At 41.0% G+C, this 119871-nt stretch overlaps 1 protein-coding gene across 4 annotated transcripts; it reads right to left on the reverse strand.

Annotated features, from left to right (window-relative positions):
• Nucleotides 1–16911: 16911 nt before the first annotated feature.
• Nucleotides 16912–108886, reverse strand: agbl1 (AGBL carboxypeptidase 1). Of its 4 annotated transcripts, none has more exons than XM_026174779.1 (27): nt 108640–108886; nt 98693–98766; nt 85081–85144; nt 83102–83248; nt 82019–82150; nt 81622–81715; nt 78654–78691; nt 56070–56278; nt 52432–52594; nt 51647–51714; nt 51317–51433; nt 48644–48812; nt 47470–47560; nt 46620–46886; nt 45939–46022; nt 42911–42991; nt 42541–42689; nt 36156–36243; nt 35187–35319; nt 31461–31614; nt 27708–27888; nt 25901–26030; nt 25320–25451; nt 25094–25156; nt 24584–24697; nt 20806–20960; nt 16912–20279 (listed from the first exon to the last, which is right to left on the reverse strand). In XM_026174779.1, the coding sequence occupies exons 1-27, from the start codon at nt 108719–108721 to the stop codon at nt 19994–19996; spliced, it is 3465 nt and encodes a 1154-aa protein (XP_026030564.1). In that variant the 5' UTR covers nt 108722–108886; the 3' UTR covers nt 16912–19993. The 4 variants fall into 4 exon arrangements, with proteins under 4 accessions (XP_026030564.1, XP_026030565.1, XP_026030566.1 ...); XM_026174780.1 differs by lacking the exon at nt 78654–78691 and adding an exon at nt 81445–81476; XM_026174781.1 differs by lacking the exon at nt 45939–46022.
• Between the last annotated feature and the right edge of the window lie 10985 nt (nt 108887–119871).

Below are 119871 nucleotides of genomic sequence, written 5' to 3' on the forward strand. Positions count from 1 at the left end.
ATGGCTGAGTTTTGTTTGTGTGTGTGTGTGTGTGTGTGTGTGTGTGTGTGTGTGTGTGTGTGTGTGTGTGTGTGTGTGTGTGTGAGCTTCAACCTTAAGAGTTTTGTGTGTATCTGGAGGAATCCAGGAAGATAAGAAGTGTGTCAAACTGAGAGCTGGTTCCACATAAGAGAGGTCTGAAAGCTGAAGGCTCTGCCTCCCATTCTACTTTTAAATAACCTAAAAATCACAAGTAAGCCTGCAGTCTGAGAGAGAAGTAATCTATTGGGGTGATACAGTACTATGAGGTCTGATTAGTCTGTGCTTTGGGGCGTAGCCAGGCAAGCTTAAAGAATTATAAATAAATACATGTACATATGAACATACCCTGTACATATGGAAAACTGTCCCTCGGTCCTCATTGGTCAACTCACCATTTTTTATGTCTCTCTCTCTCTCTCTCTCTCTCTCCTTCTTTCTCTCTCCTTTTCTCTCTTTACTCTGTTGTGTGTGTGTTCTGGTTTTGGTGCAGAAGTGGGACTTTCGGGGTTCCTGGCCTAATCACTCACCTGCTTCTGATTACCTCTTTGTACCTTCTTCCTACCTGTGCAGATGCTCTACGGGCTAAGGAAGGCCAATTCTTCTGCATCTTAACCATGGGGACAAAGGACCTCAGGCCTCAGCTAGAGACTTTTCACAGGCGTAACTTAAAAGTCCTCCAAGCATTATTGCCTTCCAACTGGAGAATTCCCTGCTACAGAATGGTCAGCTATGTTTGGATTGAAAGACATTCGCCAAATAGTTTAAAAACTGTGGACAGCCATACTAGAGTCTCTGATTTTTATTGGAGATTATGTATCGGAATTTCAGGAGCGTATGAGAGCATGAGGGTGGGAATGGATGTTTGTGTCTGTGTGTGCCTGTATGTCTGTGTCTATATGTCAGGTTGGGTATCAGACGCCACCTCTCTGGGGACACCTCAGGCCCTCCAAGGTTTGGAGGCCTATCTCCACCCACCACCACTTCCCCTGCCGGTGGCGGACTCCCTCAGGTGTCGGTGTGTTGGTGGTTCTTTGTGTCTGGGGGTGGGCGTCCGGGTACACACCGGCTCACTCCTTGGCGGCCGCTTGTCGGGGCCTGGGGCTCGCTCGGGCCTCTCGGCCTGGGGCTCGGTCACTCAGGCACAGCTGGGGGCCGGCGGAGCTCACGGGCGCGTCACTGCAACTCCCCCTGACTTCTGCTCCGCGGCTGCTGGGCGAGCCCTCATCTGGGACTCTCCTCAGCTCTTACTGGAACAGTGGCGCGGCTGCCCCTCTGTTGGTCTTCCATGGTCTCTTGTGTTCTGGGGGCCTCTGGATGTCTGGAGTTTTGATCTCCTCCATACCCGCTTCACACCCTGGAGGACGGGGCTGTGGCCCCCCCACACTCCCTAGCAGATCATTACATGGAGAAACCTTTGGAATGCAAGCATGCTGATCCACACAGGTATGCACACATGGGTATTCACAGACGCGGACTAAAGCTTTCTTGGCTGCTGCCTCAAAGCACACTGTGCGCTGTCTATCTTGCGTGCTGCACAATATCGTTTATTATTTAGTAAATATTGATATCTATGACTAGCTAGTTTATTGTGATGGTGCTTTGTTTTCTCTATTATTATGTTACTCTTTGTTGTTTGCTGTCTCCTCTGTTTGTTTTTTTTGTTTGTTTGTTTTTTTTTCTCCATACAGGTGACCCAGGAGTTCTTTTTTTTTTTTCCCTCTCTTCCCCCCCCTTCTCACCGTCTCTTCTCCCCTTTGGTTTCCTTTCTTTCTCTCCCCCTCTTTCTCTCATTCATTCCCCCTGTCCTATTTATTAAAAAAAAAAAAAAAAATGACAAAGGATGAACTGAAGCTCTGCCATCACGTAATGTCGCATACTGCTGTTTCTGATGTCATTTAAAAAAAAAAAAAAAAAAAAAAAAAAAAGGAATTTCAGGAGCGGGACCACGCCTCCAAACACGCTCCTTCCAGTTGTCATCTGTATAGGTTCCCCCAGTTCTGCAAGCTGTTCATTCTAGTTTACGTGCCCCACCCTCCCTTCCTCCCTCCTTGTTCTCAGTTCTTTAACTTCTTCATTTCTGTTTAGTGCACGGGGATCTGCCAGGCCCGGGAGCCATTGCCAGTCCCCTTCGATGCCTTCCCCAAACAGCAGCTCAATTCATGTCAAAGCATTTACTTTTACCTACTAAAACGCTGTCAAACCTAAAATGAGGACGTGGGCCCAGCTAGTGAATTAGCACACTAAACTTTGACTTGGAACTCCACGTGAATCCAATTTGTGTCCATACCTTGACAGAATGATCCGATGGACCCAGCCGGCTCGGGTCAAGTGAGTTGCGCCCTTGCAAACCAACAAGAACAGCTGGGCTGGCACGAAGAAATGCTGCAGCACATCTCAGGAGAAATGAACACAATCACCCTTCACTTGGGTGAAGTGAAAGGTATGATGCAAACACATGTAACTGAATTTCTGGTTAACCTACCTGTTCGTCACAGCCCCGCACCACCTGTTGTTCTGCAGCCATCGCCGCCACCCAATTTTCTGAAAAGGCCTTTACCTACGCCTGAGTTAGTTAGAGAAAGATGGTGAGTTAGAGAAACATGGGGGTTTTCCATACCAAAAGTTGTGCCCACCAATAACAATGGGGTTATTGGCGGGCAAAGTCTCTAGTGTTTCATGTTTGCTGGAAACATGCCAAGACTCATGCTTCTAGCTAAAATCTCAGTCAGCGGTCAAACGTACTTCCTCAAAGCTTTAATTGATTCCGGAGTCAAATAGTATTGATCACTCTCTTGCTGCTCATTCATATTTATCTCCCGTTCCGCTTCCTGAACCTTTCTCCCTGTCTGCTGGACACAACACATAGAACTCAGGCCATAACTCAGACTAATTTCCTTGACATCATTACTGGAGTAAGTCACTGCCAAACTGCCAAGCACTGGGTCCATCTATGGGTCTTTTGGTTGGGACTTGTTCTTTGTAGAAAAGAAAGATAAATCGCTCCATCCTTGACTTTCATGGCCTAAATAAAGTCATGGTAAAATATCCACTTTCCCTACTCTAATTCCTCCAAGGTGCTACTATGTTCACAAAAACTGGACCTCCATAATACCTACCATTTCGTTAGGATAAAGGAAGGAGATGAAAGAAAACACATTTATGTAACTTTGAATATCTGGTTATGCCCTTCAGTCTAACAAGCACTCCAGCAGTCAAAAGTTTGAACACACCTTCAAATTTAATGGTTTTTCTTTATTTACATTGTAGATTCTCACTGAAGGCATCAAAACTATGAATTAACACACGTGGAATTATGTAGTAAACCAAAAGTGCAAAATAACTCAAAACATGTTTTATATTTTAGATTCTTCAAATTAGCCCTCCTTTGCTTTGATTGCTGCTTTGCACACTCTTGGCATTCTCTTGATGAGCTTCATGAGGTTGTCACCTGAAAAGGTTTTCCAAAAGTCTTGAAGGAGTTTCCAGAGATGTTGAGCACTTGTTGGCCCTTTTGCCTTCATCTCATCCCAAACCATTTCAATTGGGTTTAGGTCAGGTGACTGTGGCCATCTGGCGCAGCACTCCATCACCCTCCTTCCGGGTCAAATAGCCCTTACGCAGCTTTGAGGTGTGCTTGGGGTCATTGTCCTGTTGAAAAATAAATGATGGTCCAACTAAAAGCAAACCGGATAGGATGGCATGTTGCTGCAGGATGCTGTGGTAACCATGTTGGTTCAGCGTGCCTTCAATTTTCAATAAATCCCCAACAGTGTTACCAGCAAAGCATTTCAGGTGACTACATCATGAAGCACATTGAGAGAAGGCCAAGGGTTTAAAGCGCTGTCAATAAAGCAAAGGGTAGCTACTTTGAGGAATCTAAAATATAAGGCAATGCATGTGTTATTGAGTTATTTATCAATTTTTTCTTTGCTACAAGATTCCATATATCTTGCTTCATATATCTGATGTCTTCAGTATGTGTCTACAGCTGGGGTGGGCAACTCCAGGCCTCGAGGGCCGGTGTCCTGCAGGTTTTTGCTATTACCCTGGGTCAACACACCTGAATTTAACCATTTGAATCAGCTGTGTTGGATCAAGGAAACATCTAAAACCTGCAGGACACTGGCCCTCAAGGCCAGTAGTTGCCCACCCCTGGTCTACAGTGTAGAAAGTAGTCAAAATAAAGAAAAACCATTAAATGACAAGTTATGTCCAAACTTTTGACTGGCAATGCACCTTGATGACGTACTCATTTTTATTTTACATAAACACAGGCAGGGCTCTAAATCAAACTTGTGTCCAAACCTTGAAATATCTAACAGTGTGAACAGATAGAATCAAGGTTTCAATATCACAGTAAGTCTCAAGCAGGGAACTTTCAAACATCTTCAAGCACCTTGCCTAGTGACTCCAAGAAGTTTGGGTACACTGAACTGTTATTTGTCACATAAGCATAAACAACAGTCTTGACCTTTTCCCCAAGCCAAGGGCGTGGAGAAGCAAATCTCTAATACACCAGGGAAAACAGATTCAGTTGTTGAATTGAGGTACAGATACAACTCTACCCAACCTTGTCATCTGCATCTCAGCAACTCCAGATTGGTCCAGCCCCTCTCCACCACCTGGTTCCAGAGCTCAACCTGTGCATTTAGACAAGCCCAACTTTATCTATATGTATCTAACTAGAGGTTGCCAGCTACATTTTACACCTTATTACTGTAGGGTCTTTACATTACAATAAGCACTTTGAGGTGACCATTACTGTGATTTGGCGTGATTCAGCACTGGTCTTTTTGACAGCTGTGCCAACTGTGATAGGATTTATGTATTACAAGGGGGACACATTATATTATCATTTTAATTTTCATTAGGTTTTTTATCTAGATTGTCAACCATGAAATTTGATCCTCAGAAGGGACATGAGCCAAGTCACACACAGACACAGCAAATCCATATCATTTGTTAACTGAAGCTGGAATCCTTACTGCATAGCACACACCACACACAGGCTTGTACTGCTCTTTGTGACCTTTAAGTATAGAGTTGCATGGTAAATGCTTGCCTATCAGCCTCCACATGGTCTGGAGTGAATTTATCAGCAATAATAAGGGAGTAGTCTTTTGGTGCCAATGAATTTTTAAAGGAGACATGATACAACTGACTGACCACATACTACAGACTGCTGCTCTCTTCTTAATGTTTTTTTAGAGGCATATTTACTGCAGCTCATGAAAGCAGCTTGCTACTATAATAGTAGTGGGTTAGGTTGTGCTATTGTATGTGTGTGTATTTTATTAAAAGAAATCACAAATTATATTAATTCTTGTGTTTAGATATAATTTTTAGAATACAGGAAAGCAGAACTACATCATGCTGTTGGACCTCGGTTGGATATTTGCACAAGGACACTTTTTAAAAAATTCTTTTGGACTATTTTGGAAAAACAATTTGGTTTGAGATGTCAGTCAGTGTACTGAACATATACATTGTGCCTGTTGACAGAATAAACATTTCATTGACACTCTTCATGGACCCACATGAATACACCTTTACAAATCATGTTTGATCAGCTTCCAAACTACAGTGATTTCCATGTCTCCTTAAGGCCATGGGGCAGTAAGCTTTGATGTTTAATTGGATCCAGTTGAAAGCTATCATTTGTAGCCATCACATTAGGAATAAACAGCAGCATTAAAAGAATCAGCTCCCATTAAGATTTACTAAGCGTTACTACTCTGTCTGCTAAATTCGTTCAATATATGTATATCAGCTCAAATAACAAAATCAAATCTGACATCTTACCAGCACCCCTCTTAGATCACAGACCCACAGACGTTTCTTGAGATAAATGTCTCAAATATATATATATATATATATATATATATATATATATATATATATATATATATATATATATATATATAGATAGATATATATATATATATAAAAACACCCAGCACGCCCCTGCGGGCGGTTTATCCTTCAAGCTCGGGTCCTCTACCAGAGGCCTGGGAGCTTGAGGGTCCTGCGCAGTATCTTAGCTGTTCCCAGGACTGCGCTCTTCTGGACAGAGATCTCCGATGTTGTTCCCGGGATCTGCTGGAGCCACTCGCCTAGCTTGGGAGTCACCGCACCTAGTGCTCCGATTACCACGGGGACCACCGTTACCTTCACCCTCCACATCCTCTTGAGCTCTTCTCTGAGCCCTTGGTATTTCTCCAGCTTCTCGTGTTCCTTAACAGCTGGATAGCGTAGTGGTTAGACTACACGCCTTTGGAACAGAGGATCGCAAGTTCGATTCCTGCCTGGGGCGTCTGTATCCAGTAAGGGTCCTAAGGCTAGACCCCCTATGCTAAGCGAGCCTACCGCAGACATGCGCGAGACAAATAATGCCGGCTCGGACGTCGCCCGGATCAACAAGGTCCGCGTCAGGTGTTGAGGAACCAGGGCACCCTGACGAAAAGTGGGCTACTGGAACAAGAAGGCATCGGTGGGCAAGAGACGAAAACAGGGCGTTGTTGGAATGCAAACAGCTGCATGTATATATACACTATCCAGGCAGGGTACACCCTGGATAGGTTGGCAGTCTAACATAGTGATAACACAGAGAGACACACAACCATTCACAGTCACATCTATGGGCAATTTAGAATCACCAGTTAACCTAAGCAAACATGTCTTTAGGTTTTGGGAAGAAGCTGGAATACCCACAGAGAACCTACACAAACACGAGAAGATGCAAACTCCACACAGAAAGGCTCTGAGCAGATGGTGGAGTCCAACTCTGGACCTTCTGGCTGTGAGGCAGCAGTGCTAACCACCATGCCACTGTACTGTAATGCATGTAACATGCAATAAAAATACAATTCTTTAAACGAGTAAGTGACCTGAACAAGAACTATTGGGGTATTGTTATTCACAAACTCATGGACCAATGTTAAAACTGGGATCTGAATGTTCAGAAAATTCAATCTATTGTTATGCATGAACTGAAATTCTTTTCAATTAGTTTCACTCTACTTAAGTCAAGTATTTGTCTTTGTTTCCCACACTCACCCCATATTTGTATGCTCCTTCCATTTACTGCATTTATCGCTCCATCTCCTGCTCTGTCTTCTCTTTCTACTCTACATGTGTGTAAGTGTGTCTGTGCTTCTGAGTGCCTTGTCAGTATTTTAATCAAATTTTCTCTCTTTTATCACATCATCCCACGGGAGTCTCTTTGCCTAAGTGACACACAATCTGCCATTACTTAGACCACCTCTCCTGCACACACACACACACACACACACACACACACACACACACACACACACACACACACACGCACAAATCCAGCTTTCCAACATATTGCCTTTCTTGTTTTGTACTGTGCCGAGACATTTATCTCAAGAAACGTCTGTGGGTCTGTGATCTAAGAGGGGTGCTGGTAAGATGTCAGATTTGATTTTGTTATTTGAGCTGATATTAACCAGAACTTCTTCATAATTGGGTCAGGCGTGTGGTAAACAGCCCTATATTGTTATTATTATAGATTAAAAATAGCAAAAAAAATAAAAGTGATGTAATAGCAAAAACGCTAATTAAACTTAGTAAATAGAACAGAATGCCCTTTATTGTCATTGTACATGTACAACGAAATTTTGGGAGCTCCATATCAGCTGTGCAGGAATGAAATATATATAGAAAGACAGCAGGTATAAATAACAAACATGAAAAATATATACAAAATAAGAAAAAGACAAACAATAGAAAAGGCACATTAAAGAACAGGTTGCAGAGTGCTTGGAAGTAGTGCAAGGGACTCAGTCTGAGTAGCGTCCATATGTGAGTGGTGTGAGTGATGAGGGTTACGAAGGTTGTCTCAGATTGGTGGGTGGGTGGCCCAGGGGTAGTGTGTGTGTGTGTGTGTGTGTGTGTGTGTGTGTGTGTGTGTGTGTGTGTGTGTGTGTGTGTGTGTGTGTGTGTGTGTGTGTGTGTGTGTGTGTGTCCAGGGTTGGGTGGGACCGGTGTGCAGGGTGCAAGGGGTAACTTTTGTTGGCCCTAGTTTTCCTGAGACAGGAGCAGCTGGCAATGGAGGCCACCCCTGGTAGAGCCAATGAATTTTTGGGCAGTGTTAATTACCCTCTTCACAGCCTTCCTGTTCAGCCTCTGCTGCACTTCATCTTTACCAGGGCATTGGTGACCAGTGTTGGTCAAGTTACTTGAAAAAAGTAATCAGTAACTAATTACTGATTACTTCCCCCAAAAAGTAATCCCATTACTTTACTGATTACTTATTTTCAAAAGTAATTAATTACTTAGTTACTTAGTTTCTTTTTAAAAACACGATTTACACCCTGAATAGGTGATAAAGCGATAGACCAGGGGTGTCAAACTCAAATACACAGTGGGCCAAAATTCAAAACTGGAACAAAGTCGCGGGCTAACGTTAATATTTATTGAAAAAAAAATCTTCCTCTAGATATAAGAATGAATCTTTTCTTATGGACTCAAACAAGTTTTGCTGAAAAACTGAATATGGAAACAACAAGCAAAGCTTAATACTAAACAATATATATATTAGCTGTATAATACCAGTAGGCCAGCTCTAACAATAATTTGGTATGGCTTCGCGGGCCAAATATAATTAGGCTGCGGGCCAAATTTGGCCCGCGGGCCAGAGTTTGACACCTATGCGATAGATCTTTCAGCCCAATTCTACTTTTTCTGCATAATCCATCATACAAAATGTAATCAAATGGAAAAGTCTCTTTTCAAAACTTGTTTTATTAGTTTCAATAAAGTATTCTGATTCTGATTCTGATTCTGATTTAATCTTTTAACTTTATGCATCAAGCAAAAATTTAATTATATGCAACATTCTCTGAGTTGAATAAATTAGTTTAACATTGAAACCTATTTTCTGCACATTCCAGCACATAAAATAAAATATTTTTTGTGTTTACACTCACTCTTTCAAATAGATGCAAGTAAAACACAGCAGAACATAAATAAAGTCAAAGACTCAGCGGTCCTGTTGCTCTATTTTCACCTATTAAGCAGCACTGCGGTAGGCGGAGGTTTAACCTGGTGCAGGTGTGCTGCGGTCAGTGGAAGAATCCGCGAGTTTCTCTGTGAGTTTCCCATTATGTTGTTGCGCACTCGGTACTTGCTTGGAAGTTTAGGGGGTTTTTTCGCTGTAAAAAGAAGTTTTCTTCCCACGCACAACGGACACTAGGGCTGCCACAAACGATTATTTTGATAGTCGACTAGTCACCGATTATTTTTGCGATTAGTCGACTAATCAGATCATCATCCATTGGACGTAAAACGTACAGCTTATTGCACCAGCAGCATCTGCTCTTATATAACTATCATTAGCTTACAGCTTTAAGTGTTTAAGGTCTGTGCTAACTAAAAATAAAGACAAGATGATAGTTTATTAAACTTCACCGAAACAATCTGCAAATTTCATTAAAATTTAATAAACTCCTTGCTATCTAAAATATAACAGGACACCGGAGTAAACTCTCGAGCATCTCACACTTCTGATAATCAGCTGTCTGCTTGAAGTTTATTCAGCTGTGTAAAAACTATAACTTTAATCTCAGCCAAACCGATTTACTCAGGAACTAATAAAATACTACAAAAGCCAAGCAATAAAATTTTTAAGTTATCTAAGTGACTTATATATCATGTTTAACCTGAGTAGCGAAAGACAGCGGTGGGTTTGAAAACGATTTGCCAGGAGTCCGGTGTTCTCACGGCTCTAGCGAGCCTAGCCCCCGGCTAGCTATCGAGCTAGTGGGTAACAGACGTCTCCGAAAACGTCGGAGCGCTTTTGAAAACATGTGGTGTCTTGATAAACTGAGCAGATATTTGAGGTTTACACAGCTACATTCTCGCCTGAAAATATGTTAAACGTTTATTTTGTGACCCAGAAAGAATAATAAGAGTAATATCAAAACTAACTAGCTGCCGCCATTGTTGGAAACTGAGCTGGGCTGCGCTATGAATTCTGGGACACAGCTTCTTCTTCTTCGGGGTTTAACGGCAGCTGGCATCCTTGTACATGCAGTGCTGCCATCTTCTGTTTCAGTCCGTTATTACACTCTTAAATCCTACTACTTATTCCTGCGTCTTTTGTGATTTTACAAAGCTTCAAACGACGCGTCGACTATTAAATCAGTCGACGACGATTTTGATAGTCGACGTAATCGTGACTAGTCGACAAATCGTGGCAGCCCTAACGGACACTAATGTTTTTGTCACTTTTTATGGAATCAAACTCAAAGTAAGGTCAGTACTTCCACGCTTTAAACGCTGCACGCTCATACTCTCTCCCACAATCGATATATGATCCATTGTTGATCTGCACACAGCTGTTGTCACTAACGGCGCACTCGCTTACGTCACTGTCATGAGACATTCTTGCAAAAAATCACGGTTTTAGTAACGCAGTGTTCCTACGGGAAAGTAACAGTAATCTAATTACCGTTTTTGCAATAGTAATCCCTTACTTTACTCATTACTCGAAAAAAGCAATCAGATTACAGTAACGCGTTACAAGTAACGCGTCACTGCCCATCTCTGTTGGTGACCCACAACACCAATGGGTGCCCAGAAACCTAAAGCTGGAGACAGATTCCACCCATTCTCCATTTATGATGAGGGCAGTGCTGTTTGAGTCTATAATAAGTTCAGTAGGAGGCTTTGCATAAGGAATAGTGTCCAGTATAAAAATCTCTTAAATCTATGCAGAGCTACTGTTGTAGTAAACCCTTGTGTGAATAAGGGAGCAACCAAAAGTAGTTTACAACCAGTGGAATATAATGAACAAGTGCATTTAAGAATGAAAATAAAACTTTATCACTGAAATGATAATATAATATTGCAACAGGTTAGAACCTTGCAATAGCCAAATAATGTTTCTGAAAACTTTGTGTCATTTAGGAAAGAGGAAGGGATTAAGATTGGCTCTAGGGTGGGGAAGAGTTACCAGATGACTGGGAAAGGACTGCTGAAGTGATGAGAGAAAGTGCCAAGAAGGTATTTGGTGTATCCTCTGGACAGAGGAAAGACGATAAGGAGACGTGGTGATGGAATGAGGAAGTACAGGAAAGTATTCAAAGGAAGAGGTTAGAAAAGAAAAAGTGGGATACCCAGGAAATATACACTAGTAATTGAAGTTAAGATGTACAACAAAGAGAGATGTGGCAAAGGGTTATAGTGAGTTTGAGTGATTTTGAAAGGATGTGCAGCAGGTTAGGGTGATTAAGGGTAGAAATAGAAATGTGCTAAGAAGATAGGACTACTCTGAGAAGCTCATGAAAGAAGAAAATAAGAGAGAGAGACGAAGATGCCCAGAAGTATATGGTTTGTGCGACAGCTGCCACGTTATTTTTTTATTTTTTTATTTTTTTATTTAATGTTTATTTAACCAGAAATAAATAAAACTCTGCTTGCTCATAGGGGGTCATCTGATTGTTGGGGTTTCTGTCTAATATTGGAAGGTCTTTGCCTAACAAGATTACGTCCCTTGGGGCGTCTGTTGTTGTGTTTTTGCACTATATAAATAAAATTGAAATAAATTGAATTCTAACCATTCAAACAGCATGCTGAAGTATCCTGGGGCATGATACTGTTCTCAAAGTTGCACCAGATGCATCTATCAAAGTGTGAGTGTGTGCATGTTAGGCTGAAAGCACTTAGCCATAGAAAGAAAATGCGTTGGAAATGGGTGAATGAGGCTTCCAGTAAGACAGCCCTGTGAATGCTCAAATTAAGTAGAAAAGCATTATATAAGTACCAGCACATTTACCAGTTAGCTTTGAGGGATGGTTAGAATGGTGTCTTTGCCACGATTTTTATATCTTTTTCAAAACCTTCCTATTCACTTGCCACTTAAACTTTTTTAAGCAGCTTGATTCATTGATTCACTCATTCATTTGGGCAGGAAAACCCCCTCGGATATCCATGGCTCATCTTCAAAAAAAAACACTTCCTGCGGGGGGTTAGGTCTCCCTGTGTTTAGACATTATTATTGGGCAGCAAATTCAAGAGCTCTATTGCACTGGCAGTGGGGTTTGCCTATTGATTATTGTCATGACAAGCTTCCGATCTGGCTCCAGGTAGAGGCAGCAACAGTATCTGAAGCCTCATTACCGGTCTTATTGTTTTCTAACACGGGTTCTTTTAACAATTCGCTCAGTCGTAATTTTGTTGTTAAACACTCCTTAAAGATATTAAGTCAAATTAGGAAATCTCTCAAACTACCTGATTTTTCAGTAGGAATGCCAATAATACATAACTACTTGTTTAAACCAGGTAAAATGGATAGGGTGTTTTTAGAATGGGGGGAAAAGGGATTGAAATACATTGAGGACTTATATACAGATGACAAATTTATGTCCTTCCTTCAACTTCAAGAAAAGTTTCAATTACCTCAATCACATTTTTTTCGTTATCTTCAAATAAGGAATTTTGTTCAACAAAACTTTTCAGACTTTCCACTGAAGCCACGAAGTTATACTTACTTTGATATAATTCGGAAAGCAGATTTTAAACATTTGATATCTCAGTTTGTTAAGTGCTTTACAATCCCAGTTGATTCCGACCGAATTAAGAAAACATGGGCTGAAGACCTCGGGGTCCCTCTGTCTGAAGACCAATGGTCAAATTGTTTGTCCAATATTCAGAAAGGCTCAATAAATGCCAGATATAAACTAATCCAGTTTAAAGTCATTCATAGACTACACTTTTCTAAACTTAAACTTAACCGGATCTATAATTCTGTATCAGTCGAATCTTTTTCCTTTTCACAAAAACAGATAATTACAATGGGTATGCTGGCTGCAAAGAAACTTATTCTTTTACAGTGGCGGTCTTCTTCGGCCCCGTGTTTTAACAGGTGGCTTAATGAGATGGTGTCTGTGGCCAGGGTGGAGCAGATAAGATTTGATAGAGAGGGGAAACTGGCGAGTTTTTGTATGATTTGGCAACCATTTCTAGAATTCTTAAAAAAATAACTGATCATAATTCATGCCTCACACTCCGCGTGAATTATTTTGTTTGTTTGTTTTTGTTTTTTTGTTTTTTTCTTCCTCTTCTTTTTCTTCTTTTTTCCTTTCTTTTTTTTTCCTTTCATGCTTATAAGTTCACAAATGTTAAAAACAGTAATTGTTCTTGGTTGATTTTGTATAAGCATGTTATGTTTAATTTAAATGCAAAAATAAAATTTAAGAAGCTTTGAGGGATGGTATGAAGTATTGCACACACACATTGCATCTGTATATAATGAGTTTTGCCAAATTATGTTTTTTCATATCATGAAACGTGAAAGAAAGCATATCAAGTTTGTGTTATTCAAATCTTGCATGAAAATACTTTGTAGTCTTGTGCATGATAAACATGTTAGATTATCGTACTGTAGTGAATTTATAGTTGTGTTGGACATTTGAACACTGGCTGTGAGGCTCATGGTCAGTGTTTGGTTACATCAAGTGTTACAGAATAATTTGCATTTTAAGCTGATGACGCTTAATTATTTCACCGAATTCCACCTTTATACTAACTGTATTGGTCTAGTATAAAGTGTATAGGAAGTATACTGTCAGTGTAGGAAATGGAAATCACCCAAGGTAGCTGTGACATGTCCTCCTGTTTCTTGCCTGTATGCAATAACATCCTGGAGTCTTCTCATCACCATGAGTTTCAGAGGAACATAGTGCAGATATAAACCTGTAGAGTAATTCTCAGTCAGTGTCTCTGTCACTGGTATTAGGCAGTATTACATATACATGACTCACAACCCCCCTTGGCAATAGGTCTTACCGTAGTTAGAGGGGCTTTCAGACTGATAAATAATTTACTACTCAGAAATCATAGAACAGATTTCACTCCCCATGCTCCAGTTTCATATTTTGATATGTTAAAAACCTGATATAGTAGATGATGGTCCTCTGAGGAGCAGCCTCCTATATCTCTTTCCTTACTCTCTTTTGTTCTTCTGACTCGCTTTTTCCACCTCACACGTTTTCCCTGCAGTCACACATTTTAGATGTATTTTCTAACTGAATAATAATATATGAATAGCAGTACAGCGTATAATGTTTACGTGTCAGTGAGTGAAGCTGTTGTGGGACAGTCCTCTGATTTTACACATTATATAATAACTGATTTAAAAGACAAATGATCAGCTAATTTATTGTGATAATGTTTAAATTTAGCTTTATTACTGCAATGTTTTATTTTGTTTATGCATGCGACAACTAAGTTTGTTGGCTCTGCATGCTGAGCTATATTTTTAAAAAATAATCCATTATTTAAGAAACGATGACTTCAGAGGACTGAAATGAAATAAAATAAAATTTAGCCTAAAAAAAAACAGTTTCCAATGCCAGCGAACATACCAGTTATTTGTTATTTATGTGTAAATAATTTAAAAAATTTCAGCAAGTTAACAGAAATCCATTTATTTTTCCAAGAGTGAGACCTGTCTTCTACCATCTTACTGATCAATGGCAAAATCCAAAAATCCAAGAAGTATTAACCCAAAGTAACTAAAACATGGCCTTTGTTAACAGTTTATCTGCTCCGTGTTTACAGCACTGTGAAAAATTATTTTAAAAAGCATTCAGTATTTACTCAGGTTATGTAAAAAATAAAGAGGCCCAAATACTTTTTCAGAGCACTGTACCTTTGTCAGAAGCTGGTTTGTGAACTGAAAGGATCTTTAGGCTTTAAAGTTGAAGTTCTTTTTCTTGATACAAACATTTTTTTATGGCAAACAAAAATCTTGTCTCTTACTGAAAACTTGGAAGGACGGTGGAAGTAATGCATGCTGTGATTTGAGATCTAAATATTCAGTGCATAAATTATGTATACAGCTTTAAATCATTACCATTGTCCATAAGGCTTTAAATGGGTTAAAACAGGTTTAGTTTAGGCTGGATTTAGGTTGCTTGGATGAATAAAGCTTGCAGTAAAAAGTGCTTAATGCAAAGTTAGAGTAAATCGTATTCGCCAGTCCAGTCCATGTATTCATAATTATAACTTAGACATCAACAACAACTCTGTGCAAAAATAAGAGCAGTGAGGCAGAACATTAGTAGCTTAAAGGCATGAGACTATTTGTTGTATAGGCTTACTCTTACAAACACAGACACACTGCCAAACACTCTCTCACACACTACCTGTAACACTAGCTGTGTTGAATGGGCCTGTGGGATTGCAGAGTTAAATGACCAATTAACTGAGCCAATCAATACAGCTCCCACTTCACCAGCCTAATTAACTGTTATTGTATCAAGAGAGCTATTATAGCCCTGTGTATTGTTTATTGTGTTTCAGAGACAGTCGTATCACGCTCTGTGATAACACATCTCCTCCTGTAATTGTAGCCACACAGTCAAGCCACACAGTAGCACATAATAATGTCACGCTATTAAGCTTTAACAAGGTATTAGCAAGTGCTTAAGACATCATTTATATGGCATTACCTCTCCTTAGTTTGTAATTTACGACATGTTTATCCATCTGTTACTGTTATGTACTTAATATGCACAGTTAGACAGTTGTTGCCTTGTACGAAAAATAGCCCCTTATTTTACAGTTAGGCTCACCTTAGTGCTTTATCTCTCTCTCTGTCAAAAAGCGTAGAAGTGTGTGTGTGTGTGTGTGTGTGTGTGTGTGTGTGTGTGTGTGTGTGTGTGTGTGTGTGTGTGTGTGTATAGATAGATAGAAACGTGTATTATACTATGCATGCTGCATTGTAGAGTTCCATGTCCTTGCCTGTGCGCGCACGCGCGCACACACACACAGACATAGTGTAGAGCAATAGAAAGATACTTAATTCAGAGCATTAATAATTAAAATGTCTGTCCACCATTATTGATGTCTGTGGGTGCAAGATGATTCCCTGAACCACAGTCTCATGTGTATGTTCATCTGTATGCCTCCATTGTGCCTGTAAATGTATTTTCAGTGTTTGTGTGTCTTTTTTTGTCACAGTGATTGATCACTGTTAGAACATTGTTGGCAATAATAACACAAATTTTCACAAAATCTGCTTTCTGAAATAGGGTCCATGGGTTTGTCATTTAAGTTGCACACTGTAAACCTTGTTTGCAGCCTGAAATCTTGTTTTTACATACAGTCCTCTTCAAAATGGATCTAAAAGTGGACCAAGATAAATTTCTATGTTCACATTGTGAGGTGAAAGATAACCAAGTTCACTTGCTTTTTATTTATGCTCCAGTGGTTCCTCAGACCTTTTTGTTCATGCTGTTGTTGTACTCTCACACTTCTGCTCTTTTAGATTTAGACATTAGAATTTCTCATTATTTTCAATCAGTCTGTTACCTGGGAAATTAATCAGCAAATTAATCCACTGTGATTTGGCGCTAAATACCGGTAGATAAAATTGAATTGAACTCATATGAATTTTAAGCTTATAAAAACCTTCAGCTCAGCCTTAAGGTCAGAGGTCAAGTTTTCTGACAATCTCGTGAACGTGATAGTTCGAGAACAAAGTGACAGGATTTTCAAATTCATACCATATGTGTATCTACTAAAAATCTTGAACGAGATCAAATTTCAGTGACCTTGAGCCTTTAAAGGCAGCGGCAAGAAAAAAAACATGAAAACATTTTTTCACTGTATTTTTTCCTCATTTGGGGCCACAGTAAATATAATCTTTATTCTTTTGTTCAAACAACCCCGTCTTTTTTTTTTTAGATAGAGGTCTCTACCAAATGGTTGAGTCACCAATTTATGGTAAAACTCAGAATACCTAACTATATTAGAGACAATCAAATAAAATTCTTGGACTCTCTTAAATCTCCAATGCAAAAGTCATAAACCTTCCTAAAATGTTTGTTAGTTCAACAAAATCAAGTGTCCCAGCCAGTTTGGGGGCATTAAAATCCCTTTATTTCTGATGGTATTTTGCAAATCAAGGAACATGCTTTGGACATAGCACAATTGCAGCCTGTCACATTGAAATAGCAGATGTTTGTACTTGTGCTAACACACATCTGGTAGTCGTTTTGAGGGTCTTGGGATGTAGATATGATGGATATATTCAAACAGGGATGTATCTTGACTATGCCGGAGTCTTGAACATGTGTAAGAGCATGTCAGAAAAATCAGTACATCCTACAGTCCCGATCAATGGCAAAAAATCCTATTTTGGGAGTGAGACAAAACAGTCTTTTGAGCATGTAATTTATTGAAAATAATGCTTAAACTGAAACAGGCTGTTTTACAGCTGATCAAAAATTTAGAACCACATTGTCAATTTCTGTCACACTGTCATGACGTTTTGATGGCAAAGGCACAAAAACGTTCCCTTTTTGAACGTGGTCGGGTTGTTGAACTGCATAAGCTTGCAGCACGCCATCGCTGCTGAGGTGGGACGCAGTGTGACAGTCATTTGGAATTTCTTAAATGTTCCTGAGGGTTATGGAACAAAAACGTCAAGTGGAAGACCCCAGAAAAATTCATCAGCACTGAGCCGGAGGATCCAATTGGCCGTCTGTCAAGACACTGGACGATCCTCAACCCAAATTAAGGCCGTTACTGATGCTGACTGCAGTCCCATAACCGTCAGACGGCATCTGAGACTGAAGGGCTTCAAAAACAAAAAAACGTCTTCAGCACCACATGACAAAGGAGTCTACCACAGCCCACTACTCTGGCTCATCACCTCCACTGATGCAACCAACCACTGCAGAGTGGAGAGACATCCGCCCACATTACTATTAGCTCAACATCTTCTCCCCTATCCAGAAGAGTCGGGCTGATGGCTCCAATATCATGCAAAACCATAATCAGAACACAAGCCTCCTCTTTGCCCATCAAAAATACAGAACCTTTTGAAAAAAAAGTTGGCAACTTTTGCTCTTTGCACTGGAGATAGGGACAGTGGGCAATGAGATGCCCTGTCTCATGGCAGAAAAAGAATTCACAGCTGGGAGGAGGAATGGGATTTAGGTGTGATAAAAGCTTCTTCTACTTCTCCCACCTAACTTTGCCCATAACCAATAATTAAATTAAAAATCTCCCTGTAAACTTTTTGACCACTTCTGGCATTGCTGCTTATTCATCTCCTGCAAGCGCAGTTTTGACCACTTGTATTTTGCATCAGCAATTTCAAACTTGAGCTCAAATGGATGGATATCAACTGATTTGACTTCCTGCGGGTGATCCTCTTTTCACAATAAAATTCTAAAGTTCAAATTGTTTCTTCAAAGTGGAAAAGATCCAGTGTGATTTAAAGGTGCAAAATGACTGGAGGCAGTCAAAATGGAGTTAAAAGAGTTAAAAATAGCAGGAGTACTCACAGCAGTACAACATGTGCAGTATATACAGTACAATGTAAACAAAGAGACCTTGTATGTTCTTTCTATTTTACCTTGTTCTGACTTCCAAGCTTCTCATCTATAATCTTTGGAGTATTTTTAGATTTTGCCTTTCCCTAGCTTTGCTGAATTTATTTGCTTGTTTGCTTTTACTTGGATGTCTACTTTTGGATTTAAGATTTGGATTTGGGGCTTTATTGTGTTCCCTGTGTGCTCTGTGTTCGGATCCTCCATCCATGGAATCCCCAAACTGTATAAATGTATAAACTATATCATTTATCGTACACTTGCACAAATTTAGGCTAAAAGGCTAACCTACTGGGTAAAAAAAACCTCATGTACTTTCAGAAATTTTAGATTCCATCAGCATAGGCTTGTTTAAGCAAAAAATGTTGGGAAAAAAATTCTTTCTGGAAAATGTTAACATTTATAATTTCATACATGACGCTTGAGAGCAGCATTGTGCCTTTGTGGATTACAAAACAAACTACAACTGCTGTAAAGGCAGCGTAGTTGCAGTTCTGTGATGATATTACAGTCAATATTAATGTTCTTCTGAATAAATGCACCATCAGTCATCAGAGTTTCTTTGACCTTTTATGAGATTTGTTTGTAATGAAACTTGAAAAGATAAAACATGGAGTTGTGTACAGGATGTGTTCTTGGCAGGATATTAATTGTAAAGTAAATCGCTGATATTTACTCAGAAGCCAAATACCACCCCTTGCCTTACAGTTTACACATTTTAAGTCTATAACATACAGCATAACATTTGAACTTGACATTTTGGTGAGAACATTTTGGGAAACATGCCGAATTCTTTCCTCCAAGCAGGTTAAACCTATTCACCTGTTTTTGTTTTTGTTCTTTCTGCAAAGATACAGAAGAGGAAAGATAAGTACCAGTCCCCAGTATTTCATGTAATTAATACAACTAAGTTGATTTAAAAGTTTTACACAGCAACAATCAAGTTTGTTTCAGTTTGCTAATTACCTACTAATAATCAAAGTAGTGCCTGCAGTAGTACAGACAGAAAAAAGCCAGTCACAATAAGATGCTGGAACACTAAACTGATGTTGTAGATATTAACTAAAAAGGCTAACACGAAATTATTTTCACCCAATGACAAAGACAGACAAAATGCAGATCACTGTTATAGTTGCATTTTTCATTCGTTATAGCATGCATTTTTGTTCACTGGTGATGTTATCAGTATCATTAAGACTATGCTGATGACCTTTTACATACATAAATATTCAATAAGAACTGGTTTTAATCCATCATTCATTGAAACTATTGTCATTTCATCTCATAACTGGTGGAGTTATGAGATTCCTTTCCTGAAAATTTAGGTCTAAGTAAAACAGCCAGTCTTTAAGTCATGGCTGTACTTGGCTATACATGTTTATGTTAAAGTCTGTTATGAAGTATTGATCACATGCCTGGTATTTTCAGTCTTTAGTAATACATTCTAGTTAAGCTGGTTTTGAATTACAAACCCAAGTATTATTATTTTCATCCAGAACAGTCTGCTGTGTTTAAAGGACTACAGCTCATATTAGCTGATGCTCTCTTACTATCGTTAAGAAAGTAAATTATTAAAAAAAACCCTTTAAACTTGTGAGTTATCATTTTGAAATCCTCAAACCATTACGCAAGTCTCTTCTCTCACTAGGTGTATCAACGGATGGCTGCCGGGTTTGTGGAGGAAACAGGTGGTTCTTTATGCTTGACTGCTGAGACTGACTGATGCTGTCTTGCTGATGTTTTTGAGCACTGTGCTCTTTGTCATCATCATCAACATGGGCCATGTTGCTGTCAATGTCTGAATCCAAATCACTGCCTTTAAGTGTGGGACAGCCACCAGAGTACTCGATCTCCTCAGCACACGGAGGCTCATCGTCTTCAAAACAGCTGCATGAAAGAAGAAAGAATTGCCATGTTAAGTCTTGTTCACCAAAAACAACAAACTAAGTTTTATGTAAAACACACTGTGTAAACACACAGCTTGCTTGCTTGCAGCAGTGGCATCAGGTGTGTTTTGCATCAGCAGCTGTTCAAATTCAAATTCAAAATTCAAATTTTTATTTGTCACGTACACAGTCATACACAGTACGATATGCAGTGAAATGCTTAGACAACTGCTCGTGACCTAAAGAAAAAAAGAAAAGGCTATGAATAAGATAGGAAATAAATATGAAAATTAAAAAGGGTAAATTTAACTAGGAAGGAATAAAATAAAATATAAAAATTAAAGTTAAAAATGAAATAACTGTACAACACAAATTAGAATGAAGGGCAAATTTAACTGGGAAAGACTTCATCACCTCTTCCCATAAATACCTGAATTCCACTCGAACTGCCCTGGTTTAAGCACTGTCCTCCCTGCTGCCACATGGAAAACCCACATATGATAAGCCGCCCTAGAACGGTAGCTTACTTGTGAGACTTGTGGTCCAGCATGTTGTGGTCCAGGTCAATATGGTTGATGAGTTTCCTGCTGTATAGAATCCTTGTGTCTTTGGTTACAGACAACAGACTGTGGCAGAACTTCATCCCCATTTCCTGGTGCTCCTGGGTTCCTGTCTGCAGCCCCTGTAACAACACACAGGCACACACACAGACACGCTCCCCTCCTGAGCCAAGTTAAGTATATTATACATCCTGAAAATTTGTGCACACTGCCCAATGAGAGACATTTGTTAGGAACACGCTACTGGATTTTTTACAAACCCAATCCAAATAAAAGCTACGATGCTGTGTCAAATGAAAACAAAAAGAGATCTGCAAATCTCATAAAAGCATATTTTATTCACAATAGAGCATAGAGAATATCGTAAATGCTTAAACTGAGACATTTTACTATTTAATTAAAAATACTAATCTTTTTTTTTTAATTTGATGGACCAACATGACTCAAAAGTGCCCTTCTGAGGCACAGCAGAAGGAACAGTTTACATCAAATTGGAACAACTGACAAGATGTCAGTAACATAATAGGGCATGAAAAGAGCATCTTAGTCAGGAAAAGATTCTCTGAAGCAAAGCTTATGCAAAAGTTCAATAAGGAAGATCTGTAATCACTCATCTCCCTGCTATCCTGGGTTTGCAGCTACTAGCTATTCTTTACTTTACATTCGTTTTATCATGCTGCCAAACTCAATTCTTACATCACTGCTCTAGCCCAGTCATGTTTTGCCCACCTTTTCCAAGAAAATCAGCTTCGTCTATGCACATTTTTATATCTCAGTGCTCTTCTGTGGATGTGTGGGGTGGGTGCTGTCCCATCACTGGTGGGATTCTGTTCTGCTATGATGGGTCATTTGAGTCTAATCACCAAATAGTTGAAGAGAATTGTACAACTTGCATATCTGGAAAGGCTCCAGAAGATTAGCAACAGATGCTTTTTCGGGGAAGTCCTTGCATGACTCAGCAAGACAATGCTAAACCTCATACTGTGACAACAGCATTGCTCACTAACAGCAGATGACCTGGACTAGCCTGCCTGCAGTCCAGACTGGCTTTATCCATTTGAAAACATTTGAAGCATCATACAGGGAGTGCAGAATTATTAGGCAAGTTGTATTTTTGAGGGATAATTTTATTATTGAACAACAACCATGTGCTCAATGAACCCAAAAAACTCATTAATATCAAAGCTGAATGTTTTTGGAAGTAGTTTTTAGTTTGTTTTTAGTTTTAGCTATTTTAGGGGGATATCTGTGTGTGCAGGTGACTATTACTGTGCATAATTATTAGGCAACTTAACAAAAAACAAATATATACCCATTTCAATTATTTATTTTTACCAGTAAAACCAATATAACATCTCCACATTCACAAATATAAATTTCTGACATTCAAAAACAAAAACAAATCAGCGACCAATATAGCCACCTTTCTTTGCAAGGACACTCAAAAGCCTGCCATCCATGGATTCTGTCAGTGTTTTGATCTGTTCACCATCAACATTGCGTGCAGCACCAACCACAGCCTCCCAGACACTGTTCAGAGAGGTGTACTGTTTTCCCTCCTTGTAAATCTCACATTTGATGATGGACCACAGGTTCTCAATGGGGTTCAGATCAGGTGAACAAGGAGGCCATGTCATTAGTTTTTCTTCTTTTATACCCTTTCTTGCCAGCCACGCTGTGGAGTACTTGGACGCGTGTGATGGAGCATTGTCCTGCATGAAGATCATGTTTTTCTTGAAGGATGCAGACTTCTTCCTGTACCACTGCTTGAAGAAGGTGTCTTCCAGAAACTGGCAGTAGGACTGGGAGTTGAGCTTGACTCCATCCTCAACCCGAAAAGGCCCCACAAGCTCATCTTTGATGATACCAGCCCAAACCAGTACTCCACCTCCACCTTGCTGGCGTCTGAGTCGGACTGGAGCTCTCTGCCCTTTACCAATCCAGCCACGGGCCCATCCATCTGGCCCATCAAGACTCACTCTCATTTCATCAGTCCATAAAACCTTAGAAAAACCAGTCTTGAGATATTTCTTGGCCCAGTCTTGACGTTTCAGCTTGTGTGTCTTGTTCAGTGGTGGTCGTCTTTCAGCCTTTCTTACCTTGGCCATGTCTCTGAGTATTGCACACCTTGTGCTTTTGGGCACTCCAGTGATGTTGCAGCTCTGAAATATGGCCAAACTGGTGGCAAGTGGCATCTTGGCAGCTGCACGCTTGACTTTTCTCACTTCATGGGCAGTTATTTTGCGCCTTGGTTTTTCCACACGCTTCTTGCGACCCTGTTGACTATTTTGAATGAAACGCTTGATTGTTCGATGATCACGCTTCAGAAGCTTTGCAATTTTGAGACTGCTGCGTCCCTCTGCAAGATATCTCACTATTTTTGACTTTTCTGAGCCTGTCAAGTCCTTCTTTTGACCCATTTTGCCAAAGGAAAGGACGTTGCCTAATAATTATGCACACCTGATATAGGGTGTTGATGTCATTAGACCACACACCTTCTCATTACAGAGATGCACATCAGCTAATATGCTTAATTGGTAGTAGGCTTTCGAGCCTATACAGCTTAGAGTAAGACAACATGCATGAAGAGGATGATGTGGACAAAATACTCATTTGCCTAATAATTCTGCACTCCCTGTATAATAAAAATAAAAAATCATCTCTCAGACAAGAATGAGGCATCCAAAAGTCCAGCAGCTGCTCATCTCAGTTTATAGACTTTTATGGCCTGTTGTTAAAAGAAGACATCATGCTACCCGGTGCTAAACATCTCAATCTTTGGGAAATGACCATATTTATGAAATTTGCATATCATTACATTCTGTTTTGATTTAGATTTATAAGTGCATAGGCTAAGTGGTCCAGCTCAAAAGGAACTTGTGCTCCAAAAAACAAAAACATCAAGAACAAAACAAAGTTGCATACAAGTGTGAACCAATGACAGTGCTCCCATAAAGACCTGTCAATTAATATGTGCATCCAGCCTTTACATTTTTGCTATCTTGTGGCCGCAGTCAGCTATTGTCCCTGAAAACATATTTCAATCTCATAACAAAGTCTAGTTCTCTCTCTCTCTCTGAGGGTGTGTCCATTACCCCTTAACAATTACTGGAGCTGGGCAAGCTGAGAGATCAGCAGCTTGTTTCTAGTGGTTTGCACAGACGCATTGTGAATAAACCCCTGGTCTGTGTTGGTAAACTGAGAGGAAAGCAGCGTGCGAAGGAAAGTGCCACGGGTTATCTTTGGCTGCTCTGAGATCTGTTACGACCTGGGCTTTATAGAGAAATACACATAGCATTAGCAAGTAGATGAGATTCAGTGATTCAGCATTGCAACAGATTTTCCTTCTGCTAACCACCCTTGTTCAACATGTGTCATGTAGAGAAGATGGTGTTTGGTGGTGTGACAATAAAAAAAGAGGGGCTGGCAGTTCTGACCATGTCTGGTCTAATAAATCAGGCAAGTTGAGCAGAGACACAAAGTATTCTGTGCAGGCTGACAGCGAAACACTTTACCCACTGAGGTATTATTGGCACAGCATGGTCAGGATCTCCTTATCAACACCAACCCTGCCACTCTGGAGCTCTACAGAGCTACAGGTATAAAACTGCTTTAAACTGGTCACATAGTTACTCCCTGTACACATGGCACAAAATGAATGGTAAAAAGTTACAAAGTGCACAGTAGCATTAAGTAATTCTATTAGAGTACCCTAATTCACCCAATTTCTCTCTCATACACACACCTTGTATATTCCCTGGTTGCAGCCATTGTAAGTATTCTCCAAAGTATAACTTCTCAGAACTCCCATTTCCCTCCAGACAACCACTCTGGCTGTAGCAGAGCGAGACTTCTCTACCTGACAGGTTAAAATCAGAATTAAGGGTAGGTAAGAGAATATGGCCCATATAATAAGAAAAATAATGAATGTAACTATTCACACATTAACAAATATAAACACTACTGACAATAACAGTGATAGTGGTGTTGATGAGGTATGATACATGAAGATGGCTGAGATAATGCTTTATTTAACCTGCTGTTCCAGGCAGAGATATTTATTTTATACAACTGACAGTGTTAATAATAAAGAAGTTAACAGTGACAACAAGTACAACTTTGCTTACAATACTGAGAAGGATAACAATATGAATTAATTAGTAGTTGTATTTAGTTGTACTGACAACTACGCTGTGGATTTATTATATGCAGTGATTTTCAAAATGAGAATTATTATTAGTATTGTAACTTTTACCAAAAAGTTGCAGCTGTTGAAAGAAAAGGTCGGTGCGATACGATCCAAGGTCTTTGGAATGGTCTAGAAAGGCGATGAGAATGATAAAGACAGCGAGAGAGAGAGATGGAGAGGAACAAAACATTTTATCTGGTTTCAGAATTTGAAATACTGCTGCTGGTGAACGAGTAGAACAAAAACAGAAACCCCTATGGCCTGCTTGGCTTTGTGTGTGTGCTTTTCTTACCCTATATCCAGGATCCTCTTTCAATCCTACAGTGTCAACTGCAGAGCCAGACTGCCAGAGAGTCTCCTTAATGCTGCAGCCATACAGGAACACATTCTTTTTTCGAGAGTGGCCATGGTAGTCACAGAAAACCTAGTAAATATGAAGAAAGAAAGAGCTTGTGCATTTGGACAATAAAATATTTTGATTTGTGATTTTGCCTATGAAACCAAACAGTGCATTTTAAATCAAACAATTAATGTGTGATTAAAGTACAGACTTGTCATTTTAATTTAACAGGTTCAACTGAAGTGTTCACTGTTTAGATATTACAGCCTAATACTTAAACGACAAATTCAGAATTTCCAAGACAAGAACTGAAAGGCTGCGAATACTTACGCACATCTTTTTTTTGTATGGTACATTTTACAACGCATTTTTGATTAGAATTTTTAATAAAGCTGTGAATAATTTTTGGATCTAATGTATGTAGATTAACTAATGTGTGAAAGTGTGTCAAACATGCAGGACAGATATTTAGCAAAACCAAAGAGCTTAACATTTCAAAAAGAAAACATTGCATAACAGCATGTGTATCTCACCACTGGAGTCCGTCCTATAATGTTGAGGTAGTAGAGAAAGCCTTTGGTGTGGTAGATGGTTGGACTCAGAAGAGGGTCTGGTTTACTCCACTGACGATTCAGATCTTTGCTGTTCAGGTCACAGCGATTTCTGAGGAGACAGACAACAACAAAAACAAATACTTGCACTGTAATTCATTTGTGAGGGGTAAATCTGTGATATATACCAAATACTGTAACGTTACTTGTTGTTTGGCTGAATAATAGTGTCCTTCAGTAGCAAAGTACTGTTTGTTGTTGAGAGGTGGGACAGAGAGACATGGATGTTATGAAGTGCTATAATTGAGTTTATCTAGAGTTGTTTGAAAAAGTGTTTGCCCCTTTCCTGATTTCCTATTTTTAACTCATTTAAATATTAGACAAAGATAACACAAGTAAACACAAAATGAAGTTTCTAAATGAAGATGTTTATGATAGGGGGGGGAGATATCTTCATGGCCCCATGTAAAAAGTGATTGCCCCTAAACGTAATAGCTGGTTGGGCCGCCCTTGGAAGCAACAACTGCAATCAAGCGTTTGCAATATCTGGAAAAGTCTTTTTGGAATTCAGAAATAAGTCTGAAACTTAAAGGGTGTACCTTTAAGACAATTAGTCTTAAAGGTACACCCTGTTTATGTATCTTTAGTAAGCCATACAGACTTGGCGTATCTTCCCTTGGGTATAGCCTGTGGTATGAGGTTCCGTCAGTAGTATTTTCTTGTTCTGACTGCTTCAGACAATCTATCACCCTCTTCCTGTAACCACTTGCTGGGTCTCGTTTCAAGTATTTTTTTCACTGAACCGTGACAAAATGTTCTAATGACAGTCTTTCTGGTTCAGCAAAACCATATATCTGTATGATCAAGACGCTCTGCCAGGCTTCTTGGGAAACTCAGGAAACTGTTGGGTTACTTTGCAGTTTGCTTTGGATCATTATTCATCTGCACTGTGAAGCTTTGTCCCATCAGTGTTGCAGCATTCGTCTGAATGTGAGCAGAGTGCAGTCCCGTAGACTCTTCATCCTGCTGCTTCTATCAGCAGTCAATGAACACCAGTGCCGAGGCTGACTGGCGGCCATACATACCCATCCCATAACATTGCTTCCACCATGTTTGACAGATGATGTGATGTTTTAGATTATTAACTGTTTCTCTCCTCCTCCTTACTTTCTGGCACAAGTTCATCTGGGGTTCTGTTTTGTTTTGTTTTTTTCGTATTTACTTTCATAAATGCATCCCTTGATTGCAGACTTCGTAGCCTGACTGTGATTTGGTTAAGTAAAGGTTAAGTAAAGACGTTATTATTTCTGATAGATTTTTTTTTTTTACCTCCTTCACTCCTTGCTTCATTTCTTTGGTCCTCATTTTGAAATGTGTTTTGCGTCTCTGAAAATTAAAGTTTTTGTATAGAACTTGATATATTTCTTGAACAGTTAATGCCATATTTTTCTTAAATCCTTTCAATTAAAGCTGAAAGTGTGTGCTTTCCAATTGCATCAGAACTGTTTGTACACCACCACAGTGGATTTCAGAGGTAAAATTATGAGAATGTTCAAACTGTCAGTAACTCATAAAGCACAAAAATGACAAAAATTATATCAACAGTGAATGTTATTGTAATATTGTATTGTAGTTACATTAGCATATGCTACCTGCAGCATTTCATTATTAAGAAGCCTAGTGTAAGTGCAGCCAAGGGCATTGTTTCCTTACATGTTTCAAGTAAAGTAAAAGTGTATATTATATCATTTTTTTAACCATTCCAACAATGTTCCTGCTCCTCACTCACGTGCCATTGATGACTCCATCTGGGTTGAGCATGGGGATGATCTTAAAGACGAAGGCCTCCCTGAGACTCTGGGCCACCAGGTCATTGCTGCACAGAAACTCCAAAGTGCCCTTCATCACCCAGCTGGCATTGGACTCACCAGGATGCACACGGCTGGTCAGTACAATATAGGGGCGATTACCTAGGAAAATTATTATTACACAATCATCAGTTTGCCTAATGATATAACATATTGAACAAGGAAGTTAGTTTCTAGACATCAAGCATCTTCCCCTGGGTGTAGCCTGTATGAGGTCTGGCCACTAGCATTGTCTTGTTCTTTCTGCTTCTGGCAATCTATCACCCTCTTTCTGTAACCACTTACTGGGTCTCGTTTCAAGCATTTTTATAAAGTACAACGTATTAAAGCAGATTAGAAAAATGCTATGTAACAAGGCATGTTAATGGCTCACATCTAAAACCAACTAATAATGTCTATCTGGATAACATAGTTATCCAGATCAGATTTTTAGTTTAACAAAATCTTTAGCTTTAGTCAAAGATGGTGAGACCCAGAAGCCGATTACAACGGCTGTGGAACAGTCGTAATTAACATACAGTTAACAAGCTGAGTGTCTGTGACTTTAATGTGAAAGATCTACAAAGAGCAAGCAAACAGATCTGTGAACTAAACAGTACAACTGGTGCTGGAGTCTGGAGGTGAGAGTACGGGCTATAACTGGTAAAGTGAGAAAGGTGGCTGATATGATGGAGTGAAGGTGGAGTCCAACTGTTGGTTGGAAGACAGGAAGAGAAATGGAGTAGTGGTAGGGGTGGGTTTTGATTATTGATTTTCCGATTAAAATCTATTCTAGCTTGAATAACGCAATATTGATTCATTAAAATCCTGAATGGATTTTTACATATAAATGTGTTTTGCCCGAAATACCAGAATCTCAGGTTAAACCTCACAAAATTTCGACAACCACCAAACAGCTAAAACAGTAAATGAGAGCAGGTACACGGATTCTGCACAAAGACATAAACACAAAGCGCTGACCCGCCGCATCAGGATCAGTGAGGTGTCAGCTTTCTCACCCGACGGCACGGACACACCATCAGGGCTGAAAGCTGACAGCTCACAGATGTTATTAAAATTGAGGGAGGATATGTGACATGAGACAGCGGATGGCAGCACAGCACACCCAGCAAAGCCACATCAATGGCCCTACCAACTGTGGCCTATGCTACATCATGCTACAGGGTGATGAAGAGCAGACCTGTGTCAACTGCAACCCAGGGCAATGCCGCACCATAAGCCAGCACCCATCATCACCACCACAAAGGCTAGTCCACCTGGACTGGACATCTAGACGTGGGCCAACCCACCCCATGTGGTGGAACAACCAGGAACCAACCAGAATGGGCATTCCTGGGAACTAGGGCCCCAGTCCCCAGACCTGGACCTGCTCCACATCTCAAGACTGCAAGACAGCAGGTGAGGTGACAATTAGTGAGGAGCATTATGGCACTACAGATGCAATGTTTGCTTTTAGAGTGAAAAGAAGGTCAGAAGCCAGGGGAATTAGAAGTACTGTGCAATCACAATTGTGTTTAGGTCTGTGGAAGCCAGGCGATCTGGTGCAGCACTCCATCACTCTCCTTCTTCTTCAAAAGGCTCTTACACAGCCTGGAGGTGCGTGTTGGGGTCACTGTCCTGAGTCGCTGCAGGATGCTGTGGTTCTGCCACACCATCACACATCCTCCTCTTCCATGATTCACAGTGGGGAACCATGAATGTAGAGACCATCTGTTCACTTTTTTTGCATCACACTGCCAATGGAACCAAAAGATCTCAAATGTGGACTCATCAGACCAAAGCACAGATTCCCACTGGTCTGATGCCCATTTCTTGTGTTTCTTGGCCCAAACAAATCTCTTCTGCTTGTTTCTTTTCCATAGTAGCAGTTTCTTAGCAGTTTTCCAGACTGACTGACCGTCAGTTCTTAAAGTAATGATGGACTGTTGTTTCTCTTTACTTAGCTGACTGGTTCATGCCATAATATGAATTCTAGCAGTTGTCAAATAGGGCTGTCAGCTGTGTACCAACCTGACTTCTGCACAGCACAACTGATGGAGCCAACCCCATTAAGAAGTCAAGAAAATTCCACAAATGAACCCTGACAAGACACACCTGGTGAATTAAAAACCATTTCAGGTGACTACATCATGGAGCTCATTGAGAGAAGAGAAGGGTGTGCAGCTCTGTCAACAAGGCAAAGGGTGGATACTTTGAGGAATCTAACATATCATATTTAGAGCTATTTATCCTTTTTTGTTTGCTACATAATTCCATATATCTTGCTTCATATATTTGATGCCTTCAGTTTGTATCTACAATGTAGAAAGTAGTAAAATAAAGAAAAAACATTAATTGAGAATGTGTGTCCAAACTTTTGGCTAGTAGTGTAGCTTTGTCTATTCATGAAGCCAGATGAGACACATCAATTAAACTGCAGAAATGTCTTAAAGACATAAAGACCTGGATGATACAATACCCTAGGAATATGTGATTTCTAAGGTCTTTCAAAGCAGAATGGGAGGCAGAGCCTTGAGGTTTCGGGCCCCCTTTTTATGTAATCAGCTCCCAGTTTAGATTCAGACACCCTCTCTACTTTCAAGACTAGGCTTAAAACTTTCCTTTGGTTACAGTTCAGTCTAGATCAGGTGAGTGTGAATTCTCCCTTAGTTACACTGCAGTAAGAGTGTTTCTTCTTTACTCACCTCTTTTTACTCCCCATGTCTTCATACATAACTCTGCATTTAATGATTAATTAATCTCTGGCTCTCTTTTACAGTGCTTTTTCTTTCTTTTATTTGTCCTGTCCATCTCCCTTCACTCTCAACTGGTCGTGACAGATGACTGCCCCTTCCTGAGCCTGGTTCTGCTGGAGGTTTCTCACTGTTTAAACAGATTTTTCCTTTCACACTGTTGCCATAGTGCTTTTTCATAGGAGTTAGTCTGACTGTTTGTGCTTTCTCTGTACTATTCTAGGATCTTTACTAGATAAAGTGCCTTGAAGTGACTGTTGTGGTTTGGCGCTAATAAAATAAAATTTATTTGAAGAAGACATTTGGTGATTCTTCTGGCTTCATCGGTAGGTGACCTCCACTGGAGCAGTTTGCAGCAAAGTATGAAGCAGTAGTAATGAGAATTATCACTTATAAGTCTGAGGCAATGACTCTCTGCTGTAAAAAGTTAGAATGCCTACTCTGCACATCTATGGGCAATTTAGAGTCACCAATTAATCCACTAACTGCATGTTTTTGGGAGGAAGGCGGAGTACGTGGAGAGAACCCAGACAGATACAGGGAGAATGTTCAAACTCTGCACAGAGGGCCCAAAGCTGCTCCAATATGTTCTCATGTAGAGAAACATGACAGTATACATATGCATCTTAGAGTCTGAGTCTAACAACTGAAAATAACAATATTTTCCAGTGATAATTATATGTGAAAAAATGTAAACATTTCTCCACGCATATAGGGTTAGTGAGTGAGGTTGACAATTTCATGTGTTCACCATGAAATTGAAGAATCTGTTATGAATGTGTGACTGGGTGAATGACACTTGTAATAGAAAGTTATTTGAGTGCTCAAATTGAATAGAAAGGTCCTTCATAAGTACCAGTCTCTCTACCATTCCAATGTGGCTGTGTAAACACGTAAGTACCCCTGACATGAGTAGTTCCTGGACTACAAAGCACTACTTACGCATCTGGTGCAGGTCTTTCCACCTTCTGCTGACTGGACAGGCAGTGATGGTAACTATTGGACAGGAGTTTCCAGCCAAAGTGCTACAAAGAGTCTGCTGCTTGAAAAACACCTTGGCCGGATCCACTGATTTCTGCAGTATTTTCAAGTGAGCCTGACAAAAATAACAAATATATACTTAGGTCTCTAATTATTTATAAAACAGATATATTTCTCTTGTAATTCTGCCTCTGTACACCACCAGAGCGGAGCTGAAGTCAAACAATCAAGATGTTTTTGAAATTCAGACTTTCAAATTTAATTCAAGGGGTTTAACAAGAGTATTACCTTAACTACTTAAGAATTACAGCTAATTTTGTACAGTGGGGGAAAATAATTATTGGATATTTGATTGGTGATATGTTTTGGTTCATGTCATGCTGAAAGACCCATCCACAACTCCTCTTCAGTGTTCTGGCTGAAGGAAAGGAGGTTCTCGTCTACACTTTTATGATACATGACCTTGGACCCTTAGCAGAAAAACTATTCCAAAGCATAATATTTCCACCATGATTGACTGTGGGGATTGTGTTCTTTGGGTCTGCATTTTGTTCCCTCCAAACACAGCAGCTCAAGTTGGTCATATCCTGCATCAGTTTTGATGGCTCAGGGCATGTCATTCATATCATGCCTGGTGAAAGAACTGTATTTAATGTTTCACGTTTGTTTCCTCCACAGATTGATGATCAGGTTGAGGGTTTGAATAGGATAAAAATACAGTATTGCAAATTTCATTAGTGACATTAAAACCAGTTGCGACCAGTGGTTTGATCCTGTATTGGGTGCCCCGGTCCTTGACAGGATTTTCTCCCTTTGAACTACAGTTCAGGATTTTTGACCTACTTAAAGAAAACTAGGAGAAAGTGCCAAGTCCTAGTAAATATCCAATTCAGCATCTTATGGACTTGAGAGAAAAACTTCACACTTCCGGTAGGGTATGTGAAGATTTGCTGGTGATGGTGGTTTGATGGTTCCCAGCCAAAGTCAGGCTGTGGGAGTTATGTGCCAGTGGGGTGTGACTGCAGGAGGGAAAGGTGTGGTGCCAGCTAGGGAGGATGACACACCTGACATGCATCTGGTGATTAACCTTCCTCACTATATAGCAGCTGTGGAGGGAAAAACACAGAGCAAGTTGTGCAGTATGTTGAAAAGCAACAGAAAGAGTAAGCACTCCACAGCCAGCCATTTAAGAAAATGATGTATAAAAAGATGTACAAAATCTATACTGCATTGTTTTTACATTAGACTTAGACATTGTACTTATTTATTGAGTTACATTTTCCCCCAGAGGTTTAGAGAATAGAGCTAAAATAGTAATTCAGTTGTGGTAGGGAAGACCCAAATGCAGACAAAGTTTTTTAAAAAAGGTTTAAATATAAAAAAGCTGATTTACCATAGCCTGAATAACAAGATGACATAGGAGGGGATGCAAATGAGGGTGAACAAGGGTGCACATAAAAACAGTGATTGCACGTCTGAACTGCTCATAGCTTAAAAAACTCAAAATTCATGTTTGTCGTCTGAGACAAAATAGTCTTTATAAACCAACTTCACATAGAACCTATAAAATTACATTTTCTGCTTCATATTGATCAGTTTTTCCAGAACAAGAGTGTGGTGCAGAACTGTAGTAACTACAGGGGATAAAGCTGTTGGGGGTGGGATTTGGTCAGGGATCTGGTCTGAGCCCCTTCTCGTTTTCAGTCATGATGGACAGGTTGACTTGTGAAATCAGGCAGGAGTGGACTCTGATGTTTGCAGATGACATGGGATCTATAAGGAGCATATGGAGAACCTGGAGAGGTGGAGGTATGTACTGGAGAGAGAACGAATGAAAGACATTAGAAGCCAGAAGACCGAATACATGTGTGTGAATAAGAGGGAGCTGAGCTGAGGTAGTGAACGCCAAATAATTTAAATGAGGTCAATCATCCAAAGTACCGGACAGTACATGAGAGGTGAAGAAGGGAGTCAAGGCAGGGTGGAGTAAGTGGAAATGAGTATCGGAGGTAATTTGTGAAAGAAGCAGCAGCAAGAGAGAAAGGCAAGATTTACAAGAAGGTAGTGAGACCTGCTATGATGTACAGAGAGGCAGAGCTGAAGATGTTAAGACTTTCATTGGGAATGACAAGAAGATATAGCATTTGAAATGATTACATCAGAGGGACAGCTCAGGTGGAGACAAAGTTAGAGAGTAAAGGCTGAGATGATCAGGACATGTGCAGAGGAGAACTAGTAAATATATATACTGGATAAAAGATGCTGAAAATGGAGCTGCCAGACTGAAAGATTCATGGATGTAGTGAAGAATATGCAAGGGGGTTGGTCTGGCAGAGGAGGATACTATGATAGGATGAGATGGGGGCAGATGATCTGCTGTGGTAACCCCTAAAGGGAGCAGCTGAAAGAAGAGATTTTATATTGACTTAGCCTGCTTGTGACATCTCAGATGGCAGCGCATGATCTAAAATATAAAGAAAACAAAAAATAACAATTTTTCTGGTAATAAAAGAGTTCTTAGTAACCATCTTATCTGTCTTTGTAATATAAAATATTATAAAATATGTTCAGGTTATAGTTATGGGGCTTATGGTCGCTGTTAAAATAACAGAGATGGATTCACATTTGAAATTATTTAACTGTGTCATCTGCGTGGCTTGATGCAGCTTTTCCCAACATGTGTATCGATATCTGTACACAAAGATTAGAGTGAGATACATACAGGACTGTATGTATCTCACTCAAGAAGAAAGAAAAAAAAAAAAAAAAAAAAAAGAGATACATACAGTCCAGATAACAATTATCAACAAATTCCACAAGAAAGGTGAGCTACTATCGAGAAGACTGGCAGCTTATCGGCCAAAGGTTGACTGGAGGGGGAAAGTGTGCTGCGAAAGGATGCACAAGCAACAGGGATGACTGCAGCCTTGAACTGTCTATTAACAAGCTTCCCGAGAAGTGGACTGAAGCTGGTGTCAGAGTATCAAGAGCCACCATGAACAGAAATGTTCTGGACAGGGACAGCAGATGTCACAATATCAAGAAACTCTTGAGCCAGAGAAAGAACTCAACTGTTGTCTTTTCAGATGAAAGTAAAACTTGCATTTCATTTAGAAAATCAAGGTCCTAGAGTCTGGAGGGAGCACGGACAGACACAGGATCCAAAACGTTTGAAGTCCAGTGTGAAGTTTCTGCAGTTTAAGGTGATATAAGGTGCCATGTCATCGACTGGTTTTGGTCCTCTGTTTTATTAAGTCATTATAGGAGATCTTAAGGCACTACAAGAGTCCATCAGCTGACAGACTTTATAGATATTCAGGCTTTGAGTGATGTGGGTAATATGCTATAATCATCAAAATCAAACAAACAAAAAAGGTGTTAAGGTATTTCTTTGTGTAATGACTATAATATGTCACTTTTATGATTTAATGTTCATGAACTTAATTAGATTCTTGATTTTTTACACTATATATGTCACACTTTTACATATGCTAGTATATAGAAGTGTGAATTATACTGTATTATTTAACTGAGACTTGTATGATTTGAAACTCATCATAGTTTGTTTACACTTTTACACAGCTTCACAGCTTTATTTGTGATAGGGTTATAAACATTCTACAAAAACATTAAGTTTAAACTCTGACCAAAGTAAATAAACGGGATTATTATATGAAAAAAAAATACCATCAGAGCAGAATATGTGTAGGGATAATGGTAGGCCAGGTAGCAGACATCCTCACTGTGTTTGAAGGTGATGGTAAAGGTCAGGGTGTAAAAGGTAGTTCTCCTTCTGCCCTGTGCTGGACAAAAGTTGTTTCTGTTGGAGAAAATTGAGAAAAAAAAAAGTTTCGTTATATGTAGACTATCTAAATCAGGGGAACTGATACAACATAGTCGAACAGTAGGTAATATTATAGCACACGTACAAAAATACAATGTTTTGGGAGGTTTTTTTCCCAGTCCATCAGATGGTGCTATTGACTGTTTTTCTAGTGAGGTCAGTGTGCCTGAAGCTGGTAAAACAGAGATGGAGGTATGAGAGAAATTCTTCTGTGTTTAAATAAAACATGTGGCCTTATTTTGGATTTTTAACATGACAAGATAAATGTGAGGAATGTATTTTGCACATACTGCTGCTTCCAAGTTAAACTGTACAATGGTGCAGCGATTGGGACTGCTGTGTCAAAGCAAAAATATCCTGGGTTTGAATCCAGTCTTGGGCCTTTCTGTGCAGAGATTGCATCTTTGCTCTGGGCACTCTGGCTTGCTCCCAAAGACATGCATGGTAGGTTAATTGCTGCTTCTAGATTGAGAGTGAATGGTTGTCTCTTTGGATGGATAGGCCTCTGGTAATTGCTACTGCTAACATCTGTTTTGAACAGCTGAAATCAGCTGTCAGTTACAGTTAGTCTCAGTGGGGGGTTTTAATGAATGAACTTCTTCATTTGAAGTATCTATTGGAGAATCACACATAGTTCTGTGCTTGACCTATGACTAATTTACACAAGTTTCAAACCCGTGTGTTTTTTTTGCCCCTAATTAAATGTTTTTCGAGGTCTGACCTGCCTTCAGCAGCCTGCTAAAGCTACTCTCCAACACTTGGATTTCCAACATGTCTCTAATTAATGAAAAATATGTAAAATGTTTTCATACCTGAAATAACAAATTTCCGTTCCAGTACTGATCCAGTGTGGTCTACCTTCCAGGGCTTCTTTTACTGAGTACAGGACCGGCTGCATTCCTGCAGTACACACACACACACACACACACATTTTTTCATATTGTGTAAGGGTACTGATAAATTAGTCCATGTCTGTAGGTGAGCACACACTGAACCTGATGCACAAAGACCAGTGTAACAGACAAAGCTGATAACTGCTGTAAAAAACTCTCTCTGATTGGGGTTTTAGGTTTTATCAAGCCAGCTATTGCAAAAAACAAAACAAAAAAACAACAACAAAAACAAAAACACAGCTAGGTTGAAAGTCTCTGTGGAGACAGACTAGTAAACAAAACCTGTTGTTTCATTCTGTTATTGCTGCGTATGGAATATTCTGATTAGTGTTTTTTATCTAATGGGCTCTTTCTAGTGTGACACAGTGGTCCAGCGGTTAGCACTGCCTGCTCATATCAAGAAGTTCCTGGGTTCAAATACACTGGTCAGTGGGTGACTTTTAGTGTATAGCTTTATGATGTCCCCATGGGTTCTCCCTCAGTGCTCCAGCTTCCTGTTTAAGAACATACAGTGGGGCAAAAAAGTATTTAGTCAGCCACCGATTGTGCAAGTTCCCCCACTTAAAATGATGACAGAGGTCAGTAATTTGCACCAGAGGTACACTTCAACTGTGAGAGACAGAATGTGAAAAAAAAAAATCCATGAATCCACATGCACTGAAAAAAAGGGACTGGCCATCTCTTGGATTTATGTAAGCATCTTGCATGTATTTAACACAATTGCCTCATGTTTTAAAGATAAATGTAACTATATAGTGTAAAAACTACATGATATGCAGAAAGGGTGTATTAAATTGTTCATATCATGTTCAGGTGAAGTAAGTCAATAAGATAGCAACGTTAAATCTCGTGAAACCACGCGTGATTTCATCTCGCGGGCTTTGGATCGTGGTTTAAAAAATGCATCCATCTCAGTCAAGTCAAGCAGCCAACTCTACGTTTTTTGGTATGTCTTGATTTTTTGAATTAATGTTTACCATATTTCAGCCAAATGTAGTTAAACGTCTAAAGTGCCGCCATGTAACATGCTAAAAAAGAGCCGTTAGCTTATTTGCTGTTTTATCTGTTGTCAAAGAATTGGCGCTTTTTCATTTGAATTTGTCTTTGGCACAAGAGCCGTAATATCACATTAAACCTAATTGCGAGGCACTCATAACATAATTTGGTTTTCTGTGTGAATAGATTTGTCAACTGACTCTTCAGTTACATTGTGTATTTACTGCACCGTGGTGTTAGTGAGATTTTGGACATTGAACAGCTTTAGCTAATATCATCAGCGGTATTATGCTAGCTTACATCCCTACCCCTCCTGCCCTCACCTGCTGTCCTTTTGTTTTTGTTTTTGTTTTTGTTGATGCACATTGAGAGACGACCTCTATTCTGCATTTCACCAGGAGTCAGCTGATGGATTGTGGGTTCAAGGTGTTATGGTAAGAAATTATATTCTATTTTCGCTTAAGGTTTCTGTAACTTAATTATAATAGGTTTTTTATAATTATTAGGTGCATGCATACTCAAATAGACCACCCTATTAATACAACTGAGAAATCCAAAATCTGCCATAGGTTTAACTTATACCTGTATGTATTGTCAGAAAGGTGATTACTGGACTCACATTAATGCACACTTGAACTAAAATGAGGTTGTAACTTGTGGGTTCTTGGGTTGCAAATCAGAAATAAACATCTTTGGATTTTTTTAATCCCATAAGATCTGGAAACACAGTTTTTATTCAACAAAACATTACTGATTATTAACCAAGCACAGTGCCTGCTGTTATTTCAAAATAATTTTATGTCATTTCAGATGAAATGCAGCATTCCAGTGCATCCCAACCATGCCTTTACAGTCAAGGTTTCTGACGGAGCTGAGTTTCTCTCTGACAGTCTGCTGAAAGTGTTTGCAAAGTGATCGGGGGAACAGGGCACAAAGCTAAAGGATGTAGCTGCCATAATGACAGTAAGAACTTTAAAATTCTTTAACTACAAAGTGTATATGTATTGCATTAGGTCAGTAAAAGATTTTTATGCTGCATCCATTGAAACAGTCAACTATTACCTGTGAGTACTGATTCCACCGAAAGAATGCCATAATTTTCGTCATGCATTTACTGGCCCACTGAGAAAAATTGATCTTTTTAAAAAAATAAATGTTCTGGAAACTATATATCCATAAAGTTGATGTCAAACAGGAACTTTTGATATTGCTTTGTAGATGCTGGTGTTGCATGTTGACTGGTTTAAGTTTTTGTCTGGGATCATTTTCTTCTGTGCTACTGAAAAGTTCACAAATCTCTGTTTTCTTTGTTATAATACTTTAGGATGACATTAATGCTCGAAGGGAGTCCCTCATCAAAGTGCTCTGCATCTGTGTGAAAGACAATTGCAACATCTTGGTGCAGGAGTTCATGGTGAGTGTTTTATGAGTAGATTGTGGCTTTGCAACATTTAAAAATGCATTTAGTTATCCACTTGATCCTCATTGGACTGGTTAGGACCAGTAGTCCTCTTTAATAATTTGAAGTTCACATGAGGCCTGGTAGTGAACTCGGCCACCGGCCCTTGAGGCCCCACCCCTGTATTAGGGGTCACATCAGTGTGAAAAAACGTTAAATTTGTCATTCTAGTGAACAAAGGAAAATCCCACCAATATTTACATTAGCTTTTGTTTGAAAAAAAAAAAAAGACCAACAGCTAACCAAATTGTGGGGCTGAAAGTCTAAATTCTAACATCTTCTGAGTGACAAAACCTGGATTTCTGATGGGCCGGTGTCTTTCTAACAAAAACTAATGTAAAATTGTGTTTTTCACCCTCTCTTAGAAACTCTGTTAGACCATGAATGGCAGCATGGCAGGCCACTCTTTGGCTATAGCTATTTACTATGTTGCTTGCATTGGTTTAAATTACTCTAACATTAGAACTGGTAGATTCAAAAGAGATGAGTTTAAAAGGGAATCTTAAAAAAATGTTTTGTGTTTAACCAGGACTTGACTGAGGCCACTGCACAGATTGAGAAAACCACAATGAACATCTGTCTCCAGAGGATGCACCAGGCAATGACTTTTCTGATGTTGGCATCATCATCGAGGGTATAGTAGTTCTTCAAGATCTGGATAACGTGACCTTTGCAGTAGCCATGCTGTTTGGACCTTTTTTATTCCTTCAATATGAGTTACCCATCACAACTCTGCTACACTTTTGAGGTGATTCAAAGGGTGGTAATGGAGTTGGAAGCAACTCAGCTCTCAAGAAAAGTTCACAACTAAGACAAAACTGCTCCTGCAACGAAGCTCACTGTTATGCATGTGAGGTGACCAGCTCTAGGTGAGAAGACATTTAAATCTCACACTTGTTCTGCTGCATTTTTGAAGCTCAATTCCAGGAACAGATCGCAGGGTTCATTTTTATATACACTGCAACTGCCATGAGGACGAGCCGTTTTTTTGTTGTTGTTGTTGTTTGTTTTTCCTTTTGCTCTGTACAAGTTCTCTGTTTGGCAGCATTTTTAAATTTCTCTTTGTATTTTTTCTTTCTTTTACTAGTGAAGAGATGTAGCATGAACAGTTATGCAGTCTAAATATCCCATATGGGCCGTGTGAAATGGTATTTTCAGTTTCATTCAGTTGAAGTAAGGAACGTTGAATATTTCTAAGTGTGCTGTTTTGAACCAAGATGTCACAGTATGATCAGTGCTGTAATTTTTGACAGTCACTGTATCAATGTTATTTTTGCATCTCTTGAATAAAGGTTTTGACCTGCAAGTGCTAATTTCTTTAGTTATTGGGGTAAAATGGGTAATGTTAATAGGAAGGTGTTTGCCAATTCAGTAACCTAATTTAATGTTAATGGAAACTAACATTACCTCAAATTGTTTAGTTATAATTGTTGTTTAACTGAATCTTGACGTCAGAGGCCTTAAATAGAATGTTTTGATTTGTTCTTTCCCAACATTTTTCAAAAGAAAGAGTCTAATTTCTTTGCTGTGATTGATTCCAGAGAACACGGAAGAACTGACATTATTTAACTGTTGATTTATGTAGATTCAGTGGAGGAGTAATGTCAGTTTAATTCTTTACCTACTGTCAATGCAGTGAAATTAGACATTTTGTTTTGAAAGGTTACTGGTGGATGCCAGCAACCATCTTGGAAGAGGACAATATAATCTGTTATAAGGCCTCCATTTGAAAATTGTGTATTTGATACTAGAATATAATAGCAAAATGTAATTTGAAGATAACATGTAGTATTTAAGTGACCAAGTAGTATTGGGTAAAAGTTATTGAATGGTGTTGGGATAAAGTGAGAAAATTGTGAAGGATTAAAATATTTCAAGAGCTCAAATTACTTCATCAAAACATGTTTAAGTCACATTTTATCAACACAAATTGCACAAGTTTATTGAACATGAATAAATTGTGTTAATTTAACTCAATTGTTTAAGTTGCTGCCAAAGCAAAACATCTGTGTGCAACAAATGTCCACCATTGAATTAAGTAAATCCAACAACATATTTTTTTCAGTGTGGTAGGATTTGTAAAGAATTTATTCGTAAATCAGGGTGGAAAATAAGTATTTGGTCAATAACAAAAATACAACTCAATACTTTGTAACATAACCTTTGTTGGCAATAACAGAGGTCAAACGTTTACTATAGGTCTTTACCAGGTTTGCACACACAGTAGCTGGTATTTTGGCCCATTCCTCCATGCAGATCTTCTCGAGAGCAGTGATGTTTTGGGGCTGTTGCCGAGCAACACGGACTTTCAACTCCCGCCACAGATTTTCTATGGGGTTGAGGTCTGGAGACTGGCTAGGCCACTCCAGGACTTTCAAATGCTTCTTACGGAGCCACTCCTTTGTTGCCCGGGCGGTGTGTTTTGGATCATTGTCATGTTGGAAGACCCAGCCTCGTTTCATCTTCAAAGTTCTCACTGATGGAAGGAGGTTTTGGCTCAAAATCTCACGATACATGGCCCCATTCATTCTGTCCTTAACACGGATCAGTCGTCCTGTCCCCTTGGCAGAAAAACAGCCCCATAGCATGATGTTTCCACCCCCATGCTTCACAGTAGGTATGGTGTTCTTGGGATGCAACTCAGTATTCTTCTTCCTCCAAACACGACGAGTTGAGTTTATACCAAAAAGTTCTACTTTGGTTTCATCTGACCACATGACATTCTCCCAATCCTCTGCTGTATCATCCATGTGCTCTCTGGCAAACTTCAGACGGGCCTGGACATGCACTGGCTTCAGCAGCGGAACACGTCTGGCACTGCGGGATTTGATTCCCTGCCGTTGTAGTGTGTTACTGATGGTGACCTTTGTTACTTTGGTCCCAGCTCTCTGCAGGTCATTCACCAGGTCCCCCCGTGTGGTTCTGGGATCTTTGCTCACCGTTCTCATGATCATTTTGACCCCACGGGATGGAGCCCCAGATCGAGGGAGATTATCAGTGGTCTTGTATGTCTTCCATTTTCTGATGATTGCTCCCACAGTTGATTTTTTCACACCAAGCTGCTTGCCTATTGTAGATTCACTCTTCCCAGTCTGGTGCAGGTCTACAATACTTTTCCTGGTGTCCTTCGAAAGCTCTTTGGTCTTGGCCATGGCGGAGTTTGGAGTCTGACTGTTTGAGGCTGTGGACAGGTGTCTTTGATACAGATGATGAGTTCAAACAGGTGCCATTCATACAGGTAACGAGTGGGGGACAGAAAAGCTTCTTACAGAAGACGTTACAGGTCTGTGAGAGCCAGAGATTTTCCTTGTTTGAGGTGACCAAATACTTATTTTCCACCCTGATTTACGAATAAATTCTTTACAAATCCTACCATGTGGATTCATGGATTTTTTTTTTTTTCACATTCTGTCTCTCACAGTTGAAGTGTACCTCTGGTGCAAATTACTGACCTCTGTCATCATTTTAGGTGGGGGAACTTGCACAATCGGTGGCTGACTAAATACTTTTTTGCCCCACTGTACATACTGGGTAAAATGGTGATACTAAATCAGTTGTGATTGTGAATGGCTCTCTCTCCAGCATGTTATTCTTTCAGCTTCATGGTTGTATAATCATGCAGTGTGGAAAGTTGCAGTCATGCTTAAATGCAAAGTTTTTTTTCTCGTCACACATGAAATGAAATGATGCCACAGAGTGCTTATTTTCTTCACAAACACTTGCGCGCCTATTTGGAGAGTAAATAAGTACCATGTGACATCACTGATTTATGTATAAAGCAATAATGACAATAGTGACAAATTAAGTTTATAAATGAGGGAACACACACACACACACAAACCACCTCACCATAGTTGAACTGGCTGTTGCTCTTCTCACAGTTGATGACATTAAAACGGTATGGGACATCGGCTGCCATGTTACTAACTTCAAAGTAAAACCACTGGGTATGCTGAGAAGAGTTAACATCTGGATTCAATATGAGGTCATATTCATATCTAGAAGAGAAGAGAAGAGAGGACATTGTTGCTTTGTACTGCATTTAAAATGAAATATGATTTATTTTCTCAGTAATTAGTTATAATGAAATGTAAGCTTAGATCTCCTAAACTGTGTGTGTGTGTGTGTGTGTGTGTGTGTGTGTGTGTGTGTGTGTGTGTGTGTGTGTGTGTGTGTGTGTGTGTGTGTGTGTGTGTGTGTGTGTGTCAACACAACATACCTGCGGACCTGAACAGCCTTTCTCAGATTCCCAGATTCAAACTTGGAAAAAAACCTCAAAGAATCAGAGTGACACTGAAGACTGAAAGACGGAGAAACAAAGAGAGACACAGACGGTCTTTAGGACACACACCACCCTATTCCTACATGAACACACACCTATCTGTCTGTCTCTTGCTGTGATTTTTGCAAAAAAGTAAGCAAGAGGGTTAGGGTTAGGTTATTTAAAATTAATTTCTAGTATCAGCTGTTTGCTGGAGCCACAGCTGTAAAAGCTGCTGCTCATGATATCGGTTTGGAAACTTGAAGGTGATACAAATCATGCATATATACCAACACGACAGTGTACATCAGTGTCACAAGAGCGTTTGTTTTAGTTCAAAGGCTTTATGGTTTTTCCTATAATAGCCTACCTGGTTTTTGTCAGTTCAGCCTTATATATTATGTTTAACCCGAGTGACCACCCGGTCAGCTGGTGGGTAACAGGCATCTCCGAAAACGTTAGAGCACTTATGCAAATATGTGATGTCTTGATAAATCGAGCAAATGTTTTAAGTTTACACAGCACCATTCTCGCATGAAAATATCTTAAAAGTTTATTTTGTGATCCAGAAAGAGTAGTATTCAAACACTCTGTGTTCCTCCGCCACTGCCTCGTTTGAGCTTTGGACAAAATGGATTCTGGGATATTGCATTTCGTCATTTCGAGCTGATTGGAGACCAGAACAGCCAATCAGATATTTTTGCATCCGTTGCAACAGATACAACAGTGTAGAGAAAGAAATGTTGAGAGCGCGAGCAACACATTGCGAGCGAGCGCAAATGCAAAAACTGAGCGAGAGGGGCTGCTATTGTGTGTGTGTGTGTGGATAATAGCAAACACTGAAATAAATTTTTTTCACGCAGCAATGAATTTTCTTCACTCAAATTCAGCTTGTCTTCGCTCAAAATAAATTTCTCCTCAAAATGCAACACTTGCACCTGCAAACTTTTTTTACGTGCGCTCAGAATAGTGGCACAAAAATAACGCCATAGTATTCAGGAAGAAAACCAAACATTGTAGATATTTTTATCGTAACTCTGGTTTTACGTGGCCTATCAACACAATTTAAAAACTGGTATAAAGTCCACACTTTTTCCGTCAATTGTTCAGTCTGTCCTGCTCACATCTCCAATGGTTGTGTACGTTGTCATTAACGTTGCTTCACTCCACATCAGCCACGTTGCTTTGCTAGCTAATGTGAATCGCATCATTGGCTGGACTGTGGGATAAGGTGGCATCGTCAGTGTTGGGGAGTAACGGAATACATGTACCGCCGTTACGTATTTAAAAAACAAAATATGAGTAACTGTATTCCGTTACAGTTACCGTTTAAAAAGGTGGTATTCAGAATACAGTTACTTTGTTGAAATAAATGGATTACACGGCGGTACTTCCCTGTTTCATATTGTCGCGGGTCAGGACTGTTTGGGTTTTGTTTGTTCTGTTGTTCCAGGCAGCAGCGTTACGGTTGCCATGGTTACAGGGTGACGCTCTCTCTGCGACTGTGTTTCCTGGGTGAGAGAGCGCCTTTTTGTTGTTGTTGTGCTAAGCTAACAGGCAGAATGCATAGCACTAAAGAATGTAGCCTCATGGGCAGTGTAGTCCGTGCTGCAGGGAGAATGGACTGCCATACCCGTTATGTGTTTGTGAGCGCGAGGAGGGAGAAAAAGGATGGTAGAAAAGTACGAGTTGACATCGAGCAGAAACGAGAGCTGGAAGCATGTAAATATAATAATCACTGCAGACAAAAAGAGTGCCTGCCGAGCCCAGTTGTAAGTAAGTTATTAAGACTCGACTGTACACCGTGTTCGTGTTTTCCTCCGAAACAGTAAGTTCCGTTGGAGCAGCCTTTCAATGCCTCTCTCTGTCTCTCTCTCGCTAGCAAAGTTGACCCAGGCAACAAAGTAAAGCTATTTTTCGGCTACGAGCCCGACACGGAACCCACCGTATTAGCCAGAGGTCCCTTTACTACGGTTTGGAGCCGTAATAGTAATAAATCACACAGCAATAGGACATTCATGTAGTTGTAAAAAGCATGATAATATATTAAGCAATCCAAAGTATTCAGAATACGTTACTCTCATTGAGTAACGTAACAGAATAAAATGTATTCTGTAATCTGTAGTGGAATACATTTTAAAAATAACCTTCCCAACACTGGGCATCGTTCTAATCCTATACGGGAGCAGCCAGACACTTACTGACTAACACTGCCAAACAGAATTGTTAAAGTATTAATTTTAATTTCAATTCAGGTTAGATTTTTTTTGTGCGCAACGCAGATTTTCTGTGCACAGAGACCGTGCCAGCAGTGTGCAACTGCGCGCACGCGCAGCTTAGTGGGAACATTGGGTGCAACCCCTCCAAAAAAATGTAATTAAGTTAAAATGAATGGTTGCCTTTTCTAGACCCGCCACAGACTGGTAAGCTGTCCAAGCTTGTACCCCGCCTTCCTCCTTCCCCTGACCCTGAATTGAATAAGCAGAAGAAAATGGCTTGATGCATAGATAAAAATAAAGTTTCTTTTAGTCTTTCCCAAGACAAATTGTACTAGATTCAAACATCACTCACACTCTCTTATGAGTGGTGAAGGAATTATTTTGGAACAAAAGCAACAAATACTATAAAACAACACATAAAACTGTATTACTGTCAAATTTAACATTTACAAGTATCAAAAATAGAAGTATTTATTTTCCTGAAAAATGCTCCCCATCAGCATTACATTGATCAGTATTACTGCTGAGGATGTTTATGGTTCGAAAAAACCTTCATATTCAATAAAATCATAGGTTTTGCAGAGGCTGTGCTGTGAGGACCACAACAGCTTTTAATCAGCTCAGAAACACAAGTCTACATGTTGGTTTCAGGTTTAAGGTTTTAATCTTTCAAGCTCAAATCGTCAAGTCCAAGTCCGTCCCGGGAAAACAACCAATTAAAGAAAGAATGGAGATGGGGAGCAGGGGGTGAGGGGAGGGTAACTTACTTGCTATCTTCGAGGTCAAAGACAACATGGTTAATGATGTCATCAGTTTTCAGAAAACGCTGAATATCTTCAAACACTTTCTGTCTGATAAACACACAAGCATAGTCAAGCATCGAATACTCGAATCACAGTCCTTGAAATATGTTTAAAAAACCTATCCTTTATATTTACAGCAGCAGTAAATATCTGAGTCATTATTAAATACTTATTGCTCAAATACTTATATACCTCCTGCTGTGATCGCTATACTTCCTCTTTAGGCTGTAACATCAGTCAGTCATCTGTTCTTTTCTGCTCACAAAAGTTTTTGGTCAATTTATTCAGTCTGTTAGTGTCACCAGCTGTGATGGTATAATGGATAAAGCTGATCAAATACAAAAGCAATCCAGGAGGTTTAAACATTTCCCCTGCTGCCACCTCTTGCTGTGATTGGACATAGGTGTTTCACATCATTACACCAGGTTTCATTATATTACATGCTAATAGTTTGCTATTGTCCAGTACTAAAACCCTGTCATCGCCTCTGTTGCTTTTCTTACCATATTAGGAATACGGTTGGTGGTAAACATGTGGCCCTCTGGAGTGAACGCTCTCCATTCTTTTCACTATAAAAATGCTTAGAGGTCTAACTTTCTACGTACCTGTTACATGAACTACATTATTATTGCATGTATCTAATACCTCTGTATGTTGGGTTTGCGTGGGGCCATGGGTTGATGTCCTGGTGGTGGAAGATGACCCCAGAAATCAGGAAAGGCCAGGATGCTAAAATCTGGAATGGATTTGGTTTTGGAAGCTACAGCACAATATAGCTTGGGATCGTGGTGGGGAATACCGGCTCCGTGCCGCTCCAGTAACCTGTCTATTATTGTATGATGATAAAATTCTTCTGTTCCATCTTCTTCATTATCTTGCTCATCTTCTCTCTGACATGGGGAGGCTTCTCCCCTAGAATTAAAAAGGAATGAGGTCAGACTCCTAAGATGAGAATTCAAAAGCAACAGCAAAGTCAGAAAGATTTAAATTCTTTCAGTGATGCACACGGAGTTAGTCGCCGAACACCAGAAACCAAACAAAACAAAACCAAATAAAAGTTAGGCTGACGGGACTAGGGTGATAGTACTGCTGGAAGAAGAATAACAATGTAGACCATGTCCTCTACTAATTGGAAGGTTGGTCCCTGTCTGCTCCAGTCTACACCCCAAATATCCTCGCGCAAGATACTAACCCCAAGCTGCTCAAGTTGCAATTCCATTCGAGTATGTGAATGTTAAATAGAAAGCACTTCTGTAGACAAAATGAAGGTGTGAATGGATGAATCAGGCAAGTTGGATTTCTGCATCATGTAAATAAATGCCACAGTTCTGGCCTTGAATCTGCCTCATGCCGCTTGTCAGTTTAACAAGCAGTAGATTTAAGTTTTTGACAGTTTGTTTTGCATTGTCAGGATAATTGACATTTCAGTTAAAACAGCTCGACAGAACCTTAGTCCATGCAGTACATGCAGTTAGCATGAAGACTTTGAGCTTACATTGCCCCTCTAACCATGGTCCTGAACCCAGGGCTTGTGCCCAGGATGCTGCTGTGACTGTGGAAATCACACGCTTCTAAATGGGCAGCAGCTGAAGAGTGAGAAAGGGAAAATAATCCATTGAGTTTTTAAATTCCCACAAAAAAAATGAAGGAGCTAATGCAGTGATGTGAAAGAATTTTTGTGAAATTAACTTGTAATTCTTAGAAGAGGTCCCGAGTATTGTTTACTTAGCAGAGCAAATAAAAATCAGTGGAATTAATGAGGATGAAAAGAAATGTGCAATATTTCTTGCAAAAGAAACAAAATAGATTCACGATTGAGTGAAAAAGACAATAATGTGTTATTTTGCAGATATTTGACCAGCAATTAGTTGCTGGCAGAATTGTAAACTTATAATTTATTAGTTTAAGGCATGGTCAGTAATCAACGGTAATCAGGTTACTAACTCAATTCACTAGCTGTGAGGTACTCAAGCAGACATTTTTAGTCTGTTTTAGTTTTAGAATTGGCTCAGTATTTCATAAATGTCAACTTTTAAACTTTTAATTAAAGTGAATAATTTAATCATTAAAAACTGATTTTAAAAATCTGTCAACAACTAACAATAATAAAGAATGAATGTAAATAAGCTGCTTTAATATTTCTGATGAGGTTGTTAAAACCTCATTAGAAGGTTTCTTTGCTGTGTTTTTTACTCTTTGACTGTACTTAACTGGTAACTTTGCATGTTTAGGTGCTATAAATTTATATAACTTATCGTATGCTGTCCTTGGCCAGGACACTCTTGTAAAAGAGATTTTAAATCTCAAGAGTTTTTTCCTAGTTAAATAAAGGTTAACATTTTTAGCTGTTATAAAGCTGTGTTTAAAAACATTGTTATAAACATTCAAATATATTAATGATTTTGCTCTTAAAAGTAGATGGTAAAGAGTGCTACTCATTCTGCTTCTGTTTGTGAGAGGGATAAGCATAAGCTGGAAATATGCATCACTTTCTCTATAGGCTGATGTCATTATCCAGAGCTATCTTTTTGTAATTGATCATAATTTTTTAGTTCAATTCAATTTTTTTACGTAGCACAAAAACACAACAGAAATCTCAATGCAACTTTTCGTAAAGTAGAGACCCTACTTTTGGACCAGTGTTGCTGTGTGTTTAAGCTGGCTCTGACCTGGCATGTCTCTACTGGATATTTCCATCTCTGAGTAAGAACCATCAGAGGTAGAGGAATCTCGACTTGCAGTAGTCTTTGTCCTGTCCTTGTTAAGCAGCACTACCTCATCATCTGATGATGATGATGCTGTTGAGCTATCCCCTGTCTCTGAACTCAGATCCAGCTCCTGAAAAACACAGATATAGTCACGTCTTACTCTGGCAAAACACCAACTGTACATTGCAAGACCTCACAAAAGATGCTTGATTTTTTCTGAAGAGGCTTTGTGTAAACATGTGGGCAGTTGAGAGCTAACCCAGTCAGTAGCCTATGTACAAACATACCTTGGTCTTTTGAAACATGAGCTATGTTCAGTTATAGAGTCAATGCTGCATCATTTATTTCCAAGGTGAGGTGAGTGTGGAACTAGCAAATACATAATAGAGAGCCTTTTGAAAAAACTGTTACCTGGCTATGTGGCATTACAAAGTTTTGATTATATAGAAAATTATGTGGATGATGTGTGCAAAAGTGAAAAAAATTATGTTGAAATCGTGATTGCCAGCGTAATAAGTATGCCATGTTAAACAAGAGTCTACCTATTAGCCTCCTTCTTCCACACCGAGGGTGATGAGATGACATTTCTAGACATCACATTGTTTGCTTCCGGTCCACATAGATCATACTATACATATATACAGGTAAACTGACTCTAAAACCTGAAAATACATGTAGTGGTTAAATATTACAGACAATATTGTTGTCACTCTACAAAATCATTGCGTGGTGACGTCACGGTGACATCAGCTGCCAGTAACAGCATCTATATTGTGTTTTTCTAGTCTAACTGGCCACTCAAAGTCTTTCAGACTACAAGCCACACATAACCACACAGTGCTTTATTTTATATAATTTAAGCACACTATCTACCTCACATCCATGAGCAGTCTTTGGACAGTGGGAGGAACACGAAGTGAGGAAATTCACACAGGCACAAGTGCAGGAAATGCCATATAGAAAGGCCGTGATATCTCAAAGACTTGAATCAGAACTCTTCCTGCTGTGAAGTGACAGTGCTAACCTCAGCGTCACTTTAATATTTTGTCTGATTTTGTTTTTAAATGCAGGTGCATCCCTGCATTGTAACAAGATGATAAAGGTTATCAGTTCATAAGTGATTTTACTGTTGGCTCTTTAGTGTATCATTACAAGATGGAAAAATCTTAATTAGGTGACAACATATTCCATTTCATGCGGTACAGTACAGTCATGACCAATACGAACACGTGTTTTGTTTGTTCTTCACTATATCATAGAAATGTCTGAAATTAACTACAAATTTAAATACAACTTGAAGCTGTCGTGTAGAGGTCAGCCCTGTTGCCTCACAGCAAGAAGATTCTAGGTCTCAATCTGCCAGCTACCTGAAGCATTGCTGTGTGGACTTGGCATATTCTTACTGTGTGATCTCTCCAGTATGCCAGGTTCAAACCACAATCCAAAAGGCATGCATAGAAGGTTCATTGGTGACTTTAAATTGGTCTTAGGCAGGAATGATATTCTGCCTCTGTGTCTTGGCTGTAGGTGTCCACTGATTGGAGTAACTTCGTTTGTGGCTGCTGTGAGCCACACTTGTTTTCCATCTTTCCCCATTTTGTCTTTTAGGTCAACAACTAGAAAAGACTCCAGGGGGATTTCTCTAAATTCATTTTGAGTTCCTGGGGGAGGTGTTACACCCCTCTGCAAGCACTACCTGCCTTTAAAGTGGCACTGCCAATTGACTGGGTTTAATTGCTAATTGTCTGTACTTGACAAAGGGTGGACCTTGTTATGCTCTCCTAACTGATTCCTTTTTGCTGTCATTTTTCAGCTTAAATAAAGTTGTGGTTTCAGTCTCCATTTTATGTTGTGGTTTATGAACCAGGTCATAACACAGCCCTGTAATGGACTGGTGATCTGTAGACAGCTGGCACAGGATCCCTGCATTCCTGAATTGGACAAGTGGTTAAGAAAATATCAAATCTTTTTCATCGATCTGTACCATTTTCTTACTTTCTACTTAATTACTTAGTAACATTTCAGTTTTATGGTTGTGTTTAAAGTTAATCTAGACAAAGGGTTTGGCTTCATACAGAAAAATGTCGGCAGTGTCTTGAGACAAAAAAAAATACAACACACGTATTACTTTTATTGAATTAAACATGAAGCCAACATCTTTTGCCTTTAAAAAAATAAACTTAGCACAAAAGGAAGTTTGTCTTTGGTCAGTTATTTCTTTGTAACAATGTTTCTTGGCAATGAATATTATACTGGTGGAAAGTCTGTTTATTTCACCTTAAATGGTGCTTGAGAAACTTGCTGAATCGTTGTTGCCAATGCCAAACAGTTTATTCTACTACTTTGTTTAGTGTTCTTTATTGAATCGGATGATTGAAGTCCAAAGAAACAACACATTTGCGGAATTTAACAATTTATTCATCTAACAAACAAATGCACACACACAAACACAAGACAGAGAGCGAGAGAGAGGTGTCAGTGCGCCCCAGGGTGGCTGTGGCTACAATGTAGCTTACCATCACCAGTGTGTGAATGTGTGTGAATGGGTGGATGACTGGATATGTAAAGCGCTTTGGGGTCCTTAGGGACTAGAAAAGCGCTATATAAATACAGGCCATTTACCATTTACCATACCTGGAAATCATGTGACAGCTCAGGACAAAAGCAGCTGTACTGTGTAAGCAGCTCTTTAGGTCTGTCAGGGTCAGGAGGAAGACGAAGTTTGTTTAGGTCAGTCTCCAAGTCATCATCCTGGACAAAGATGCACACAAATGCATAATGACTCATGAGTCTTCAATATATACTCACAGCAGCATATATCAAATCCACCGTACTGCAGCTACCTACCTGTGGAAGGTAGCTGCAGTACCCAGAAGGTATGCACAGGCCAAAAACCAGATTTCAAACCATAAACTTTCTTGCAGTGAGGTGACAATCCTAAGCACTCCATCTGCATAGACTCACATAGTCTCTGTTGTTGGCCTCATGGTTATCTTCAGCTTCTTCAGCATCGCTCTCATCACTGCTCTCATCTACAACACATATATACACAACAGAAAACCGATAAGTTAGAGTGACTGTTGACTCCAAAGTAAAATTACAATCATAATGGACATTTAATTTATTTAGCACATTTCATTATACTTAAACTTCAATTAGGTTTAAACTTAAACAAATGCAAAGGACAAAAACGATGTTGAAATGTATTGACACTTTGATGAATAAAAATTAGATTAAAATGTTCTGAAGAGACAAGATCCAATCAGAACACATCAAGTTGTGTAAAGAGGTGGAGTGAGCTTCTAATTGATCCAATCAGAAGTAATCTCCATGTGCAGCGAGGTTGGATGTGCACAATTTGATCTGAAACTGATTATGGAACAGATTATGGAACAGAATTCCGAAAACCCTCTTATGTCTCATCATTTCCTAATTACATTTAATTTTATTAAACGTTGGCCTTGAGGTCAAGGTCACCGGGATTCAGTCTTGTTCATTTTCAGTAGATACACCTATGGTATAAATATCAAAGTGCTACGTTGCCTCATTCTCAAGTTATTAAATCTACAAACGTGGGTGTCCACGCTGCCTGCTCACGCAGTGGGGTGACGAAAATACCCCATTAACCCTTAATGGAATAAAAATGGCCAGTCTCAGACTACATAAGATTAACTAAAGATTTAATTAGTCTGTTTGGGGCTCCTGAGGTCTAAACAGTTTTTGGAGGTCTATGAATCCTGGGACTTTACCTGGTGTCTCACTAACATCCGTGAAAGCAGGTGTACCAGGCAGGAGAAAGCTATATGCAGACTGATCTGATGTGACTGGTAGAGGAATTCTAGGAAGACACTTCCTCATCAGCTGCACGGATGGCTCCACCAAACACTCCAGATTTTTGCTTAATAAACATGTCTGCACAGAAACAAACAAGAAAATTGAAACAACATGAAAACTCCAGAAAAATGTGAGCTAACAGATTAGTTTAATGTTAATGAATGAGCTATATTGTACCAACAGAATGCCGAAACCTACCCTCCCAAACTCACATTTGTCTTTCATTCATTTTGTCTTTTGTATATTACAGTTTATCATTTTTATGTGATTTTCTTTTCTCCATTTTCTTTGGATTTTCTGGTTGATATTCTCCTTTATCTCTATTTATTTTATCTCTACAGCCACAATACACACCCCTCGTCCAAAGGCAGCCTGTCACAACGCGCTCCATCCGGAGATGGACCCCAGAAAAGGAGGATGCTCTGAGGGACTGTTATGACACCACAGACTGGGATGTGCTCCTGAGCCCACATGGTGAGGACATAGAGGGGGCGACACACTGTCTTACAGACTACCTCAACTTTTGTGTGGACACAGTCGCCCCTGCTAAGACGGTACGGTGTTATCCTAATAACAAACCGTGGGTAACACAGGAAGTCAAAGCTGTCCTCAACATGAAGAAGAAGGCTTTCAGGAGCAAAGTGAAGGAGGAGATGAAAGCAGCACAGCGGGAGGTGAAACGCTGCCTGAGGGAAGCAAAGGACACCTACAGGAGGAAGGTGAAGCAGAAGTTGGAGAGGAACAATATGAGGGAGGTCTGGAATGGTGTGAAAACCATCACAGGCCACAACACCAAGAAAAGCACAGCGGGGGGGACTGTGGAGAAGGCAAACGAACTTAACAACTTCTTCAACAGGTTTGACCAGCCCACAACCCCCCCACCCTCACCCTCACCTTCACTACAGAGTCCTCTCCCCACTCTCCTGCCTCCCTCGCTTCCCCCCCTTCCTGACACCATGACACCCCCCTCCTCCAATCCCTCTCTCAGCAGCAAGACATCTCCCCCCCTCCCCTCCTCCCAAACATCTCCCAGTGTCACAGTGGATCAGGTCAGGAGACAACTGAGGAAGCTTCGCCCCAGAAAGGCAGCAGGCCCAGACAAGGTGTGTCCTAGGATGCTAAAGGCGTGTGCTGCTGAACTTGGGGAGCCGCTACAACGAGTCTTCAACCTCAGTCTGCGACTGGGGAGAGTGCCCGCCCTATGGAAGACATCCTGCATCGTCCCGGTCACCAAAAAGAACCGGCCCAATGAGCTGAATGACTTCCGACCGGTGGCACTGACGTCACATCTTATGAAGACTCTAGAGCGGCTCTTCCTCAACCTCCTCCGACCACAGGTACAACATGCCCAGGACCCACTACAGTTTGCATACAAGGCGGGTGTCGGAGTGGAGGATGCCATCCTGTACCTCCTACACAGAGCCCACTCACACCTGGATGGGGGAAAAGGCACGGTCAGGATCCTGTTTCTTGACTTTTCCAGTGCCTTTAATACCATCCGGCCCTGTATGCTTCAGGAAAAACTGAACAGGATGGAGGTGGACCCCTGCCTGGTGGCTTGGATCTCCGACTACCTCACCGACAGGCCACAGTACGTCAGGCTGAAGGACATCACGTCTGACACAGTGGTCAGCAGCACAGGAGCACCACAGGGAACTGTGCTGTCCCCTCTTCTCTTCACCCTGTACACCTCTGACTTCTGCTACAACTCTGAATTATGCCATATTCAGAAGTTTGCAGATGACACGGCCATCATGGGGTGTATCTGGGATGATCAGGAAGAGGAGTACAGAAGTCTGGTGAGGAACTTTGTCGCATGGAGTCACACAAACCACCTGCAACTCAACACCTCAAAGACTAAGGAACTGGTTGTGTACTTCGGGAGGTCCAGAGAAGGTCCACTGCCGGTTCAGATAGAGGGGGAGGAGGTGGAGGTGGTCAACAAGTACAAGTACCTCGTGCTGTGGGTGGACAATAAACTGGACTGGTCATGCAACACAGAGCACCTGTATAAAAAAGCCCAAAGCCGACTGTACTTCCTCAGGAGGCTGAGGTCTTTTAACATCTGCAGGAAGCTCCTGAGGATGTTTTACCAGTCGGTGGTTGCTGGAGTACTTTTCTATGCTGTGGTGTGCTGGGGGAGCAGCACAGCAAAGAGGGACTCATCCAGGCTGGAGAAACTGATCAGGAGGGCTAGCTCTGTGGTCGGCATGAAGCTGGACACTCTGGTGACAGTGGCAGAAAAAAGGACATTAAAGAAACTGCTGGACATTATGAACAATGCTGGGCATCCTCTGCACACGGCCATTAACAACCAGAAGAGTCTGTTCAGTGACAGGTTGCTTCTCCCCAAGACAAGAACTAACAGACTTAAAAACGCCTTTGTCCCACACGCCATCAGACTGTTTAACTCCTCTCTGGAGGGGAGAGGGAGGGGAAACAGGAGGACAAAGGAGGGGGCAACAACTAAGCTGTAGTGCCTCTTCACCTCACTGTACAATACCTTGTGCAATACTTTTTGTAAATAGTCAACAGTGCAATAGACTCAATACTTGAAATGTGCAATTCACTTGTATTTTTATTTATTTTTTATTCCTATTTATTCTATTTATCCCCTTCGTATATTTTATTTATATTTGTCTCTGTATTTATGTGTGTGTGTGTGTGTGTGTGTGTGTGTGTGTGTGTGTGTGTGTGTGTGTGTGTGTGTGTGTGTGTGTGTGTATATATATATATATATATATATATATATATATATATTGTCTGCATTTATATAACTGCAGAGAACATAAGACAAGTAGCAGTAAAATGCAACCTGGTTTTTAAAAGGACAGTATTAATGCAGCAGGAAATTGTTAATCTGTTGATTTAGCACACTGAGTGGTAAAAAAAAAACATTTTAATTGTAGTCATTGACTTGGCTGAATGCACGTTCAGCCCTGCTGTTCTGATATATAAAATAAATATAAAATTACTGGCAGTGGCCAGGGGTACCCCTCAGATGCAAGATTTTCAGAAAATCTTTTTTCGGAAAGGTGACCTCTGACCCCTGACCTTGATGTCTAGGACACAGAGATTCAAACTAGTCCGTGATTTTTAGTAGCTACACCTATGGTATCAAGAAATCCATTAATTTGCTCTTGCATTCACAAACTTGGGTGTCCACATTATCCACCTGCCTGCCTACCTAGCAGGGTGTCAACAATACCCTTTTACAGCCAAGGGTTAAAAAACTTAGTCAACATACAAATTAAATATGAGGATCACATATTGATCCAATCAAAGTGTTGTGTTTATTGCCAATAAAGTTGTATCTCCTGATGCTAAACATCATCGATATTCACTTTGGCACCATGGACACACCCTTCAACAAAAACTTAAAAATCTTTGCAATTTAGCATGATAAATGCATTTAGATTAGGTTGATCAAATACAGCCGAGTCGAGTCGATTTAAGTAGGTACTAATGGAAAAAGGACTATACTGGCACACAGGCATTTGGTTTCTACCTCATGAAGTCAGATTAACTTCACCTAGAAACAATTTGAACTCACCTGTGCAGTTTGATATAGGAGTCTGATACCTCCCTGGGATAGAAAAGCCTGCCTGCCTGCAGTGCTGTCAGTGGCCTTAAGGAGGCAGCACAGGAGCGCATGACGGATTGCTATGGCAACATCTTGGTTATCTTTGCTATGCCAGTCCTCATAAAGCCACAAGAAGCCAGAGATGTATCCTTTAGATACCGCAGAACAAACATTTGCCTCTGTGAAGGAGAAACAGACAAAAAAAAAGCAGGAAAGGACATAAGTACATTAACATTTTGGATCATTTTTTCTTAATATATACTATATTAGTTCAGTAATAACTGACTGGAAGCAGTGCAGAAATGCATCTATGTATTCCAGATAAACTAGAAAAGTGAGAATGCCCTTTGAATAGTCTGAACTATTTCTAATCTCATTAGTGTGTAACTTTGTTCACTTTTAGCAATCAAAACAAACCAACAAACAAGAAAATCCACTTTTCACATAGTGCTGTGTTTTTTGCAGTTCTTACATTGTTTAACAAGACGACTGCATTCCTCAGAAGTAGACATGTAGACCCAAATGATTCAATATTAAGTAAAATATTTCATCTTACAATTTTAACTATTTCAAATATATATATATTAAATGCTGCTGGTGTGAATGCTTCTATACTCTGTTAAATGCTGAAGCACTGAAATACTGTAAACATTAGCCTAAATATTTTGTCTGAACAATTTAGACTTGGAGGAAAACTGTTTGGATTCCGACTGACGAAACCTTCCTTTCACCCTGTGACAGCTGGAATAAGCTACAGCACCCCTGAAGTGGATAAGCAGATAAAATTGGGTGGAAACATGGACATTTTTCTTTATGTAAAATAAATCACACAAAAAAACTGCAAGCCATCAGGGTCTCTGGCAGGGCAGTGACTGTCTAAAAGGTCACTGCTCAAGTTCAGTTAGTTACAGCGACTTACACAGATGCAAACAATGACACTTGCTGAACTGAGGTATTGGCTGATTTCAGTCTCCACACTGTGGGTCCCAATCTGAACCCCAAATCTGACTACTGAACCTGCTTGAAAATCAGGAAAATAAACTTACACAAACTTTAAGCCTTTTAAAAAATATTTATCTGTCAGTGTCATCACAAACCGCACACTTGCATATTTTTGGGTCAGTCATCTAGTAAGTGCATCATTCTCCAGGTTACAAGAAAATCCAGAATATTTAAGATGCCATTCAGAATGTCACTCGGTCCTTCTCTGCATCTTTCTGAAGTGCACATATCACATCTTGACAAACCAAATCCACACACACAGCAGATAAATAAGCATTGCTCCAAATGATATAAAATTAATCCATAAATTTCGTAAATTCAAATGTGTAATAATGAGAAATGACACAGGGAAAAGGTATTGAACACATGATGAAACAAAGGTGCAAAAAGGCATGAAAAGCCATGACACCAGCTGAAATCTATCAGTAATTAAAAAGCAATCCTGCCACCTATTACCAAGGTGTCACACAACAGGGAATTGTGAATTTTGTGGACAAGAGGAAAGGTTTGAACATGTTAGAATGTGGGAAATATAGACAGGAAAGGGAAATACATAAATCTGAATTACAGAAAAATAGAGTTCAATTAAGGATAAAAGAAATATTACAAAGGAATACAAGTAGAGGAATACTCTTAAGGTCTTTAAAACCTTATTGATTGCATTGGTTACAGAACCATTTCTGAACTACTGAAGGTTCCAGTGAGAAACTGTTGGGGCCAAAATCCAGAAGTGGAAAGATCATTTCAACATAAACCGGCCACAGCCAGGTGTTCACCACAGGATGTCAGACAGAGGAGTGAAAAGACTTTTCAGAAAACTTGTCCAAGAGCTACAGCAAGACCTGGATGCAGCAGGTACAATTGTTTCAGAGGAAAAAAAATAAGTAATGCACTCAACCACCATGACCTGTATATACACTCACCATGCAAGACTCCACAGCTGATGAAAAAGGATGCTGCGAACAACCGAACAACATTTAGACAAGCCTGTGAAATACTGGAAGAATATAGTCTGGTCAGATGAGACCAAAATTGAACTGTTTGGATGCCATAAAATGCGCCATGTTTGTAGCTCAAAGGTCAAAAGGCACTGCACATCACCCCAAAAACACCATACCAACAGTGACGTTTGGAGGTGGGAAAATCATGGGGTCATTTTTCAACATACAGCACTGGTTTACTTCGTACAATTGAATGAAGGATGAAAGGAAAAATGTAGGGAGACATTCTTGATTAGAAATCTGCTGCCATCTTCCAGGATGATTAAAATGAAACGAGTGTGGACGTTCCAGCAAGATAATGATCCCAAACACACAAGGAAACTCTCCATTGGTCTCAGGGAAAGGGGAAAGAAAGCTGCTAGAATGGCCCAGCCAATCATCTGACCTGAATCCAGTTGAAAATCTATGCAAAGGATTAAAGCTAAGAATTGGAGTTCATAGAAGGAGCCCACAGAACTTTCAGGATTGGAAGACTCGTTGTTTTGTGTGGAAAAATGTGCCAAAATCACACATGAGAAATGCTTGTTACGAGTTTATCTACACAAGAGATGTCTTGGAATTTTTGCACGAAATATTAAATAGATTTTAAATACTTTTTCTGTGTCATTTCTTTTGTGTGCTTCATTGTGTTTACACTACAGTGGATTTGAAAAAAAGATCAACATGCGATTGAACTGCACACTTCCAGGTTTAATTCTGTGATTTTTAACAGATAGTCCATTAACTGCAAACATTTTGATTAAATATCTGGAATCGTTTACTGTTGAACTTGGAATTAGCAGGCTGGAATTTTCAATGTGAGTCTAACAAGACAAGACAAGAAATTGAAATAGAGTGAATTGCCAACAGACTAAACAGCTCACCAACATAATCCCTGAAAGACAACCAAGGTGAAAGCAACCTTCAGCTGCTCCTTTGCTTCTTAGGCAAATGTGAGTTTTTGGCCTAAAATGGCCTGAAAAATAAAGTAGATCATTACAAATCTTTCATTGATTAAGAGAACACCTTTCACATCATGTTGGAAAACCAAGAACAGTTTTCAGGAGACAGGTACAGTATATCACTGAAAAAGTCTTCAATCAAAAATGCCATCATGAATACAAATGAAGGGCATTTACGACAAGGAAAGAAAAGAGAATATTCTCCAATTGCCAATTTAGTCACTTGAACCGAACAGAGCATACGTTTCAGTTACTGAATATAAAACTGAAGACAGAGGCCCACGAGCAAAGCATCTCAAGAGAGATTTGGTTTCCATGGGTTCTAGACATTAGGTGGCCATTGACTGTAAAACAATACATATATTTAATAACATTTAAGTTTGTCAAATTGCTTTTGCGTCACATTACTGTTGCTGCTAAACCACTTATAAAATATAACGTAATTAAAGTCTAAATTGTGGCCATTTACTTTTTTTGTTTCCTTTTTTTTGTCCCTTTATCGATCCCGCAGATCGATAAAGGCTAGACTAGGAACTGAAAGCTGCAGAAACTAAAAACCTCACTAGGGCTGAGAAACACTGGGGAAGGAAAACAGATGCCTTGACAAAGAAACACTGACATAATATATGATATGCATAGGAGGGTAATTTGGGAAGTGGAAACACGCGGGGAAAATACACTCAGCTAAACTGAATCTAAAGAATGAGACAAGGGAAGCCAATCTGAGCATAATGCACATGAGACGACAGACTATCAAAATAAAACACAAAGTAACAGAACACAGGAACACGGACTTGATATGGTAATGTCTGTCCATAATACTACTGTTAACTAGTATTATAGAAATCATTATTGAAATGTACTTTTCATTAGGTTGAGCTGGTTCAGCTGACATTGACCCCATATACAGGGCATTTGCCCATAAAAAACTCACTGGGTTGTGTGTAAAGGTTCTCAGTCATCCAGGTCATTGTAGTCTAAGGAGCTTGGAAAGAAAAGCGTCTGGATTTCTTTAAGTTTTCTTGAAGACATTTCACCTCTCATCCAAGAAGCTTCTTCAGTTCTAAGTGCAATTGGTGGAAAGTCCCAGATTTTAAGCCCTATGGAAGTGTCCACAAGAGGGTCATGGACTCCCTATTCACCCTCTACCTAATCGCACAAGCCAATGTGTGAAAACAGGTGTGGGTCACAGTCAGCCAAGGTTTTAGGTGGACCCATTGTGAAACCTTGCCCAATCCTATCATGTAATTTACTGAGGTCAAATGGCCCAGGATGTGAGTGGATGTTAGTTCATGCAAAGATTTTGTAAAACCCTTTCAATTAAAGCTGAAAGTCTGCACTTCAATCATGTTGATTTACATCTACTGTGGTGGTTTACAAAGACAAAACTTCAAAACATGTTTTTCTGTCCCAAACATTATCAAGGGCACTGTATATATCACTCCACTGGTTCATTTCTCTGATTAGGCAAAGGGTCTTTGATTGTGTAGAGCCATTATCGTCTTTAGAAAAGCAAGTGCACACTTACTTTATTAACTCTAGTTAACTCTAGTTTTAGGAGAATAATACTTGTTTCCAGTCTGAATTTCAGCAATCAGTGGGACTCACCAGCTGCAAAGCCTCCTACCCTTTTATCAGCCCCTGATGCATTGTCTCAGGGAGGTATTTAGCAAAGATCACCCTTCAGTGCTGTTATGACAATGCCATAGACCTGCAATCTGTTACTATTCTTCTGTCTAGTTTTCATCTTGACTCATTAGATAGAGAAATAAATCAATGACCTGGTTACAGGTATTGTCTGTCTTGGTTTCTGTTTTTATTCACAGATAATAAAACCTTACCTTCTGCAAAGCTTTAAGAGGGCCACATAACATTACCATCAAGAACAAATATGGCTCTACTCTGCTTTCCCACTGAACGCTGGCTGGCACCTGACTGTTACTTTATCAGTACGTGGAGTACTTAAAGCTACATCCACATCAAACTCTCCACCAGATTGTTCTGTCAGCAACAGTAGTCAAATGACTTTAGTCGTAGAAGTGGCAGTCTTTAGCTTCTAGTGACTTATCCTGGCTGAAGTTAAATAAATTAATAAGTTTAATAAGATGTTTTGCCAGAACACTGTTCTAAATTTTCATTCGGATTTAAAAATTAAGGGAATAATACTGTTGATAACTGGATCTAAAGCAGGAGGTACCATCAAGTGTCATAACTGCCAATTAATTTTTCACATCACTGAGAAGGAATTTGGGCCCACTCTTCTTAATTCAGCCACAGTGGAGGGGTTTCAAGCATGAATTGGAAGACTTGTTGTTGTCCAAAATTATTATTATTATTATTATTATTATTGAGTCATTTAGAGGTGGGCTAGTTGGTGTGTTTTAGATTAACGTCTTGCTTCAGGACATGAACTGATGGACTGATGGATTAGAGTTCATAGTTTATCAATTACAGAAAGTCATCCAGGTCCTGAAGCAGCAAAGCAGCTCCAGACCCTCACACTACCACAACCATGTTTCACTGTTGGTACGATATTCTTTTCATGAAATACTGTGATAATTTAATGTCAATGTAACACAGTCAAATCTTTCAAAAAGTTCAGCTTTTATCTCATCAGTGAACAAGAAGTTGAGTAAATTGTATTGAATCTAATCTAAAAATCTTACCGTCTTCCCTCTCTGTCAACTGCAGGTTGAATTTTTTACGGATGTCACCCAAGCCATGGGTCTGGTCTCACTGTAAAACATTTCAGTGTGTATCTTTTAAATAAAAATGTGAAAAAGCCCTTTTTACTTACAAATTGTAAATCAATCAGCGAAATATCCACTTTTATGCTTTTTGTTATTTTAATTTTCTTCATATCAACAACCATTTGACTGTAATGGATTGAACTGGACATAACTTACTTTGAAATGTAAGACATTTAACAAAACTCAATTGTACATCATCATAAATTAAACTGGGCATCAAAAGATTACATCATTAGATTTATTTAACATCAGTAACAGATAACCAGTTTTGGATTTTCTTACAGTAGTAATCTGAATTGTTAATAACTGGGTTAGGGTCAGGGTTCCTTCCTATTCTTTGTCCATTATCTTCAGACTGATCCTCACTTTGTGAATGTGACTGAATGGATTGAACCACATACTCTTACTCCTGTTTCAGCAGTTCCTGTATAGTGTCATCAGTCATGTCAACAAGTGTTTAGCACAAATTCAAGTTCAAAAAAGAGGGAGCCTTCATTTTATGCACAAGAGTGGAAAAATTGTGATGGCTAGTGTTCTTGCCATAAAGACCTTAAAAGTTGGCAAAGTGGCTGAGCAGACCAAAGAGGATAATGAACCGCCAGAGATATAATGTCATTCTGAAGAGTTTCTGTATCCATTGCAAAAGGCAGCAGAAGCTCTTGCTGTTCACTAGTGAGCAAGTTGTCTCATGCCATGTTATTTGTGATCTATTCTATATCCATGTCAATGTGATCGTGTAGAACAGTGGTTCTCAAACTGTGGTACACGGGCTCCCTCTAGTGGTACGTGGGAAGTCTCCAATAAAATTTTTATGATTAAATAATATACCATTTTCTGCTTGAGGGATTTCTGACAAATGAAAACGTACAGCTCTGTTATCACTTCATAAATGGAAACTAAACAGCAGTGACGTTTGTAGGGTTACTGAAGTTGGGCTAGCTGGTATAAAACGATGTCCTGCGTGGTGGCTAGCTACACAGCTATGGTTAGCTTAATATAAGCACATTAGCACAGTGAAGCTTGAGCATGAACACTAACTATTTTCCACTCGATAACAGTTCCCGATGGTTAGGGACAAATGCAATCGCATGTCGGGATGATGTAAACGGACCAAACTTCAGTCAGGAGAACAACTGAGATAATTCATCACAATACGAGGTTAGTCATTAATATACTGCTGCATGGGCTGGGCTGTAGTTACATTGTAAGGTTTTAAAAACTGGGCTTTAAAATAAACAGTGTTAATAAAAACCGTCAGAGGCCGACAGTGAACCCTGGACACGTCTCCGTTAAAGTTTCGGTATGCCGTCCGGACCTGGAGCTGCTAGCTGTTAGCTTGCGGCCATATTATCTACCTCGGGAGTTCAGTCATGTGATCTGTGTGTGTGTTTACATCCCTCCGAGGGCCGGGCCCTGTGCTTCGTACGTCGCTTACTACATCCAAGATCAAATGAAACATCCAAGACCAAATCATCGCGCTAACTCTGAGCTCGCTATTCCGGTTCCCCGAACACACCTGTTGTTGACGATTAGTATAGCTGGATGAAGTAATGTGAGATCACTGGGTGGCCCAACAGGGGCTACGCATCGATAGTAGAAACATTGATCGGCAACCCTTTGATTGGTCGGCGAAAATGTCGAAGGAGCGCGCTCGGTATTTTTCGGCAGCAGAGCAAGAACTCTTGAGTGAGGGATTTCAGGAGTTTCAGAGTTTAATTAAAACGCAAGGGAACACTGCAAAGGCTGCAAAAGCAAGGAGAGAGGGCTGGCAGAAAGTTGCTGACAAATCAAACTCGTAAGTAATTCAATAATAACAATAATAATGGAGTGGATTTATATAGCGCTTTTCAAGGCACCCAAAGCGCTTTACAATGCCACTATTCATTCACTCTCACATTCACACACTGGTGGAGGCAGCTACGGTTGTAGCCACAGCTGCCCTGGGGCAGACTGACAGAAGCCAGGCTGCCATATTGCGCCATCGGCCCCTCTGGCCAACACCAGTAGGCGGTAGGGTAGATTTATCATATCACACCATATTATCCAATATTATATTACATTATATTATATTATAATATGTTATATTATATCCCCTTTCACATTAGAGCCACAACAGGACCCACTAGAACATGGGAACAAGTAAAAGTGAAATATAAGAATATTCTACAGAATGGTAATATTTATCACTTATATTGCTTGTCGTCTCTTGGAAAGAGACCCTGGAATACTCTGTTTGTTTGTTCATAACAGCAACCAAGAAAAGGGCAGAGCAAAAAAAAAGACAGGTGGTGGTCCTGCACCCCCTCGTCAACAAGTTGGTTAAGTGAATAATACCCTCACGGGAAAATCGATATCTCTCTATGAGCACACTGTCGCGCTGAGCTAAAGGATCCTGTCTGTCCCGCAATATACGCTGAATTCTGAGGACTCTCCTTATCAATCTTGCACCTTCCGTAATGGGTTGCTCGCGTAAACGGACAGGATATGACTGCGACAGACTTCCCAAATCCACCTTCGCTTTTATAGCCGTGGTCTCTCATCTTGATTACACGAAGTAATTTACAATTACTACTCTGAAATATGAATTACATCTGTAATAATCACATACATGTAATAGAATGTTAATAGTACATTTCCCTTTTTTAGGGAATGACCTTTATGTATCTGTGTGACATCAATAAAAGGATCAAGTGCTGCATTATCTTTGGTTACAGTGATGTTATTTATTTATGGTGAAACAGTGGTGGAATATCGCTGTTGCTTTCGTATGAATGACGCGGGCATACCTGCGTGGCCGCGATCTAATCCTGTTTACATAAAGTAAACCTGCTCCCCAGCAGGTTTACGCTTACGGCTCTGTTGCTATGACAGCAAGTCCCGGATGGGCTTCGGGGAACCGAACGATCCAGGATCACGCGAAATCGTCAACAATCTAATCCAGCTAACTCACTTAGCGCGGTACGAAGCACAGGCCCCGACGCAACAGCTGCCTGTGAGAAAATACACACAGTCACAGCAAGACTTCAGACACAAAACCCCGAGGCTTTCATTATTATATCTGGAGACTTTAACCATGCCACACTGGACTCTACTCTGGCTGCTTTTCACCAGTTTGTGAATTGTCCCACAAGGAGCAACAGGACAATTGACCTACTGTATGCTAATGTGAGAGATACATACAGAGCCACCCCCCTCCCCCCACTAGGGAAGTCAGACCACAACCTGGTTTACCTACAGCCACAATACACACCCCTCGTCCAAAGGCAGCCGGTCACAACGCGCTCCATCCGGAGATGGACCCCAGAAAAAATTAATAGGAGGATGCTCTGAGGGACTGTTATGACACCTGTAACAGTTGCTATCGTAATGCAGTGTATCACCACATGGCGGCGCCTCCTGTCTCACGACTGGTGTCACTCCCTTTTTTGTTCTTCTTCGCACTCCTCCTGTAATGGATGCTCCCGTGTGTACGCGGACTAGTGTGCTCTTCAGTAATGTGTGGTAGAGGTAGCACTTATTTTTGATATTGTAAATAAATGAGTACTTTTTGGAAAGTCAGAAGCTGTTGCTCATTCGCTATCCACCTGCACACCTCCGCGGCTGGCTTCATCTCCACCGCACGTTACAACTGGCGCCCGAACTTTTTCCCCTTGGACTTCAGACGATTTTTGCATCCCGCCGAGGATTCTTCTCTTCTAGCACGTGAACTGTCTCGGAAATCCCCCAAGTTTTGCGGACGTTTTCTCCAGCCATGGCCGCAGCCTCAGCTCAGGTGGGACCCGACTAATTTCTGGATACCGCGGTGTGCCGCTGCTCTGCTTGGGAGAAAGAAAAAGAGAGAAGCTGACTCCGCGACGCGAATGGACTCCGTGGATTTGTTATTTGGACGTGCTGTTGGTTTCGTCTTCTAAGGATTAATTCTTCTGTGGAGAGCCTGGACATGAACATTTCTGCTGGCTTTCCATTCCCCTTTCCCTCTGCTGAGACTGACTGTAGCACGTGTAAGTGAGAACTTGGCCGACTACAACCGTTGGTGCTGGTCTTCGGCTCAGTATAACGAAACGATTTAAAATTAATCTTTGCATTTTTGTCTTTCTAGTCTGATCTGACTCTTTTACTACTATATCAGTAACTACACTGTGCCCTGGAGCGGCTTAATTTTTTTGAAATCACAATGGCACACTGCCCAGACGACTCTGACTCAGACATGGAACTTACCTCGTTACCTATGTGCCAGATAGTTGAAAATGTGACTCCTAGCCTTAGCCAACAAGTGGTGGAGTTAAGAACTGAGGTGAATAAGCTTAGTGATTGTTTACGTGACTCACTGAACATACAGCAGAGTTTACTAAGGCAGTGGGACCAACTCACAATGGGGAGCTCTCCCCCTCCTGCAGTCCCACAGTCTCCTGTTTTCCCAATGGCCACATCGACACCTCATGTTCCTGCGAGAGACAAAACTGAACCCACCAACAGTACCAATCCGTTCCTGCCCAGCAACCCATTTCAACCTACAAATCCTTTTCTCCCATCTCACTCACTTGAGCTCAGCAGCACTTCCAGAGTGATTGCGGCAGCTTTACATCACGCAAAACTGGAGCCTCCTGTGTATGCTGGGGACGGCAAAGTGCAACCTGAGGACTGGTTAAATGCAGTTGGCACATACAAAGCCTCATTGAACCTAACCGATGGGCAATTGCTAAACGAACTGCCACACTTTCTTGCAAAAGAGCCCGGGAAATGGTTCAAGGCATTGAGCTCCCACATCACATCATGGGCTCAATTCTGTCAACTGTTTAAGACAGTTTTTCTGCCCTCCGACAACCAAGAACGCACCCTGAGAGGAATTTTGGATCGTGTTCAGGCTCAGGACGAACCACTCCCAACCTTTGTTGCCCACATGTTGAGTGAGTTTGACAAACTGAAGAGTCCTCCACCTGAAAAAGACAGAATCGACCTAATTAGTAAACATGCTCTTGAAAAATACAGAGTTGCCCTGTATGGCGCTAATGTCACTTCTGTAATGGACCTGCTGCTACGTGCTCATGAGCTTCACTCAGTGCTTGGACCACAAAGACCACAGCCTGCTTTATGTAGCAAAGACAACTATAAGCCTGAACCTTACTGCTTCAAATGCTCTCAGCCAGGGTTCACCACACGCACCTGCCCAAACTGTAACACCCAACCTCATTTGCCACAACGAGCCTCGAACACCGCTAGGCATGGCCCAGTCCAGCCATTGCCGGCACCTGGCCCCTCTGACCCTGGCCATGAAAAGGTGGAATTAAGCAGCACCACATCCCAGCCACAATACAGGCAGTCGGGAAACTACAGGGGGGGAGGACATTTCAGAGAGGCCAACCTTCCCCCAGTTACTAACGGAGCCTCACACGCCCGATTCACTACAGGGTGGACACAGTCTTGGACACTTGGAAGACAATTTTTCACAAATCCACTGGAATACCCCACTAAGAACGAAAGTGAACTTCAATGCTTCATCTGTGGATGCTACCCTCGACACGGGTGCTTCCCTCTCGGCTGTACGAACAGATCTCATTCAAGTAAATGACTCTCAACCTAGAAACACAAGTGAGTGGAATGGTCCTGCAGTTAACCTTGCCAATAATGCTCCCTGTATCCCTGACGGTGTTATTTGGCTCAATATTGGATTCATGAACAAGAACTTTTACCAGCGTTTTGCAATAATACCAGATTTGTCCTCTCCTTTCATTCTGGGAATGGATTTTATGGCAAGAGCTTCTGTTTCTATTCACATTCCCACTAGAACCGTCTACATTGAGGACATCCCCTGCCCACTCGCAGACGATGAAGAGGACCTTCAAAATGATTACTCACATTCACCTGGAACACTGATGTCTTTGGACTTGGTTCGCTCAGACTTAACAGCCAAACTGTCTGAAGCAAGTCTCTCAGAGAACAACAAGGATGCTTTACTCAATCTGCTCAGCAAGTTTAGCTCCTTGTTTGATGGTCAACTTGGTCGAACGGCTCTCACTGAGCACGCCATAGAGACTGGCAATGCAACACCTGTCAATCTCCCACCCTATCGCACGTCACCTGCTAAGAAACGTGTGATTGAAGAACAAGTACAACAAATGTTGAAGGACAACATCATTGAACCTTCCACAAGCCCTTGGGCAGCTCCTGTAGTCATTGTAAATAGAGCGGCCACGGAACCAAGGTTTTGTGTGGACTTTCGAGGGCTCAACCAAGTTACCCGAAAAGACTCTTATCCCCTGCCTCGTGTAGATGAGTCTTTGGACTTTCTGGCAAGAGGAAAGTTTGTCTCGACATTGGACTTAGCGCGAGGCTATTGGCAGGTTGCTGTAGCAGAGGACTCGAAGCCTAAAACTGCCTTCATCTCTCACTGCGGTCTCTTCCAGTTTTGGGTGCTGCCCTTTGGGCTCTGCAACGCACCTGCAACTTTTCAGAGACTCATGAACTCTGTGCTTGCTGGCCTCATTTACAAAACGTGCGCAGTCTACCTGGATGACATTGTTATCGCCTCACCTACCTTTGAACAGCACTTAGTGGATCTTGAGGAGGTGCTGGGCAGACTCCAGGCTGCTGGCTTGTCATTGAAGCTCAAAAAGTGCCAATTCTGCCTCGATGAATTCACCTTTCTCGGGTACCGCATCACATCATCAGGTGTTAAGCCCGATCCAGACAAAGTAAAGGCGGTTAAGGAGTTTGATACCCCAACCTCAGTGAAACACGTCCGTCAGTTCCTTGGCTTAACTGGCTATTATCGATGCTTCATTCAGAATTATGCCCGCCATGCCGAACCTCTTCACGCCATCACCAGAAAGGACAATGCTTTCCACTGGGACGACAGCTGTCGAAGGGCCATGGACACTTTGAAGGATCATGTCACATCAGCCCCGATCCTGTCATTTCCAGACTTCAACCGTCCCTTTTCCATTCACGCCGATGCATGTGACATTGGTCTTGGGGCAGTGTTGATGCAAAAGGATGACAAGGGTCGTGAGTACGTTGTGGCTTTTGCTAGTCGCTCCCTTCACAAAGCTGAACTCCCCTACTGCACTTCAGAGAAGGAGTGTCTCGCTGTGATATGGGCTCTGGAACACTTCCGCCCGTATGTTGAAGGTGTTCATGTTACTATCTTCACTGACCACAACAGTCTCAGGTGGCTCATGTCTCGTCAAAACCCAACGGGCCGACTCGCCCGCTGGTCACTTCATTTGCAGGACTTTGATTTCACAATAGTGCACAAACCTGGTGCACAGAACAAAGTTCCCGACGCACTGTCACGCAACCCTTTGCCTCTGACCTGTGACAGGCCGACTGATCTTTTACCAGATCATGCTGTTATGGGCAGCCTGGACATTCGTACTCTGCCCCCCGTCATTCTGGCTGACCGTTCACAATTGAGACCGCTGCAGTTAGACGATCATGTCACAGGTCCACTCCTCAGAGACATTGAAGCAGACTCTCTGAACAGCTCGGACAATGCCACCTTGTTACAGTATGTTGTGTATGACTCTCTTTTGTATCACAGAGAACCCAAGTCCACATGTGCTTTGCACCCTTTGAAAGAGCTGAAACTGTTTGCCCCTACTTCCATTAGAGGCACCTTGCTGGACTATTACCACGACCACCTCACAGCAGGTCACTTGGGTGTTTCTAAGACATTGGCTAGACTGCGTTTTAGGTTTTTCTGGCCCAAAATGGCAGCTGATGTGAAACACTATGTGATTTCATGCTCAGTGTGCCAACTCACCAAGCCAAGTCAAAAAAAAGCAGCCGGTCTTATGGTTCCCATTGTCCCCCAGAAACCCTGGGAGTATGTGGGTGTGGATTTTGTTGGGCCACTTCCCCGCACCCCCACTGGTAATGCTTATTTGATCGTGTTTGTTGACTATTTGACTAAATGGGTTGAAGCCAGTGCTGTCAAAGAAGCTACATCTCAGGTAGCAGCTGGTAAATTCGTCACTGACATTTTTGCTAGACATGGTACACCCACTTACCTGATTTCTGACAGAGGGTCTCCTTTTGTGAGTGAGCTTTTTGAACATGTTGTTTCTGCATTAGGCTCGGTGCACAGACTCACTACGGCATATCACCCTCAGACAAATGCTACTGAACGCGTCAACCGGACTCTGAAAACTGCAATCCGCGCTTATGTAGGTGATAAGCACACATCATGGGACAAGTTTCTCCCTCAGATTTGCTTTGCTCTGCGCACCGCCCCTCATGACAGTACAGGTTTGACTCCTGCCATGATGCTTTATGGTCGTGAGTTAGACACCCCGCTTGACCTTATCACTCAGCCTTCTACAGCAGGTGTTGATGAACCGGGTGTGCCTTACCCTGAGACTCTGAGAGCCTCCCTGCAGGAAGCTCACGACCACGCCAAAGCAGCTTTGGACTATAGCCATGACAGACAAAAACATTACTATGACTTGAGACATCGACATGCCACGTTTCGTGTTGGTGACCTTGTGAGAGTTAAGACACACCCCAGGTCAAATGCTCAGTCTAACTTTACTGCTAAACTTGCACCACTGTTTCAGGGACCATTGTGTGTATCTCAGAGACTCAGTGATGTTAATTACAGGCTCACTTGGGTGGACTCCGGTGTGGATGCAGGTGTTTATCATGTTGTGAACATGCAACCGTTCCATACCTGGGACTCTCTCACTTCCAAAGAACATTCTGTTTCATCGCCTGCCGAGAGAGAGACCGCAGAGGGTCTGAACTCTGACTCTCAGGCCCACCCTGGCCCCCCTGCAGACACTGACATTGGCTCTGAGCCATTCCCCTTTGATTTACTGGACATTGACTCTTCTTCTGGTGTGGGCGCTGTTCCAGAGAGTGTTTCACCCAGATCTGTCCAGCACCCAGCTGCTGGTGGACATTACAATCTCAGGCTCAGACGTTGCCCCAGAGTTATGTCTGGCTGGAGCAACAAAAGATGGACTAATGATTTTCACACAACCAGGCTTGATCTGAAGTGAAATGTTCTGGTTAAACCTGTTTGATGCTGTCTTGTTGCATTGCTACTTTGAGTCATGATATGTAGATGTTTCTGTTTGCTCTACTTAATCCAGTTTTATGGCTCTTTAGTGCGTTAAGGTTCATTCTTGGCATTTACTTTAAAAACAAAAAAAAGGAAAAAGTGAAAAAACTAAGAAGACTGATTTTCCACTGTACATGTTCGTCTTATTTTCACCAATTTCATTTTTAAATGGTCTTTTGCCCTGTGTGTGCACTAATCTTAGCTGTAACCTCTATGTATAGGGTACTGTTAGGTGTGGTGTGTGCTTTTCCAGCTGTGTATGGCTGAGGACAGCCTTTTTCTCACCAGGGGGGACTATGTAACAGTTGCTATCGTAATGCAGTGTATCACCACATGGCGGCGCCTCCTGTCTCACGACTGGTGTCACCCCCTTTTTTGTTCTTCTTCGCACTCCTCCTGTAATGGATGCTCCCGTGTGTACGCGGACTAGTGTGCTCTTCAGTAATGTGTGGTAGAGGTAGCACTTATTTTTGATATTGTAAATAAATGAGTACTTTTTGGAAAGTCAGAAGCTGTTGCTCATTCGCTATCCACCTGCACACCTCCGCGGCTGGCTTCATCTCCACCGCACGTTACAACCACAGACTGGGATGTGCTCCTGAGCCCACATGGTGAGGACATAGAGGGGGCGACACACTGTCTTACAGACTATCTCAACTTTTGTGTGGACACAGTCGCCCCTGCTAAGACGGTACGGTGTTATCCTAATAACAAACCGTGGGTAACACAGGAAGTCAAAGCTGTCCTCAACATGAAGAAGAAGGCTTTCAGGAGCAAAGTGAAGGAGGAGATGAAAGCAGCACAGCGGGAGGTGAAACGCTGCCTGAGGGAAGCAAAGGACACCTACAGGAGGAAGGTGGAGCAGAAGTTGGAGAGGAACAATATGAGGGAGGTCTGGAATGGTGTGAAAACCATCACAGGCCACAACACCAAGAAAAGCACAGTGGGGGGGACTGTGGAGAAGGCAAACGAACTTAACAACTTCTTCAACAGGTTTGACCAGCCCACAACCCCCCCACCCTCACCCTCACTACAGAGTCCAATCCCCACTCTCCTACCTCCCTCGCTTCCCCCCCTTCCTGACACCATGACACCCCCCTCCTCCAATCCCTCTCTCAGCAGCAAGACATCTCCCCCCCTCCCCTCCTCCCAAACATCTCCCAGTGTCACAGTGGATCAGGTCAGGAGACAACTGAGGAAGCTTCGCCCCAGAAAGGCAGCAGGCCCAGACAAGGTGTGTCCTAGGATGCTAAAGGCGTGTGCTGCTGAACTTGGGGAGCCGCTACAACGAGTCTTCAACCTCAGTCTGCGACTGGGGAGAGTGCCCGCCCTATGGAAGACATCCTGCAAAAAGAACCGGCCCAATGAGCTGAATGACTTCCGACCGGTGGCACTGACGTCACATCTTATGAAGACTCTAGAGCGGCTCTTCCTCAACCTCCTCCGACCACAGGTACAACATGCCCAGGACCCACTACAGTTTGCATACAAGGCGGGTGTCGGAGTGGAGGATGCCATCCTGTACCTCCTACACAGAGCCCACTCACACCTGGATGGGGGAAAAGGCACGGTCAGGATCCTGTTTCTTGACTTTTCCAGTGCCTTTAATACCATCCGGCCCTGTATGCTTCAGGAAAAACTGAACAGGATGGAGGTGGACCCCTGCCTGGTGGCTTGGATCTCCGACTACCTCACCGACAGACCACAGTACGTCAGGCTGAAGGACATGCCGACCACAGAGCTAGCCCTCCTGATCAGTTTCTCCAGCCTGGATGAGTCCTTCTTTGCTGTGCTGCTCCCCCAGCACACCACAGCATAGAAAAGTACTCCAGCAACCACCGACTGGTAAAACATCCTCAGGAGCTTCCTGCAGATGTTAAAAGACCTCAGCCTCCTGAGGAAGTACAGTCGGCTTTGGGCTTTTTTATACAGGTGCTCTGTGTTGCATGACCAGTCCAGTTTATTGTCCACCCACAGCCCGAGGTACTTGTACTTGTTGACCACCTCCACCTCCTCCCCCTCTATCTGAACCGGCAGTGGACCTTCTCTGGACCTCCCGAAGTCCACAACCAGTTCCTTAGTCTTTGAGGTGTTGAGTTGCAGGTGGTTTGTGTGACTCCAAAGTATCGGTATCGGATCAGTATTGTCGATACCACCATGAATTTTACTTGGTATCGGATTGGAAAAGAAATCAGTGGTATCGCACATCATTAGTTTGAGAACCACTGGTGTAGAAAATATGGAAAACCCAACAACTCCACAAAAGTGTCTCTATCGCCCCCTGGTGTCTGGCTGCAGTATTGTTCAAAAACCCCACACCCTCGACATTAGAAGATGGAACGGGGACAAAGTAAAAGTTCTCCTGAGATAAATTTTTCCAAAAGATGGTTTCAGCAATTATTATTAGTTGTTCTCATCATGTTGAGGGGTCTCCTTTATCATAAGTTTGATTTTAATTTGTTAAATTGATGCGCAACATCATTTTTGATTGGCAGCTGCACTTACAGAGAAAATTGCATATATCGCTGTTCAGGTACTGAAGCTACAGCAAAGTAAGCCATAACTTTTAAGGAAATGTCTGTAGAGCTCTAAAAATAATTTTAGCAAAGCACAGATCTGGGGAAGGATGCAGAAAAATGTCTGCAGCTTTGACAGTTCCATGAGCCCAGTGGCCTCCATCAACCATAAATGCAAGAAGTTGGAAGCCACTAGGATTTTTCCTAGATCTGGCTATCCAAACAATCTGAGCCATCAGAGTAGAAGAGCCTTAGTCAGGGAGGTGACCAAAAACCGAATCGTCACTTTGACAGTGATCCAGCATTGCTCTATAAAAATGGTTGTCCTGCAGCACTCTGCCAATCAGGCCATGATGGTGTGGCCAGACAGAAGCCATAAGACACATAACAGCCTAGCCAAAAGGCAGCTGAAGGGTTCTCAGTTCATGAGAAACAAAATTATCTGGTCTGATGAAACAAGAATTGAAATCTTTGGCCTGAATGGCATGCATTATGTCTGCACCAGACATCAATTGTCACCTGGCCAATACCATCCCTACAGTGAAGCATCATGCTGTGCGTATGTCTTTTTTCACCAACCAGAACTGGGAGACTTGTCAGGGTCAAGGGAAATTTATGCAGGAATGTACAGAGACATCCTTGATGATAACCTGCTCCTGAGAGCTCAGACTGGGGCATAGGTTCATCTTCCAACAGGAAAATGACCCTAAACACACAACCGTAACAAAGGAGTGGCTTTGGGACCATTCTGTGAATGTCTTTGAGTGACCCAGCCAGATCCCAGACTTGAGCCCAATTGAAAATCTCTGGAGAGATCTGAAAATGGCTGTGCACTAGTGTTTCCCTTCCAACCTGATGGAGGAGGAGAGGTTTTACAAAACACAAACACAAACCACACACATATGTGTGTGTGTGTGTGTGTGTGTGTGTGTGTGTGTGTGTGTGTGTGTGTGTGTGTGTGTGTGTGTGCAGAAATGTCAAGCAAACATTTTTCTCTTTCCAATTTAGGGGTATTGTGTGTAGAATTTTGAGGTGAAAAAGGAATTTAATCCATTTTGGAATAGGACTGTAATATGACAAAATGTGCAGTTAGTGAAGCACATACATACTTGTCCTTTTCCCTAATCTAAATTGATTTATTTTGTTTTTGACACAATTTTGGAAAATTTTGTCAAAATCTGTCAATTCCATTTGGGGATTATTTTGTCTTCATGTGTATATTCTCTTGTTTACATACTTGTATACCTTTTTGTTATTTCTTTCTGAAGTTTTGTATTTCATCTTCATAATGTTTGTCTATCAGGTTTCTTTGCTTTTCTATGGAACAGTCATCTTACTAACTTCTGTTTCCATCATATGAACATGATCCTGGTCTTTAATAGTACAGACTGATAATCCTGTGCATAATCCTATCAATTTTTACAGTAGCTTCCTCTTTTTCCTGTTACTACTTAGAATCACTTAGAAGAGCTGCTGTCATTTGAGGTTTTCTTAACTGTGACGTGAATAAGAGATATAAAAATAAAGTTCTGTTTTTTTTTGTAAAAACTGCGTTACAGTTTTTCATATCTCATGTAAAGTTAATGCTACTTCTCAGATCGGTTATGTTTACTTTAGATGACCACTAGCGCTTTTTCCTTCATAGCTTGGCAAAAGTGCATCAGTAGCTCATAACATTATGTTAGCTTCAACACACTTACCTTTTAAGGTGAATTGTCTGCAAATGTCGCCCCTGCGACACATGGTAGGGCATCTTGTATTCTTTGAGCTCAAGCATAAAATGTGTCTATATGTCTGCTGCTCTCTTTTTCCAAGGCTTTAAAAAGGCTTTCATAATTAGAGTTTCATGGGTGATGGTCCATTGGAGCTGGTTGTACAGGCTTCAAAAATTTCCATGAAACCTCCTTTTTGTGCAAGGAAATTAGTGATGAATTCTGAGCTGATTATTTTGAATATTTTTGTCTGGTTTTTCATTTGCTGAAGAACATGCATTACATTTTGCAATGCATTACTTAAAAAGAGTACTTAATTACTCATTGGAGAAAGTAACTACTTGTCACATTACTTTCATGTCATTCCGTAGTATAGTTTGAACTGCATTGTCACATAAATATTATTAATAAATCTGGGGCTAGTTGAAACGCAGCCAAAAGAAACATTAATGAATGAAACATGAATCAATTTTATTGGAATTCCACGTGAAAGACCAACACAAAGTGGTGCACACGTGAGAAGTGGAACGAAAATCATACATGATTCCAAACATGTTTCACATATAAATAACTGAAAAGTGGGGTGTGCGTAATTATTCAGCTCCCTTTGGTCTGAGTGCAGTCAGTTGCCCATAGACATTGCCTGATGAGTGCTAATGACTAAATAGAGTGCACCTGTGTGTAATCTAATGTCAGTACAAATACAGCTGCTCTGTGACGGCCTCAGAGGTTGGTCGTGTCCAAATTCATGGGCTGCATCCTCCTGAGGACGGATTTGTAGACCGATTACGTCACAGCGACGCACCGAAGGCTGTCCAAATTCGTAGACTCCTCCGAATGCAGCCGACAAATGGGTCCTCCTTTTCTCCGAATTTGAAGGATGGGTCGGGTGTGTCCTTCGTGGCCTATCATATCCCAGAATTCGTAGCGCGGCCCAGCCAAACTCCAGTTTCCAGCAATGGCGGCCGCTACTAAGTTTTAAAATTACTCTTATTAATCGTTCTGGGTCACAAAATAAACTTTTAACATATTTTCAGGCGAGAATGTGGGTGTGTAAACTTCAAATATCTGCTCGGTTTATCAAGACATTGCATATTTGCAAAAGTGGTTCGACGTTTTCGGAGACGTCTGTTACCCACCAGCTCGATAGCTAGCCGAGAGCTCGAGGGTTACTGAAGCCGCTGAGAACGGCACAACTCCCAGCACATCATTTTCAGATCACCGCAGACTTTCGCTACTCAGGTTAAACGTGATATATAATTCACTTAGACAACCTAAAAATGTTATTGTTGGGCTTTTTTCAGTGTTTTTTTGTTTTTGTTTTTTTGTTTTTGTGAGTAAATCGGTTTGGCTGAGATTAAAGTTATTAGATTAGATTAGATAAAATAAAACTTTATTAATCCCCCTCCTCCTTGGTTTTCACACAGCTGAATAAACGTCAAACAGAAAACTGATTAAACGGAAGTGTGAGACGGTCGAGAATTTACGCCAGTGTCCTGTTATATTTTAGATAGAAAGGAGCAGACGGCTGAGTTTATTAAACTCCACCGAGATAGCGGTGACGCTAATCAGAAGGCTAGACCGTCCAATTCCACAGCCGTTTACTTCCGGCCTACCCGACCTTCTGAGGACCCGGCCCACGTAGACCGCGAAGGCTGGGTCCCCAGGAGGATGCAGCCCATGAATTTGGACACGACCGTTGTCTAAGAGAATATTGGGAGCAACAACACCATGAAGTCCAAAGAACACACCAGACAGGTCAGGGATAAGGTTATTGAGAAATTTAAAGCAGGTTTAAGCTACAGAAAGATTTCCCAAGCCTTGAACATCCCACGGAGCACTGTTCAAGCGATCATTCAGAAATGGAAGGAGTATGGCACAACTGTAAACCTACCAAGACAAGGCCGTCCACCTAAACTCACAGGCCGAACAAGGAGAGCGCTGATCAGAAATGCAGCCAAGAGGCCCATGGTGACTCTGGACGAGCTGCAGAGATCTACAGCTCAGGTGGGGGAATCTGTCCATAGGACAACTACTAGTCGTGTACGGCACAAAGTTGGCCTTTATGGAAGAGTGGCAAGAAGAAAGCCATTGTTAACAGAAAACCATAAGAAGTCCCATTTGCAGTTTGCCACAAGCCATGTGGGGGACACAGCAAACGGATGGATGGAACCAAATACAGGGCAATCTTGGAAGAAAACCTCTTGGAGTCTGCAAAAGACTTGAGACTGGGGCGGAGGTTCACCTTCCAGCAGGACAACGACCCTAAACATAAAGCCAGGGCAACAATGGAAAGGTAGAGACATACCCTAAAAGACTGGCAGCTGTAATTGCAGCAAAAGGTGGTTCTACAAAGTATTGACTCAGGGGGCTGAATAATTACGCACACCCCACTTTTCAGTTATTTATTTGTAAAAAAAATGTTTGGAGAGGTGAGGGGAGCCACCAAACTGAAGAAGGAGTCCTAGTAGGGCTGTCTTGGTTGACACGCTTCTACAATGTTGCATAGAGATCAGGGGCAGTACCCCTGGATTGGCCGACCAGGGTGGTGGTTCCCATCTTTATGAAAGGGGTCGATGAGGTCCACCCCTTGTCAAATTTTAATCTATTTTGTCTACATTTTATTGAAAACAATTTAAATAAAACATTAAACTGTTTCTTCAATTTTAAGCTGCACTTCCAATGTTTTTTGTAATGTAATTTTGACTATAGTAGCAAAAGCTTGACAGCTGAGAGAGTAAATTCAGTCTTCACCTCCAGTTTTTAAAATGACACTGCGCAATGCACATATACTTTTATTACACCTCCAAAAGCCACCAACAACAAATTCAGATCATGTCAGTAACAGATCATATGTCAAAACTGTCGATTAGAAGATTTTAATGACAATAACTTCTGAAATGTAATAACGTTGAATTGCAGTTCTGTTCATCTGTATTTATGCATTTAAATGAACTGCTTAATGGTTCCTGGAAGTTTTGTCAATTTGTGACAATTAACCAAACATTTTAAACCCTCATTCATGGGCCTGTCTTGATCCCTCTCTGCAGACTCTGTTCTTGTGCACAGTATCATGCATTAGCTTATTCCTTCTGTAGTTATAACTTAAACACTATCTTGGAATCATGTGGAAAGCTCTTCCTCTTAGGCTCTTCCACCTTGAAGCCACAGATATGAGAGCTGTGTTCTAAACTGCCCCAATGTATAAGCCTTACATTTTTGTCAACCAGCTTAAACTCAAGCAAGCATGCAGCTCTTGTTAGTGCCCTATTTTTTATTTTGTGAAAGCAGTAGTTTATATTAGCCTGATCCCCACCTGTTAAGTTCTATAGTACATAAAAAAATGCAATATCTATTTAAATCTATTTTCATTGCACTAAATGCCGTGTAAGGTATCTTTATGGTCCTTGAAATTAGACACAAAAATCATAAGAAAACAAAATGACCTCACAAATCAAGCATTGCCAATGTGTCCCCGGAGAAACAGTTGTGACATGATGGTAATGAAGATGGTGATGATGAAAATGGAAACATCAGCTGAGGAATGCTCAAGGTAATAAAAAAAACTTACTTGTGCACAGCAGAGCAGAAAAGGCATTAATGGCTGCCCTAGGAAAAAAACAGAAAAGTGACGTCTGACTCATTTGAATCAACACCAAATTAAAATAAAAAACGAATTGCATTTGTAATTGTCAAAGTAAATCTTTATGTATGAGTGAACATGAAATTATTTGACTTCTAAAATTAGAAACATCTTGACTCAGGGTGACGCTGAAAAATTGATTCATCTTCATTATTACTTCCAGTCTGGACTACTGTAGTTCATTTTTGTCAGGATGTCCTAAAGCTCCCTGAAAAGCCTTCAGTTGATCGAAAATGCTGCAGTGAGAGTACTGACAAGGACTGGAAAGTGAGTATTTTTCTCCTGTATTGCCTTGTCTTAGCTACCTGTTAATTCCAGAACTGAATTTAATATCTTTCTTCTTACATACAAGGTCTTGAATTGTCTTTTCTTAAAGGCTTCAGAGTACCATATTGTCCCAATTGAGCACTTTGCTCTCAAACTGCTGGCTTACTGAGCCTGTGGAACCAAGTAGAGTTTGGATCTGGGAAAAAGACACTTTCTATCCTTTAAGATTAACCCGAAAACTTTTCTTTTTGATAAAGCATATAGTTAGGGCTGGATTAGTTGACCCTGAATACTGCCTTAGATATACCGGTAACTAAGATATTAAATATAACTGTGCTAATAACACAGATGTGGTTGTTTTAATATACGCATTGAAGGACATTTAGTCAAAAATGGCTCCAAGTGTTACTGGAGGTCAAGGTAATGCCATCTAGAGTAAGAATCGTGTTTGTAAAATGGTACAAGAAAGTCAATTTAATCTGAATTTAGAAACAAGGCATTAGAGTTCATCCAGGTCTGTATGTCTTTAAGACATTCATGCAGTTTAACTAATCGGTGTATGTCATCTGGCTTCATGGATCGATAAAGCTAGGTATCATCTGCATAGCAATGAGAATGCACTGTATGTTATGGCTTCTACCAATACTGCCTAATGTATTATGCCTGTATAATTTAAACAGAATTGGTCCAAAAACAGAACCCTGTGGTACTCTATAACAGTGCTTAGTGTTTGACTCTCCATTTACACGAACAAATTAGAGTTAATGATATTAGCGAGCTATGATTCAAACCACTGCAGGGCAGTAACTTTAATGGCTAACACATTTTGTAATCACTGTGTTAACATTTTGTGGTCTGTGGTGTCAAATGCTACACTGAGGTCAAGTAAGTAAGTAAAATGCATTTATAAACACTTTTTACAGGTAAAAATCACAATATACTTTACAATAAAACCAGAAATAAAATATATCATAAGAATGAACAAAAAAAAAAAACATAAAACAACAATTTACCTAAAGGTTGTCAGTATGCCTTCAGCTGTTTTTTAAATGAATCAGTGGAGTTTACAGAGTAAAGGCAGTGGAAGAAAAATCCACAACCTTGCCCAAAAAGTCATATCCCCATGAATTTTTAAACAGAGTACGTGGGTCCAGCAGGAATCTCCAACCCAGTATTACAGGAAACAGGAAAACATGTAATAGACAGGCCGGTCCACCATGTCCATTTCATGCTTTGCTGCTTTAAAACTGGAAATAGACACACATGCAGAAGTTGTATTACTGCATGCAGATGTTGCATTACAAGCAGGGGGGAGATAATATCTTTAAAGCCTAAATACACTTCTCCGTGACAGTGTACTATACCTGGACTATAACAAAATCTCAGTTTCTCTGCCCATATGGAAAAGATATATATAAATCTTATAAAGTTTGTATCTGTCTTGTGTGAAACTTGTATGAAAAGCATATAAGTGTGAAAACAGATATAAGATCCCTTGAAAAATTATATAATGAAACGTGTATGTTTTGGATACTTACTAAAACAATGTATGAAAGTAATGCGAAAGTGGCCACTTTCATGAGTAATCACATATAAGTTTTTACTATTTCTTTTCCGTATGGGTGACCACCACCCTGCCTGTCACCCAGTGAGAGCTGGGACAGGCTACTGGTCCCACTGCAACCCTTAACTGGACAGGCGATTAAGAAAATGGATGGATCAATGGGGGGCAGTTAAATATTCTCATATATGGTTAAATGTGGCTTGTAGTTTAAAGAACTATGAGTGGTCAGTAGACAGTGACACAATTTTATAAGTTTGGTTCTTGATGCCGTCACATTGTATTGAAGTTCAGACTTTAATTCGAAGGATTTAATAAAACCATTACTTGAACTATTTATCCAAATATAGCCTATCATAGTTGTCATTGGCTTTATTTATTATCGCAGTTCTCACCCAAAGGTTTCTCAAGGCAAAAAAATAGGATATTCTTCCATGTCAGCAACCTCATCTCAGTCATGCTTTTCAGTATTGAAGACAGTACTGTAGTCAGAGAGATCCCCAAACAAGCTGCAACTGAAAGCATCTACAGTTAAAGTCTAGCTGAGCGTCCCAAGGGAGTCCATGAATTCTGAACTTCAGCCAATCATGTGCTGCAAAAATGTTCATCCAGAACAATTCAAGGGTCCAGCGCACCAGGCCCAGGGTAGTGTCTCGAGTGAATGTCTGGTGAGCATCTGGTGGCCGGGCCAGAAAAGCAACATGGGTCCGTCCGCCTGTGGGCCCACCACCCGCAGGAGTCGACATAGGGCTTCAGTGTTAGTGGATCGAGAGGTCCTGGCACTCCGATCCCTAGCTTCCAAAACTGGTATTATAAACAGCTAGCTATAATTCATCAACTATTTCTATAAACCACTTGAATTAATGCTGAAAGTCTGCACTTAAATCACACCTTGATTGTTTAATTTAGAGTCCACTGCGGTACTGCAGAAAGCAAAATTACAAAAAAATTGTGTCAAAAACATTATTGGATTCTGGATGAAAAATTGTTCAAAAGCCTATGGCCCTGACTGTATCTATATGGTAAAACTGATCAGTGGAAAATGCAGAAAGCCCTTAGGATACTTACTTAATAGCATGCAGATGCTTGGTTGTGTATTGAGGAATGAGGCGGTAGATGACATCCAGTCCATGGTTTTCTCCTATGAGGTTTGCTGTAGAAACTGTCAAGACAACACAACTGACTTTAACTCTGTTACTAAGATTATCAACATATAAGTTTAAACACAGCAACAGGTAAAGCTTCTGAAATACTCTCCCCTTAAAAATTAAGGTGGAGGCTTTACTTGTTAATGAAGAATTCAATAATAAAGTACTCTGGATGACAATGTATAAGGTAGGGTTTAGGATAAGGGTAAAGTTTGGATTAGAATTTAGAGAAATAGCAGCTATGATTATTTTTAGGGTAAGCCTCCAGGATATGAATTTAACTCCAAGCTGGTGACAAAAACAACTATATTGTTTACCTGATGAACAGAAGACTTGGATCACCCAGAGGCAGGCAGCAGTTCTCCTGGCATGCTGGCCACTGTGTTTCAGCAGATTCAGAGTCAGCAGCACTGCACCTGCCTCTTCTGCTTTCATACCAATACGACGGTCTACATATATATATATACATTGCAATGAATACGCATGGTGACAGTAAGTATTGTGAAAGTAAGTGATGAAAATTTTAAGAATGCAAGAAGTCAAAAACATCCAAAAATAACAGCAACCCCAATGAAAAAGTACTTAAAATAGTAGCATTCAAATATTAAAGTTATATGATTTTTTTCCATCTTTGGAAAATTACCATGAGTGTAATTGTGATTATTACTAGCAGTGATGTAGTAGCATTAATAGCTCTACATAGTTACACCAAGCAGTGATCGCTTGACATGGTGTAACATTAGCAGATGGCTAAACATATCTGCATTTCTAAATGACATATTAAGGACTAGTAATGACATGTAAATGATGAATTAAGCACTTGCTAATAATAACTAAGTGCTACCTAAATGTATTAGCAGTTTGCTTTGTATTTCCATTATAGACCTTTTGCTTTTTTTAAATATTGCAACATAGAATTAGAATAGAATAGAATTCAACTTTATTGTCATTGCACATGTCACAGTACAAGGCAACGAAATGCAGTTTGCATCCATCCAGAAGTGCTTTAGCCATGATATAAATATATTACAAAATACATATTAGCAATAATATAGGTATATAGATATATTACAGAAATGGGTCTGTTATAGGTATGAAGGTACAAAAATGGGTCTATTATGGGTATATTACAATGTACACGGTATGAAGGTATGTTATGAATATGCCTTCATACCATGTACATTGTAACATACAATGACCCTCAGTATGATTTAAATTGTTGGTCAGACAAATAAGCACAGATATATCTCTGTGAGAAGCTTTCATTATTCACACACAAACATAGCTGTCAGTGAATCAGGAACCACTGTGCTATTTTTGTAGATCATCTCACCTTTCCTAAACAAACTTTAAGAGTTAGAAAGAGTTATCACAATACATGTTGTTTTGTTCATTCCCACCTTTGTGTCCAACTTTAGCTAGCAGGTGCAGGAGTGGTATGAGTATAGTGTAGTTGGGACTGAAAGTGTGGCCATATTTAACCAGTGCAGTCAGCAGAGCCTCACTACCACCTTTCTTGATCATATAGTGGATGCGCCGATCTGTACCTGAACAGAGAGCAGAGGTTAGTGCTTGGCTGAAAGGGACTGAAATATAAATAGTGCCTTTTTTTACTATTTTGAAAAAATATAAAGGATGCTACAAGCCGCATTCAAATGGGCATTCATCAAGTACTTCTATTTATTGCAAAGGACATTACTGCTCCAAATGAAGACTTAAACCTTAGTCATCCTCAGAATACGAGGGGTGTGACAGCCACAGATATCTTCCAAGTGCCCTCACCTTCTAATTCTGAAAAATATTACTTATCTGATAATAAAATCTCTTTTCTTTCCCTTCTTTTATTTATTTACCTTTTTTGCAATTCCCCTATTTTATTTGTTTTTCTATCTATGTACTCAGCTGTAACCAGTTTCCACATTTGATCCTATTATATGTCTATATATAGACACATCATTGCCTTTGTTACCTGCAGAAGTTCAGCCTCTGGCTGCTGGGCTGGGGTCTGAATACACTCAGCTTTGACATCACTTGTTGTTGATTAGCTTCTTAGCAATCTGTCTAAGAGCCACAGTTCTGTTAGCAGTATACTGCAGTTGTTTCTGTCTTGGATGTTGTTTGGATTTCACCATTGCACTTATGTCCTTTCATGCAATACAAATAAAATTAATGTCCATATTGCCACTTCTCAAAAGCTATAAACCACTCTATATTTTTTGTCTTCCCAGCATACATGTGTATGCTGTTTTCTTCCTATCCTTCCTGGTGCATATATCTGAAAAAACAAGTAACGCAAGTAACAAAATAATATTAATTTTAATGTATTTACAGAATTTAGTACAGTAACGCATTACATAACTGCATTACTAAAAATAGGATTACTGTCATCCATTCATTTGGCACATGCTACACCCAGCCCTAGATGCCAGCTGAAGTCAAATGAGCTCTGTTTTCTTCTACCTCCCAATTAAAGTGTGTGATCCTAGCTACAGTGGCCGCTGTATGACAAACAACTGTGGCTGATATTTATCTGCATAGACTGTCACTCTGAGTGTGGGTTGCGGCTCCACTATTTACCTCAGCTGTCAATATGTTGGTTGTTTGTGTTTTTTTACTCATCTAAAACTTTGTGAATCTGTGTTTTGGGTCCGTTTTGTCAATCCACACAGTCTGCTTCTGCCACACTGTGACATAAAGGTGCAGACACATATTAAAATTTGCCTCTCCAGCACAAATGCCTACGAGTTCTCCTCTCCTTTCCCCCTTGGTATACTATATTTGTAGCTGGTCTCTAGCCTCGTACATAAATTGCAATTAGTTGGAACAGTGACGTTCATCCCGGCTATTTTATTCAGGATGATGAGGCAGCACGATGACTTCAAACCATTGCCCGCTCCTGTGTATTTTCAACTCTTTACTCCTTGAAAGGCTAGTAGGAATAATGCTTGAAGAACTTTTCTGAATTGAGGGGTTTCTGTCATATTTCAGACCTGCTTCTAGGTTTCTGACTATGCAGCTACCCTTGGAAAAACCTGGAAACTTTATTAATGATCATCAAGTCATGTTTTTATTGATATATATATAATGAGGAGTCAAAACTCATCTTAAAGGTACAGGGGAGGTCGTCAAATGTCATCTTTATGGAGGAAAAAAGTGAACGGATGAATTCTAAGTTCAAAAGATTGCATCTGCTTGTTGGAAGATGTAATTACACATGAATTTAAGTACAGTTATGAGTTCTTAGTAACTTAGTTTTTAGTATATTTAATTAAAAAAACAGACTGTGCCTTTAAAGGCTTTGTGTGTTTATTGGCATTTTCCATAGCACAACAACTTTTTACGTAAGGATGGAAACCAAATGGTGAGAAGATGATCTTACCAGCTGACAGAAGTTCATCCAAGACACTGAGGATATTTAAGGTGCTCTCCACATCCCCTACATTCTGCAGAGACAACACACACACACACACACACACGCACGCACGCACGCACGCACACACACACACACACACAGAGAGAGAGGGAGAGAGAGAGAATATAAGACATTTAAACCCACAAAATAAAAGAATAAAAAAGTTAGAATGCATCTAACCTACTTTTTTTTTTATTTAACCAGGAAGATCCCATTGAGATTAAAAACCTATTTTTGAACGGAGACCTGCCTAAGATAGGCAGCAGCAAATGTCTCACAGTTACAAAAATTACTCAATTAAACACAGGCAGCAACAACAGACATTCTAAAATAAATGAAAAATTAATTAATTAAATAAATAAATAAATAAATAAAGATAAAATTAAATAAAAATTCTAAAATTCAGTTAAAATGACAAACAATCTTATTGAAACAGTTGCATGTTATGGAATTGGTCACAAGGATTCTTAGTTTAGATTCAAAAGCACTTAATGAAATGAATTCAGTCATTTTCCAGTCGTTCTGCAGCTCGTTATAAGCAAAGGGTGCTAAATGGACAAAAGCTCTTTTGCCAAGTTCAGTTCGGGCAAATGGAACAGAAAGCAACAAGTAACCTTGCGGACGAAGAGAATAACGATCAGCATGTTTCATTGCAAGCAGGGAACACATATAGAAAGGCAGCAATCTGAGTATTGCCTTATATATAAAACTGTATAAATGAGAGTTCCTCCGACTGGCCAAAGCAGCCCCTCCCACCTGAGAGTATAACTGTGGTGTGTCTGAAATTTACAGTTAGTGATGAACCTCAGAGAAGCATGACACACAGTATCTAAATCAGAATGTGGACTCCATATACAATCCAAACAACCCAGCTGCTACTAATGGTTGTGGTTTTTGCACTTTTTTAGTGACTGTCACTACATATTGTTATTCTTGTTTTTGTTGAATGATTTTATCACTCAACAAAGCTGATTTTTCTTGCTTGTGTTTATATGAAAGTGGAATGATTGCAATTTGTTTTGCAAATTCTCATGTTTTGTGAATCTCTTATAATTGTCTTCATGTCATCAGCTGTCAGGACTGAGGCCTGCAATCCCAAAGTTGAGCACAGTCAGCTGATTATGACCAGATGGAACACGGTGAGTGTAGTAGTGTTAGGATGCCTGGGTCATCGACCCAGGGTTTTTGAGTTTATGATCATCCTGGCCAATGACCATAACCCCCGTACCTTATTTAAAATTTTTAACTCTGTGGTTAACCCTTCCCCGGACATGCCTTTAATTCATTCTCAGGGTCTTTGTGAGCGATTTCAAACTCACTTTTTAAAAAAGGTCTCATCTCTTAAGTCCTCCCTTCCCCCTGCTTTATATCCTCTCCCCATTCCTGAGTGCATTTCAACTTTCCACCAGTTTGAGCCTGTGTCACTTTTGACTCTTAAGCGGCTAGTTGCTCAAATGAATAACACCAATACTGTGCTTGACATTCTTCCATCTCGTTTAGCTAAGGACTGTTTTGATGTAATCGGACCTAGTATCCTATTTCTTATGAACTTTTCCTTGCTCTCAGGCTGTGTTCCTTTGTCCTTTAAGCATGCTGTAGTCCACCCGATTCTTAAAAAAAGAAATTCTGACTGTTATGACCTTCAAACTATAGACCGATCTCTAAGCTTTCGTTCTTGTCCAAGATCCTGGAGAGACTAGTTCTCTCCCAGCTCCAGGCGTACTTGGACACAAACAATATTGCTGAGAAATTTCAATCTGCCTTTAAGCCATTGCATAGCACTGAAACAGCGTTGGTTAGAGTTCTTAATGATATTCTTGTAACCACTGATACTGGACGCTCTATGGTCCTAGTTTTACTGGACCTCTCTTCGGCCTTTGATATGGTAGACCATAACATTTTATTACTAAGACTTGAGCACACTGTGGGTATTAGAGGCACTGCCCTCGACTGGTTTAAATCATACCTCGCTGATAGATCCTTATCAGTTAACTTAGGCACCTTCTCCTCTTCCTCCGCTCCGGTCTGTTGTGGTGTGCCTCAAGGATCAGTTTTAGGCCCTATTCTCTTCTCATTGTATTTGCTCCCTCTAGGTGCAATCTTTGAAAAATACAATATCGCCTTCCACTGTTATGCCGATGACATACAGATCTATTTTGAACTTACTGACGACCTTGCTGTGTCCCTGCACTACTTTCAAGAATGCATGCGGGAGGTCAAAGAATGGTTCCTGAGTAATTCCCTCGTTTTAAATGATAAGAAGACTGAGATTGTGGTGTTCAACAGTAAAATCCCTCGTGCCCAACTCTGTGCTGCCCTGGGTTCCTTTGCTAGTTTTTCTTGTGACTATGTCAGTAACTTGGGTGTACTGCTGGATAGCTCGCTCAAACTCGATAAGCAAGTGTCTGCTGTAGTGAGATCTAGCTTCCACCAACTGCGCCTTATCTCTAAGGCTAGGCATTATGTTCCGCATGAGGACCTGGAGAAGCTTATTCACGCTTTTGTGACCTCCAGGTTGGATTATTGTAACTCCTTGTACTATGGTCTTCCCTCTTCTCTTCTTCTTAAACTGCAAACAGTCCAAAATGCAGCAGCCCGCCTTTTGACTGGTACCAGGAAATTTTGCCATATTACCCCTGTCCTAGCTAGCCTGCATTGGCTGCCCATAAAGTACCGTATTCAATTTAAAATATTACTTCTTACTTTCAAAACTATTAATAAATTAGCGCCAAGTTATCTTAGTGAACTTCTCAAACCACATACTCCTGCTAGAACACTCAGATCTGCCACTCAACTACTTCTGACCCAACCCAGATCTCGACTGAAGTCTCGGGGTGACCGTGCGTTTGCTCTGGCTGCCCCGGTACTGTGGAATACCCTTCCTCTCGACCTCCGCGCATCTGATTCCATTGCACTGTTCAAATCACGATTAAAAACCCACTTATTCAATCTTGCCTTTCCCTCTAGTTAATATTTCTTTTATGATTTTATATCATGCACTTTTATGCTCATTTAAATTCTTGTTTGCTCTGTACCTGTTGCTTTCCTATGTATTAGTGACAGTTATCTGCTTGCATATTTAGTACTTGCTTTGGTCCTATTTCTATTATTTCTATTATCCTCCTCCTATACTCTATTTTACTTGTTAAGCACCTTGGCATACCCTTGGTTTTTAAGTGTGCTTTATAAATAAAGTTTATTATTATTATTATTATTATTTATACTGTCTAGTTTTTGGTTTCTTTGAGTTCTGTCTTATGGCTTAGGTCTCTGTCTTCTTTAGTTGCCCTGTCTCCCCTATCACCTGCATCCCCTTGTCTAGTTCGCGTCTATGTGTATCTTAAGTTCCTATATCCCCGTGTTCAGTCAGTGTTTGTGTCTGCCCTGTTCCCACGTCTCTGTTCCCTCTGTAGTGCCTGCATGTGAGTCTGTGTCTTTGTTCAGTCTGTGTTATGTGTTTCCTGTTTTACTTTGAAGGTCTCCGTCTTTTCTCAGTGTGTTCAGTTTACGCTTCTTTGGTCTCGTCAGTTCTGATTTGCCCCAGCTGTGTTTCCCTCCTGTTACTCATTCCCTGATTGCTCCCTCTGTGTATTTAAGCCCTGTGTTTCTTAGTGTCTGTGTCGCGATCTACCGTTTTCCTAGCTGTGTGTTCTGTCATTCCTCTGGTTTAAGTTTGTTTTGAGTTTTTTCAGTTATGTTATATTTTTGAGTACCTAATTAAAGCCTTTTTGAGTTCACGTCTGTCTCCGGAGTCTGCACCTTGGGTCCTATTCCTGCCTGCACACAGCCACACCTAACAGAAGATCGCGACCAGAACATGGACCCAGCAGACTCCGTGTGGTATCAGCGACCCGCAGTTTCTGCCTTCCTCAAGGAGATCGTGAGGGAGGAAGCTGAGCATGCCCAGGAGCTCCAGTCACCCTTCTATGGGTCACGTTTGGCTTTGGGAGGGCCCCGCAGCCTCCAAATGGCTACGGCCGAGCCAGTGTCTATGCCTCGGGCGATCAGGTTGAGCACGTGCTCCTTCTCTCCAGTCGCTACACCTCCGCCTTCACCCCTGGATTACCAGTCCGACAAGAGAGTTAAGCGGCGGAGGAAGAGAGATTATGTGACACCGGACGTTAGACTCACTCCGCTGCAGTCCTTCGCTCTGTTTTTGGGTCTGCCGCGTTCTGAGCTTCACAAACTCTCTGCTTCCTCATCGCAGCCCGGTCCTTTGGAGGGTTCGCAGCCCAGTTCGCCACCTCCCACTTCCCGGAGGAGGCGACGCTCACACCGTCACCACTCTTTTTCTGCGGAGCAACTCCCGGTGGTGAGTTGTGATTGCTGTCGTTCCTCGGAGCTGGAGACTAACAATCATATGAACACTGCTAAAACTGAGACTATTAAGACTGTTAGACGTGGTGGTGGTAGGAAGTTAAAAAACGTTTTAGAAGAGTCTGTGTTTGCTGAGCCTGCTCCTTCGCACCATTGTGTTCCTGCTCCCAGGGCAGCTCAGGCCCAGCATTCCCCTGCACCTGTTTCAGTGCTTCAGGTGAGGGAGGCTGAGGTCCAGCTGGTCCCTGCTCGGGTGTCTAGGCTGGCTGAGCCTCTGCCTGTCGCTGCACCCGTACCAGCTCCTCGGGTGGGGACTGCAGCTGCCCAGCCGTTGACTGTGCCTGTCCCGGCTCCCAGGGTGAGGATGACCGGGAACCAGTTAGCTCCTGCACCCGTACCTTCTCCTCCGGTGGGAGTGGCTAGTGTCCGGCAGGTACTTGCACCTGTTTCTGACCTCGCTGGAGGCTCAGGTGAGCCCGTCCAGCAGTTTTCTGTAGGATCCGTAGGCTCAGACAACCTAGTCCAACCGTCTGCTAATCCACCACCTCACCCGCCATTACTGCCATCGTTACAACAGTCAATACAACTTAAACTTCTCTCCATAGCTCAGACATTAGCTCACCTATCGGCTCAGTCACCTGCTCAGCCACCTGTCTCCGCTGGAGGGTCCGAGGGGCCCGTTCAGCCTCCTGTCTCCGCTGGAGGGTCCGAGGGGCCCGTTCAGCCTCCTGTCTCCGCTGGAGGGTCCGAGGAACCGCTTCAGCCACCCGTCTCCGCTGGAGGGTCCGAGGAATCGCTTCAGCCGTCTCTTCCTGCTGGAGGATCCGAGGGGCCAGTTCAGCCTCCTGTCTCTGCTGGAGGGTCCGAGGGGCCCGTTCAGCCACCTGTCTCCGCTGGAGGGTCCGAGGGGCCCGTTCAGCCACCTGTCTCCGCTGGAGGGTCCGAGGAACCGCTTCAGCCACCTGTCTCCGCTGGAGGGTCCGAGGGGCCCGTTCAGCCTCGTGCCTCGTCAGCTGGGGGTCCGGGAGGACCCAGCCAGCACGTCCTAGTGTCTGCTGATGGTTCTGGCGAGGCCGTTCAGCCACCACCGGCTCCACCGCCTGGTCCGGCCCCCGAGTCTGCAGCTCCGCCTGGTCCGGCCCCCGAGTCTGCAGCTCCGCCTGGTCCGGCCCCCGAGTCTGCAGCTCCGCCTGGTCCGGCCCCCGAGTCTGCAGCTCTCCCTGATCCGACCTCAGCCTTTGTAGCTCGTCCTGCTCGTCCTGTCCGGCCTGCTCGTCCTGCACGTCCTGTCCGGCCGATGACTGGACGTCATTGCCGTCATGGACGGCCCCCTGAACTACGTCGCCGTCGGTGCCTCCCGCCCGGCCGGCCTCCTGATCTGCTCGGTCGCCGTCGGTGCCTCCCGCCTGGCCGGCCTCCTGAACTGTTTTCTAGGCTCTTGGACCATCAGCCTCCGGGCCGCCCCCCTGAACTGCCCGGGTTTGGACTATCGTGCTGTCAGCCTCCGGGCCGGCCCCCTGAACTTTTTTGAGACTATTGCCTGGGCCTCTGCGCTTTTTGTGAGCTCTTTTGTTTGTTTGCTTTTGGACTATGCCTGGGCCTTGGTGCTGTTGTTTTGGACTTTGTTCCTGTGTTTTCTTCTGTTGCTTTCCAGGCTCCGTTGTTTGTTCTTTCTTTTTTTGTTTTGGCTCCTTGTTTTGTTTCGAGCCCTCCATCCTGTTTCCCCCCGCCGCCCACCCTGGTTGGGTTGTTTTTGTTTTTTTGATTTTGATGTTTTGGTTTGGGCTGTCTGGAAGCCAGCCCTTAAGGGGGGGGTACTGTTAGGATGCCTGGGTCATCGACCCAGGGTTTTTGAGTTTATGATATTATTTATACTGTCTAGTTTTTGGTTTCTTTGAGTTCTGTCTTATGGCTTAGGTCTCTGTCTTCTTTAGTTGCCCTGTCTCCCCTATCACCTGTATCCCCTTGTCTAGTTCGCGTCTATGTGTATCTTAAGTTCCTATATCCCCGTGTTCAGTCAGTGTTTGTGTCTGCCCTGTTCCCACGTCTCTGTTCCCTTTGTAGTGCCTGCATGTGAGTCTGTGTCTTTGTTCAGTCTGTGTTATGTGTTTCCTGTTTTACTTTGAAGGTCTCCGTCTTTTCTCAGTGTGTTCAGTTTACGCTTCTTTGGTCTCGTCAGTTCTGATTTGCCCCAGCTGTGTTTCCCTCCTGTTACTCATTCCCTGATTGCTCCCTCTGTGTATTTAAGCCCTGTGTTTCTTAGTGTCTGTGTCGCGATCTACCGTTTTCTTAGCTGTGTGTTCTGTCATTCCTCTGGTTTAAGTTTGTTTTGAGTTTTTTCAGTTATGTTATATTTTTGAGTACCAAATTAAAGCCTTTTTGAGTTCACGTCTGTCTCCGGAGTCTGCACCTTGGGTCCTATTCCTGCCTGCACACAGCCACACCTAACAATCTCCGACAACATCGAGACGGCCTACCTGGAGGAGATTAGGAACCTGGAGACCTGGTGCCAGGAGAATAACCTCCTCCTAAACATCAGCAAGACTAAGGAGCTGATCGTGGACTTCACTACAAAGCAGGCGAGGAATTACAAACCCCTCATCATCAGTGGCACGCCAGTGGAGAGAGTGGACAGTTTCCGATACCTGGGTGTCCACATCACTCAAGACCTGTCATGGTCCTGTCACATCAACACCCTGGTTAAGAAAGCCCGTCAGCGTCTCTTCTTCCTCAGAAGACTTAGACTTCCATCTGCCACTGAAGGCGCTCAAGAACTTCTACTCCTGCACCATCGAGAGCGTCCTGACGTCAAACATCTGCACCTGGTTTGGGAACAGCACCAAGCAGGATAGACGAGATCTGCAAAGGGTGGTGCGCTCGGCAGAACGCATCATTCAATCAGAGCTCCCTGACCTGCTGTCCATCTACACCAAGCGGTGCAAGTCCAAAGCTAGGAAGATTATGATGGACCTCTCCCATCCCAACAATGGACTCTTCTCACTGTTGAGGTCTGGGAAGCGCTTCCGCTCCCTTAAGGCCAAAACAGAGAGAATGAAGAGGAGCTTCTTCCCCCAGGCTATTCGGGGCCTGAACCAGGTGTAGGACTGGACTCTCCCAAACACGTCACTATAAGACTGGACTCTCACACACGTCACCACACGCACCACCACACATTTCCTATAATCCTATAATTCCTATAATTTATAATCCTTATCTTTATAATCTCTTCTGCTATTTGCACATTCTTTACTGTAAATTCCTAAGTTAATTTGTAAATTTTTGTAGTAAATTGTAAATATTGTAAAACTTTTCTTCTGTCATATAATGGTCGGGCATTTTACAGCTACAAGCATTTCACCCCCATGTCATACTGTGTATGGTTGTGTGTGTGACAAATAAAATTTGAATTTGAATTTGAACAAGTAGATGTGTTTCATGGAAATTCTGCATCCTGCATTGACACGTCCTGGAACACAGTGTGAGCATAGCTTGCTTCAGGACTTTATATGCAGACAGGGCAGAAAGTGGCACTGACCTTGACATGTTACTGTGAAGAAATGTTTCTATAGCCTGTTGAAATCCTGGCTGTGAAATGTCTTCATATTAATTACACTGGCAATATTTTTAGGCTTTTCCAGTTTTTCCTACTTCCTGTTAAATTCAGCTCCTTTCATGTAATGGAGCACAAACAGTTCCAGTGGATGACACCATATTTAAAAAAAAACCTTTTATACACACACCTCTCTTCCCTTTATCCTTATCAGCGTTGCAGGGGAGCTGGAGCCAATCATGACGGACTCGTGGCCTTATATACATAAAATGTGTCCAATATTTCCAAACTAATGGACACTAGGATATTAGTTTATATACATGTTTCTTATGTCACATTTACTCCGCATGTACATGCAGATGGATTTTCTCAGAGATTCTAATCCCACATTTTCAAAACGATCCGACTGAGCAGAGGTCTGCTGGTCTTATCAACTACCCAATCTGGCTGATTAAATTCTGCCGTTTCAACAGAAATCTTTTAAGGTGGCCAAACATCTCCCTCGTTAAAATGTGCGTTGTATGAAGAAACCTTCTCCAATGTCCAAATGAGGCCGCTGATGAATATCTGATGCCAGATATAAATAACTTAATGTGTTGCATCCAGACAGGCTGTTTAGATGGCCAGCAATCTGCCTGTTCAAATAGAAACTATAGTCTTGTTTCCGCAACAGGATCTTTCCCTAGGGACTAGGAACCATTGGAACAACCTTAGCTCATGGTCAAATTTAAGGTAAAAATATTTTGAGGTCTTGTGGGAGGCCATCTCATGTTTAATCCTCCACATTACCCTGTAAAATTCATAATCTTGAGTCTGATCTTGCCTTGCTGCTTCTGCTCATCTATTTTCCTGCAAACTCACTGATCTCATCTGGTATTCCAGTGGAACAGACTGGGCTATACAAGAAAGACTCGAGATTTTTCTTGTGTAGTAGTCGGTAAATACGTAAATTTGTGTTTCTTTACACGCCACTCGACTGGAATTTTCTCAAATTGCATTGGTCTTTAGTTCTAGCTATTCAGTGTGAAAAGTAATAAAATAGTACAGGCTTGTGTTGAGCAAAGATTGCTACACAAAGGTAATAACATCTTAAATAGGATAGACAGGTTATGTCAACTTAACCAGTTGAAGCAACTTGCCACTTTTCACTGCAACCACATGTTCCAGTCTGAAGTGGGTGACAGCCTGAAAGCTATTTTTTTAAAAAGGCCCTATGTTTGATGAGGGAGCTTTGTTTTTGCACTGTCTTTACTTTTTTGTAACTTAAACCCTGCATATAAAAATGGTGCTTGTGCTGCACTCAACCTTTCTTTCTGGCTGCTGTTACAACCAAATTTCCCCTTCTGGGACAATTAAAGGATTATTCTGTTCTATTCTAACCATGATGAGGCTTCTGACAGTGGCTTCTTGGCTCAGGTCTTATAGTCCAGACATATATGAAAACGTGTGACTTTTCAGTTAACACTGAGATACATAATTTTAAATGAGCTTTAATTATTTTTTTTCACCCTCTCAGTGAAAAAAGAGCACTCACAGCAAAGTTGACCCATTACACTGATGTAGAGAACTGAATGAGCCAGTATCTCAGACTGTCTACCCATGAAATATTTCTACCCTTCTGAAGTTTCACATGTTTAGAAGGGAGGAAATTCTGTGACAGTAATTAAATATGTCTGTTCCTCAGACTGTGATTCTCATCTGACAGTTTTTAGAAACTGCCCTAACACAAAATTGAATAATCATGTCTACAGGTTTGATTCCGCAAGAGCTGCTTTAACAGGCAGTAACAAAAAATATAAATATTCCCAATAATCTGGGAACCTTTATGAGCTCATTTGCAAACAACTTGAAGTCCACAGTGCTATTATTATTATTCACAACTGGAAAACATTTAAGACAGCTGACAATTTTCCCAAAGGTGGACATCCCAGCAAATTTTCACCCAAAGGTCAGCGCATGCAATACTAAGAGAACCTGCAAAAAACTTTACAGGCCTCAATTAGCAATGATAAATGTTAACCCTGAGCAAGGAGGTTAGGAAGGGTTGCAGAAGGTAACATAGGTTTGCAAAGCTGAAACCTGAACAAACCACAAGACTTCTGAAACAATGGGCCTCATTTGCTGATAAATGCACGAGAAATTTCTTACAAAAAAAGAGTTTGCAATTACAGTTTTTCTCAGTCGCTTTGGTGCGTTTCTCAGATCAGAATTGAAATTCTCATAACTATTAGTTCAACCTCCACAACACTCAGTCATTTGTGCACATCATAGTAGCAATTTCTCCTCTCTCTGAACAAACTGCAAATGATTTTGGACATGAATCAGTTGCTTCCATACATTTCCCTGCTGCTTTCTGACATTTCCATTTGCTTATGTCATGTCAGTCAAAAGTAATCATACCTATGGATGCTGAATAGTCATTCCCAATAAAACTAATAGTCATACATCCATTGCTTAAGTCATCACACACAAAATTGTTGAACTAGTTATCACATGCCAAATATTGGCCATCTGTCAAGCAAATCCTATACCTTTCTGTATCATTTTCCCTGGAAATGTCTCCGAAATTGAACAATTGATCTCAGGTGAATTACAGCTGTCACTCATGAGGAGGCTCTACCAAATGGGTGATTTTATGTTTACATGTATTCTACAGTGAACAAGTGACTGTAGCATATTTTTCTTTTGCACAATTCTGTAGGATTACAAACACTTCTACACAATGGAAATGTGAAACGTACGTATTCAGTGTCTTAGTTACTCCCAAGACTCCCATAACATCTACAGTGACTTTACTGCACATTTCAGATGGCTGTACAGGTAGGCCATAGTGCTGTCGTCAGCATTTTCAGGTGTCACCAATTGTTTTTGCAATGGGAAACACTGAAATTATGAACTGTCATAGTGGAAACATGACAATGCCATTTGACTATCTTGTTCATAAAGATGGTGTCAAGACTTTTCATTTTGATGGCACTGACAGTTTCGTTGACATGGATACTTGCTTTTGAGGTATGGATAATCAATTCTGTGCATGTGACGTGCTTTTGCAGGCTATCCACTAGGTTTTGCAGTTTGCACTAATTGTTTTGGGAAATGCACTAACTGCTGTGCAAATGTTAATGGTGTTCTGAGAAACGCACCAAAGCGACTGAGAAAAACTGTAAAGTCATGTTAGATTTATGCCACAGTTTTTTTCTTACTGCTGTGCGTATATTAATAAATCACAGTCATTTTAAATCCTACATACTGCCTATAATCTGCATAAAGCCACCCCTCCCCATTTGTCTATACAAAGAAACAGGTTCATCTGGAGGTGACGATGTAAGAGAGAAGTGTGCGTCTCTAAGGCAAAACAGAAGGAGAAAGTCTGAGTAGAAAAGCTACTCAGCCAGAAAATGGACAACATTCTTAGTGTTTCTATGAGAGTGATGACCGTTTAAAATTAAGTAAATAACAAAGAAAGGCTTCACCTGATAAAAAAAAAAAAGGAAAGCTCGATGTCATTTCCCCTAAAAGAAAGAGAACAAGTAAGTGTCCTGTTAGCCTGAGATGAGAAACTTACTGCAATTTTTTAAAAGAAAGAAAGAAAGAAAGAAAGAAAGATAAGACCATTTAAGTTAAGACGAGTGAGATTAATTAAATATATTTAAATTAAAAGGATAAAGCCTACGTCTTTACTTTTATCACTTTGTTTTCCTTACATGCCTTGTATTTTTTTGTGTAATTCTGTACATTTTGTGGCCTATGATGTTTTAGAAAACTGCTCACTTCGGTCAGCCCGGTTGTTGTTTTTAAAAGTGCTTTGTAAATTAAGTGCTATGGTACTGTTAATATTATTATTAGTAGTAGTGGTAGTAATAGTAGTATTCATTTTAAAGATTTGTCTTTACTTTCCCAGCACAGTTAGGTCTTCATTTGGTTGTAAGTGTGAAATGGACTTCTAAATCTATTTGTAAAGTAAAATCAAATTGAGGTATGAAGGCCAATGCCTTTGGACAAACCAAACTGGAGATGCTTGGTGTTCATGGACAACACCACGTTTGGAGAAAACCAAATACGATATATCAGCACAAACACCTCATACCAGCTGTCAGCACGGTGGTGGAGGGGGGATGATTTAAGCTGGATTTACAGCCACAGGACCCAAGAACGGCGCAGTCACCGAGTCTAACATGAACTCCTCTGTGTACCAAAATATTCTAGAGTCAAAGGAGAGGCCATCGGTCAGACAGCTAAACTTTGTCTGAAACTGGCTGAAATGCTGTGTTGAGACCTTCAGAGAGCTGCGTATAAATGACTGCTTGCAAGCCTGAATGAGCGAAGCAACACTGTAAAGAAGAATGGAACAAAATTCCTCCTCAGTGATCACAGAGACTGATAAAGTCCTACAGAAAATGATAGCTTCTGGATAATGCTGCTGAAGGTTGTTCTACAAGCTTTTGAATCATGTAGTGCGCTTCATTTTTCACATTGTCTGTCTTTGTGTCCTTTAGCAGTAACAAAAAATCGATAAGAGCTGCATGAATATGTTCAATGTAAAGCCAATATATTCCTTTCCTCGTTTGTTTTGTGCTAATAGGGGAGTGCTGAAAGAAACTTTCTCTGTAGAGGAGATATCCTATATGACCACCTTTCGTGGCTTTTGAGGTTCCTTCAGAGGAACACTTAATAAAGATCAGTCACTAAAAACTGTACTTTGAATTGTATTATTAAGTCCGATTCAGCAACTCAGGGTTCATCTGCAGTTAGAATGGTTTCTGGCAGTCCATCCACACTCAGGAAATCTGTTCATTCTCAGATGCTGGGATTAGGTTTAGACTGACTGAACTGTAAATTCAGGACTGTGGGTATGAAACACTATTTGAAAGAACTGCCCAGACTCAGTAGTCAGAATGTGTTGTCATTAAAAATGTGAGGTTAGTCCGCCACTTTTTAAAGAATGATGTTCAGCCAGTAATGCCACCTGCTGTTTCAATCTCTCCACCCCTATACCCCCCAGTATCCAACTGTAGCACCCCAGGGATGTTTTGTATCATACCATCACGGTCCCTTTCACCAATACCTTAACAAGCAGATAGATAGATAGATAGATAGATAGATAGATAGATAGATAGATAGATAGATAGATAGATAGATAGATAGATAGATAGATAGATAGATAGATAGATAGATAGATAGATAGATAGATAGATAGATAGATAGATAGATAGATAGATAGGTTTTCATCACTGCTCCATATGAGTGTGTTGCAGTTACGTCTTTTATTTAAAGATCCTAGTTTAATGCTGATGCAGGACCCAAGTTTATGTCCAACTTCAACTTTTTAAGGATCCAGTGTCAACCACAAACCAAATAATGTGAACATGATACAGCATATGAATGTGGATCGAGCTTGATGTATATTTGATACATGTTTGATGCAGCAATTACCCAATGCGAGCCTGCAAAATATACCACACGCAAAGTACAAAAATCATATCTTGTTAATATTCCAAACATATTCGCAAACCTCAGATATTCCTCTCAGTAAATCAGCTGAGGCAAAGCAAAACATATTTTAGTTTTTCTTTTATTTTTCTCCTTTTTTTTATATCCCTAACAGACTATTAGGGGCTCAGCATACATTAAAGCTAATATGGAAGTTAAGTAATTGTTTTGATTTGTTATTTCAGTGTTTTATACCAACACGTCACATACAGGAGCACATACCTGCAGAGTGGAAAGGAGGACCTCTAAGCCGCTGGAGGAGCTTAAGGTGGCCGTCATACTTGGTCGACCTCGTCCTGTTCCAGTCAACAGATGGACGAATCAAAAGAGTGAAGGAAAGGTGAACAAACTTTTAAACAGACAAACGACAAAATGAAACGGGATCATCAATGAGGACTTGGACAGTCTGAGAGCCGAAGTGTCTCCTCAGCAACATGCAAGCAGTACTTCAAACAAACACACACAGACACACTTATAGCATCAGTGTGCTTTTCTCTCTGCACAGGCTGTAACGATACTGTGTCTAAACACAGCGGAGTGACACTCACAGGGCCAGGGAGGGGGCACGCGTGCTGGTGTGTGTGTCATTGCTGGACATGTGTATTAGTAAAGTTAATGTCATCCTGAGAGTGTGTGTCATTTCTGCTCAGTCTGTTTTACACGATCATAAAACACATGCAAAAAACATAACAATAAACACATTCCTCCTACCATAAAATACAAGAAAAGTATTTTTATAGAAAAGTGATTATATGTGTGTGTTATTGTGTTTAAGTGCGCACACGTGACTTTGCATGTGTAATCCTACCCCTCTAGGATAAAGAGCTCCAGAAAACATTTGTGCTGTGGTGCTGAGAAGACTGCCACTATAAAAAGGCTTTGACAAGACCAGCAGGGCAGCTGCAGGGCACAGACTATATTCAGTACCACCGTACTCTAACCCAGAAAAAACACTACAGTGTATTCAATGCTGCTTATCTGACTCAGTCTTACTAACTCCCAGGATGAAAGTACTCATCTGTTGATCCATATAATAATTTATTCACCTTTAAATTTATTCTACTTACAAAAAAGTGATGCTAAACACACAATTAAATCAGAAAGGCAGCCAGTAAGAGAAAGACTGACAGATACAGAGCACTTTTCGGTTTTTGGGTTCACAATTTGGTTTTTGACAGCTCTTCTGAAAAATAAAATTCTAAGACAATGTGGAAATTAATTTACTGCTTTTAAAGGATGGCGGGTTGTAACCATTGTTTCTAGGCAACCACATCAGTTTCCAGGAGGAGCAGGCTGCAGTACCATTGGTGCAGCACTACATTTGAAGATACCAAGAACTGTGGAGAAAGAGCCGCTGACCAGAATAAACGTCTGACTGACTAATTAGGTAGCACAGCCCATAACTGCTTCACAGGTCAGAGTTGTTGTGTCCCACCCAAAAAATCCACACCTGTGCTTTCATTGGTTTCATTCTGTTGTCCTCGTCTACCCTGAAGGAATCTATATATTATGTATTACTCTGTTTCAGTCACTACTTTCTTATCTTGTTAGTGTGTGTCTGTGTGTGTGCAAACATATGTGCATTATGACTTCATGAGAAGAGTCAACATGCTTTAAAGTTCATATGGGCTGGAGAGCTGGCTTTGAGCTGGCTGGTTGAAAGTTGGGATTAAGGATGAACATTCTCAACCACTGTGCCCTTCAGCTTGTGTCATTCTGTCTCTCTGTTACTGTCTCTCACTCGTTTGCTCTCTCTCTCTCTCTCTCTCTCTCTCTCTCTCTATTTCACAAACACACGCACAAGCGCACACACATAGGTAATAAAAGAAAATCACATCAACAACTGAAAAATGCCATAACATTCCCATCAGGAACTCCTAATCCACAGGTGAAATCAAAGACATACTGCTCTCCCAGAGAGGATTCCCCGGGCTTGACACAGCTATATGTTGCACACCCACGCACATTTCCATTTCCACAATAATGAGGGGAGAACCCTGAGTGTTGCTCCAGCTGTCTAGTTTCACTGATGCCTTCAGACAGCAGGCTGGTACACTGATATGCACGTCTTGGCTTTCCATGTATAACTCATTTGAGCAGAGCAGCACACATAGTTGGTTTAAAATGGAGCACTGTAACAAAAAATAATTTCCCCCAGGGATCAATAAAGTATTCTGATTCTGATTCTGATAGACGCTGCTCACAACTCACTACTGCTGTTGTAAAACCAGTGGTGTTTTTTTTTCCATTTTCTCCCAGTAAGCCTGTTTCATGGTATTTAGAAACATTACATTAAATCTTTTATTTACTAATTTAGTTTTCAATTAAAATTATAGAAAAACATGTGTTTACTGCTGCAAGACTGCAATGGCTAGGTAAAACTTGTTCAGCAAAATGCAACAAAACACTCATGAGTATGTAGTCTATTTCATTTTCTCATTATAATCAGTGTATAAATTACTGATAACACACAGGTCAGAAACAAGAAACACTATTTGCCCACTTAATAAAATGTCATAGTAAAATTACATATTTCCAATTGAATAAAATCACTATTAAATGACAGGTGCCAAACTGATTCATTTATATAATTATTAGGGGTGGGAATTTAATACGTTAATTGTGATTAATTAATTTGAAAAAAAAAAAAAAGCATAAAAAGATCAACGCATTTAATCACACTTTGCATTCCAAGCAATGGGGAACTTTTGTCAATGCATGATTTCCTGGTATACCGATTACACTGATGCACATGGCTTCAAAAATGGAAGAATCAGAAGAAAGCGCTAGGACTGATCAGTATGGCAAGCCATTAGAGCCAAAAATCGCCACTTTTCTAACCCGTTTGGTTAAGAAATGGCGTAAAAAAACGCTGTTTAATTATTCAAAACGCTGAAAAACCCCGCAGTTTGTCCCGACAGAACACCGACGGAAGCCTTGATAAAAGCGTGATTTTGTGCAAACTGTGCAAAATGGAGTTTGCATACCACCGAAGCACTTCAACCTTACAGTACCATCTAAACGCAAAACATGTTGCAGCAACACAGAAACTGTGGGTGCCGGTGTCGGCAGCCCAAACTTGATGAAATGACTGGCTTCAGGACCAAAATTAGTAAGGCTTTATTGATTTTATTAAACATCTGCATGAAGTCAGGGAAGGGATTCACGCTCTGGAGCTAGCTGAATGCATCCACTCCCAGGTTCCCATGCCCCAGCAGCAGCTGCCAGAGGTTTCCAAACCTGCTGGCCGTGCCTCGTCTTTGCCAGAGGTTTCCACTAGGGGTGCAACGATACTCGTATCGATATTGAACCGTTCGATACAGTGCTTTTGGTTCGGTACGCATATGTATCGAACAATACAAAATTTTTAATTCATTTTATCAACTTTCCCTCTGACGTTGCTGTCTGTGTTGAACGCTCAGTGGATCTGCCCTCGACAGTGCAGCCTAGGCAGAGTAGTCGAACGCAGATTCACTGAGCGCAGGGCAAGCTAGCGAGACAGAAGGTAAGCTCTCGTTGCAGAATCAGAATCAGAATCAGAAAGGGTTTTATTGCCAAATGTTGAGCGGGTTTACAACATTAGGAAATTGCTGCGGTGCTTCAGTGCAAACATACTGTTATAAATTAAGCTTAAATAGACATGAAAATAAAAATGGGAATAAGAATTAAAAGTGCTAAGTAGATAGATAGATATATACATGAGTGCAGGTGGTGATCAGTGCCAAAACATGGAATGATGCAGTGAACACAGCGTAGGGTCATGTGTTAGTGGTGGGAACAGTCATACGGTTATTGCAACATGGCAAATTGACCCCCCCCCCCAGTTCAGATGTGGCGTTTGGAACTATTTTGGTTTTCATGTGACGTATGACCCTGAAGGTAAGCGCGTCATGGACTACAGTAAAACAGTATGTCGGATGTGCCACGCAATGCTCATTTACATTGGTGGGAACTAGTGTGTTAGCGCAGTTAGCTCGTTAACGTGTTGGCCGTCCAGCCCCACGCACGGGGTGATCCGCGGTAGGTCGTTAACAGAGATTTGCCGTTATGGCGTTAACGTCATTTCAACGAGATTAACGCTGACAGCACTAGTGGGAACACAATGAATATGACTGCACATTTACTCCGACATCATCCTAGTGCAAAGACAAGTGGAAGCAGACAAAAACAACAAGCACGCATGGTACAAACTTTACCCGAGTCATTTAGACAGCCGTTAGCACATGATTCTCCTTATGGGGACCTGATATGTTTAATATGCTGCTGAGAATATAGCCCAGAAGAAGCGGATAGTATAGTTTTTATTTTGGAAAGAGCCATTTCTCTGTAATAAACTCTCTTTTCCAAAGATGAGTGATTTCTCAATCAGATAGATTTATTTTTTTATTACTTTGTTGTTTCAGCAACATTAAATTTAAAAACTGTACTTTTGAGTTAAAATATATATTTATAATTTTAATAAATGACAAATTAAAAAATATCGAACCGTGACACCAAAGTATCGAACCGAACCGTGAATTTTGTGTATCGTTGCACCCCTAGTTTCCTCGCCTGCTGGTTTTACTTCGTCTCTGCCAGAGGTCTCCGCTCCGTCATGTGTTTTCTCTTTTTTGGATTCATGGATGTTTGGTTTCTGCTCATTGGACATTTGGTTCCCAACTTCACATGAATAAAGGTTAGTTTGTTCATTAAGTTTGGCTTCAGTTCTGCATTTTGGGTCCAAACATGCCAGGTTGAGACATCAGTGAACTGATATACTTGTGATGTATCATTTTGTTCCCTCCATTTGTTAAGTTATGCCTATGATCTTCCACATTATCACCATCACTTCAGTAGCTAAATGTACCACAATGACACAAAGACAAAAACAAGCATTGTGGTGAGTTATACTGTAAAGATATCATTACTCCAATCAAAAGACCAAGACCAAGAAGCCCTGAATACCTGTGTGCTCTGCCAGACACAAGCAGGAAAGTCTCCACCAGTTTCCAGGCCCCCACTGAGGCCTACAGCACAGAGGGACAGCGAACAGACCCAAAGGATAATAAAGACACCAGCCAGCACAACCACATTGGTGAGGCACAGGACAACCAGTCCCACCGATATGTCTGCCAACTGGTCCAGTCAAATTGGTGAGGCGAAAGCAAGCAACTGGAGGGAGGTGGGACATTGGAGGGGATGGAACAATGCCTGCCAGACATATAAACGCAAATTGCATCAAGGTCACCTCATGTCTGGCAGAAGCAATCATGATCAGCCCAATCCATCCCCTCCCCAAGCCCCAAAAGGGCCAGATCCCACCATGACACACAGGTGTGAGTCGCACAGCACCTAGGTCACCTGACGCACCCCACAAGCCCCATCCCCAATTAGCATCCCAGGCTAGGGAAAGCATCCCCAGCCCCTAAGAGGGGACTTAACACCATTTGACCTTAGAACTGAAGAAGCTTCTCGGATGAGAGGTGAAATGTCTTCAAGCAACTTAAAGAAGTCCAGATGCTTTTCTTTCCAAGCTCCTTAGATTCCTAAACACAATGTGGAGTCTAAACTCAGACCCCGCTGACTCAGAGACTTATTCCCGTGAAGGAAAAAACAAGGTAACAGCAATCAATCGATTTACTTGCGCAAGGGAGGCATCGGTCGCTATCTCAGGAACGCACTTCGAATAATATCACAAATGACCCCGACTGCAGCCTCCGCTTGCTGCCTTTTATTGAAAAAACTGTTACAATAAACAATAGTTTACACAAGCACCTCCCCTCGTAAAACTCCCCTTGGTTACAAGGACAAGGCACTGTGTGTGTGTGTGTGTGTGTGTGTGTGTGTGTGTGTGTGTGTGTGTGTGTGTGTGTGTGTGTGTGTGTGTGTGTCTATGTGCGTGACTTCCTGATCACATTTGTTTCTAACAACATCCTTGGTCATAAAAAGGTAATCTCCCCCACACTCAATATATGGCTCAATTCCTGTATTGGTTCACCATACACAACACAGTGAAGCCATAAAAAGGGCAGGAAGCTTACCAAACATCAAACAAACCTTCACAAGGGATGTGCTTGTGATAAAACACTACAGCCTCCCCCCAGAACCTCAAGAGGCTGGGGAGGCGGACAAAGGAATTCCTTGATCACAGAGTTTGAAACAATGTAGAGGAGGTAAGCATAAAAATGACAACACTTAACAATTCACTTTAACACACAAACTTAACAACGTGGTGTATGCTGTACAGTGCAGCGAGGAATGCCTAGACCTCTACACTGGAGAGACCAAACAGCCACTTCACAAGCGCATGGCACAACATAGAAGAGCCACCTCCACGGGACAAGACTCGGCGGTCCATCTGCATCTAAAGGACAAAGGTCACTCTTTTAAGGATGCCAGTGTTCACATTTTGGACAGAGAGGACAGATGGTTTGAAAGAGGAGTGAAAGAAGCCATCTATGTCCACTGTGAGCGACCATCTTTGAACAGAGGCGGTGGTTTACGACACCAACTCTCTGCCATCTATAATCCAGTTTTGAGTTCCCTCCCCAGACGCCTTAACGCCCACTCACATCCTGGGCCATCTGACCTCAGGAAATCACATGATAGGGTGGGGCCTGGTTTCTCAATGAGCTCACCCGAAACTCTGGCTGATTGTGACCCACACCCAGTTTCACACCTTGGCTCAGGCGATTAGAGGATCATCAGGGGGTCCTTTTGTCCCTCTTTGGGGGGAAACTCCCACTGGGTTTAAATCTTGGACTCTCCACCATTTGACCTTAGAACTGAAGAAGCTTCTCGGATGAGAGGTGAAACGTCTTCAAGCAACTTAAAGAAGTCCAGACGCTTTTCTTTCCGAGCTCCTTTGACTACGATGACCTGGAACACTGAGAACCTTCACAGACTCTTGACAGAGTGCTGAATTTTTCTCTGAAGAAAAACCTAGGGCGGTTGTTCTTTTCTTCAATTAGTGATGAATCGTAAGATGTTCTAGCTTTACAGAGGGCTTTTTTATGGTGTAACAACTATAGCAACAATTTTGTAAGATGTGCATTTTAGAGTTACACCAGGGACTGAAATACTTCTGATGTGTGTCTTTCTTTTCAGAGGAGCTGCAGTATCAGAGTCGTATGCAGAAAAGATGTAAAACTATCAACAAGATAATCAGCCTCTCTGGGAGTACAGTTCAGGTAGCTGCTTTGCACTGTATTGGCACATTATTGGCACATGGCATTGAGCCCTTCAGCCTCTAGGGGCTGATAGTGGACTGTCAGACTTATTTATTTACTCATGATTCAACAGTTCCACAGTCCCACGGCATCTGAAGCATGCCAGTTTTAAAGCCCCTGCCCCCTCCCCCCAGATGTAAATCACACTGCAATGGAAACTTGAAGCAAAGGAGGCCCTTTCCGATTGAATGTACCTATAAATCACCACCCTTATCCACACGGGCTAGATGATCCAGACTGACAGACAGAGCAAGGGAGAAGCAAAAGGACAGATATGCATTTACACAGCCTTATTTCACATAATAGTAAATGAAATGTTATTTAAAAACAATATTCTCCTTCAGTGTATCTGCATTACCATAGCACTTTTCTATTCACACTGTCCATTACTGGACAGTATCTCAAAATTTCATGGTAAAATGAAGACAGCCATAGTGGTAGGTGTAGTTGTACAGTGAAAGAATTTTTTTAAAGAGGAGGGCTGAGAGAGGAGCTCGAGAAGATGTAGAGGGTGAAGACAACAATGTTTCTGTGGCACTCAGAGCAGTGACCCCCAAACTGGGCAAGTGGCTCCAGCAGATCTCAGGAACGACATTTATCGATCGATCTCTGTCCTATGAACAACAAAGATACTATGCTCTCAGCTCCCAGGCATCTGGTAGAGGACCTCAAGTCTTTAAAGGACCAACAAAGACCGTTTGCAGGATGAGTGGGAAACATATATATACATATACAGGCATAAAATTTCAGCACCTTTGAGTGGATGGGATACATTAGGGAGCAAGTAAACAATTTGTCCTCAAAGTTGACGTATTAGAAGCAGGAAAAATAGACAAGCTTAAGGATTTGAGTGATTTTGAGAAGGCTAACTTGTGATGACTAGATCAGCGGTCCCCAACCCCCGGGCCTCGGACCGGTACCGGTCCGTGAGTCGTTTGGTACCGGGCCGCGAGAGTTGAGGCTCAGGTGTGAAATGTATGGTTTTCAGGGTTTTTATCGGTTTTCAGCGTTATTTTGTTATCGTTTTTATCGTTTACTCGGTTTTCCTGGGTCTTTTCACGTGTGTTATGAATAAATCTTCTTTTTTTCGGTACCGGTACTAGTTTTATTTTGTTGTATGTATCCACGACACCTTAAAGGCCGGTCCGTGAAAATATTGTCGGGCATAAACCAGTCCGTGGTGCAAAAAAGGTTGGGGACCGCTGGACTAAATGATTGTATCAGAGCATCTCCAGAACTACAGTTGTGGTATAATATCCATCAAAAGTAGTCCAAGGAAGGAAAAGTGGCAAACCAGTGATAAGATCATTGGTGGCCAAGGCTCACCAACACATTTAGCGAGCGAAGGCTAGTCCATGTGGTCCAGTTCAACAAATGAGCTATTGTAGTTCAAATTGCCGAACAAGTTAGTAGTTGTTCAGCCCTAAACCTTTCCAGACTTTTCTTTCATCTTCTGTTAAGTCTACTAGTGATCCATGACAGAAAACGAACAAAAACTATTGCAAGGCCTCCCCTCAGTTGAATGGACTCATTCAGTTAAATTCAACTTTATTTCTACAGCACTAAAACACAACAACAATTGTCTCAAAGCCCCTTATTTTGCAAGTTAACATTTACTCATGTTTATTGACTCATGTTCTGCATCTATAAGAATTAAGGATGTGTGCTGAGTGGATTCATCTTCAGTTGTAGTTTTACAAGACTCTCATTGACACTGTTGGCTTCTAAAATCTGGTGAACTGCATTCACTAACTGCTAACTAGAAAGAAGTGTATGAGTCACTGACATAATTCATATGATTTTAGATAACTTATAATGTACACAGGGATCTGAGATCATAAAAAGAAATATCAAACAGTAAATTCAGACTGTTATCAAGTAAACAGTATGTTATCGTTACCAAGACATTAAACCATAAATAAGAGTGACAGTTTCCTTGACTACCCTATAGCATACTCAAATCACTTATGTGTCATTAGCCCACTGGATGCTACTTTGCTCCTCTCTGTTATGCCTCTGATCTGACATCTTATTACTGTGGAGAGTTGACACAGCATGCACAGTAACATTGAGCACATAACAGCCACATAGCAGAGATAGCACTCCAGTCTGACTAGCACTGGAGGCACTAGATATTTTCAAGCAACCTTTCCATGACTACAGAAGCAAAAGTTGCTTTTCATAACTGGCATTCTTTGCATTTTGACACTCACAGCTGCAGTTTGTTAGTATGACTACTTCTTTCAGAATAAGTGATAGTAACAAACAAGAGATTAGATTTAAATTATTTATTTATTGAGTACCCAATCACAGCAGAAGTCATATCAATGCACTGGTGGTCTGGTTCAAATGTTTATAAGTAAGGAAACTGAGGAAACTGAGATTTGTCTGTGGAAAAAAAGTATTTTATGCATAAATGGATGTGTAATGAATTCCAAGCCTTACAGTACACCACAATTAAATGTGTCAACTGCAACTGAATGCTCTTGCAAGTAATGCCAAGTCAGAATTCTGCTTGGTCTTGATGTGTACAAGCATACAGGCACTCATGCCAACCTTACACAGGCTGCCAAGTCAACTCCACCCCCGCCCCCCCCCCCTGTCCGTGTTCTCATCAGGAGAGTAAGCATAGACATGCAATCTGTATGTTTGCATATGCATGAGAAAGTTTCATTTAATCCTAGATTCATTTTACTGCATTTTAAAGAGCCCCAGAGAATCACCAGAAGGACACAAGAACATCCAATAAATGGTATGGACCCCACAAGTTTTGATTTCAACCTCAGAGGAGTAACAGAAGACTTTCTCTTTACTGCAGTTTGCATGAAGTCCATTGATAAATAAAAGCTATTCCTCATAACTTTACTGTCTATGGCTTTTTTTTTTAAAGGTATTCTTAATTTCAAATGAAAATACATGTGACTGATACACATGTACACAAACACACTTAGTCTTACCTACCTGTGCAGAAGCCTGTATAGCTGACATGCAGATCTCTCAGAGTACCATTCCAAGTAAAGTGATTCTGGCCATAAACAGACATTGTAACTGCTTCCACTGATTTCTGTTAACAGCTGCCCTGTTTGTCTGGTTATTTATTTGTCAGTCTAATCCACATACGCTGGGATCTAAATGAAAAGATGGGAAATAAAAAGAGATTCTTTCCCTTCCTTTCTTGTTTTCTCCTCTGACTTGGTGTTAGTGTGAAGGAAACTTAGTGTGGTGTGCACTACTGGAGGTAGAGGGTGTGGAGTTAGTAGCACTCATAAGCGCCTGATTGGGTGCCCTTGTGCCCTTCTGTCTTTTGACTGCTGTTGGTTAGTAGCCTAAATGTGAAACAACACACCAGTATGTGCAAGAGGACAGGTGGGGTGAATTTATATAGTGTGTGTGTGTGTGTGTGTGCACATGTGTTTGTACCTGCATTACTTATACATGCTGATTTTCCACACTCACACTGAGTGCGTGACTGACACCTCTGTCTCTGGAGAGAGGTGGGGAGATGATCATTACATATATATATATATATATATATATATATGTGTGTGTGTGTGTGTGTGTGTGTGTGTGTGTGTGTGTGTGTGTGTGTGTGTGTGTGTGTGTGTGTGTGTATACATTTTTGCTTTACTTTTTTTTATCATTATTTCTAGACATTTGAATAAGATTTCCTATACATGCTGCACGCTTTTCATTCAAACCATTCAAGACCCTTGGATAAATTTGTTGCTAGAGCTTTCAAGGTTTTTCTTCCAAAGGCGTTTTAATTGATCTCACACTCTCAACATTAGATTTCAGGATTGTAGCCTTTACCTTCTGGGCTTTTAGGATTGCATGTCTTACTTGGTCTGTTCCTCATTTTTCTGTGGTTATATTTTTTACACCAGGCTTTAGGGTTAAAGGTTGTTCAAGCTGAATTTGTTGTTTCTTTTCAGCATGATATTTTCTTACTCGTTCCCTTGTTTGTTCCCTTATATAAGCCCATCATTTCCGGTCTTTCACTCAAGTTCCTTCTCTGACTTCTTTCTTTCTGTTGTGTTTCTCTGCAGCTTTGAGTGAGCAGTCTTACCCAGGATGGCATTACCTTGGCCTACAGTAACACTGTGAGATTTCTTGGAGTCATTTGTGATCAGGATATGTACTTCAGTGCGCACATTAAATACATTTGTAGGACTTTCTTCCCTTGTGCATTTCTTCTATGCACAATATCTCTAACATTAGAAACATCCTTCAGTGATGCTGAAAAACTAGTTCGTATGTTTATTATTTCTAGGCTGGACTACAGTGGTCCCTCGCTAAAACGCGGTCTCCCTTCTCGCTGTTTCACGGATTTTTTTGTGCAATTTTGCATGCTTTTTTTTTTTTTTTGTACATCGCATTGTGTTCTGCGTCCTGATTGGCTGTAGACCATTGTGAATCAATCTCGTGGCGTGTCTCCTGTACAGTACAGAATGCATTCAGCTTTTCAAATTTACATAAATCTTCGATCGTTAGCAGTGCGACTCTGAAGTGCTGTACTGTATGTTTGTAATTTTTCTCCCCAACAAACAACAACAATGTCAACGAAACATTTTGCATCGTCAAAGGCAACCGCAGGCGCCTTTGGTTTCATTCTATAATACTGGACTTATTTTTCTACGAAGTTTTGAACTTTGAGAGTGTTTAAACAAGAGAGAAAAGTGTGAAAATGTTCTTGCCTGTCTGAGAAAACTGTATAAAGTGTGCAGTGAGGGGTTTTACAGCCTTAAAACATATATAATAATTGTAAAAAATAAAGTTGGATACTTCGCGGACTTCACCTATTGCAAGTTATTTTTTAGAACGTAACTGCCGCGATAAACGAGAGACCACTGTACTGTAATTCGTTATTATCAGGATGCCCTAAAAACTCCCTAAAAAGCCTTGAGAGCATTACAAGTAATGTGTTACTGTAATCTGATTACTTTTTCAAGTAACGTGTAAAGTAAGGGATTACTATTGCAAAAAAGGTAATTTGATTACTGTTACTTTCCCGTAAGCACGCTGCATTACTGCGTTACTAAAACCGTGATTTTTTTGCGAGAGTGTTCCATGACAGTGACGTAAGCGAGTGTGACTTTCGTGGCAACAGCTGTGTGCAGATCAACAATGGATAATATATCGAGTGCGGGAGAGAGTATGACCGTGCAGCTTTTAAAGAGTGGAAGTACTGACCTTACTTTGAGTTTGATTCAGTAAAAGGTGACAAAAACATTAGCGTCCGCTGTTCACTGCATGGGAAGAAAACTTCTTTTTACAGCAAAAAACCCCCTAAACTTCCAAGCAAGCACCGACAGCTGCCACGGGAATGTGAAATTCACAGAGAAACTGCCTGATCCTTCCACTGACCGCTACGACACACCTGCACCAGGGCAAATTTCCGCCTGCCCCACTCTTGCTATACAGGTGAAAATAGAGCAACAGGGCCACTGAGTCTTTGATTTTATTTATTTTTTGCTGTGTTTTACGTGCATCTATTTGAAAAAGTGTGTGTAAACACAAAAGGACCAACACATTGTGCAGAGGAATGGTTTATTTGAAGAGTTTCAGTCAGGTTTCAGAGCTCATCACAGCACAGAAACAGCTTTAGTGAAGGTTACAAATAGGGCTGGGCGATATGACCCAAAATTTATATCTCGATATTTTTTAGCTGGATGGCGATATAAGATATATATCTCGATATATTTTTTAAAGCCATAAAGTAAGAACAAAAAGAGAGTTCTTAGTCAAAGCTGTGTCCCAGATGTCACACAGGCACTTTTATTAACATAGAGCATAGATGTACATAAAATTTACTCAAAAATAAATTATGAGCATTTATTAAATAATAACGCTCCATAAATAAAAGAAAACAATGTTGTTTTTCTGCATAACAAAAAGCTCACAATTGTGCAGTCAAAATGTAAACTAAAAGACGCTGAGCACAATAACAAAGACAGATTTCACAGCTGCTCTGTTCCCAACTTGTACTGCGTGACTGACAGCCTGGAGTTTGAAATCTGCTTCGCAACCATGTCTCTTAACAAGTGCCATTTATGGTCCTTATACACAGTAAGGTAATATTACGTTGAAGCACAGTACGTATCACTCCGCAAGGCTCAGCCGTAATGCTCCGACAAACCATCAAGCGGTGCAGCTCCGTAGCTTACCAAAGTCGTACTAAAACATTTTTTGACAGATTGCTGAGCGCCGTGTTCTACATAAAATCGGTTCGCGGCCATCAAGCACAACCCAAATTCATACATAAGGCGCGCTGTCAACATTTGAGAAAATGAAAGGATTTTAGTCCGTGCAGCACCTCTGGGCTGCATGGCATTAGCGTGGTTAGCTCGTTAGCGTGGTTAGCTAGCCGTCCAGTAACTCGTTAACGGAGATTTGCCGTGTCCATCTTGTCGCTTCCTGCAGGTGAAGCGATGGGGGAGGAGGGGGAGTTGTGTTCAGTGAAGGAGAGGCGAGTCCGAGTAACGTTGCGAAAAGACGAAAGTGGACAAAAGAGAGGGAAACTTGTGGCTCCACAAGTATAATTATAACGTAACATAGACTATATCGATATAAAGGATATTGTCACATCTTATATCTCGTATAAAAATATATCGATATTTTTTAAAAACTCGATATATCGCCCAGCTCTAGTTACAAATGATCTTCTTATGGCCTCTGACAGTGTACTCATCTCTGTGCTTGTCCTGCTAGACCTTAGTGCAGCATTCGATACTGTTGACCATAATATCCTATTAGAGCGATTAGAACATGCTGTAGGTATTACAGGTATTGCACTGCAGTGGTTTGTATCATATCTATCTAATAGACTCCAATTTGTGCATGTAAATGGAGAGTCCTCTTCACACACTGAGGTTAATTATGGAGTTCCACAGGGTTCAGTGCTAGGACCAATTCTGTTTACATTATACATGCTTCCCTTAGGCAGCATCATTAGAAGACATAGCATACATTTTCACTGCTATGCTGATGACACCCAGCTCTATCTGTCCATGAAGCCAGATAACACACACCAATTAGTTAAACTGCAGGAATGTCTTAAAGACATAAAGACCTGGATGGCCGCTAACTTTCTGCTTCTTAATTCAGATAAAACTGAGGTTATTGTACTCGGCCCTGAAAATCTTAGAAATATGGTATCTAACCAGATTCTTACTCTGGATGGCATTACCTTGGCCTCCAGTAACACTGTGAGGAACCTTGGAGTCATTTTTGACCAGGATATGTCCTTCAACGCACATATTAAACAAATATGTAAGACTGCTTTCTTCCATTTGCGCAACATCTCTAAAATTAGAAATATCCTGTCTCAGAGTGACGCTGAAAAACTAGTTCATGCATTTATTACTTCCAGGCTGGACTACTGTAATTCATTATTATCAGGATGTCCAAAAAACTCACTGAAAAGCCGTCAGTTAATCCAAAATGCTGCAGCAAGAGTACTGACAGGGACTAGAAAGAGGGAGCATATTTCTCCTGTTTTGGCTTCCCTTCATTGGCTTCCTGTTAAGTCCAGAATTGAATTCAAAATCCTGCTCCTCACATACAAGGTCTTAAATAATCAGGCCCCATCTTATCTTAATGACCTTGTAGTACCATATCACCCTATTAGAGCACTTCGCTCTTGCTCTGCAGGCCTACTTGTTGTTCCTAGAGTATTTAAAAGTAGAATGGGAGGCAGAGCCTTCAGTTTTCAGGCCCCTCTTCTGTGGAACCAGCTTCCAGTTTGGATTCGGGAGACAGACACTATCTCTACTTTTAAGATTAGGCTTAAAACTTTCCTTTTTGCTAAAGCATATAGTTAGGGCTGGACCAGGTGACCCTGAATCCTCCCTTAGTTATGCTGCAATAGACGTAGGCTGCCGGGGGATTCCCATGATGCATTGAGTTTTTCCTTTCCAGTCACCTTTCTCACTCACTATGTGTTAATAGACCTCTCTGCATTGAATCATATCTGTTATTAACTTCTGTCTCTCTTCCACAGCATGTCTTTATCCTGTCTTCCTTCTATCACCCCAACCGGTCGCAGCAGATGGCCGCTCCTCCCTGAGCCTGGTTCTGCCGGAGGTTTCTTCCTGTTAAAAGGGAGTTTTTCCTTCCCAATGTCACCAAAGTGCTTGCTCATAGGGGGTCATATGATTGTTGGGTTTTCTCTGTATCTATGAAGCGCCTTGAGGCAACTTTTGTTGTGATTTGGCGCTATATAAATAAAATTGAATTGAATTGAATTGAAAAAACCATTTTATTTTATATGCTGGAATATGCAGAAAAAAGGTTTAAATGTTAAACAAATTTCTTCCAGTCAGCGAATGTTGCATATCATTTAATGTTTGCTTCACGCATAAAGTTAAAAGATTAAAACTAATAAAACTAGTTTCAAAAAGAAACTTTTTCATTTGATTACATTTTATATGATGGATTATACAGAAAAAATAGAATTGGGCTGAAAGATCTATTGCTTTTTTACCTATTCAGGTTGTAAATAGTTTTTTTAATAAGTAACTAAGTAACTAATTACTTTTGGGGGGAAGTAATCAGTAATTAGTTACTGATTACTTTTTTCAAGTAACTTGACCAACACTGCTTGAGAGTACTGACAGGGACTAGAAAGACAGAGCATGCGTCAATGCCGGTTATGTGTCAAAATAGAGATATGTGAGTTTCATTCACCCTCAGTCACTTCTTGGCTACATGCTAGCAGGAGGCCAGGTGAAGACAGACCTAGCTAACGTTCTAGTCGTGAGGTAATGGCCCACACCAACATCTGGGAAACATCTTCAATGTTTTCTGGGATTCGGTGAATAGATATTTTAACTTAACGGAAGGGGATCTGTAGAAGGGGGATCTCGGTGGACTTGAGGTGAGTGAGAGGTGCAGCTACCTGGCTGTACATCGCGTTCCAAGTTATTATGCACATTGTGTTTAAGTGTCATAAAGATTAAATAATAAATAATAAATAAATACCATTGCCACCCAGCTATGCGACTGTTGTTACTGCTTTGGAGACAAAGATGGACAGTCTGACACTACAGTTTGTTCAACAAGCCTTGATAAATGAGGAACAAAAGCGAGTGCTTACTGACAACACCACTGTGTCCAGTAGTGTATCAGCGATGTCATCTCAGATGCATAGAAATGAACAGAGTGGATCAAAAACAGTGGGAGCAAACAGCTCCGACTCATGGAGATGTTACAAATGTGGGAAGGAAGGACATATCAAGCGTGATTGTCCAAGCATTAAAAAGAAATACAAGGCCCACAAGGCTAAAAGCGTGGTGTATAAGGACAAAGAGGACTCATATGAGGGAGCTTTTGTTGTAAATGAGTCATGTAAAAGTGATGCACAACAAGAAGAATGGTTAATTGATTCAGGAGCGTCAAAACACATGACATGGAATAAAGAAGCTCTACAAAACTACCAAGAGTTTTCAGAACCACAAACAGTGAAACTCAGTGATGGCAGAGTAGTTGAGGCTTTAGGTCTGGGCAACATAACAATGAAAATGTCATTCAGAGTTAGTAATGGAAAAGATGTCACAATGTATGATGTGCTGTATGTTCCCAAATTATCAATGAACCTTTTCTCAGTGGGAGCTGCTGCCAAGAAGGGAAACACAGTGAAGTTCAAAAGGACTCATTGCTACATAAGAGGAAAGAATGGAGCTCTCCATGGAATGGGAACACAAAGATCTGACGGATTGTATCAGCTGGATATTGAGGGAAACTGCACAACCTGTCATGGAGCGTCAACTGCTTCAGTTCCAGCAAGTATGTGGCATCAGCGTCTAGGTCACACTTCAAATCTGAAAAAGGTCAAAAACTTGGTAAAAGGAGTTAGCTTTACAAATGAAGAGGAGGACATTTTTTGTGAAGCTTGTGTTGAGGGCAAATTATCAAGAAAACCTTACAAATCAGTGGGAGAAATACGAACAAAACGCAAGTTGCAATTAGTGCATAGTGACGTTTGTGGTCCTTTTCAAACTGAGTCACTTGGAGGAAAAAAGTACTTTGTGACTTTCATTGATGACTACTCCAGATGTTGTAAAGTGTATTTCATAAGAGAAAAAACAGAAGTCCTGAGCAAGTTCAAAGAGTTTGAAAGAATCTTCTCAAATGAATGTGGACAGGGAGTAATAAGACTCAGAACTGACAATGGTGGGGAATACACATCTAAAGAGTTTCAAGAATATTTGAAAGCTCAAGGCATCCACCATGAAATGACTGTACCACACACACCACAGCAAAATGGTGTTGCAGAAAGAAAAAACAGAACTCTAGTGGAATCAGCTAGAAGCATGCTATCACATGCAAAGTTGCCAAACACATTCTGGGCAGAAGCTGTTGCTACTGCAGCTTACACACAGAATATGCTCCCAACATCTGCTTTAAAGAGCGAAACACCCTATCAGAGATGGTATGAAAAAAAACCAGACATTAGCCATATGAAAGTATTTGGTTGCGTTGCTTATGCTCATGTTCCAGACACAGAGAGAAAGAAGCTGGACAAAAAGGCAGTGAAAGTTCGTTTCCTGGGAAATGCAACCAATGCAAAAGGCTACCGACTGTGGGATGAGGAAAAAGGAAAAATACTGATTCGACGAGATGTGGTCTTCAATGAAACAGAGTTTAAATGCAAACAAAGTGAAAAAGATCTCGGTTTGGGGAATGAGGTGACACTACACACGGGTGAAAGACAAACAAGTACTGAAGAGACTGTCACCAGTGAGGCAGCAAAAGGAGATCAGCGGATCAGAAGACCTCCAAAGAGATATGGATTTGAGGAGTTTGCTGATGCAGCTACAGTTGATCATTATGCAAACATCTGTTGTGTCACAGAACCAAATACACTAGAAGAGGCTATGTCAAGTCCAAATGCAAAGGAGTGGAAAGAAGCAGCTGATTTGGAATATGAGTCACTGCTAGAAAATGGCACATGGGATTTAGTGGATCTACCAAAGGATTGCAAAGCAGTTGGATCAAAATGGGTCTTTAAAGTTAAGCATCACAGTGATGGACAAGTGGAAAGATACAAGTGCAGACTTGTTGCCAAAGGCTATTCACAGATTTATGGTGCAGACTATGATGAAACATTCTCTCCAGTTGTACGATTTGGTTCAATTCGTACATTGTTGTCATTTGCTGTGCAAAACAATCTAAATGTGCATCAAATGGATGTTGTGACTGCATTCTTGAATGGACACCTGGAAGAGGAAATCTACATGGAGCAGCCAGAGGGTTACATCAAACCTGGGCAGGAACATCTAGTGTGCAAACTAAACAAGTCAATATATGGACTGAAGCAGTCTCCACGTTGCTGGAGCAAAGCTTTTACAGAGTTCATGAAAAGCATTGCTTTTACACAGAGTACTTCAGATCATTGTGTGTTTGTTAGAACAGGTCAGGAGTTGGAAATATTGGCTGTGTATGTTGATGATCTGATTTTGATTACCGAATCAACAGAGAGCACGAAGAACTTAAAGGACACTCTGAGGAAACACTACAAAATGAAGGACATGGGTGAGCTATCCTACATTCTGGGCATCTCAGTGGTCCAAGACAAGGACAAAAACCATGTTATGCTTCATCAGAGGCAGTATATTGAAAACATACTACAAAAGTATGGAATGGACAGTGCCAATCCAGTAGCAACTCCAGCTGACACAAATGTCAAATTAAGAAAGAGTGATGATGTCAGTCAACCTGTAAACCCAAGCATGTATCAGTCAATGGTTGGAAGTTTATTGTATGCTGCCATGGCCACACGACCAGATATTGCACAAGCAGTGAGTGTGGTGTCAAGGTTCAATGCAAATCCAAACACTACACACCTGACAGCTGTGAAAAGAATCCTGAGATATTTGAAAGGAACTCTAAACATGGGGCTCAAATATCAAAGAACAGAAACAGGAACCTTGGTTGGGTATTCAGATGCTGATTGGGCAGGTGATCAGGACGATTGACGTTCTACAACTGGAAGCATCTTTCTACTTGCAGGAGGTGCAGTCAGTTGGCTTAGCAAGAAACAAGCAACAGTTGCACTTTCAACTGCAGAGGCTGAGTATATTGCTTTGAGCCAAGCTGCACAAGAAGGAGTTTGGTTAAGACGACTACTAACTGAGTTTGGAATGGAAACCACAGCAACAGTGATCCTGGAGGACAATCAAGGAGCAATTGCAATCGCAAAAAATCCAGTCGATCATGCAAGAACAAAGCACATAGACATTCGTTACCACTACATTCGTGAATGTGTGCAAAATGGACAAATCCAGCTGAAGTACTGCTGTACAGAAAACATGAAGGCTGATATGTTAACCAAACCGCTGCCTAGACAAAAATTTGAGTATCTCAGAGGGAAGATTGGACTGTGTTCAGTTTAAAAGGGTTATCATATGCTTAACATGCCTATACTATGCTTATGTTAAGATAGTGAGCATTTAACTGTAATGAAGAATAATAGTTTTGTCTAAGATGGACACAGTACATTTTTTGTGTGAGTTCAAAACAAAAGAGAAAATGTTTATTTTCTAGTAACACCGTGATATAGGTGCATAATGTTGTTTTTTGAAAGAAATAAGCAATGGCAGTCAAGTAAGTGAACTCCATGGTAAAATTAAGTGGGAGTGTTGTAATAGTAATTTTACAATGTATGTTGAAGAGATATTACTGCCCTCTGTTGGTGTGTCTGTGCATCACAAGCAATAAAAGGTGTTCGTTAAAAACATCAATGAGTGCAGTGCAACCCTGGATGGTCAAGATGGATGCAGTGGTGGATGGTTGGTGGACAGCCACCATGTCCCAACAAGGCTGCGACGTCAGCAAGGAGGTGGTGGAGTCTTGTTTTGGGCCGGAATCACAGGGAGAGAGCTGGTCGGCCCCTTTAGGGTCCCTGAAGGTGTGAAAAGGACCTCTGCAAAGTATGTGGAGTTTCTGACTGACCACTTTCTTACACGATAGAAAAAGAAGAACTGTGCTTTCTGCAGCAAAATCACCTTCATGCAAGACAATGCACCATCTCATGCTACAAGGAATGCCTCTGTATCATTGGCTGCTATCAGCATAAAAGGAGAGGAACTCATGGTGTGGCCCTCATCCTCCCCTGACCCCAGTCCTATTGAGAACCTTTGGAGCATCCTCAAGCAAAAGGTCTATGAGGGTGGGAGGCAGTTCACATCCAAACAGCAGCTCTGGGAGGATATTCTGACATCCTGCAAAGACATTCAAGCAGACACTTTCCAAAAACTCACAAGTTCCATGGATGCAAGAATTGTGAAACTGCTATCAATAAAGGGTTCCTATGTTAATATGTAACTTGACCTGTTAAGATGCTTTTGATTGAAATGGCTTTTGATTTCACTAAAATTGATCTACTAATGCTGCAAATTTGACAAATAGCCATTTTCAATTCTCTATAACCTATAAAATGTTTTGACACTCTGTGTTCGTAATAATTTGGAACAGTGCATTTTAAGTTTTTTATTTTTGAAAAACATACTGTTTTCATTGGGAGGTTTGTTCAGTAACATTTGACTTATACTCTAACGGTTGATGACTCGAAAAATATGCTGACTGTCATTTGAATGGACTATTTAGGAAAATCAGAGAAAAATATCATTTGCATAATAATGTGGAACGCAGTGTAGTTCCAAGTGAAGCAACAGTAAAATATTTGCAAGTCCGAGAAAACGTTGAAAATGTTTCTAGCACATTGGTCTACAAATGACACATCATGGGGTCGGGATGAATGTGAACAGGTGCAGTAGAGGTAGACACTGGTGTAGGAGTGGTACTCTCCCAGCGGTCCAGGCCACATTCAAAGCTGCAACCCTGTGCCTTCTTCTCACATTGTTTCATTCTGGCAGAACAAAATTATGATGTAGGCGACCGTAAATAATTTGCAATTAATCTGTTATTTGAGGAATGGCGTCACCCACTAGATTGAGCCGAGCAGCCTTTTCTTAGATGGACAGACCAGAGGAATATCACTTACCTGTGGACCACAAAACAACTAAATGCCCGCCAGGTTTGATGGTCACTGTGTTTTTGTAGGTTTTAACTTTTTCCATCTCATACTGTCCAGGTTCTCTGAATATCAAGTCGGATGCTCTCTCCCGCCAATTCGCCACAAACACCGATCACTCACAAGGGGAGACCATCTTACCCGCCACCTGCAGGGAGGGT

Source organism: Astatotilapia calliptera, chromosome 7 (assembly GCF_900246225.1).
Source record: "Astatotilapia calliptera chromosome 7, fAstCal1.2, whole genome shotgun sequence".
NCBI classification, from domain to species: domain Eukaryota; kingdom Metazoa; phylum Chordata; class Actinopteri; order Cichliformes; family Cichlidae; genus Astatotilapia; species Astatotilapia calliptera.

Excerpts from the sequence above, each read along its gene's own strand:
- agbl1 (XM_026174779.1), bottom strand. The coding sequence starts at position 108,721 with ATGTCTGTTTATGGCCAGAATCACTTTACTTGGAATGGTACTCTGAGA. Across the intron at positions 31,615-35,186 it reads ACACATATTCTGCTCTGATG|GCTCACTTGAAAATACTGCA; the intron begins GTATTTTTTTTT and ends TATTTTTGTCAG. Across the intron at positions 25,452-25,900 it reads TTATAGGACGGACTCCAGTG|GTTTTCTGTGACTACCATGG; the intron begins GTGAGATACACA and ends CATATTTACTAG.